The sequence below is a fragment of the Thamnophis sirtalis genome, unplaced genomic scaffold, assembly GCF_051295495.1.
Source record: "Thamnophis sirtalis isolate CommonGarterSnake01/CBP01778 unplaced genomic scaffold, rThaSir2_p1.2 scaffold_13, whole genome shotgun sequence".
Taxonomy (NCBI): domain Eukaryota; kingdom Metazoa; phylum Chordata; class Lepidosauria; order Squamata; family Natricidae; genus Thamnophis; species Thamnophis sirtalis.
In genome coordinates this window covers 54,261,965-54,399,919 of record NW_028261393.1, presented here as the reverse complement: position 1 = coordinate 54,399,919, position 137,955 = coordinate 54,261,965, and the positions used below count along the sequence as shown (strand labels likewise).

At 51.5% G+C, this 137,955-nt stretch overlaps 6 protein-coding genes across 11 annotated transcripts in view; 2 read left to right on the top strand and 4 right to left on the bottom strand.

Moving 5' to 3' along the window:
* Nucleotides 1-14,593, bottom strand: part of FOXO4 (forkhead box O4) — a 14,805-nt gene extending 212 nt beyond the window's left edge. The window contains exons 1-3 of the mRNA XM_087727706.1: nt 13,902-14,593; nt 4,215-5,430; nt 1-3,014 (exon numbers count right to left, since the gene is read on the bottom strand). The exon at nt 1-3,014 is cut by the window's left edge and continues 212 nt beyond it. Of these exons, the coding sequence (XP_087583832.1) occupies nt 4,231-5,430; nt 13,902-14,351 (1,650 nt within the window). The 5' untranslated portion in view covers nt 14,352-14,593 and the 3' untranslated portion in view covers nt 1-3,014; nt 4,215-4,230. The remainder of the gene's footprint in view (nt 3,015-4,214; nt 5,431-13,901) is intronic.
* Nucleotides 14,594-16,835: 2,242 nt separating this feature from the next.
* On the top strand, nt 16,836-21,017 carry SNX12 (sorting nexin 12). Its single transcript, XM_014055336.2, has 4 exons — nt 16,836-17,098; nt 18,312-18,407; nt 18,571-18,695; nt 20,458-21,017. The coding sequence occupies exons 1-4, from the start codon at nt 16,934-16,936 to the stop codon at nt 20,558-20,560; spliced, it is 489 nt and encodes a 162-aa protein (XP_013910811.1). The 5' UTR covers nt 16,836-16,933; the 3' UTR covers nt 20,561-21,017.
* Nucleotides 21,018-30,689: 9,672 nt separating this feature from the next.
* On the bottom strand, nt 30,690-59,025 carry SLC7A3 (solute carrier family 7 member 3). Its single transcript, XM_087728088.1, has 12 exons — nt 58,900-59,025; nt 44,787-45,197; nt 42,853-43,011; nt 40,137-40,317; nt 37,921-38,030; nt 37,418-37,640; nt 36,090-36,229; nt 34,194-34,296; nt 33,773-33,984; nt 33,334-33,500; nt 33,016-33,124; nt 30,690-32,891 (listed from the first exon to the last, which is right to left on the bottom strand). Exons 2-12 carry the CDS (start codon nt 45,154-45,156, stop codon nt 32,761-32,763), a joined length of 1,905 nt encoding a protein of 634 aa, XP_087584214.1. The 5' UTR covers nt 45,157-45,197; nt 58,900-59,025; the 3' UTR covers nt 30,690-32,760.
* A 1,234-nt stretch (nt 59,026-60,259) lies between these two features.
* On the bottom strand, nt 60,260-65,600 carry LOC148043198 (nuclear cap-binding protein subunit 2-like). The gene is made up of 4 exons (XM_087727320.1): nt 65,398-65,600; nt 64,615-64,796; nt 62,718-62,856; nt 60,260-60,737 (listed from the first exon to the last, which is right to left on the bottom strand). Exons 1-4 carry the CDS (start codon nt 65,482-65,484, stop codon nt 60,654-60,656), a joined length of 492 nt encoding a protein of 163 aa, XP_087583446.1. The 5' UTR covers nt 65,485-65,600; the 3' UTR covers nt 60,260-60,653.
* A 2,388-nt stretch (nt 65,601-67,988) lies between these two features.
* TEX11 (testis expressed 11) lies at nt 67,989-82,650 on the top strand. The gene is made up of 28 exons (XM_087727111.1): nt 67,989-68,129; nt 68,337-68,421; nt 68,843-68,922; nt 69,290-69,370; nt 69,461-69,580; nt 69,842-69,922; nt 70,070-70,155; nt 71,020-71,077; nt 71,210-71,305; nt 72,341-72,422; nt 72,920-72,998; nt 73,566-73,717; nt 74,091-74,176; nt 74,602-74,742; nt 75,749-75,851; nt 76,352-76,470; nt 76,988-77,073; nt 77,465-77,512; nt 77,814-77,854; nt 78,022-78,108; nt 78,669-78,739; nt 78,958-79,074; nt 80,046-80,121; nt 80,569-80,718; nt 80,994-81,102; nt 81,460-81,580; nt 81,889-82,062; nt 82,498-82,650. The coding sequence occupies exons 1-28, from the start codon at nt 67,989-67,991 to the stop codon at nt 82,567-82,569; spliced, it is 2,742 nt and encodes a 913-aa protein (XP_087583237.1). The 3' UTR covers nt 82,570-82,650.
* A 336-nt stretch (nt 82,651-82,986) lies between these two features.
* DLG3 (discs large MAGUK scaffold protein 3) lies at nt 82,987-135,285 on the bottom strand. Of its 6 annotated transcripts, none has more exons than XM_087727801.1 (24): nt 135,142-135,285; nt 133,495-133,626; nt 132,651-132,784; nt 128,122-128,250; nt 109,585-109,638; nt 108,734-108,784; nt 108,366-108,490; nt 108,083-108,252; nt 107,392-107,528; nt 105,252-105,396; nt 104,929-105,088; nt 103,187-103,343; nt 102,568-102,670; nt 94,489-94,603; nt 92,537-92,713; nt 92,074-92,149; nt 89,584-89,629; nt 88,735-88,776; nt 87,618-87,668; nt 87,365-87,466; nt 86,903-87,075; nt 86,429-86,538; nt 85,698-85,789; nt 82,987-85,483 (listed from the first exon to the last, which is right to left on the bottom strand). In XM_087727801.1, the coding sequence occupies exons 1-24, from the start codon at nt 135,155-135,157 to the stop codon at nt 85,377-85,379; spliced, it is 2,604 nt and encodes an 867-aa protein (XP_087583927.1). In that variant the 5' UTR covers nt 135,158-135,285; the 3' UTR covers nt 82,987-85,376. The 6 variants fall into 6 exon arrangements, with proteins under 6 accessions (XP_087583927.1, XP_087583925.1, XP_087583926.1 ...); XM_087727799.1 differs by lacking the exon at nt 89,584-89,629 and adding an exon at nt 91,381-91,480 and having other exon boundaries at nt 135,142-135,284; XM_087727800.1 differs by lacking the exons at nt 89,584-89,629; nt 128,122-128,250; nt 132,651-132,784; nt 133,495-133,626; nt 135,142-135,285 and adding exons at nt 91,381-91,480; nt 119,177-119,575.
* Between the last annotated feature and the right edge of the window lie 2,670 nt (nt 135,286-137,955).

The following is a 137,955-nucleotide window of genomic DNA, read 5'->3' as shown; positions in this document are numbered from 1 at the left end:
CAGGCAGAAGAGCTCCAACCCCACACTAGGCACACACACCTCATTCTACTCTGGAAAGAGGCCAGCCGACGGTTCTTCCTCAGCCAGGCCCAGATGAGAACCCCCACCCCACCCCACCCCACCCCGGCTTTGGGGACCCCAAGGCAAAGCCAATCTCACGCAAGCAGAATGGATGTCTACCTGCAGGAAGGCACCCTTGGATCGACTACCAACATCCTGGTGGAAACAGCTCATCAAGCCCCCAATATCCTCGCCTATCTTGTCCTGGATCCCATCGCTCAGGCCACAGAAGGCACGTTATTGCCTTCATCTTCCCTTCAGAGGAGAAAGAGGCTCTCCTTGAAAAGCAGGGGACCCCAAAAGCACCGGGGGGGGGGCAGGGGAGGTTCCTCCTTTACACAGGGCAGAGATGACTAAAAGGCACACCAATTAGCGCAGCTGTTAACGGGGGAAAATTAGAGGCCTGCAAATCTTTACAGACCGACAACACCCCCCCCCCACCGCCCGATATTCGGATTGCGACTTACGTTGGTCTCTGGTCCCAAAGGTGCCTCCCCCCCCGCGTCGTCCCCCCAAAGGCAACTGGACTTCCTTGGTTTTCTCCTTGGAAACATTTCACTTGCCATCCAAGAAGTTTCTTCAGAACCGAAGAAGTTTCCGGGATGAGAAGCGAAATGTTTTCAAGGAAAAAAACAAAGTGAGGTGGGGGGTTTTTTTTGGGAGGGGGGGGGGAAGGAAGCACCTTTGGGACAATCACAACCTGGGAGGGTTGAGGATCTCTGTCACTCTGCATCCCTTCTTGCAGCTCAATGCCAGCTTCGCTCGGATCCCAGTCAGGATTTGCTTCCAATGCTCCAGGCGAAGGAGGGGAGGGAGCAGACGTCCCCATCATTAACCAGTCCTTGCTTGGAGAAAGCAAACTGGCATAACAGCTGCCTGGCAGTTGGGAGGCCGAGGCACCTTCTCTCCCAGGTGGCACCCCTTTCCTTTCAACTGGGCCAACTCCTCTGAAAAGCCCCCCGTTCCCAAGCAGGGCAGGGTCCTCGCGAAGGAACTCCGGGAGGCTGGCCTGGATCGAGGACTGCGCCCCTGTATGGTGGGACACCAGCAAAATCCCCCGCACCCATTTCCAGGCGGGCCTTTTGGGGTCTCTCCTGGTATTCGCCCCCAATGGCTTTGGGCAGCTGTCAGAAGAGCGTGGGGAAACGGCCTTGCTGATGGATCTTACCCTGGATTCCCCCACTTTCTCCCCTTCAGCCCTGTTGGCAAGCCTCTCCCCAGCGTGCCCAGGCTCACCCCATCTTCCCTGCGTCAAGGAGGAGTTAATACTGGAAAAATGGTCTCTGATGCTCTTTTGTTTGTGCAATCCCCCCCCCCCGCCCCGCCTTTTCAGGGCAGACCAGATCACCTGAGAACATGCTGGATGCAAAGGACAAAGCAACTGTGATTTGGAGTATTGCCAGCCAGGCCATACAACAAGCAGACCCAGCTTTCTCCCCCCCCCGGCCCCCCAACCTGTTAGTCAGGAGGCAGCGGCCTCCCCCATAGAGGCTTCTGCACCAGGAGGTCGAGGGCTCCCTGTGTCCAAAGGCTTAAGAGCCCCCAAAACTCCTCCCAGGGAGACAAAATACTCAGCCTTGTGTTTGCAGGGAGCTCGGACTCCCCCCTCCCTCGGAGAAGGGGACTCCAAGCCTTATCTAAACCCCTTGCCCCCCACCCCACCCGTTTTCCCATCCTCCACTCTTCAGCTCAATTCCTGGCACTGCGTACTTTAGTGTTCTCTCTGGTATCAAAACTTATAAAGCTGTAAGAAAATGTCCTTTTTCGTTTTAAGCCAATCATTTCAAAGGGTTTTCTGTTAAAATATAGACAGGGGTTTTCTCTCTCCCCGCCAACCCCCCCACCCCGCCCCATTTTTTATTTTATTTTTTGTTTTAACAAAAGCTTCTAGTTAAATCTGCTGCTAACTTTACAGGTAAATCTATCTACAGCCCCCCCTCACCTGCCCCCAATTTCCAAAGAACAAGGCTAGCTTGGTGCCCCTTTCCCTCCTCCCCGCCCAGCTTTATAAAGCACCCACACCCCCCACCCTACCCCGAAGCCGCCCTCCTGTTCTGGAGAGAACTTGGAATAGCCCAGCTGCTGACAGGCCGAGTGAGGGGGGGGAGAAAAGGCACAAGAGACATGTGTAAAACGGGCCCGAGGCTACCACAAAAAGCCTCCTCGTCCAAACGAAAGGGGGAAAGATAGAAAAAACGCCACCAAGGTTAAGTTCATCTGTATAAAATGCCCTTCCAGGTTAGAAAAAGAAAGAAAGAGAGGGGTGGGGGGAAATCCGACACTGATCAGGGCTCTGGTTAAGGCCAGGTCCGGGTTTCCTGTTTCTCCACTGCAGCGCAGAGATGAACCCAGAGAAGGCGTTTTTTTGGTTTCTCAGCAACGGCGTTTAGCACCTGCTTGAGGGCAGCTCACGCTGGCGGGGAAGGGCTCTCCGTGGGCCCGGAAAGGCCAGGCCTGCGTTTCCAGCAGGGCCTCTTCGCCAGGACTGTCATGGGGGGGGGGGTGTCTCCTCGCTCCAGAGCTTGCTCACGCCCCCTGCCCACCTGCTGCTCTCAAAGCAGGCCAAAGGACAGGATTTCTTCTCCACTCAAGCAGCCCCGAAGGTCGGCTGCTCCTCTTCCCATCCATGGAGGCGTAGAGTGCCGAGTCAAAGGACAGGTGAGGCAGGGATGATGGGCTGGCGAGTCCAGGCCTATCGTGGCTGGGCCGGGAGCCCCTCCCTCTGGAAAGGCAGGAAGGGTCTGGCCGTGGCGAAGGGCTCCCCCCCGAGGCTCCTGCTGGGAGAACGGCGTAGGCTGGATGCATGAAAAGACATGGCACTGGGCAGGATTCTCTCTCTTCCCGTGGCGGCTGGCCTCTCCCGCCCATCCCGCGCGCAAGGCCAAGGGCGGGCACCAGAGCTGCCGGCATTCCAGACTCTTCTGGGTGTGTAAAGCTCCTGAAGCAGAAGGGCACTGGGAAAGGGGGAGGGAAAAAAAAGGGGGTGAGTTTTCTCCAGAGGCAACAAACGATACGAAAAGGTGAACGACAGCACTGACTTTGCCCCCAGGCGGCCCTCCTTGCCCGGAGAGGAGCGTAGGGAGGGCCTTCTGGAGACTCCGAGAGGGAACGATGTCAAGACACGGCTGCTGACGGGGAAGAGCAGGAGGCCTCTTCTGGAAAGGCACAGAAACCGGCCCAGGGTCTTCTGCAGAAGGCAGCGCCCCCTTGGTTCGATTTGTGTGCCTTACGATTAGATCTGCTCACTTATAAATGGCCCCCTGGTGACCACCCCCTTTCCTTGGCCTTGAAATAAAGATGAAACCTTTCTGGATGGGAGGAAAGGAATCCTCGTTTTAACCTGGAATGGCTGACACGTGACCCCAACCCAGCAAGGACAGACCCCCCCCCCCAACTGACACATTCTTCAATGTGCCAAGGTGGCGCAGTGGTTAAATGCAGCACTGCAGGCTACTGCTAGATCAGCAGTTCAGCGGTTCAAATCTCACCGGCTCAGGGTTGACTCAGCCTTCCATCCTTCCGAGGTGGGTAAAATGAGGACCCAGATTGTTGGGGGCAATATGCTGACTCTCTGTAAACCGCTTAGAGAGGGCTGAAAGCCCTATGAAGCGGTATATAAGTCTACTGCTATTGCTATTGCTATCTTCAACCAGGGCAATTCCGTTCCCACCTGTCCACTTTGTCCCAGGACTGTTGTTCCTGTTGGGAGGGGCCCTCGGGGCTCCCCAGGACATTTTTTTTTCTCCCAAGGCAAATAGAAGCCAGGAGATCAGCAAAGTTTCCCCCTTTCATCCATCTTCCTCCTCCTCCTCCTCCTCCTCCTCCTCCTCGTCTCCCTTCAGGGCAATTATTTCCCTTTGGACAAAACCAGAAGAGCCCCAAGGAGAGAAACGACACACAGGAGTCGAAGCGCTTTCCCTCCCTTTGCAGAGAAGGCTTGGCCAGCTGACGGCAGCTGAAAGGACTCCTGCCTGAAGGGAGGGGCCCCACTCATGTACTTCCTGGACCAAGAAACATTGGGGAAGGGGAAGTGGGGGGGAGGGATCCAGGCTTCCACGGGGCCAAAGGGCCCGAGAGGGGGGGGCTGGCTGTAGGGTGGGAGGAGCAGCCTTCAGCAGTACGGAGTGTCAAGAAAGCGGTAGCGGGCACCTTACCTTTGTCCATACGAAGTTAGCTGGGGACCCAACTGTGATTGGAAGCCTGCGACGTGCTCGGGTAGCTCGGAGTAGACGGAAGGGGCTCAAAGTTGAAGTCCAGTCCTTCTCCGTCCATGAGGTCGGTGCTGATGATGTAGTCCACATCGCACTGAAGGTCCTCCATGTACATATCGACATCCAAATCGTTGGGCAGCTTGTCCTGATTCCCGTCAAAGGCCGGGAAAGGGGCCGACAGGGCGGGCGGAGGGCCCAGCTGGCCCACCTGGGCGGGCAGCGCTGAGCCCGGAGTCTTCAAAGCGGACAGGCCGACGGCGCTCTGCGAAGACGGCGCCATGGTGAAGGCGGAGGGCAAAGCGGTGGCCCCGATGGACTCCAGCTGCTGCTCCAAGGGCTTTCTGAGCAGGCTCCCCAGGCTCATCTTGGGCTTGGACGGCTGGTCCCCCAGGAGCAGGTAGCTCTGGCTGCTCACCCGGCTTCCGCTCTGCGGGAGAATCGGGTCCACCTGGGTCATCATCACGTCGCTGGCAGGCGGCGAGTTGGACGTCAGCAACTCCTCCAGCGACTGGGAGAAATGGCTGTCCGAGCCGGGCAGCAGGTGATCCATGGGGCTGAAGAGGGAGCTGCCGAAGGAGCCCGGGGCCTGAGCGGCGGAGCCGGGGGCTCTCAAGGGGAAGGTGGGGTTCCTCTGGGCCGGCTGCTGAGGGGCCAACAAGGACGAGGAGCTGGCTGACATCAGGTTCAGGCCGTCGATGAGCTCCAGCTCCTCCGTCACTGTGGGAGGGACGTTGCTGGAGGCGCTGGAGTAGACGAGGGTGGGCAGCAGCTCCTCGTCAGCCAGGTCATCCTGCTCAGCCAGGACCGAGGAAAGGCCCACGCTGCTGGCATTCGAGCTGGTCCGAGGACGGATGCTGGTCCACACCTCCGAGTCCTCGTTGCTCCGGGACGAAGGGCTGCCCGGCCACTTGGGGAACTGGGAGACCGGGCTGTCGGCCGTCGGTTCCGGAGCAGCCGCCATGGCCGGCTTCTTCCGGTGTGTCTTCCCGCGCAGTTTGGCCAGCTTGCTGTTGTTGTCCATGGAGGCCGCTCTTCTCCGGGGGGCCTTCCCGCTTTTGCCGCCTTCTGGATTGAGCATCCACCAAGAGCTCTTCCCGGTGGCCTCATTGTGCACCTTGATGAACTTGTTATGCAGGGAGAGGTTGTGCCGGATGGAGTTCTGGAAACAAAGCGGGAAGGAAGGGCAGACGGTGAGATCAAGACCAGAAAACCCAGCAGACTCTCCCAGAGCCCCCCCAGGCCACAAGAAGAGCTCCCTGGGTGGGCAGCTGCAGCCCCTCCCCCCTGCCACCCACAACCTTTGGGGCACGGACAAGCTGCCCTTTGACCTGCCAGGCTGCTTCCACCTTCCTACGGTAGCAGCCTGTGGATTTTACCTTTGTCAGCTCTTTAGGTCAGTCTCAAAATACCAACCAGGTGATACAGTTAAAGACGACTGAAGAGGAAGTTGCCAAGCACATTCTGGGGCCGAGAAGCAAAGGTTATAGAAAAGCCTTGCCAAATATCCTTCTCCTGTTTCTCTGTTACATAAACAGACATACATAAACATAATCTTCCACTTGTAACCCTGACATCTTTCTCTCTTTTTTTCCAATGCTTTTCTTTAAATACCAAAATGGGAATCAGTTCAATCGTACTGTTATCAACACTACGGCGGTGAAATCGGCATCCCGATTGTATTATCGCCAGGTGCAAATAGTACAATCCATCGAGATTGATCCTACCACAGTACTGGAGGCGGGAGGTGCCTGAGCAAAAAAAAAAAGCCCCCCGCCCAGTTTCCTTCTGCCGTGTCCATAGACCCTCTTTCCTTTCCCTGAGGCTTCCTTGGCCCTTCCCTTCCTGCAGAGTGCAGGGATCGGGATGTTTGCCATGCTAGTAAACCCAAGAATGGCAAGAATGCCACCACATCACTTCCCTGCTGGCTTTTCGTCGACCGGGTTCAAACCCTGTGCGCCAAGCGCTGGTTCAGGAAGCAGCAGCAGTGGGCTGAAGGAGTACGACGTCTCAAGCCCAAGGCAAACAGGCCTCCTTGGGGTCCGGCCCGGCCGGCGTATGAAGAGAGCCAGTGTCGTTCCTTCTGAAGGGCATTCATCCGCCCTCCAGGCCAGGCGTGCAGAGAATGGGAGAGCAAATAGCAGACTGGGCGGCCTCGACCAGCCAATAGCAGGAAAGACAGCATCTCTGCTACCCACCCAGGCGGCACAGAGCAGGCACAGATCTGACGCACGGCCCCGGGGCTACGCCTACCTAGAAACCCGAGCGGCCTTGCCTTGGCTCTGCCCCCTGACCACGTTACTAGCTGTTTGTTGGCCGGGACGGCCCGGGCCGTCCTGCCAACTGGCCACCCTCCGCAGAGCCAGGAGTTCACGGATCCCAAGCCACAAAGCTGTTTTCACATTCCAGCCGAGGATTCTTTGGCTCCCAAGACTTCTTCCCTGAAATCCTGGCGGATGGGGCAAAGAGAAACCACCACCGCTCCTTCTTCCCCAACTCTGCTCTTGATTTGGAACAGGATCCTGATTCGGCACGTTGGGGGGGGGGGGGTGGTCGGGGCTGCGCATGGCTTCGGAGCTCCATCCGGCTGGACCAGCAAAGCAGCCCCCCCCCCCCCAGCTGCAGCATTACCACCACACCAACCCTTCTCTACAAAAGGAATGGTAAATACCACCTAGTTGCATAACCGGCAGATTCTGGCCCGGTGACAGAGTGACTTGAGATCAAGAGGTGGGGAACAGAGTGTAACTTCCTAAGGCTACTAGTCAGGTTTCGCTTCTGGGGAAGAGGCTTTGCCTGCCAGAACCGCAGAGGGATCAGTTGTGCGTCAAGAGAGCTCGTTGGCCCAAGAAAAGGGACTGCTCTGGGAGTGGGAGGCTCAGCCTCTCTTCGCAGGCCAACAGCCCCAAAGTCAGCCTGGAGTGAAGGAAGAGGAGACTCCCTTAATGCCAAAGCCATCTGTCTTGATCCAAAATCTCAGTGGGGTACGAGCAAGTGAACGCCGTTAAGACTGAGCCACGCAGTTTTGGGGTGCAAAAGATTGGAACGAGTGGGAATCGCTCCCGAAAGAACAGCCAGGCGTTTCAGCAAAGCAGCAGAGTTTAAGACCGAGGGCACGAGGAACCAGCCTCATACGCTGTGCCGAGCTCTACGCTGCTCTGCCCTTCGCTTAGCGTGTTTCATGAATCAATTGTGACTTTGAAACAAAAGCAAAAGTTTACAAAAACAAGCTCAGTGGATGGGCGAACCAAGCCAGAAGGTTCTAAAAAATGGTCCAGGTTCAAATCACGAAATCTGATCGCCCATTCAGGGCAAAATATTTGATCCACACTTCAACATCTTCCCTGAGAAAAAGGAGGAGGAGGGAAATTTTGGAGACCCGTGAATAAACTTAAAGTCTGTTTTAAAACAAGTTCAGGATTACGAGCCTGCTCCCTGATGCCCCTTTTCCAAATAGCAACTTCTGTGCTGGACAATTTCATTGGGGGGGGGGGGGAAGAGATCCATTTTTTAATTTAAAAAAAACAAAAAACCTTTGTGTTTCTGTTGCTTCTCAGCATGGATGCATCTCCTCCCTTTCCCCATTTTCTGATGCGGGTTTCTTAGTCCAGATGACTTGAAAACAGAACCATCCTAGAAGGCGGCTATGATAGCAATAGCAATAGCAGTAGACTTATATACCGCTTCATAGGCCTTTCAGGCCTCTCTAAGCGGTTTACAGAGAGTCAGCATATTGCCCCCAACAATCTGGGTCCTCATTTTACCCACCTCGGAAGGATGGAAGGCTGAGTCAACCCTGAGCCGGTGAGATTTGAACCGCTGACCTGCTGATCTAGCAGTAGCCTGCAGTGCTGCATTTAACCACTGCGCCACCTTGGCTATGAGTTGGGGAACTGTCCTTCCACTTCAGGATATCAAGTGGTGGGAAAGCAGCATCGATTAGGCATTTCTCTAAAAAGCACCTCCTCTCTCCACCACGAATAAACATTATTTTGATACTGCAATCCGGCCCGAAAATGGACCCCGGAAGGGGTTGAGTGGCAACTGCTCATTCAGGAGCTTCCAAACTTTACAACCATTTGGCAGCTGGTTGGGGCAAACTGTCCTCACCAGGACAGACAGGAAATGATGGTTTGATGAGCCAAACATTCCTGGGAGGAAGGAAAAGCATCTCTTGTATCAAATGGCCAGCTCGCTCCTACAGGAGCTCCTGCCAAGGAAGGAATTTGCCCTTCTGCAACGGACATGGAAAGGTTCAGGTCAACACGGCCAAGGAATATCGAGCCGAGTGCAGAAACCAGAGACAAGGAGCTAATTCAATTCAATTCAATTCATTAGATTTATAGGCCGCCCAATCCCGGAGGACTCCGGGCGGCTAAGGTTCTCAGGGCAGCCTGCTTGCCACACTGCGCAACCCGGTGGCATCCCAGCCGCATTGGTCGCCCTGGGTTTTTCAACCAAACAGAAAGCAACTTTTCCTTAACTACGATCCTCACGTGATTTTATATGGAATTCGCCAATTCCTCACCTCGCTGGATTGTTCCACCTGCGGGTGAGATTTGGGGACATCTATTTAGAGGTAGTCCTTGGATAACAACCACTTGTTGAGTGGTTAGGACAGCACTGGACAAGGGCTACTTACAACTGGTCCTTAAGGTTCTGGCCGGCCCAGCACTTGTCACCGAAACGCACACGGTCACAATCTGGGCGCTTGGTTCAAACGTATGACGGTGGTAGCATCCCAAGATCCCTGATCGCCCTTTGCAGCTTTCCCAGCTGGCTCCAACAAACAAAGTCAATGGGGAAGCATGCGGAGGAGGTTGCAACTTGCCCGGGTAAATCTCCCATGCCTGCCAGCGGCCACGCCAAGCCGTTCTGCACTGGCACAGCACCAGCCCCTCACACGCCCTTAGGGGCCCCCCCTAAGCCTCACGCATCCTCTTCCCCCACAGCAGGCACTCACCTGCTTGCCAACCTGCGAGAGAGCTGCCTGGGATTTGCAACTTCCTGCTGGCTTCCCCATGACTGGGGGTTGTTCAAAGCCAGCAGGGAGTTGTAAGGGGATCCTCGCTTAACACCCTCCCTTCTTTAAATATGATTTGGGGGGGGAGGGGGGAAATCCCTAAAATGAAGGGGGAGAGGAAGCACATTCAGACACACAAGGCTCTGTTATTACAGTCACTGTAATAAAAATAATTTTAGGATTACATGGCACCTGTTTCTTCAGCCAGCCTACCTTGTGGGAATGACAGGGAGGGAAAGTGTGTTTCACCAACTCTTAAAAACAGGAGGAGAGAGTGTACACACAGCAGGATTTAGCTGCACAAGGCCAGGCGTCAACTTCTAGTCACATTCAGGACGACTGGGGGAAAAACAGTCTTTTAAAAGGCCTATTTGTGAAAGTATAAAATCCAACAGAAACCTGGATGTTTCCAATGCATATTAAGCAAAGGGACCTTGTTTGCTGTTGTGTGGGAGCAAGGAATAAATTGGGCAGCAATATCAGCAAAGCTGGCAGATTACATGAAGTTCACAGGCACCCAGCTGAGCAGTTTTTCCTAGTGGTCAATGAGCGTTAAGATTCTTGCCAGCTTCGGGATCCCGGTGAAGCCACTGGGGGGAGATACAGCTCCCAGCTGCCCCTCTGTGCACAGGCTCCTTCCAAGGGGAAAGAAACCTTTCTTCAGGAAGATAATTCCATGATGGTTACCAGGAGCTGCCGAGGAGGAGGGAGTGGGAAAGTGCCTGCTGGGACTCTGAACCCAACTGGCTTTTGGGGTGGGGCATGTTTGTCCTATTCTGATTCAGTTAAGCACACCCTGGTGTTTTTTTTTTAAATCTACTCTTTCAGCCAGGAAACATTGGTTGATAATATCCTCTCTGCATTCTCTAGCATTAACTGCCCTGAAATATCACCAAGTTGAAACTCTATTTGCTTCCTTATCTTTGTCCAATTCCCACCACCACCACCGAAACCTCCTTGAACCAGGAACCGATAAGCCAGAAACCTGGTGATGCCAAGAAGCAGTGCACTGATGTATTGCTGGCTGCATTCACACATCAACTCAAGACATAATACAGTGTAGCTTGTTCATTTGAAGCTGAGAGAGCTATATGGACCCAGACACTGTAATCGGCATACTTATAGGACTGTAGAAATGCATAGCTTCAGACCTTCCTATTGGCTCCACCGTTATCTTCTCTGCTTTTAATAAAGCACTGGGAATTCACTGAAAAAGGAAGGATGCAGCATACCCTTCCTCATCCCTGCTCAGCCCGGAAACAAATAGGCTCTTAAGGGGGGAGGCGGGGAGCACAGAAATCCACCCTTCCTCCCTCCTGAGCTTTAAGGATGCATTAAGGAGGAAACGTAAAAGTTATAAACCATTAATAAGGAGGTGCAACTACCCTGTGCTGCATCATTTGAATATTTTAACTCGGTCCATTCTGAAATTCCGTGTCACCCGTCAAGCCCATTCCCAAGCATTCAAGGCCAACAGCAGCCTGCGGCCAATCCTTTGAAGAGGGCCGGTCTGGCACATCTTCATCTGAACTATGACAGCAAGCGCAGAGATCACAGCGCCTGTCTTTCTCGCCTTGCAATCACCGTGGGAGAAGCCCGGCATGGGGCGGGGGGGGGGGGTCATGTCATCAGTTCCAAACCGCAGCCAAGGCTTCTTCCATCTGCACCCTCAGAAAATATTCCCTTCCTAAATTGCATGACACCGTCCAGAACAAAACGTAGCCAAACACTGTAATAATAATTTAAAAAATGACTGTTTGATCATTGCCTGTAGTTAACGAACTTCCATGATTCAGCATCTTCATGCCCCTTAATAATAATAATAATAAAAAAAGGCTAAGCCACCGAGTTTAAATTCTGCTCCAACCGAAAGGGCATCAGTCATCAATCTCTGCATCCTAAAACAGCAAAGACAGCTGGCTACATAATTAGGATCTCCCCCCCTCCCCAAGCATCAGCCATCTCTTTAAAGCCAAGCGACCCTTCCTTAGACCCTTCCTTAAACCAAGGCTTTGTTCTAAGCAGGGCTACGGAGCTTCTCCCTGTCAAGGAAGATGCCGTTTCCAGCCCAAACCGATTGCTACCATATACGCTCACTCTTAGTGGCACACATTCACACATCTGGTGCTATTCCGGCACTCAGAACAGAGATAAGCAGCCACCGAAGGGGTCAACTGCCTTTATGGCTGGCACTGCCAATTTTTCAAAGGAACACGAGTCACGTTGAAAAGGGCCTTTTAAAAAAAAAGAAGGAAAAAAAAAAGATTTCCAGCCTTCCTGCGTTTCCTCAGAGCAGGAGAGACATGTCCGCGCTCGGCTCAGAGGTCCCTCTCTGAAAGGAGGGCTAGGAATGCCCGCTATGAAGGAGATATTTATATCAAGCAGCCGTACAGCTGGGTGACAAAAAGAGCTGAAGCCTGGGACTGAGAAAGTGGTGTGACACTGGCCGAGAGAGTCCTAGACCGGACTCCTGCCTTTCCAAGAAACAGCTGAGAACATTTACAAAGGGGGCAGGGAGTGGCTTTTCTTGGAAGTGCTGAAACACAGTGAACTGCGGGGTCAAGAGGAAAGAGCACAACATTGGGGGAGGGAAAGGGGGGGGGAGTCATCTGCTGCCCAGCTTCTCGAAGTCCACCCTTTGATGACTGTTCAGGATCCGTCCTGAACATGGAAGCCAAGATTTAAGACATCTCCACGGCAAAAATCAAGCCAGGCGCTTATTTATTATATCCAGACTGTCTCTCTCACATGACTGGACATTCAGCAGACCAAATGGAACAAAGCTGTAAATCTCTTCCCAAATCAAGGAACACCCCACCCCACCCCCCCACTCTCCACCCTAAATTTACTTTTTCGGAAGTTGGGGCGAAAGGAGACACGGAGGGAGAAGAAGCCTGCAGGCATTCCCGGGCCTTTCTGGAGGCCTGCAAGGAGCAGCTTCCTTATCCTCCCTTTCTAATTTCCAGCCACCGAAGCCGTCCTCTCGCCGGGTGCTCAGGGTGAAACTCCCCACACGGCTTTGCCCTTGCAGTAGCACTGCAGGGTATCCGGGCCATGGCAGTAATCAGGGCAGTTGCGGGGAGAGCCAATCCTAGACCTCTCTGCCCAGAGACACCCTGCGGGAGTCAATATTGCCAGGACGCATGCCGTTGAATCCGCCGTCCTTTTCAACCCGGGCTGGAACTCGTACAAGGGTTAAGATTAAAGAGTTCCAGCGTGTCAGCTGTAAACGGGCTCAAGGCCAAGCAGCTGCAGCAAGGGGGACACTCTGTACCTGGGCTTGTTGGCTGTCCTCTCCACCTGCCTTTGTGATTCCTCCCCACTCCCTAATCAGAAAGGAAGCTTGGCAGCACAGAAGACGACTTCAACACCCTTTGCGCCAGGGATCCCGCAGGATGGCAAAGCCACCAGGCAGGCCAATCTATAGAGACCAGCAACCCCACCTCATCTAAAAGCCAGTTCCAGGAAGCAGCAGGTTTCCCCCGAAAGCTGGCATTCTGCACATGCTCAGAAACGTTCCGTTTTTAGATCAGCACTTCATCCTGAAAGCTCTAGAAACCAAATCCCCGTGTCCCAAGTAACTTGGACAGCTATTAACCAATGAGGGGGCTGTTGCACAGTGGCCCAAAGTTTGCAAATATGTGGCGGGACGTTGGGGGGGGGGGGGAAACGGTCGGTGCTGAACCGCCTGGGTTTCTAACCCTGCCTTTCCAGAGCTGCTTTTCTGCACAACGCAACAGGTTTGCAAGCTGGCACTCAAAGCTGCTTTCTGATGAAACAATGCCAGGATTTCCACAGTGCACCTGCGGGTTTAAAAAAAAACAAAACCAAACCCTCAAAACATCAGACCCTCCCTGCCCCCTTTTTTTTATATATAGAATTTACCAGAATTCCTACGGGGGTTTCCTTTCTACCCTGCCAAAAAGAGTTAGGGGGGAAAAAAAGCATGCCATTTATTACCATTCCTATGGTAATGATTCAAGGGGGGGGGGGGGGGAGAGGCGGAGGTGACACCTTGGCAATGGGGTATTTTTTTATCTTTTTTATGGCGCAGGAGTCCAAGTGTGTGTCTGTGTATGTTGTTGTTGTTGTTGCTTTAAAAACAACAGGCTAACTTTCAGGTTTCAGGAGACTCTGTAAACCGCTTAGAGAGGGCTGAAAGCCCTATGAAGCGGTATATAAGTCTAACTGCTATTGCTATTGCTATTGCTAAGGTTGACTCAGCCTTCCATCCTTCCGAGGTGGGTGAAATGAGGACCCAGACTGTGGGGGCAATATGCTGACTCTGTAAACCGCTTAGAGAGGGCTGAAAGCCCTATGAAGCGGCATATAAGTCTAACTGCTACTGCTACTGGCCAAGCTGAAAAAAGTGGTTGCAAAAGGGCTGAACGCCAAGAAAGGCCTCCTTTGCCCAAGCCAGACTCCCGGGTTTTTAAAGAAGGCAGCAGCAGCAATAGCCGCCCTGCGAAGCAGCCTGGAAAATCCCTTCCAGCGACAAGGGAGGCCGCTCTCCTAGGCCGAGCCCGAGCGCTCCCCGCGGAGGGGGCCTTCCTGGCAGGGCCGGGGCGGCCGGGGAAGGGGAAGGAGGGCGGGGGGGGGAGGGAGCTCACCTTCCAGCCGGCGGAGCTGTTGCTGTCGCCCTTGTCGCGGAAGAAGGGCACGGAGCGCACCATCCACTCGTAGATCTGCGCCAGCGTCAGCCGCTTGTCCGGGGCGCTCAGGATGGCCTGGCTGATCAAGTCGGCGTAGGACTGGCTGCCCCAGGCGTTGCGCCGCGCCCCGCCCGACCCCGCGCCGCCCTTGCGCGACCCGGCGGCGGCGGCCCCCGGGCCCGACGGCCCGGACGCGACCCCGCAGGCCTCGCCGCCGACGGGCTCCTCAGGGCTGGCCGCCGCCTCTCCGGGCTCCGACTCGACCACGGCCACCAGCTCGGGCCGGGGCAGCGGCCAAGTGCAGGAGCGCGGCCGGCTTTGCGGGGGGAACTCCGGGTCCAGCGCGGCCAGCGAGGAGGAGGAGGAGGAGGACTCGGCCGCCTGGGGGCTCCCGGCCGGTTCCGCCATGATGGCGCCGCCGCCGCCGCCTCTCCGGCCGCCCTCAGCGCCGCCACATCAGCGCCTCAGGCTGGGGCGCCCGGCGGGGAAGCGCCCGCGGAGCCTCCGGGGCCTCCCCCCCGGCTGGCCTCGGTGCTCGCTGCTGCGTCCGCCCGCCTCCCGCCGCGGCCTGGCCGCTCCTCAGCCGAGCGAGCGCGGAGCCACGAGAGCAGCCCGCCGCCTCGGCGGCACTCTGTTTACCACAGGCGAGGCAGGCAGGCAGGCGCCCCTCCGCGCGTGCGCAGCGGCTCTGCGCGCCGCCAGGGACTCGCTTTCCCGTCAGGCAAAGCGAGCACAGACGGGCGCTCGGGCGAAGCGAGGCACACGGACACAGACAACTCCAGCCCGGAGAAGACGCGCTTCTGGCAACTACACCTCCCAGAAGGCCTCGCGGCCCGCATGCCCCTTCTTGTCTTTTCTTGGGGCCCTTACATAAGCAGGCGGCCAATCCGCTGCCGCCAAAACAAGCCCGCCGTGCCGAGGAGACGCTCCTCCCGCCTCGCTGCTGGCTCTTCCAAGTTTACGCCCTCCTCTTTTCCGCCTCTTGGCTGTGTGACCTCTTGGGCTGCCCGCCAGCTGGTCTTGACCCGCTGCAAACGGGGACGGGGTTTCTTGCGGGGGATTAAGACTGCAAATATTGGCCGTGCGTTTTTCATGGAAAGGAGGAGAAATCGGCCTCCACCCCACATTTGGCAAAGCTACAGCAGCCCCCCCGAGATGCAGGGAGGGCAGGCAGCGGCTGTGCTGCAAACCACTTTTGGCACCGTCGGTGATGCATAAATCCATCCCATGTGCTTGGTTACAGCTTAGTGCGTCATGAACTGTCAGACCGTCCAGTTGAAGGAAGTCCTTTAATCACCAGACTTTCTAGCAGGCGGTGTGAAATGTTCCCTCCCTGACATGCCATGCATTTTCCTTTTGACAGGCCATGAGACCTAAGCCATGCCACCTGCCGAGACAGGACTAATGTCTTAATATGCACAGTAGTTAACCTGATTATTAAAATATTTTCTAGGTTCACGGGATAGATGGAGAGTCATAAGATACCTGGGAAAACTGGGTTTCTGCAACCAAACTAAGCAAAAGTTAAAACATGGGGGGGGGGGGAATAGCTGCAGGTACCGTGAAAACTGCCTAGATGTGGCCATCGGGGTGCGATCCAAGTTGCGCCTGGTTTTAAAGCATGTCGGAGCTCTCTCAATCCACCATCATGGGCATTCTCGGTGGCAAGCAATAACAGAAGGAATAAAGGAGCCTCTGGATCCACACTTTCGCCGTTGCTTTTGAGCAAAAACACACCTTTATTTAAACCACCAACTGAACCATCCCAGAGACAAGAAGGCACGCCAAGTCTTCGGGATCAAGAGCTGCATCCCTGCGGTCCAAAATTGCACCTCCTGAAGTTAAAAGCTGGCAGATTGGTAGGAAATTCGACCTCTGGGGAAATTTGTGTCCCCAGTTTGGGAGGGGAATGGGGAATGGGGGTTCTTTATATAAGGTCCTCCCTGGGAGCCCGCCTGCTGCAAAACCCCTTAATCCTGGCTGGAAATTCTGGGAGGTGCAGCCCAGCCCATTTGGGGGGGGTGAAAAGGTTGCTTCGATCCAGTTCACCTTGCCGGTTCTTGCGCTTTGCTGACACCTGCTGTAGGAACTGGCTGGTGTGGTGTGTGTGTGTGTGTGTTTTCCCTTCTTCCCGTTCAGGCTGCAGCATTTTTCGCCTGCGTGTTGCTTTCAAGTACTTTGCTGCTTGTGATGCTGCTGCTGCTGCTATTACTATGCCAGGATCTGCTTGAGTTCTGCTTTTCTCTTTTGAAGAAGGCGGTTATAAATGCACTGAAATATCAGGAAAAGGAAGGGCAGGGTTAGAATGGGAGGGGGGGAATAACCATTCCCCACCACCCCACCCCCGAACCTATAGGACCCTTTGTAAGTTTGCAATCCGATGAAGGGGAAACTCCGCAAAACGCATTTTTAAGGCATTTTGATTTTTTTAGTATGTTTGCACGTCTGAACCGGCCCGCCTCTTGCAAAGCGCCAGCGACCCCCTCGGCTCCACAGGACAGGGCGAGGCAATCTCGCGCATGAGCCCAAGCCACGAACGTGCCCCCCTCTACCAGGCGAAGAGGCATTTCCTTGCGATGCAGCAGTCGGGGCACTCTTGACAGGCAAGCCCCGGACCGTGGATATTTCCTCCCCTTCTGCCGGGTGCGGGCAGGGAGGTAATGCTGAATGCAGGTTCCCGGGATCGGAGTTCCGGAACCCCGCGCCATGGATAAGGCATTCATGCCCCCCTTGCCGGCAAGGAGAGACTTTTGAGTTATGCGCGTCGCCGGGTTGGCGCGTCAGGAGCCCCGGAACCTGGATCCCGGCTGCGGTTATGCAGGGCGGAAGGGACGCCGCGCCTATCCGCGCAGGTTCCGGGGCGGCGTTATGTATTGCGGCGCCGCAGCGCTGAGGAAGAGGCGGCGGCGGCGGCGGCCGGAGTAGTAGCGGCGGGGGCGGCGGGGCGGGTTCCGCTGAGGCGGCTCTGACCGACGGCGCGTCCCTCCATCATGACCGAGGCGGCGGTGGCCGACACGCGGCGCCTGAACTCGAAGCCGCAGGACCTGACGGACGCCTACGGGCCGCCCAGCAACTTCCTGGAGATCGACATCTTCAACCCGCAGACCGTGGGCGTCGGGCGGGCCCGCTACACCAGCTACGAGCTCCGCATGAGAGTGCGTGGGTGGGCGGGGCTTCGCGTGGGGGCGGGGCTTCCCCTCCTGACCCCGCCTCCCGGAGGAGGCTGCCCCCAGGGGGGGAGGTAGGGGGGCTCTGGGGTAGGAAACCTTCGGGGGAGGGGAGGGTCTCCTTGCTTAGGAAGGGCTGAGAGCCCCCCACCCACCTATTAAACCTATTAACCCCACACACACCCACCTACCTATTAATGGGTGCATGGGTGCACAGCTAAGGAGGGGCAGGGGGGCTCCGGGTAGGAAACCTTCGGGTGGGGCGAGGGTCTCATTGCTTTGGAGGGACTAAGCCCCCCCATCTATTAATCTCCCACCCACCTAATAACCTCCCACCCACCTATTAAAGCGAGGGGGGAAGAGTTGTGGGTGCACAGCTAAGGAGGGGCAGGGGGGCTCCGGGTAGGAAACCTTCGGGTGGGGCGAGGGTCTCATTGCTTTGGAGGGGCTAAGAGCCCCCCCCCATTTATTAACCTCCCACCCACCTATTAAAGCGAGGGGGGAAGAGTTATGGGTGCACAGCTAAGGAGGGGAAGGGGGGCCCCGGGTAGGAAACCTTCGGGTGGGAGGGGGGAGATCTCATTCCTTTGGAGGGGCTGAGAGCCTCCCACCCACCCACTTATTAACCGCCCACCCTGCCACCCACCTAATAACCTCCCACCCACCTATTAAAGTGAAGGGGGAAGAGTTATGGGTGCACAGCTAAGGAGGGGAAGGGGGGCTCCTGGTAGGAAACCTTCGGGTGGGGGAGGGTCTCATTGCTTTGGAGGGGCTGAGACCCACCCACCCACCCACCTATTAACCTCCCACCCTCCCACCCACCTAATAACCTCCCACCCACCTATTAAAGCGAGGGGAGGGAGTTATGGGTGCACAGCTAAGGAGGGGCAGGGGGACTCAGGGGCAGGGAACCTTCGGGGGGGGGAGGGTCTCCTTGCTTAGGAGAGGCTGGATTCCCCCCCCCCCCCCATGGCTGATAGAAAAGCCAGCCGGCCCTGCCAGGAGAACTTTGCCCTGCAGAGGATCCTGATGGTGGGAGGGGGTCTGGAAGCTTTGGCAGGGGGTGTGGAGGATGGGGGGAGATGTGCAGGAAGAGGGGGGATCTTCTACAGGAAATGGCTCCTTGCCCTCTCAAACTGCCTTGGGGGGAAGGCAAGGAGGAGGAGGGGGCGGCCTTCCATCCTCTCTTCTTCCCAACCAGACAAACCTGCCCATCTTCAAACTGAAAGACTCCTGCGTGAGGCGGCGATACAGCGACTTTGAATGGCTGAAGAATGAGCTGGAGCGGGACAGTAAGGTGGGTGCATCCAGCAGGGGGGCCGGGGCGCTTGCCTGGAGCCCGCTCTGGAAGACCCGCTCTGGGGCTGAGCCACCGGGAGGGGCCACACGAGAAACGAAGCAGCTGGCAAGCATCCGGTTCTCCTTCCCCGGCTAAAAACCCTAACTCTCTCCGCTTACAGATTGTAGTACCTCCGTTGCCTGGCAAGGCCTTGAAGCGGCAGCTTCCTTTCCGGGGAGACGAGGGCATCTTTGAGGAGTCCTTCATAGAAGAAAGAAGACAAGGCTTAGAACAGTTCATCAACAAGTAAGGCCTGGGGGTGGGTGGGGGAGGGGCTTGGCTGTTTGGGGAAGAAGGACCAGGTCATGCCAGAGGCAGGGGTGCTGCCCGCTGGATTTTAAGGGGTTCATGGTTTGGCTTAGTGCGTTAGGACGAGGGCTCTCCAAACTTGGCATATTACCATTGGCAATTTTTGACTCAACTCCCAGAGTTCCCAAGCCAGCCCGGGAAAGTCCACCTCTTAAATTTGCCAAGTTTGGAGACCCCTTATGTTAGATGAATTTGTTTTAGTACACTCTGTTTGAAACCTCAGTTAAATCGGACAAGTAGTTCTCGACTAATAACCGTAATCGATGGTTGTTTGTGATAAGCTGTCACTGTACCTGATTTTATGACCTTTTTTTTTGGTGGCCGTTAAGTAAACGTAACTGTCAGTGAGCGAATCAATTTTATTTAGTGGGGGGGGGGCTTTTTTTTTTGCCAGAAACCAGAACTAAACACCAAAAATCAGCCCAAAGCATCAAAATTGTGCTAATGTGCCTGCGACACTTCAAACAGTTGTAAAGGTGAATCCGTTCTGTAATTAGCAATAGCAGTTAGACTTATATACCGCTTCATAGGGCTTTCAGCCCTCTCTAAGCGGTTTACAGAGTCAGCATATCGCCCCCCACAGTCTGGGTCCTCATTTCACCCACCTCGGAAGGATGGAAGGCTGAGTCAACCTTGAGCCGGTGAGATTTGAACCGCTGAACTGCAGATAACAGTCAGCTGAAGTGGCCTGCAGTACTGCACCCTAACCACTGCGCCACCTCGGCTCTAGTAATTGCATGACCAAGAGTGGCTGTCTGGCTTTGCAATTGGTTTATAAGCAGGGGTGGGTTTCAACCGGTCTGCACGGACCGGTTGGTCGGTGAACCCGGAAGTAAGTAACTTCCGGGAACGCCGAAAGGCCCAGCCGCCCACCCGCGCTCCTTACCGGTCTTTGAAGGCTTCTGCGCTTCCACGCAGGCGCATGACACACACAGCGCCTGCGCGATTCTCCGCGAGCAGCTGGAGCATCGCGCAGGTGCTAAGTCGCATGCGTGAACTGCGCGCGTGCACTAGGACACCGCCGTACCGGTTGGAACGGGATGAGCAACCCACCACTGGTTATAAGTATCTGTTCGAGAGGTAGTTGGTAAGTTGAGTATTTCCATTATATTACCTTTAAATGTGCAGAACATGTTTAGGGTTAAATAGTTGGAATAAGCTCAGGCGAGGCCTGGGTTCAAGTCCATCCTCAACTGATAAGGTTCATCTCTTTTTTTGCATCTTGCTTGCCTTATCCAGTTGTGGGAGGGAGGGAGGAATATCCTGTGTGCTGCTTTGGAGGAAGGAGGTGGACATTTGCCTCCTGTTACGGGCAGAGTGCCCAGTTTTATTTGAAAAGTGCTGGTCCATCAGAAAGCATATCTCCTCCGTTAGGATAAGAGCCATATGCTGTTGCTCAGCCTGCTTCCTCTGCCACCGCCAGCAGCTCTGCCTGTTTTCTGCCTCTCGTAGAAACTGGCATCTTCTCCATTTAATTTCCTAATGGAGCCCAGGGAAGAGAACCGAGCGAAAGGCCCGGATCTCTGAGCAAACTCTTATTCCGGGGCCCAAAGGAGAAAGAACGGCAATTAAAGCCCTGCACGACCACAATTGCATTGTGTACCCATTGTGATTCTTTCTTCCTTGTGTAATGTCAGCCAGCAGGTAGCTGTTGGACCACGCGATAACCCCCCTGCCTTTCCTCGTTTTCTCCTGGTAGAATCGCTGGACACCCGCTGGCACAGAACGAGCGCTGCCTACATATGTTCCTGCAAGACGAAACTATCGATAGGAATTACGTCCCGGGGAAAGTCCGCCAGTAGAGGGGAGCCTGGTCTCTTCCGTATTTTTTTTTTTTCCTCTCTCTGCAAAAATGACATTTATTTTTACACTTTCTTCTGAACCAGCTTTTTTTTCCTCTCTCCCTCTCTTTCCGAACTCCCTTACTTCTCCAGTGTTGCCCGTCACCGCCATCCCATTCCACCCCTTGTCAGGCAGCCACGACAAATTCTGTTGGTTTTTTGGTTTCTGCATGAAAGGTGAGGATTTATGAATAGCTGTACTTATCGGTGGGTGTGTAAAGCTTGCCAGGACCTTGTGTAAGAAGATACACTAGGGATCTGAGCCGTCTGCTTTTTTGAGTAAGGTGGTAGGGAGTTTTCCTGCCTGGACAGATGTCTCTGGAAAGAACTTGGCACAGAGTCTGTTGCTCAGAGCTGTTCTTTCATGTCAATATTAGTGTCTTGGCCCTGAATGATTAAAACCAGTTTCTGCTTTCCAGTCCCTTCTCCCTTCTTTGAAGGTAGCCTTATGGACCAAAACCTCTTTTGTCAGTGATCAGGCCTTTGGGAAGTCCACACAGACGCCATGCAGGGATTCGGGTTCCCCTTTCCCTCGTTGTAATGTTTGGAAGCGGCTTCGTGGTATCTTGCCCGAAATGATGTCCAGCACAGAAGAGCTTTTGCCAAACTCTTTCTGGTGGGAGAGAGAGAGAGAGGATCCCCATGTAGGCAAAATCCGCACCCCAGCAGATATGAGGCTCCCCAAAATTTATCAGCAATGTCTTGTGCAGGCCGGCCTGGATTATACCGTGGAAAATGACAGGGTTACAGTTGCCTGACTTACAGCAAAAGGCTGTGCCAGCATTTCATGTCTGAAGGCACCCAGCAGCTGGGTAGGGCTTCTTCAGCCCCCTTTAGCCCATTGAATCTTTTCCCTGGTTTGTGCTGCAGCTGCAGAGGTCAGCCATTTGACCCCAAGAAAGAGGCTGCCTCTGCTATTTTGGGGAGGGGGTGGGGGAGGCTGTTTCTGTGCTTGGAGACCTGCGTGATTTAAAGTCCCCCTTTTTTTTTTGCCTTTGAACTGGAAGTTGTACTATATGTGGTGCTTGATCTGCAGAGCCTCCTCCCTCTTGAGCTCCCAACTCCGTGCTTGCAAGATTGTGGTGCAAAGTTCTCTGCAGTTTAATGTGTAATGAAACGGGAGGTTTCATAGAAGGGCTTGTGGGGGGTTTTGTGGTCCCCCACAAGGAGCTTCCTCAGTTGAATAGGTCTTTGCAATGCCCAGCTTCCTGTACGGGTTGGCCCCTGGGAAAGGGGCGTGAGGGTAAGGGGTTAGAATATCAGTCCATATCACAAAGCTTTAATTAAAGTTACTTCTTTCGCACCTTCCACAGTTTAAGTTGGGCAATTAACTGAGATGTGAAGGGAGAAGGGAGAGGCTGTATATACGAATTATGTTCTCCGCATTCCTCAAGCTTGCCCATCTTGGTTAAACACTATTTGAAGGGCGTCTGGTCTCCCATTGCCAGCCCTGCTTAAAGTCCAGTGAAGGGCAGAGCAGGGCTGGGAAGCGGCCAATGAATGGAGATGACCAGTTAAGTGCTTGATCGCAAGCAGTCTTCCAAAGCTGCGGCCCGAAGGAAACCAGCACCCCCTATCTGGAGCAGTCTGCGTTCGCTGTGGGCTTTAAATACACTTTTATTTGGTTCCCAAGTCTGAAGGTCCATGGCTGTTGCTGCTTGTACCCGAGTCCCTTTGAAGGGGGGAGGCTTACAAGTCAAGCCTCCTGTGTTCTTGGACCGACTGATGTAACGTCCGAGACTTGTTCACATTAAAACCACTGTGAAGCCAAAGGTGTCTGCGTGTCCTGCCAGGGAGAAGGGGCTTTTCGTTACCTTTAAGGTGGGAAGACAAAGGTGACTTTGGTGGCTGTAGAGCAGGGGGTGTCCAAACTTGGGAACTTTTAAGATTTGTGGACTTCAACTCCCAGAATTCCCCAGCCAGCATAGCTTGGGAACTTTTAAGACTTAAGCATAGCTGGCTGGGGAATTCTGGGAATTGAAGTCTACAAGTCTTGAAGTTCCCAAGCTATGCTGGCTGGGGAATTCTGGGAGTTGAAGTCCACAAGTCTTGAAGTTCCCGAGCTATGCTGGCTGGGGAATTCTGGGAATTGAAGTCCACAAGTCTTGAAGTTCCCGAGCTATGCTGGCTGGGGAATTCTGGGAATTGAAGTCCACAAGCCTTGAAGTTCCCGAGCTATGCTGGCTGGGGAATTCTGGGAATTGAAGTCCACAAGTCTTAAAGTTCCCAAGTTTGGACACCCCTGCTGTAGAGTCTGGTGTGGCCATGCTGCCAGAGTCTCCTTTAAAGATCCTCTGCCAGCATTTGGAGAGGGGACGGAGAAGCTCCCTTGGGCGGAATTCCTGGCCCGAGGGATTCGGGCCACCTCGAGCTGCTGCTCCTTACCCAGGCTTGGGCATCCTTTGCCCCGGGGAGGGAATAACGGAGCCTCGGGCACCTGAGCAGCTGCGCTTTCGTGCCTGGCCGTGAAAGACGAGCGCTGCTTGCTCGGCCGATGCCCTTCTGCACTTGGCTTTGCCCGGAGACCTCCAAGTGACACCAGCAGGCCGGGAAAGAGGGGCTCCCTCGCCCCCCCCACCTCCACCTCCGCTCCTGCCCGCAGCGCCGGGACCATCCGAAGTTTGCTCGTGGGGGGGGACCAAGATTCGCCAGGGGGCCACAGGGATCCTTCTGCCTTCCCCCCCCCCCGGCAGGGCAAAAGATGGTGCAGTCCAAAGTCGGCCTCGCAAGCAACGAGGCGTCGGAAACGAGAGAAAAGGGGGGGGGAAAAGCGGCGCCCCCCAACGCTCACTTCCCATTGGCCGCCTCGCTGCACGTGGGCTCCTCGGCGCCGATGGGATGAGGTCCTCGTCGGATTGGTGGAGGGCTTCTTTGGCGGACCAATGAGAAGCCTGGCGCGGAATGCGAACGTGGGGTCGTGGGCGCCCGCCCGCCCAGCTGGCCCTTCAGCTCGGTGGCCGGAAGAGAGGGGGGGGACCCGGGGGGGCGAGTCCTCGTGAGGCTTTGGACCGGGGGGGGGGCGACGTTCAGGAGACGCCACGGCGGCTCCCGGGAGGCGGCTGTGGCCCTGGGAGGAGCCGCCTGCCCGTAAACCGGCCCCGCTCTCCCTTTGGCACCCTGGAGGGGGCGGCTGCAAGAAAGGCGAATAAATCAGAGGCAGTCCTCGACTTACGACCACAATCGAGCCCAAGATCTGTGTTGCTAACTGAGAAATGTGTTGAGTTTTGCCCTGTTTTATTACCTTTCTTGCCTCGGTTGTTAAGTGAATCACTGCAGTTGATAAATTGTGGGTTGTTCAATGAACCTGGCTTCCCCACTGACTTGGTCGCAAAAGGGGGTCGCGTGAAACACCAACACACACACACACACACACACACAGAGCGACACTACAACTGTCATAAATGTGAGTCGGTTGCCAGGCGCCCAAATTTTGAACACGCGACCACGGGGGACGCTGCAAAGGTGGTAACTGAAAAATGGTCATCAGCCCCGTATCCGGTGCCGTTGTAACTTCAAATGGCCACTAAATGAACTGTTGTAAGTCGAGGACTGCCTATTCTCATAGTAGCACCTGTGGTGGCTGTGCAGGGGAGGAGTGCTGCCTGGGGTTCCTCGAGAGAAAGGAGAGCTCTCAATCCGTGCCCCTCGGCCTTCAGTTTCATGGCCTTTTTAACGATAAATTACCCTCGATCAATAATCATTGATTATTTCAGTTTTGAACGCTTGCAAAAGTTCATTTGCTTTGACCTTGTACCTTGTCTGCTGTGGAACGTTGGGAAATAAATAAAATCTGCCAAATGCCGTTTCGTAGCATTACAGAGGCAGTGCCTGGATTCTCAAGTCTGCATGGTGCCTGATCTTCATCTCTGCTGCAGAGAGAGGAGGAGTAGCAGGGTCTATTCTGACTCCTTACAAACAAACCATGTTCAACATATGAACAATTTTTGATTTTATGGCAGCAGTTTATTCTTATAGTAACTAAATTAAGTAAAGATATGCAAGTCAACGAAAACATTGAAAAGCTTTACAAAGTCGTGGGGTGCCAATGACCCACTGAGTTATCAATCGATGCCAAATAAGCCTCTGGAAACACTTATTCAACCATAGAAACGTGAACCAAGACAGGCTGCTTATTGATATAATTTTACAGTATATGTATCTACTTCTCAGGCTGGGGGGTCAAACATTATACCCCTCAGACAGGGTCCGCAACTTGGGAGTCCTCCTGGACCCACAGCTGACTTTCGAACACCATTTGTCAGCTGTGACCAGGGGAGCATTTGCCCAGGTTCGCCTGGTGCACCAGTTGCGCCCCTACCTGAACCGGGAGGCTCTCACAACAGTCACTCGTGCCCTTGTGACCTCTAGGCTGGAGTACTGCAATGTGCTCTACATGGGGCTGCCCTTGAGGAGTATTCGGCGACTTCAGCTAGTCCAGAATGCAGCCGTGCGAGCGATTGTGGGTGCACCTCGCTTCACCCACGTAACACCTATCCTTCGCGGGCTGGGTCTCCGGATACGCTTCAAGGTGCTACTTGCCACCTATAAAGCCCTTCATGGTAGTGGATCTGGGTACTTGAGAGACCGCCTACTGCCGATCACCTCCACACGACCCATTAGATCTCATCGTTTAGGCCTCCTCCGAGTTCCATCCGCTGGCCAATGCCGACTGGCCACCACGCGGAGGAGAGCCTTCTCGGTGGTAGCCCCGACCCAATGGAACGATCTCCCCGTGGAGCTTCGTACCCTCACCACCCTCCAGACCTTCCGTACAGCCCTTAGAATCTGGCTATCCCGTCAGGCCTGGGGCTAAAGATTGTAACCCGCCCGAATGGTATGAATGTTGCGTTTTAATCATGTACTGTCTTATATGTAAAAGTCTGTTTCCCCCCCCCCCCTTCCTTTTGATTGTGAGCTGCCCTGAGTCCCCCCAGGGAAAAGGGCGGCATACAAATAAACAATCTAAATCTAAATCTACTGGAGCTGTCAGCATTGTACATTTACAAACTAGGTCTAAGCCAGAGGCCAGCCGTATTTTGGTTATTTCGGGGTAAGATGAGTAAGGGGAAGAACTGGATTCATGTAATAGGGGAACTACCGAAAATATAGCTCCATTTTCTGGAAAGTGAAAATGTGCGTAGTTTTTTCGACAAGCTCTGACTCACAAACTTGTGCAGGATTCTGCGCTCCGTTTTGCAGCCTTAGGGCTCAAGTTCATGCTGTACTTCTACTTCTGCTTGTGTTTCAACAGCTGGAGGCAGCAACATAGGCAAGGCAGAATCTCCAAAATATATAACGGAATTGTTGCCCCATAATCCTGCCTGCCAGTCCATGCCCTACCTGTTTCATGATGCAAGGGTGGCTAATCACCAGCAGAGGGAAGTAAGGTTCCAAGGAATCTCGGTCCAAGTTAGAAGAATAGGGAATATCTAGATGTAGTAGGACATGTAAAGTAGATAGTATCTCTTCCAGCAAGAACCCAGGTTGTGTAATCGGCATGGGAAGGGAACAGAACTGGAAAATCTCTTTCTTTGCCTTTGGCTCAGACGTGAATGAGCGGGAAATGGAATTACCATTTTAAAAGATTAACTTCTCGGTTCATCAATTTCCTGAATAAGTATCCTTAAAATTATGTGGATTTCTGTTTATTGGAAGTCCATTGTCGGTTAATAAGATTACAGAGCAATTTTAAATTCCTGATTTTGCAATCCAGTCACAAGCGAGTGGGAAATAAGACTCGCTACTGGTACTTTTCCACGAGGATAGACAGGAGTAGCAAAATGTTTTATTTGAAGGCCGAGTCTCAGCATTTCCAGGACTGGCCATTTAAGTGGGTAGAATAAGATTTTTCAATGACGAGATTAAATACTACATTTTGAAAATTATATGTTAAATTTTGCAATAATGGGATAGCTGAATTAATGTATCAATGCCCAAACTGTTCATTAGAAGTTATATATCTTGCAGCTCTTGTTCAATTGTGTTTTATGGAATGTTGTATAAGTGAAGCCACTCCCAAATAATATGTCAATCCCAGAAACCGAACAGACATCCTAGTCTCGATTCTAATAAGAGCTAGAGTATAAAGAACAGTAGGAATTATTTATCTAACTGGAGCCTGCCGAAAAATGTATACATTTGTTTGGTATCAACACTGTTCCTTTGTGTGGCATTCTATGAAGGAGCCAGGCCACGGAGAAATGATGTAAAAATACTGAATAAGGGGTTGGATGAATGATTTCCAACATTGTTTCCAATAATTCTATATTTATCAAAATAAATCTGTCCTACTGAGCTGTGGTGTTCCTGGTAAAAAATAAGATTCTCTGCACGGTTTGAACAAGACTGAGCAGTGCCCTGATTTTGCTGGTTTTGCAATAAGGTTCTCCTTGGAATTATAAACCGACTTCTCTGCTATTAATGTGAGGAGGAGCACATCCTGTGCCACAAACACATTTCTTGCTAGCTTCCTCTGTAGGGATGTGGTCATAAATGCAGATTGCTGGAAGAAGAAGTATTCCAGTGTGTAATTAAAGGACTGTTTTTATATCGGGATGCTTTGATGTAAGACGAACAGGCAAGGAAATTGGTAGATTAGAGCATTTTTCACAATCCAGGTAGTCATGGGTTCCTTGCACATGTGACCACTTCAGGGCAACAGTGATCCGCACTATGTTTTGGCCATCTGCCTGGCTTTTCATCTACTAATCATGAGGTTCCAAGGGTGGTGATTCCTGCTCTGATCCCCACTGAACGGCTATAAAGTTGCGTAAAAGGTCCAGATTTCTGCTCCGGGCCAAAGCTTAATTTTGGCAGAAAGCTATATAATTAAAAAGTTGCATTCATTCTGTACCGGATTCCATTCCCCCCCCCCCCCCTCTGCACAGTAGCAGAAAAATGAGGAAAGTGTCACGTTTTAAAGGGTGAAATATAAAGCTTCTAAGTGAAGAATTCTGTGGGTAAGTGAGCTGGAAAAGTACCTATTAAATTCCAGAGAGGTTGACCTAACCACCTACCCATGGAGGCGGAGTGGGGTGGGGGTGGGGTGAAGATTTCAGGGGGGGGGCTGGAAAAGGATCGCTGGGTTGGTGTGAGAAAAATTGAGTGAGAGACTCGTCTTTTCATTAATTATTCACTTTTTCAGTCATTACGAGGTTAGAAAACATATGACCCTATTTATTCTATGTCCTGAATGTGGTTAATACTTGCTGGAATTGTGGAAACTAATGAGAAGAAACTAGGCATGAATTCTGTGAAAAAGAGAAAGATTTCTAGATAGTTTTCAATGGATATATTTACAGGGGTCTTCATATTATTATTATTACTATTATTATTATACAATTGTATCACAGCGGCCAGTTGTTTCGCCGGATTTGGCATTGGTTACTAATCGGGCTCCACCCAGGGGCCTAGGACGTCGTCACGTATTTTCGTAATATGTGTGCAGATCCAAGCAGTGCGGCTTTTTGCATTTGACTGATGGTGATTTTGTCAATTTTTAACTGTTTCAAATGTAATTCCAGTGCTTTTGGAATAGCACCCAGTGTGCCGATTACCACTGGAATTACCACTGGTTTGTGCCATAGTCATTGAATTTCGATTTTTAAGTCCTGGTATTTTGCGATTTTTTCATGTTCCTTCTTGGCGACCCTGCTATCACCTGGTATTGCGATGTCTATGATTGTGACCTTAGTTTTCTCAACCAGTGTGATGTCTGGTGTATTATGCGCCAGTATTTTGTCCGTTTGTCCCACAAGATCTTGACCATCTGATTTTCGGTGACTTTTTCAGGCTGATGTTCCCACCAGTTTGTTGCTGTTTTAATATTATAATTTTTGCACAAATTCCAATGGATCATTGTGATACTGAATTGTGCCGCAATTTATAATCAGTCTGCGCGATTTTTTTACAGCAGCTGAGTATGTGATCAACAGTTTCATCAGCTTCTTTGCAAAGTCTGCATTTGGCATCATCAGAGGATTTTTCAATTTTGGCCTTAATGGCATTTGTGCGGATAGCTTGTTCTTGTGCAGCCAGGATTAGTGACTCTGTTTCTTTCTTTAATGTACCTGTTGTTAACCATAATCAAGTTTGTTCACTGTCCACTTTATCTTTTATTTTTTCCAGAAATTGGCCATGCAGTGCTTTGTTCTGCCAACTCCCCATTCTTGATTTTATCACATCTTTTCTGTATTCTTGTTTCGTCTGTTGGGCCTTCAGTAGATTTTTGTTCTTTACTTTGATTAATAGATGTTCTTGACTTTCTTTTAAATAATCAGCCAGTGCATGTTTTTCTTCTTCAACTGTTTGCTTCACTTGTAATAATCCTCTGCCACCTGATTTTCGTGACAGGTATAGTCTATCAGTATCACCACGTGGATGTAAACTGTAGTGCATTGTCATTAGTTTCCTGGTTTTTCGGTCCACAATGTCCAAATCAGCTTGTGTCCAGTTAACTATACCAGCTGTGTATCTTATAACTGGTATTGCCCAGGTATTTATGGCCTTGATTGTATTTCCACCATTCAATTTAGATTTCAAAATTTTCCTAACTCTGTTGGTGTACTCTCGCCTGACAATAGTTTTTACTTCTCCATGCTTGATGTTATCCAACTGCAGAATGCCTAAGTATTTGTAGGCTTCATTTTCTTTGCATTTAATTAATTGGCCATTGGGCATTTCAATTCCCTCACATGCAGTGATTTTGCCCCTTTTTATGGATACAGTGGCGCATTTTTCCATGCCAAACTGCATTGAAATATCGGTGCTGAATACTCGGACTGTGTTTGTCAATGATTGGATTTCTATTTCTGACTTTCCATAGTTTCAAATTATTATTATTAATGTTATTATTTTAAAAAGAGCCCATATTCTGAAAAGGGCTGCTTGAGAGTATACGATAAACATCTATTAAAAGAAACGTTGATACCCAGTAGTTAATGGGACTTACATTTACCTTCTCGTCCATCATCCTTGGCATAGCTGGCCTAAGCATTTGTCTCTTTGACATTCAATTAAACTTGTCTCCCGCGCTGGTTGTCGTGGGGTCTGGTAGGAAAGCCAGTGGCCGGCTATCTGGCTTCGGCTTCCTGTGGTCTGTCAAAAACCCGAGTGGCTGGAAGCTGGCCAGCCGCTTAGGCCTAAATCAAATTGCTTGCGAGAGTTTATTGGAATCTGGCATTTGGTAAGCTTTCCCCTCTGCCACAGATGGCCGCCGGACAAAACCGGGAACCTCTGGCCCGGCTCTGTAGGCAGAGTACGGCCCCCTTCCTCAGCAGGGAGGCTCCCAGCCTCCTCCTCCTCCCTGGCTGCCTCTGTGCAAGTCTCCCTTGCCTGCAGGCTGCCCAGATCTCCAATCCAAACTTGTCACTTTGCTTCTGCTCTGCTTATGTAACCCATCTGCCTTTTCTGCCCCTCTATTGCATCACCCAGTCGGGTCCCTGGTATCTTTATTATCTTGGCCAGAGCCGGTTTTTCCTCTTTTGCGCTGAAATCTGTAGGGCGAGCCTTCCTCGCCTCATCTAAACCCGAGAGTGCTGCATTTCTAGGGAAATGAATGGATCTCGTTCTCTGCCCGTGACCCGTCAAAAGCGCGGAGGACAAAATCGCGCTCGACGAAAGCGCGCATGTGACGTCATCACAGCGCGACGAAAAAAATTAAAAATTGAAATAAAATTAAAATTAAAGCAAGCCGATTCACATAAAGGTAAGGGTTAGGTTTAGGTTTAGGTTAAGGGTTAGGGTCAGGTTTAGAGTGTTAGCGTTAGGTTTAGCGTTAGGTTAAGGGTTAGCGTTAGGTTTAGCGTTACGTTAACGGTTAGGTTTAGGGTTAGGTTTGGGGGGTTAGGGTAAGGTTTTCGCTTTCTTTTTACATTTTTCGATCACAGCGCGATGTTTTCGTCGCGCTGTGATGACGTCAAATGCGCGCTTTCGTTGAGCGCGATTTTGTCCTCCGCGATTTTGTGGTGGAACCTCTCTGCCCTAGCCAGGTTTTCTTCCTCGTCATGCCTCAAGAACATCACTCAAGACAATTGAAACGGCCGCACGTGCATTCTTGTCTTTATTCTACAAAAGCACAGAGGACACCGAATAATAGCACAACATTTTATTTGGTCCAACAAATGCATTAAGGTGCTGCGTGTTATATTCACGTTGAAGAGCTTTGGTGCACATGTAACGTAGATGTTCAAACAAGACGACAAAAGTTCTGTTGAAACAAGTGGGAATTTCCCCCCTCTTGCTCTGAGCGAGGCTGCGGGATAAGGTGAAGTGAGGAACAGGAGAAGCTGCCTTTGCTGACCTGGCCCATCGGTCTCAGGGTGGGTCCCGGACACGCTGCTCCCAGCCTTTTCCTTCCACCCGTGAAGATCCTGCCACTGAGTTACAAACCCTGAACTGAGATTGTGCCAAATCTCCCTTCGGGAGGAGGAAACGTCGAAAGTGTGCGTGAAGAGCTAATGTCCCCCAAACACAACAAATTCAGTGTTTGGCCCTGCACATTCACAATTTGCTTTTGGAAATGTTGGGGAAATTAATTGTAAGGCTTGGAAATGAGCTGCGTGAAGTTTGAAACGGCCTTGGCATTATAGGATTTGGCCCCGGGGGGCAGTTGTTAGGAAGCCTGGCCTTCTGATGTAAGTGGAGTGTGTCTGCATACGTACAACCAACGTCACATGATCCAGCTTCCTGGGGAATTCTCAGAATTATTTTTCCAGTCCAAGGTAAATAATTTGCACCAGGAGAGAAAGCATCCCACATTTCCCCCCCTTAACAGTTGGAGAAAACAAGCTGTCCCAATCCTGCCTTTGGCTAACCCGGTGGCTTTCCAAATTACGGGCTGGTTTCCTTGCCAATTTCAGGATGGACCAAAACAGGAAATCACTAGCTGGACCATGTATTTGGCTTCTTTTATTAGTAGGGAAAAAAATATTCACCCTGTTTTGGAGCCAGGGAGGATTTATTGGCTGTGCCATCTTTGCAACAGATGGAAGTCTGGCAATGACCTCACTTTGCTTTGGGTTGTTGCCAGCTGTGGTTTGCTGCTGGCTTCTAAGCAACCAGGCACAGCTGGCCATTGCGCGCTGGCTTGGCCTCCATCTTTAGCCCCGACCTCTGGTCCAGAAGGTGGCTACACCGGGGTCAAATGCTCTCCTGTTGGCAGCTACTGACCACAAACTCAGCGCCCAGTTTCCCTCCCCTTCTCTTGCATAGCAAGAGAATCTGGTGATTCTCTCCAGGCTTAGTTTCATGATAACAAACTTGACTTATTTTACTAGGGCTTTACTCAGCCCTCCAACCCCACACTACCCATTCGTTCAAGGCACTGCAGCCTGCTCTCGCGAATAAACTATTGCAGGCTGAATGTACCCAGGACGCTGGATCCATATATTGCGAGCATGTTGGGTAAGCCAGTTTTGTATCCCTTTGGTAGAAATAATCCGTTCTGATTTCATTTGAGAAACCCCAGAAACCTATTTGATAATGTTTGGCAAGAACAGTGGCAGAACTCCGATCAACCCCGATTATTTAAGCAATTATCCTCCGGCCTAGTACTGCACTGCTGCAGGCTGTCTAAATTTCTGGAGGCTGCCAGATCGCTTCGCCTGCAGACCCCCCAGAACCAAGAGCATCTGAGATAAGCCTACAAGGAAAGTAAATTGACGGGGGGGGGGGGCAGGGTTTAAATGAGTCCAACTTTTTAAAAAAGCTAAGAGCACGGAGTTGTACCGATATAAAAAAAAAACAACACCTAACATCTTTGAAAAAAAATTGACATACAAACAATAGTTAAAACTAGACTGGTAGGCCTGGAGATCATTTGGGGATGGTTCACATTTGACACGTTTACACACATCTAGATCTGGGGAAGGCAATCTAGCCACCAAAGCCGGGTAAATAAATAAACCATGTGTGGCAGCTTCTTGTCTGAAGGTCGCTTTCTCACCATCCCACCTAGGAGGAAAGGCTGCCCCCTAAATTTTATCCCATCTTGCTTTATTCCCCTCTTCTGCGAAATGAAGCTGCTGCCACAGGTTGAGTCCAATGCGCCCCTGGAGGTCCTGCGGGCCACGGTTTCCTTCTTGACGGGTGGGGCAGGAGGCGAAGAAGAACTCGGGGGGTGTCCACGGCGGTGGAAGGAGGACAGAAGCAGCCGCTCCTTCTCAGATGGCGAGCTCTCGGCTCAGCTCAGAGTGGGCCGAAGGCAGGCCTTTGTCGGCGGCTGACGGGGACTGCTGTGCCCCCTGCCCTTCTTCGCTATGCTGGAGCCCATAACCGAAATAGATGGCAAAGCCTGAGAAAAGAGACAAAACTTCCCAGGGTTAAGAGCAGGTCCGGCCGATTGGGGGAGTCACCACATTGGGGGGAAGGTTCTGCGCCAGGCGGCCCTTGCAATCGGGCAGCGGCGAGGGTCTTACCGATGGCCATCCAGACAGCGAAGCGGGCCCAGGTCCCAGCATCGAGCTGCATCATGAGATAGATGTTCACCAGGATGCTGAAGAGGGGGAGCAACGGCAGGCCAGGCACCTGGAAAGGAAGAGGAGACCAGTTGGGAGAGGCCAAGGGAGAGGGGCGGGGCCAGCCAGTGTGGGAACTTGGCTTGAAGGCAGGCCTTTGAGGGGACAACCGTCCAGCTCTCCTGCTCCTTTGGCAAGGGAGGAGGCTCCGGAATAAGGCAACTCCTCTCCATCCCACACAGGGCCCCCCCCTGAGGAAGAGCCGGCCAGAGGTCTTACTTTGAAAGTGAGGCGTGTCTTGCTTTCTGGCTGCCTCCAGATGACGGCTGTGCCAGCGAGCAAAATGCCCAGGAGAATGACACAGGCAATGACCCAGCCGACGCTGCCCTCCAGGAGGGCTTCCCACTCATGGGCCAGGATGCCACACAGGGCAGTGATCGTGACAGCTGCAAGGAAAGGAGACCGAAGGGAAGGAAGGATTAGGCACGTTAGAGCGTTTCCCACGCCTGAGAAAGCCCTCCGCCTGTGAAATCTCAACCCCGGAATCCTGGAACGTGATTCTGCTCTCTTCCTGCTCTCCTCTTGCAAAGGAGCCAAGTCCGGCCAGTTGCTCACTCTGGTCGCCTCTGGAAGTCCCCCCCCCCCGTCTCAGCCACTGGCGCCCTCAACTGCAAGTCAGCCAGGGCGCCCAATTTCCCCCTCTCCCCAATAATCCTACCGACGGCCGTGGTGCTGATGTAGACGATGCGCCCTGAGACATGGGTTGGGTTGTCCTCGGCGGGGGAGAAAAGACTCCTGCAGCTGAACTTCTCTTTGAACGCGTTCTGGCCATCGCCGACCGTGGAATTAATGGTCATCTTTTCTTCTTCGCTTCCGTTGATCTCGAGCATTTCCAGATCTTTGGAGAACCTGAAGAGCTCAGGTTGGTATCTGTCAGGAAAGCAAGAATTCCTGATTAGTCCTTCTGCAAACCAGGAGTCCTGGAAGAACAAAAACGTGGAAGGCCGGGTCTCGTTTCTCAACCTTCTCAGCTGTAGCTTCTCCAGTTCTGCACTACAATAATCACCCCCTTGCAAAGCCTGCCTGCCTATCATCTAAGCTGCAAGGGACCAGCACCTAGAGATCAGCTCTTTTCCCACCTGAGGATGAGCACGCAAATAGCCACCAGGGAGTAGGCCAACAGCGTGCCGATAGACATCAGGTTGACCAAATCCTTCAGCTCAAAGAGAAACGCCATCAGGGCTGTAAAAGAAGGGAAACTGTTAAAAATCTCTGTCTGGATTGATTTTTTTTTTCAGAATATGTTATAAAGGTGTAATGTTATTGGAGGTTTATTGAAATTGCGAATGAATGCCAGTAGGTGGTTGTGTCTTTAAATACAAATGATTTCAGATAAAAGCAGGCTTAAATAATTGTAGTTAAATACGCCCCTCAGAGAGGGTTCGCAATTTGGGAGTCCTCCTGGATCCACAGCTGACGTTAGAACATAATTTGTCAGCTGTGACCAGGAGGACCTTTGCCCAAGTTCGGCTGGTGCACCAATTGCGACCCTACCTGGACCGGGAGGCCCTTCGGATAGTCACTCACGCCCTCGTGACCTCAAGACTGGATTACTGTAACGCGGTCTACATGGGGCTGCCCTTGAAGAGTGTTCGAAGACTTCAGTTAGTCCAGAACGCAGCCGCGCGAGCGATTGTGGGTGCACCTAGGTACACCCACGTTACACCTATCCTCCGCGAGCTGCACTGGCTGCCCATTGGTCTCCGGACACGCTTCAAGGTGCTAGTCGTTACTTCTAAAGCCCTTCATGGCATCGGACCTGGGTACCTGAGAGACCGCCTCCTGCCAATTACCTCCCAAAGATCGATTCGATCACACAGAATAGGCCTTCTCCGGATCCCATCTGCCAGCCAATGTCGGCTGGCGACCCCCCGGGGGAGAGCCTTCTCTGTTGCAGCTCCGGCCCTCTGGAACGAGCTCCCCGTGGAGATCCGGACCCTTACGACCATTCCGGCCTTCCGTAAAGCCACTAAGTCCTGGCTGCTCCGGCAGGCCGGGGGCTGTTGAAGTATCCAGCCCCACGGTAATCTATGAATGTTGTTGTATTTTAAATTTGTTGTTTGTCTTATTTATTCCCTTTCCCCTTTTTATTGTAAGCCGCCCGGAGTCCTCCAGGAGTGGGCAGCATACAAGACTAATAAACTATAACTAACTATAACTATAAATGAGAATTGTGGTACCTTGGTAGTAAAATATATAAAGATTTTTAATTTAAAATGTACAATTCAATATGAATGAAGCATAAGTAATGATCGTGGAAGAAATGCACGAAATGTATTTGTAACCAATCGACACGCTTTCTACAAGATGTAATGAAGGATGATTCTTTTTTTGTGTTTTTGTTCAATTAAAACAATAAAAAAAGGCAAAAGATTTATACGATCTGAAGAGAAAACAGAATGGTAGACCTGCCTGGAAACACAAAAATATTGGACAAAAATTTGGAAAACGGGTGCAAGAAATTACAGGAGAACAGATAAAATACAAACCCGAAATCTTCCTACTGGGAATAATCAAAGAGAAATATACAAAGAAAATTAAGTACATATGAACACATCTGCTAACTACAGCTAGAATAGCATTTGCCCAAATGCTGGAAACAAAATAATACCCCCTCGGACGAATTAGTGATTAAAAAAAACTTTGGATTGTGCAGAGATGGACAAATTAACACTGAAATTAAAAGATAAAGAAGAGTCGGGATATTATGAAATTTGGAACAAGTGGTACAAAGGGCTGCAAAACAAGAATAAAATTAAGCCAAAAAACAATATATATATATATATAAATATATATAGAACTGGGTATAAAGGTGTGTAAATATAGAAGCGAAATATTATATACGTGTACAGGTATGATGACATAACAATGTTGATGTAATGACTGTAAGGTGTTGTCGAAGGGAAAAAATAATAAAATAAAATCTGCTTTAAAAAAAATAAGTGGGGTGAAAAGACCCATTAATGGACGGATACCTGCAATGATGCCCGAGACGACAGTGGCCACCAAGGGAGTCTTGGTCCGGGCGTGAACCCGGAAGAGGAATCGGAAGAGCAGTCCGTCTTCAGCCATAGCATAGATCACTCGCGGCATGGGGAACATGGATCCCAGCAAGCTGCAGGGCGGAGAAAGAGAGCAGAAGCCATTGGTGGCCTCTGGCGTTTCTCCACTTGTCCTTTTTAGGATGGGAGTGGCGGGGGGGCAGGCCTCTCAATGAACCAAGGGATTTGCCCCTTTTTCCAAAAATGCTTGCTCATGGGCCAACATCTCCTTAAAAGGCCCTTCCTCAACTTCTGGCTTTCATGGTTTAAGCAGCAACTTTTAGGAAGAGGAATTCCTCTCTGGTAGCCTCTCACACCCATAGAGCCGAGGTGGCGCAGTGGTTAGGGTGCAGTACTGCAGGCCACTTCAGCTGACTGTTATCTGCAGTTCGGCGGTTCAAATCTCACCGGCTCAAGGTTGACTCAGCCTTCCATCCTTCCGAGGTGGGGGAAATGAGGACCCAGACTGTGGGGGCAATATGCTGACTCTGTAAACCGCTTAGAGAGGGCTGCAAGCCCTATGAAGCGGTATATAAGTCTAACTGCTATTGCTATTGCTACATCCTTCAGACATACGTTCATCTTCTGCGCAGGTAAACTCTCCTTCAAACCACAGAATCCCGTTGGGTTTTCCCCTCAGACCTCTCAACTGCCATCACATTCCCTTACCCCTTTTTCTTCAAAAATGGCCTGTTTAAAACCCAGGTTGATTGGGTGTCAGTGCTTAAAAAGCATTGTTCTGAGCTCAAGAAGAGCATAAGACGCACCGGAGTATAAGACGCACCAAGGTTTTGAAGAGGCAAATTTTTTAAAAAAGAATTTTTGCACTGTGCAAACATCCCAAAAACAGCCCGTTTTTCGCAAAAATGGGCCCATTTTCTTTTTTTAAAAAAGGGCATGGATAGCTTTTAGGAGACTTGTAAAGAGCTCCTGGGGGGGGCAAAAACGAGCAAAAAACGGACCATTTTTCACTCATTTCTGCCCTCCCCAACCCCCAGGAGCACTCTGAAAGCCTCCTAAAGGCTATGCACGGCCATTTTGGGGAAAAGGTGGGGCTTCGGGAGGCAAAAAAATGCTGTATTCAGTCTATAAGACGCACCCAGCCTCTTTTTTGAGGGAAAAAAGGTGCGTCTTATACTTGGAAAAATACGGGTAATAACCAAGTCTCCTGTCAGTCACCTTGACGAGACAGGTATAAATCCCGCCAGCCAAGTGGTGAGGACTTCTGGCTGAACTGAGCCACTTCCCTTCATTTCTCTTACCTTGTAGAGAGGGCACAGAGGGAGCCGATGGCCACCACGTAGCGGGCGGGCTCCCAGCCCACGACCTTGAAGGCATCGGGCAACGGGCTCTCTTTATCCACCAGGAAATAGGGAACCATCAAGGTCAAGGAAGCCGAAACGCCAAAATAGGCCACAAAGCAAATGATGAGGGAGATGATGATGCTGATGGGGATTGATCGCTGAGGGTTCCGTGCTTCCTCACCTGCAGAAGAACGGGGGCGGAGGGGGGACGTGCAGAACAGTGGTGAGTTACGACCGGTACACCCCGGCACAGGCGTACCAGTGCCTGCTGGGAGCACTGGCAGAGCCCTCATCAGAGCTTTCCCCAGACTCCACGACTGGCCATGTCCGTCCTGACTGTTAGCTTACTGGATCCAGCCTGGAACCGGCCCAGTTAGCACCCCGAGGAGAGCGCCGAAGAACGGCCTTGCCTTCCCACCAGCCCTTCCGCCTCCTCCTCCTCCTCCGAAGCGCTACTTTACCTGTGGTGGCGATGCAGTCGAATCCAACGAAGGCGTAGAAACAGGTGGCAGCCCCCGAGAGGACTCCCTGGAAGCCAAAGGGGAAAAACCCTCCATTGCCAAAGCGGACCCTGTGGGAGGAGGCAGGCAGGCCGATGAGGGCAGGAGGAAAGTGGTCTCCTCCAATGTTCCCTCTAATTTTTTTTCAGGGTGAGCGGAAAAGTATAGTGTTTGAGCGGCACAGTTTCATGCCTGAGCACCTAAGAGAGCAACAGTTTGAACTTCTGTCTCGTCTGCTGGACATTTGCGCAACATTCCAAGCGCCAAGCACCAATTGTGAGCGAGGTTTCAGCCTGATGAATGCCAGGCATGAAAATGTGCTACTCAAACACTATACTTTTCTGCTCACCCTGAAAAAAAAAAGACTTCTGCTCAGCTTTTAGATCATTAGACTGGCTAGAGAGAGACATGGCACCAACAGGTCCTGGGTCCTGGCATTTTGCAGGCAACCTGTCCTCTCACATTCCTTTGGAATGCAACCCATCACATTTGAATTAGATTTTACCAATTATCCTATTAAAAGATAATCCTATTATTCTAAAATATGACTAACTCGATATTAAAAATGTAAATATTTAATGCTGATAAATAATAGCAGTAATTGTTATTTAGTATGATTAAAATCAGTATTGATATATCAATATATCTATCAAAATTGACAATAAACACTAAAATAACAATACAAATATATAATGTGGAATATAAATGTAATAAATATAATATATAAATACAACATAAATGTAATAAAATAATTCATCATGAAACTCTCCCCCTTTAAAGTAATAAGATCAATTAAATAGTCTAGCAAGTTTGGACAATATGCTATATGTTATGTTACTTAAGAATATATATGCCTCAGAATCAGATACAACATCCACATCATTTCCAACTGAGTCAATAAAATGATATGCCATGCCAAAACTATTTTAAATAAAGATATGAAATTAATCAAGTATTGCATTTATTTTTCAAAATGAATGTACAATTGTTTTTATTATTTAAGTTTTGTACCCTATCTTTTCTAACTAACGTTAACTTTAAAAAGATGTTACATCAGACTACAATACAAGTAATTAAATGAAGACTAAAATAAGTGTTTTGGCATATTGAGCTTTTTATATTTCTTTCTAATATTTCTTCCTTAGTTGAGAACTTCCTCCTCAGCTTACTTACGCATTAACTGTTTGTTGCTTTTATGGTTTATTCATTCACTGCTCCATCTTCAGTTTTTTTCACAGGGGGCAGGGCTTCCTTCCTTCCTTCCCTCCACTCCTTTGGCCACCAATTTTGATCCAACTCTCTCTCTCTCTCTCTCTCTCTCTCACACACACACACTCTCACACACACTCACACACACACACACACACACACACACACACACACACACACAGAGACACGTGTTCTTTGGGGGGGTTGAATTACTCCGCCTCACTGCGCAAAGTCGGCTCAGCATGTGTTCGGCCCCTGCTTACGCTGAATCAAATCTGCAGCCGGCGGGACCATTTCAAAGCTGCCAGTCCTCTTGCTCCTTCTCCTTCACCGGCAAAGCAGCGGCGGTGGTGCCTCCCCCTTCGCTCGGAGCACCTCAGCTGGGCTCTGGGTTACCCCTGCCGCCGCCTCCACCTCCGCCGCTTTCCTACTAGCTCCCGCGGCCTCAAAAGCACGGCAGAGGAGGAAGGGGGAGGGATAACGCGGGGGCCAGCTCAGGTGCTCCGCGTGGAGAGAGAGGCACCACTGCGGGAGCTTTGCTGGTGAAGGAGAAGAAGCAAGAGGACTGGCGGCTCATCAAAACAAGTCTGGGGAGGTCCTTTGCAGGCGGCCAGTTCTGCCTGCAAAGGACTTCTCCACGTTTGCTTTGGTAGAAAGCTCTGCGCGGCAGTTAGAAAGCTCTGCGCGGAGGTTTCTAGCGACGTGCGCGGCCGCGCACGCGCGCACCTTAGAGGGAACAGTGGTCTCCTCCAGGGGCAGCCCTTCTAACTGGCTGCGGCTGCTGCTTTCCCTTCGGCCATTAACACAGATACACACACACACACACACACACCAAAAGAAAACCTGTAGCAGCAGATGCTACCCTGGAGCAAGGAGAATTGGGGTGGGTGAGTGGGGGTGGCCAGCCTCCAGCTCCCCTTCTGGAAAAGCTAAGAGGGAGCCACGGCTCGGGAGGGGGGGTCCCGTACTTTTGTCCGGACTCCAAGAGGGTTTCCGTGCGGTTCTGACAATCTTCCGCGGACAGGTTCCAGTTCTTGACGTCTCCTTTCACAAAACCCGCAACGATGACAAAGCTGAGCACCAGCAAGTTGATGGCCGTGAAGATTTTATTCACCAGGGCAGATTCGCTCACTCCGAAGGACAGTAGGCCTGGAAGCCAAAGAAGAAAAGACCGGGGCCTGTGGTTGCTCCTCGGAGGGAAAGGGGGGGAAGGTCTCCGGGTTTTAAGCTTTCCTCCGGAGGGCAGAAACAGGCCAGGCAGGTTAAAACCCCTGCTTCTGTGCCCTCCTGGCACCTGTTGCCTCATGCCATTCTGTTCTGCCGGCTCTATTGTGCTTTGGGGGATGTGGGCCCTTCCTGCAGCTGTACCCAAGCTGCGACTTGGCACCTTCCTGGCTATTGTTAATGACCAACATCGGCACATTCTGTTGGCCTGAGTGGTAGCAGCAATTACCATATTTTTCAGAGTATAAGACGCCCTTTTTTCCCACCCAAAAAGAGGGTGAAAATTTGGGTGCGTCTTATACACCAAATGTAGCCCCAGCTAGCCACCCCCCCTTGACCTCTGCCACCCAGCAATTTGCAGCAAACAGCCTGTTTCAGTTTCAGCTTTAGCACAGCCTGATTAGGACAAGCAGCTGACAGTCGGTTGGATCAGCTTCCCAACCATCAGCTGTTTCAGGCTGCAGGGATTGCAATTGCCTATTGCTGCCTCCCAGTTTTCACCTTCGCACCCCATTTTTGGCCTCTGCGCGCGCTGTTTTTGACCTCTGCGTGCCCCATTTTCCTTCCATTCTGATCCCCACCACCCAGAGTTGGCAGAAAATGGGGCATGGGGAGTCCGAAAAGGGGGCATGTGGAGGCGGCAACAGACTATGGCAATCCCCGCAGTCTGAAACAGCTGATCGTTGATCCAACCGACAATCAGTTGCTTGTGCGAATTGGGCTGTGCTGAAGCTAGAACAGGCTGTTTGCTGCAAGGAGGCAGCAAATTGCTGGGAGCCAGAGGCAGATTTTTCTTTTTCTTGTTTTCCTCCCCAAAAGCTAGGTGGATCTTATACTTCGGAGCGTCTTATACTCATACGGCACTTCCTGAGCACCCAAGAGCCTCATGGAATTGGATCAAACGGCAATCCAGCCGCATCTTTGAAAGGCCAGGTGGTGTCAACCTGTGCAGGATGGAAGACACAGCACAGCAACCGGAAAGCTTGCCAATTTCCAGACACGGTCCAGTTCAGCTCTCTGCTCCGGCCGCAGCCAATCAGCCAACCTTGTGGAGACCAACACCACCCTCCCGCTGATTCCCAAGGAATGCCGGCCCTGCTATCATCCTCCTCTCTCATGGCCCACGTACATCCCTTGTCGACTGGCTGATCATTAATGGGTTCCTCTGGGGGCAGCCAAGGTAGGAGGTCAATGTCGCTGAACCTTGGCAAGTCGAAGTCTACCCATCTTCCACCTGCCAAAGTCGAGAAACTCCGCAGTGGAAGATCAATGCGCGAAGCACATTTTTCTCCTTCCTGCCGTGAGTCTCCCATCGCTCCGCTTTGCTTGTTTAAAACGTTTACACAGCTGCCCATCTTATATCAAACTCTGCATCAGGGTTATGAAAAAGGAGGAAAAACAAGCTCCGTGCCAGGCATATGTTTTATAAAAATCCATGGGGCCCCCAGGCACATCCTACAAGCAGCATTGCTGTGCAATTGATGTTCTATACATTTCTGTTTTCTTAAGATTGAATCAATTTGTACAGCATCTTGAGAGGCTTCACAGCATTACCTTCTTAAACAAACAGGCCAGCTCTGCCCTGGATGACTTCCAGGGGTGGGTTCCTGCCAGCTCTAAGCTCGTCTATAGAAGAGGTTCCACAAATCTACAGTGCCGTTTAGAACCGGTTCCAGCTCCCTCCCCTCGCCCGACCGCACATCATCAAGATGAAGAGCGAGAGGAGGAATTCTGGGAGTTGAAGTCCACAAGTCTTAAAGCTGTCAACTTTGAACACCCTGGGTTTTTTTTTCTAAAGGGTTAGGGGTGCAAGGGTCTTGTAACTTGACAGCTTTAAGACTTGCATGCTTCAAATGCCAGAGTTCCTGAGCCAACTTGACTGGAGGAGGAATTCTGGGAATTGAAGTCCACAAGTCTTAAAGCTGTCAAGTTTGAACACTCCTGGGGTTTTTTTTCCTAAAGGGTTAGGGGTGCAAGGGTCTTGTAACTTGACAGCTTTAAGACTTGCACACTTCAATGCCAGAGTTACTGAGCCAATATGACTGGAGGAGGAATTCTGGGAGTTGAAGTCGACAAATCTTAAAGCTGTCAACTTTGAACACTCCTGTTTTTTTTTCTAAAGGGTTAGGGGTACAAGGGACTTGTAACTTGACAGCTTTAAGACTTGCACGCTTCAATGCCAGAGTTCCTGAGCCAACATTTTGGTTGCTAAGCAAGAGCGTTGTTAAGTGAGTTCTACCACATTTTACAACTTGGCCACGCCTACCCGGTCACATGACTGCCAAGCCACTCCCACCCAGCCACATGGCCGGCAAGCCACTCCCACAAAGCAGGCCACACCTACAGAAGAGGTTCTAAAAAAAATTGAAACCCACCACTGATGACCTCCCCCACTGGCTGAGAGGGAGCCCCTGCCCGCCTGAGCCCCGCCGGTTGGCAAGGCAGGTTGAGACGCCTCACCTGTGAGCAGCAGCACCAAGAAGAGGGCGAAGAAGTCGGGGTACTCAGCCAGCACGTTCTCCAGGTGCAAAGCTGTGTGGTTCCGGAAGAAAGTGGAGATGTGGCCTCCAATGATGTGGTCGAAGGTGGAACTCCAAGCCCGAGCCACACTTGCTGTCCCTGACGGTGCAAAACGGCATTTTCATGAATTCAGGCATGTCTGCCAGGCAGGATTGGAAGGGACTTTCGTCCCTTCTCAGGAGCAGAGGATGGTGGAAGGGCTCAAAAGACCCCCCCTGGCCCTTAACGTTGGAGGGATGCCGCCTCCTTCCCAACCCAGCAGCAGCCACACACACACAACACTCCATGCTTACATGCTCAGTGCATGCCCAGCATGCCTGGGGACATGCTTAACCAACTCGGCAAAAGGCCTACTGTGGTGAATGAGTTAGCGTGTCATGTAAACTCAGCCCAATGGCTCAGTTTCTGCCTAGCCCTCGATGGGGGTTACCTGGTTTGGGGAATGAAACCACTGCAAGAAACCCACCAAGCTCACCAAGGACCCCCCTCAGTTTCCGGTTCACCTGTGCAAACTCAAGACAATGGGTTATCCCAACCCGCAGCTCCGACACATTGAGTGAAGCTGGATGGACAAAGCAAAGGAGAAGGATTCTGTTGTTGAACAGCTTCTGCCGTGTTTGATCAGGTCCCTTTCAACCCAGAACACCTGGGGAGCCAGAAGACCATTTTAAAGCTGCGGTTCGAATCATTTTTTTGTCAGGAACCATTCACAAGTGCACTAAAACAGTGTTTCTCAACCTTGGCAACTTGAAGAGGTCCGGACTTCAACTCCCAGAATTCCCCAGCCAGCATTCGCTGGCTGGGGAATTCTGGGAGTTGAAGTCCAGACCTCTTCAAGTTGCCAAGGTTGAAAAACACTGCACTAAAAGATGCGAGTCCTTTCCTTAGCTATCATCCAATCCCAACTCATAACAGTTGGGAGCAGAGGTGGGTTCCTACCAGTTTGCACCAGTTCGGTAGAACCGGTTCGTCAAATCTACCGAACCGGTTAGAAGAGGTTCCACCAGTGGACCCGGAAAGCAGGCCACACCTACAGAAGAGGTTCCAAAAAATTTTGAAACGCACCACTGGCACGCGCGCGCACACACACACACACACACAGACTCACACAGAGAGAGAAAGAGAAAGAAAGAAAGAAAGAAAGAAAGAGAAAGAAAAAGTGAAAGAGAGATGAAAGAAAAAAAAAGGAAAAAGGGACAGAGAGACAAAAGGAAGGAAAAAAAGATAGAGATGGTTGGTTGGTTGGTTGGTTGGTTGGGTTGGTTTGGTTGGTTGGTTGGTTGGTTGGTTGGTTGGTTGGTTGGTTGGTTGGTTGGTTGGTTGGTTGGTTGGATGGATGGATGGATGGATGGATGGATGGATGGATGGATGGATGGATGGATGGATGGATGGATGGATGGATGGATGGATGGATGGATGGATGGATAGATAGATAGATAGATAGATAGATAGATAGATAGATAGATAGATAGATAGATAGATAGAACACCTGGCCGGCAAGCCACTCCCACCAGGTCACATGGCCGACAAGCCACTCCCACAAAGGAGGCCACACCCACAGAGTAGGTTCGAAAAGTTTTTGAAACCCACCACTGGTTGGGAGGACACTCAATTTTGGGGGTCCAGGAAATATTGCAGATCATTCCTAAGCAAGCTTGTCTTGCAACTTTGATGAGTTGGTTTTGGGGCATATTTGCCGGACTATCTAAGGAAAAATCCCATAGAAGAACCCATCACAACTCAGGGATGACTTAGCCTACGGGAAGCGTGTTTCCTCGGTTTCATGCTACAAGCAAAACATGGTGTATTCCGCCTTAAGACATTCTCACATCCTCATTCAGCAGATTTTTGCTCCGAGCGGGCGGCTACGGTACCTATCATGTAGGAGAGGATAAGGTTCCACCCTGTGGTGAAGGCCCAAATTTCCCCAACGGTGACGTAGCTGTAGAGGTAGGCAGAACCGGCCTTGGGCACCCGGGCGCCAAACTCTGCGTAGCACAAGCCAGCCAGAACAGAAGAGACGGCCGCAATGAAGAAACAGATCACAATAGACGGGCCAGCCAGATCCTTGGCCACCTCTCCGGACAAGACGTAGACGCCCGCTCCAAGGGTGCTGCCCACTCCTAGAGCAATCAGGTCTACGGTGGAGAGGCAACGGGCCAGCTGAGTTTCCTGCGAGCCCAGGTTCACCGTCCGCTGCCGGATCAGCTTCTTGCCAAAGTTGGTCAAGGTTTTCTTCAGCATCCTGGCAAAGGGTGGCACCACGTCCTGTCTCCCGAAAGGACCTAGCGGAGGAAACCGTAGAGATGGTCAGCCAGCAGTGGGGGAGGAAGGCCTGCAGTCTTCCCAGGGAGCTCAAGACGGGAGATCCACGTCGGCTGTGACCAGGGGGGCATTTGCCCAGGTTCGCCTGGTGCACCAGTTGTGTCCCTACCTGAACCGGGAGGCCCTCACAACAGTCACTCGTGCCCTCGTGACCTCTAGACTGGACTACTGCAACGTGCTCTACATGGGGCAGCCCTTGAAGAGCATTCGGAGACTTCAGCTTGTCCAGAATGCAGCCGCGCGAGCGATAGTGGGTGCACCTCGGTTCACACACGTAACACCCATCCTCCGCGAGCTGCACTGGCTGCCTATTGGTCTTCGGATATGCTTCAAGGTGCTAGTCGTCACTTATAAAGCCCTTCATGGTATTGGACCTGGGTACTTGAGAGACCGCCTGCTGCCAATTACCTCCACTAGACCGATTAGATCCCACAGATTAGGCCTCCTCCGAATCCCATCCGCCGGCCAGTGTCGACTGGCGACTACCTGGAGGAGGGCCTTCTCTGTGGCTGCTCCGACCCTTTGGAACGAACTCCCCGTGGAGATTCAAACCCTCACCACCCTCCAGGCCTTCCGCAAAGCCATTAAAACCTGGCTGTTCCGACAGGCCTGGGGCTAAAGAGCTGTTGCCCCCGTCTCGAATGGTATGACTGCTGTGTGTTTTTAAATTATGCATTGTTATGCTTTGTTTTTTTATTTTTTTGTCTGTACCCCCCCCCCCCTTCCCAGATTTGATTTGTCAGCCGCCCTGAGTCCCCTTCGGGGGAAAAGGGCAGCATATAAATATAATAAATGAATGAATGAATGAAATGATCCAACCCAAGCTTGCAGGTGCCTGGGCTGGGTTACCCCAGCGTAGCTGAGCTGAGTTCCCTCCTTCCAGGGCCAGCTCTGTTGGCAAACACCTCCTGCTCGGCTGAACAGCCTCCTTGCGCCATCTCCGAGTGGAATCGACAGGAATCGTACTCAGGGCATAATGCTGAGAAAGTGCAGTCCAGGAACCCAAAGGTTACTCTAGAAATTATATTTTTAGAGGAGCGGAGATCCAAGGTGACCGGTTGCCCAAATCCACCTATTTGGGAACCCGGATTAAAGGCTACATTTTGGAAAACCCAGAGAGAGCTGGGAACGAGACCGCCATCTTAGGAAAAACGCTCCGGCCAAAGCAGCAGAGGTAGGCAGCTGTGGTTACACATTACACCTCTGTGCATCACAGACTCTGCAGAAGTTAGCAAAGGAAAACAGCCACACACACACCCGCTCCGTCAACTACTCGGGATTAATTGCGTTTACATAAGCTGCTCATTGGAATAAACGGCAGGGAGGCACCTTTCGTTATTAACCGATTGTTTGTTTTGTTTTGCCTTTATTTGTATGCCGCCCTTTTCCCTGGGGGGACTCAGGGCGGCTCACAATTCAAAAGAGGGAGGGGGAGAAGACAAACAATAGACAATACAGCATGTTAAAAAGAAAACACAACAATCGCACAATTCGAGTGGGGCTACAATCTTAACCCCAGGCCAGCCGGGACAGCCAGATCTTTAAAGCGGCGCGGAAGGACTGGAGGGTGGTGAGGGTCCGAATCTCCACGGGGAGTTCGTTCCAAAGGGACGGAGCAGCCACCGAGAAGGCTCTCCTCCGGGTAGTTGCCAGTTTGCACTGGCTAGAAGATGGGATTCGGAGGAGGCCTAATCGATGCGATCGAATCGGTCTAGTGGAGGTAATTGGCAGTAGGCGGTCTCTCAAGTTAACTTGAGAAGCTAACTTCAGTTAACAGGCGACAGGACAAACTTGAGCTAAGCCAGGCTGGACGAGACCCTCGAGCCCATCATCAGACACAGCAGCATGTGACTCGCGGGGCAAGATAAGGCTCCAGGGTGGGATTATGCAGAACGAGTCTCTTCCGCCCACCCACCCACCCACCGATTTTGCCTCGTTTTCATCCTTCCGACTCTCTCGCCAGCGAGTCAGCGGCTCCTGCCATTCAACATGCTACGTACTGGATCTGGCGCGATTTTGGCTTCCTACATCCTGGGAACTCCACCACAGTGCTTTGTAAACCACGGTTTATAACTTAGCCCGATTTGCAAACCTGGCTCGCACTTTACTCATTAGTCAATCCCAATAAGACTGAGTGGCTTTAGCAATATAGCAGTAGACTTATATACCGCTTCATCGGGCTTTCAGCCCTCTCTAAGCGGTTTACAGAGAGTCAGCATATTGCCCCCAACAATCCGGGTCCTCATTTTACCCACCTCGGAAGGATGGAAGGCTGAGTCAACCCTGAGCCGGTGAGATTTGAACCGCTGAACTGCTGATCTAGCAGTAGCCTGCAGTGCTGCATTTAACCACTGCGCCACCTCGGCTCGTATACTTTGGATGTTGCCCCCGAAGGACTGCTTGGACAGTCCATCCTTAACCCTGGGGGGGTGAAAATTTACGCCCCTCAGAGAGGGCTCGCAATTTGGGAGTCCTCCTGGATTCACAGCTGAAACTGGAACATCATCTGTCGGCTGTGACCGGGGGGGGGGGGGGGGGGCTTTGCCCAAGTTCGTCTGGTGCACCAATTGCGGCCCTATTTGGGTCGGGAGGCACTTCTAACGGTCACTCACGCCCTTGTCACCACGAGGCTGGATTATTGCAACGCGCTCTACATGGGGCTACCCTTGAAAAGCGTTCGGAGACTGCAGTTAGTCCAGAATGCGGCCGCGCGAGCGATATTGGGTGTGCCGAGGTACACCCACGTTACACCTGTCCTCCGTGAGCTGCACTGGCTACCAATTGGTCTCCGGACTCAATTCAAGGTGTTGGTTATCACCTTTAAAGCCCTACACGGCTTAGGGCCAGCGTACCTTCGAGACCACCTGCTGCCACATACCTCCCAGCAGCCAGTAAGATCCCACAGATTGGGCCTCCTTCAGATGCCGTCAGCCAAACAGTGTAAGCTGGCGGGCCCTTGGAGGAGAGCCTTCTCTGTGGCTGCTCCGACTCTCTGGAAACAGCTACCCCCGGAGATCCGGACCATACCTTTCCTCGTGGCCTTCAGGAAAGCTGTAAAACTTGGCTGTTCCAGCAGGCCTGGGGGCTGTTGACCTCACTGTTGAGGTCCAGCCCCGATTAGAATGAATGTTATGAGGGTGTTGCTGTTTTTAAACTATTTTCTTTTATCATTATGTGTTTTTTTTCTTATAGTTTTTGTAAGCTGCCCAGAGTCCTTCGGGATTGGGTGGCATATAAATATATTTAATAAATAATAAATAAATAAATAAGAGTTTTAAAAACAGCAACAGCCGCACCTGGGCATGGCAGCTACACCTGCACAGGAAAGAGGGGTGGGTGGGGAACTTAGAAAGGATGGTTTTTGCACCCAGGATTAGATGAAGGCAGAGAGGCAATAGCAATAGCAATAGCAGTTAGACTTATACACCGCTTCATAGGGCTTTCAGCCCTCTCTAAGCGGTTTACAGAGTCAGCATATTGCCCCCCAACAACAATCCGGGTCCTCATTTTACCCACCTCGGAAGGATGGAAGGCTGAGTCAACCCTGAGCCGGTGAGATTTGAACAGCCGAACTGCTGAACTGCAGTCAGCTGAAGTAGCCTGCAGTGCTGCATTTAACCACTGCGCCACCTCGGCTCTTTAGCAACAAGCCAACACCAGTCCAGGAGCTGCTTGTCCTCTCCAGAAGGTGACAGCTCCCTCTTTGGTGTCCGAGCGCATCCTGGTTTGAATGTCAAGCATGGAATTCCTGCTCAGGAATTCTGCTTTCCTAATGTGGCCTAGACGGAGGGTCTTTATTAAAACAGGCAGAGTCCTGGGCAACAGGTTGGGGAAAGAGAGGGAGGAAGGGCTCGCGGCTTTCCATCTTTTGCTGGCTTCCGATCAATGCAAAGGTGCCACCGGCTTAGCCCATCCGTCAGCTGATGGATAGCTTTGTCCAAAGGGAGAGGCGGCCAAGGCAGGCGCCTCTGCCCTCTCTCTGTCCAGAGTGATGGGCAGGGGAGATGAATGACCATCTCTTCCCTTTGCTGCTGGGGGTGGGTGGGTGGGAGATCATTTCAGGCGTCCTGAAGGAGCTGAGCCATCAGGGTTACACTTCAGGGGAGGGGAAGCCGGATCTCTTTAGTGAGCCAAAAAAATATTTTTTTAAAAAAAAAATCAGATGAACAAGATCCGGAAAAACCGCAACAATTCCAAGATGCCGAAATCCGTTTCAAAATGAAATATTGCTCTGAACTAATTGAATTTATCCCTGGCGGGTTTCTTCTTCTTCCTTGCCCGCTTAAGGAGGAGGAGAATTAAGGCAAGCAGATCTCGCTCGCATCTCCCCCCCCCCCTGGCCCTCACCCCAACAGTCCGCCTGCCCCCCTCCTCTTCTTCCCAGGCCTGACTCGCAGCTGTTCTCCCTCCCTCATTGGGACTCCCAGAAGGGGGGGGGGGTGTGTTAATGGAGATGGGAGGGTCTTCTGGGGTATCCAAAGGCTGCATGTCTTGGATTTATTCCTGAGGAAGCTCAGATTTTTTTCCCCCTTAACATCTCATAGTTCGGAAGCTAGAAGGAAGGAAAAACGAGGCCGCCCCAGTCGACATACTCAGCAGCAGAGGTGGGTTCCTACCAGTTCGCACCAGTTCGGTAGAACCGGTTCGTCAAATCTACCAAACCGGTTAGAAGAGGTTCCACCAGTGGACCTGGAAAGCAGGCCACACCTACAGAAGAGGTTCCAAATTTTTTTGAAACCCACCACTCACACACACACACACACACACACACACAAAACAGAGATTCACACAGAGAGAGAAAGAGAAAGGAAGGAAGGAAGGAAGGAAGGAAGGAAGGAAGGAAGGAAGGAAAGAAAAGAAAGAAGAAAGAAAAAGTGAGAGATGAAAGAAAAAAAGGAAAAAGGGACAGAGAGACAAAAGGAAGGAAGGAGAGAGAGGGAAAGAAAGAAAGAAAGAAAGAAAGAAAGAAAGAAAGAAAGAAAGAAAGAAAGAAAGAAAGAAAAACACATGACCGGCAAGCCACTCCCACCAGGTCACATGGTCAGCAAGCCACTCCCATAAAAGAGGCCACACCCACAGAGTAGGTTCGAAAAAAATTTGAAACCCACCACTCACACACACACACAGATTCACACAGAGAGAGAAAGAGGAAGGAAGGAAGGAAGGAAGGAAGGAAGGAAGGAAGGAAGGAAGGAAGGAAGGAAGGAAAGAAAGAAAGAAAAGAAAGAAGAAAGAAAAAGTGAGAGATGAAAGAAAAAAAGGAAAAAGGGACAGAGAGACAAAAGGAAGGAAGGAGAGAGAGGGAAAGAAAGAAAGAAAGAAAGAAAGAAAGAAAGAAAGAAAGAAAGAAAGAAAGAAAGAAAACACATGGCCGGCAAGCCACTCCCACCAGGTCACATGGTCAGCAAGCCACTCCCATAAAGGAGGCCACACCCACAGAGTAGGTTCGAAACATTTTTGAAACCCACCACTGCAGTCAGCAGCCTATTCTGCAGCCCAGTGGAAGTTCATGGAGAGATCTCCCAGGAGGGAGGCTGGACAAAGTGCCAGAGTCCACTCTGTGCCAGCAAAAACTCCAGGGCTTTTGTCCCCAGCTGCCCCAAACCACCGTTCCCACGAGGGCAAGTGCCCGAACTTCCCTGGGGAAGAGGTTCCCATAAGCCCAGGGAGAAAAGCCCCCTCAGCCCCCCTCCCCCTTGCTGGCTATGTCCAGGGGCGAGGAAGCATTCCCACCAACTGTCCAGCCAAGCTTGGCAGCACCTTCTCGGATCACACACTCCGGTGCACCAGAAAATCCTTACAAAAGCAGACAAAAGCTTTGATCCTTTTCCTTCCCCAGTCAGCCCTTCCAGGCAGTTTTTATTTTTCCCCCAGCCCAGCTCTGACGCTTCATTTATCCTGCTACGAAGCTGCCTGTCAGGAGTGATGGGACACAACAAGGCATCAAAACTTGCCAGATGTGCCAGCCTGGGGAATTCTAGTGCCCTGGGAAAGGTTGCAGGCCAGTTTCATGCGGGTTCTGCTCCTGTTGCCATTGCCCACTTCAGGGGGCCCCTGAAAAGGCGCCTGGCATGGAAGCAGACACAAAAAGTGGGAGGGCACAGCCTCCCCACCCCCCCCCCCCCCGAGCCTTTGGGTGCAAAAGAAAACCCCGGGCAGAAAAAAGAAATGATATGGAAACAAAAATGGGTTTGTGGAAATACCAATCCCCAAGAAAACATAAACTGGGATTTGAAAGAGACACCTATAACAATAGAAAAAGAAAGGAAGGGGAGAAGGAAGGAAAGGAGGGGAGGAAGGAAGTAGAGAATGGAGGGACGAAGGAATGGAAAGGAGTGGAGGGTGGAAGAGAGAGAAAGAGAAAGAGAGATAGTAGGAGAGGAAGAAGTGTGGAGGAGAGGTAAGGGAAGAAGAAAGAGGTAAGGAGAGGAGGGAGGAAGAGAGAAAGAGAAGGAGAGATAGTAGGAGAGGAAGAAGAAGTGTGGAGGAGAAGTAAGGGAAGAAGAAAGAGGTAAGGAGAGGTGGGTGGAAGAGAGAGAAAGAGAAGGAGAGATAGTAGGAGAGGAAGAAGAAGTGTGGAGGAGAGGTAAGGGAAGAAGAAAGAGGTAAGGAGAGGTGGGTGGAAGGGAGAGGAAAAGAAGAGGAGGGAGGAAGAGAAAGAAAGAAAAAGATAGAGGGTAGGAAGGAGAAGAAAGAGGGTAGGAGTAGGGGAGAGGTAAGGGAAGGAAGAAGGGGATGGAGAGGAGGAAGGAAGTAGAGAAGGAAGGAAGGAAGGGAGAAAAGAAAGAAAAAACAAGGTGGTGTCATAGCAGGTGCGAAAGATGTTAAACAAAGCATTCCAAACTATACCTTATAACCTCTTAAATGGAATAATAATAATATAAGAATGGCAAAGAAAAAGAATAACAATGTGAATGTATACCTATAACTGTATGTAAGAGAATAAATTACAGTAAAAATATGAAGCATAATATAGGTAAATAATACTTGGTCATAAGTAGCTAAGTATAAATAAATAATTGTACATAAAAATGGATAACGAACAAGGAGATTATGAACGCAAGATAGAAATGTATAGAAGGGAAAATACTGCAAATAAACCGATTCAGAACTGCGGTATGATATACGATGGAACTTATTGTTCCTATGTTGTCTTTAAGTTATGTCTTTGTTTCTGTTGATGTGCTTATGTGTATAAAATAAAAAATTATTAAAAAAAAAAAAGAAAAGAAAACCCCGGGCAGAGAAGGGGACCTTGCCAAACTGCCCGGCCAGGCCCAGAGCCTTTGGCTTGGCTCAGCCAGCTGTCTGGGAGAAGGGCCAGCAAATGAAAAACCTGCCCAGGTGCCAGGGCTGCTTGCAACATTAGCCTCCTGTCAATGAGTGGCCAGGGTACAACGTGAGAATGTCCCCAAAGCCCCTTCTGGGCAGGAGGGGAAGCTCCCTTGCAATGCAGCTTTCAAAACCGCAGGACGACGGCACGGCGCCCTGGGAGGGGGGAGCAATCGGCCAGAGGGGACGAGAAGCGGGCAGCCTCCTGGGTGCCACTCCTGTCCAGCTTGGCATCCTGGGCAACCCCCCTCCTTGCAGCAAAGACCAGAAGATCCCAAATCAGGGGGAGGGTGGGGAGCCCCAAATGGAAGAATGTCCGAACCCTTACAGTGCTGCCCACCTCCTCCCTCCAGCCAAGGTCTTGACCTGTCTCACCTTCCTGACCACCAGTTAGCAAAGCCCCCCCGACGAAGCGCCGCCAACTCCGAAGATCCAGCAAATCCAAGAGAGTTTGCCATTCGAGCAGGAAGCAGTTGTGTCTTGGGAGCCTCTATTAATAGCTGACAGGGAGGCAGAAGGTCAAGGGTTTGCAGCTGTAGCTGGACAGAGAGGCCATCCCCACGGCCCAGGCAGAAGCAGCAGCGTAGCCAAGGTTACTGCAGGGAAGGGAGAGGCACTGACAGGGACCGAGTGGCCGAAGCACGCCATGGCTGCCTCCCCAGCACCTGCCCCGTCGGTCGCTCTCCAGGAAGGCAGCCTCTGGGCCAGTCCGTGCCAGCAGCACTCAAGGCGGAGGCCCTGGGCCGCTTGACCCTTCGCCTGGAAGAGAAGGACCCAGGCAGCTGACTCCCCCCAGGCTCACCCTAGGCGCGTTGCACATGCAGGAAATGTAGATGTTGTTTCAGGGAATGGCTCCGGGTTTTGGCCGTCATGAGACACATCAATTCCTGGCCCCTCCGAGAGCAGGAGGTCCTTTCCTGGACACACTCACTGGCCGGAGAGCCAAGCGTCCTGCCCCCGGGATCACCCACTAAAAAAAAAACAACCCTCCTATACTTTTAATTGCTAGGATCTCACGGAGCCAGGAGACAAGAGTAAACCAGCCGGTCCTTCAAGCAAAGCTTTTGCCCGTTCAGAAATCCAGGAGATTTCTGGAGAGAACCCTGCCAGGTCAAGGCCACAGATCCACTCTCAGTGCCAAGGCTGGGTCCGATTGGAACGTTTGGGAAGCCCTCTGCTCCACCGTCTCCAGGCAACCGGCATTTTAGGTGCGCTGCCCCCCTCCCCGGCTGCTCACTGGTCCTGGCAGTAGCCTCCAGTCGGGGGCTTTCCCTAGGTCAGAAATCCCACCCACCCACTGAACCCAGCAAAGTCACCCAGGAGCCGTGAGGTGACCTTGGCCTGCAGACGACAGATGGAAGAAGCCGGAGGCATCAAGAGAGATGCAGGCCAGGCTTGGAGTCCGAAGAAGGGGAAACAGAGGCTGGCAGCTCAGGAAGGAAAGAGGTCGGGTTAGCAGACTCCTGATGTTCAAGGGGCCTTGCAAGGCAGGAGGGGCTGCACTCGGAGGCCCCCACCCCCCCAGGCTGGGAAGAGGTGGGCGAGTCACTTCAGCCCGTTTTTCTAAAAGCGGATCAAGGCTCGAAGGGGCTCCCGCATACTGAGAAATCCTTTTGCGCAGGGGAAGCGACGTCTGTTTCGCTTCTAATGCATTTCCAAGCGCAGGTGCCTGGCCTCGCTTTTCTTTGCAGGATGTTTGGGGGGGGGGGTTGTTTTTTCATTTTCCTTTTCCTTAAATTAACAAAGAGGAAAACAACGCCCCCCCTCCCTCCCTCTCGCCCAGCCTGGCAGACGCCTGGAAGGGCTCTGCCAGCTGCCAGCCCATTAAGAGTCCCTACAGGGAAATGCGGACACGGGAGGTGGCTCTTTATGCCTTCCTGCCCATCAGCTGTAACTTATTAGAAAATGATACGCACCTCTGGAGGAACGAGGGGAGTGGGGGGGGGAGGCCCTTGCGGAAGGAAAAGCAGCCCAGGAATGCAGCTGTTTTTAAAGGGAGCTGGTACCGCAGTTCACGGTCTCCGGCTCCGGCAATCTCCCAAGTCTGATAGGGCCACAGAGAGCAGTCCAAAAACGCTCCTGAAGCAGGAAATGTACCACCGCATCACTGACTTCCTGTCAGGGGCCATTTGAATGAATGTTGAATGTTGAATGTTGATTTTATTTATATGCCGCCCTTTTCCCCCCCGAAGGGGACTCAGGGCGGCTCACAACTCAACCAGGGAAGGGGGATACAAACAGAAAATTAAAAACGACACAGGAACAATACATAATTTAAAATACACAACAGTCATACCAATTCGAGACGGGGGCGATAGTTCTTTAGCCCCAGGCCTGTCGGAACAGCCAGCTTTTAAGGGCTTTGCGGAAGGCCTGGAGGGTGGTGAGGGTTCGAATCTCCACGGGGAGCTCGTTCCAGAGGGTCGGAGCAGCCACAGAGAAGGTTCTCCTCCGGGTAGTCGCCAGTCGACACTGGCCGGCGGATGGAATTCGGAGGAGGCCTAATCTGTGGGATCTAATCGGTCTAGTGGAGGTAATTGGCAGCAGGCGGTCTCTCAAGTACCCAGGTCCAATACCATGAAGGGCTGCTCCAAGGTGGGAGCCTTCTCATCCTTCCTGAAGTCAGGGAAGCTCCCCCTCTTCCTCTTCTCTTCTGAAGCAGCTAAGAGCAAGCCTGCTCTAGCCTCCATGCCAGGGCTACCCAACTCCCTGGCAATGGTCTGCGGCATGCCAGCAACCAGGCCATGCCAACAAGCAAGGCCCCATCCATGAGACAGAGGCAGCCCCTGAAACCAGAACCCCTGGTCCACAGAACAGGTCCCTGGGGCCCAGGGGTGGGTTTCTCGCCCCGTTCCAACCGGTTCGGTTGGAACGGGGCCGACGGCGTCCTTGTGCACGCGCACGGCGCACGCATGCATACTAGCGTCTGTGCGATGCTCCAGCTGCTCCTGGAGGATTGCGCAGGCGCTGTATGCGTCCTGCGCATGCGTGGAAGCGCAGAACTCGTCAAAACCGGGTAAGGAGCGTGGGCGAGCGGGTGGGCCCTTCGCCGTTCCCGGAAGTTACTTACTTCCGGGTTCGCCGACCAACCGGTTCGCAGGGACCGCCGCGAACCGGTTGAAACCCACCCCTGCTGGGGCCCCTCAGGTTGGGGGGGGGAGTTTCTATGCGACAGCCTTCATTCCTGATCCAATCCTCTCTTCCAAGCCTCCGGCTTTCTTCTTCCTCCATCCCTTTCCGAAAGGGTTGCTAAATATTCTCACGGAGAAAAAGCCGCCTCCCGTTCGGTGGTGTGGCTTGCTGGAAATGCGAGGAAAAACAAACAAGCTTGCTCCGTGCCCCTGTGATAGACGGGGGCGTCACCCTGCCAATTTAGACCTGCCAGTTTTGGCAGAAAAGGGAGTCACCCCGGCGCGGCTGCTTTCGCCGTAGCTTCTTGGCAAGGAGAGTTTGCGAAGCGAGACATCAACCACCGAGCCTGAACTGGTGGTGGGGTCAAAGGTCCCGAGAGAGACAGATGGCGAGCAGAAGCTTGCATCAGCAGACGGGGAAGAGGCCGTACGGCCTCCTCTCTCTCCCGTAATGGCTGGGCATGCATTTTGCCCAACTCGGTCCCTCTCGACAGTTAGGTAAAGGGTTGCCCATTAACTGCGGATCCTGGCACATTTGTCCGGAGTCTCCTTCGGGGACTGGTCAGGGGGATCCACCCAGGAAGGAAGGCACCCAGCATGGTTATGGTTATGGTTGGTTATGGTTTAATTTATTTGTATGCCGCCCTTTTCCCTAAAGGCACTCAGGGCGGCTCACAACTCAAAAAAGGGAGGGGAAATACAGAGTTACAAAAACATAAAACCATACATAGTTAAAAACACAACAATCATACCATTCAAAGTCGAAGTGGGGCAGCGAGTCTTTAGCCCCAGGCCTGTCGGAACAGCCAGGTTTTAAGGGCTGTGCAGAAGGCCTGGAGGGTGGTGAGGGTACGAATCTCCATGGGGAGTTCGTTCCAGAGGGTCGGATCAGCCACAGAGAAGGCCCTCCTCCGGGTAGTCGCCAGTCGACACTGGCCGGCTGATGGAATTCGGAGGAGGCCTAGTCTGTGGGATCTAATTGGTCTAGTGGAGGTAATTGGCAGTAGGCAGTCTCTCAAGTACCCAGGTCCAATACCATGAAGATCCCTGTCCCCTCCTGCCGGCAGCGCAGCCAGGAGCCAAAGGGAAGAGTATAACAAGGTGGGGCCAACAGGTGACTCTCCGGAGGTGAGATCCCCTAACCAGGTTCTCACGGGTGCCCACAATGGCACGCTTTGATGCCTTGGCAGGCACAGGCTAAGGAACCACCCAATCTTAAGTTTGGTAAGCAAACGATTCCCCAATTCCCTGTGCTGGGTGCAATGGTAGTGATGTGACGGTTAGGCAAGTTTTATGTAACTATTCTGGTCTATCCTTCAGAGCCTGCCAGAATTCAGGGACAGGAACAGCCAATAAATCAACACCTTACCTGGGAAAGGAGGAGGCTGGGCTGGTGCTTCATGCCAGCCAGGCCAGGATCCAAGCCTCAACAATTCAGGGTCTCTTGCACAACGAAACCAAGCAGCTTCCCCCTACTCACATCAAGCTTTACACTGTAAATGCCCCTCCCCACATTTCTCTCCGGTTACCCTATCTGTAGCCAAGACGTATCGCTGAACTGCACGCAGCCGGCTCTTCACCGACCCACTTTGTGGTACTTTCACACACACACACACACCCCTCCCGGCAATCACCTGTGTCCCGAATGGCCTTGGAAGCACCTCGGATGCAGAAACCCAGAAGGGTCTTGAATGAGGACCACTTCTTTTTTCTCTGAAGCGGCTCCGAGATCTTCCCAGGTCTGCGAAGCCCAACCCGCCTAATGAGGCTGGCTTGAAAGTCAGCTGCGCCAAGAGATCTGCAAGGGAGCGCCAGGAAGATCTGATGCCCCCCGGTGGTCCCCCTCCCCGTCAAAGGAGCATCCTGCCTGCAGCTCCCTCTTCATCTCCCGCAATTAGCACCTGGCCAATGACGCACTTTTAACATTCGGCACAGGAACACAGATGTGTTTGCGTTCAGCCAGGCAGAAACATACATGCCCTTTCGAGAGCGGTTCTTGGCCAGGCCTGACGGCTAGAAGTGGGCATTTGTGTGAACGTGCCCCGGCCTGATTCCCTGCCACTTCTTAGGGGAGCGGTGCCCGGAAGGCCCTGGCAAGCGGAAGGCAACAAGGAAAAAGGTGGAAAGTCCTTTCCAGACCAGAAGCACAGAGAGAAGGCAGGAAACCCCACCAGCCACGTTCCTGCCCCTGAAGGTGCCCTCCTGCCCCCTAACGGGGTCCCTGTCCCCCCCTTTGGTTCCCTAAGCAGCCTTGCCAAACTACACAGGAGGGAAAGGCAGACGGGACACGTTCTCCGCCTGTTTCTCGCTCACTCGGCCCATCGCCCCGAGCCAAGGTGGCGCAGTGGTTAAATGCAGCACTGCAGTTCAGCAGTTCGGCTGTTCAAATCCCACCAGGCTCAAGGTTGACTCAGCCTTCCCTCCTTCCGAGGTGGGTAAAATGAGGACCCAGATTGTTGTTGGGGGCAATAGGCTGACTCTGTAAACCGCTTAGAGAGGGCTGAAAGCCCTAGGAAGCGGTATATAAGCCTAACTATTGCCAAGGGGAGCCGCAGCAGCCGGGGAAAGGCGCGGCAGGACGCCAGTGGCGAAGCCGCCCATAGACGGGACGAGCCCCCGGCAGAGCGAGCCATTCCCGCAGCGGGACTTTCTCGGGGTTCTGGGAAGAGCCAGCTGGAGGTGACAAGGGTCGTCGTTTCCTCCGCCCGGAGCTCCTGGGACGGCTAGAGGGGAGCCCAGCTGGGACAGAAGGGGAAGAGCCAGCGGGGAAGCCGCAGCGCAGGGCCGCCCCCCTCCGCTCTGCCCGGCCGGCCGACGAGGCTGAACTCCCCGCCGCCTCCCCGGGGGCTTCCCTCGCAGGCTGCCAGGAAAGTCCCCGCCGGAAGAGCCGGGGGAGATCGCGGGGACGCGCCTTTCCTTCTCCCACCCGCCCGTCCCACGCAGGAGCCAGAAACTTTGGCGGGACGGAGCAAGACGGCCCTTTGGCGCCGGAGAAGGACTCGCAGCCGCCTGCCCGAGGGGCTCCCCAGGTGGGGCGCACGGCCAGGCGAAGCTGCACCTGTTGACCCTCCGCCGGCGGCGCTGATGCAACCCGGGGCTCCTCTTGCAGCCGGGCGCCCGCCGGACGGGGCGCGCCAAAGGGAAGCCTCCCCAGCCCGCCCGCCCCCGGCCGGCCCGCCCCCGGCCCGCCGCCTCTCACCAGCCACGGCCGCGCAGCTCCTCGGCAGCCGGCGAGGAAGGGAAAGGAGGGAAGGAAGGAGGCGGCCGGCGGGGTGCGGGATATCTAGTGCGGGCGAGGGGCGGGCCGAGCGCCAGCGACCGCCTCCTCCAGGCGGGCTCCCCCGGGCCGCGGGCTCCAGGGGGGCGAGCCTGCCCGCTGGAAGCGACTCCCGGAGCGAGCGAGAGGCTGGGCGGCCTTGAAGCCTCCGCCTTCAAGCCTGGGATCGGCGTGGCAGAGCCGAGAGCCTCGGGCGGTGGGCTCCGAAGGCTCCAGCCGGGAAGAGGAGCCAGGCAGGCGGCTTCCTCCAAAACGGGGACTGGGGACTCCAGGCCGCCGCTCTCCAGACTCGGGAAACTCTCCCGCACTTTGAGCTGGGATCTGCCTTCCCGACCCTCCGGGACCACCACCTTTGCGCTGCCGCCTCAGTCAGAGCAGAGACGGGCAGCGGGAGAGGGGCTGCCTCGGAAGGCAGAGAGACCCGGGGGGGGCGGGGCATTTGCACGTGAGAACTTCTCAGAGTCACGTGTACACTTCAGAGCCCCCAAATCCTCTGGAGCTGGGCTGGATTTTAATGGCCAGGGGCCAGAGACGCGGGGGGGGGGGGGAAACACACACAAAACGGTGCCTTGTTGTGGCGCCTCCTGCCGGCCAGGCCTGGAATTTCCCCGGAAAAACTCCAGCCTCAACATCGCAAATGCCCCCACTGGCGGCCAATTCAGCCTGACTCCCTGCAGACACGTGTAGGGAAGGTGGAAAAAGAAAGGGCAGCTCTTTGTGCTGGGGGAGCAATTCCGTTAGGTCAGCTAAACAAACGGGCAGAAGATACCCGGGATGCTCGCAGGCATCTCACGGACAGAAACTCCGAAGAATTGCAAAAAGAGAAAGAAAAAAGGATGCCGAATAATTGACAAATAACAATATTTGGGTGAGCACAGCACATTGGCATGTATGAACTACCGCAGGTAGTTCCTGGGGTGTCTTTTCCTTCCCTCTAAGCCCCTGCCAGTCCTCTGAGCCAGCTGCCCTGGGCTGGTTCTCGTTTGAGAAGATGCAGTCAGCCGCCCTTGGACAAAACCAGAGGGAAATCCCCCTCTACTGTTTCGGCAACTCTTGCTGGAAACATGTGGTCCTATGGGTTGCTGTGGGCTTCCTTAGGGGTGTCGTTTTCTAGCCCTGTTCTACGAGGACCCAGACTGTGGGGGCGATATGCTGACTCTGTAAACCGCTTAGAGGGGGCTGAAAGCCCTATGAAGCGGTATATAAGTCTAACTGCTACTACTGCTATTACTACTACTTAGGCCTCCACCCAGGTAACCCGTATGTCAAAAAAAGGAGTCTCTTCAGACCAATGGCGTTTTTATTTCAGTCTCATTCCTCCTCTTAAAAACATTTAAGGACAGTTTATACACCCGGGGACGTTACAACATGTTATGACAGCATACAGAAAAAGTGAAAACAAAACAAGCAATGGCTTTTTAAGCTTCCAATTTCTTTCCACCGCAGGCCTACTTTCCGCACCCACCCCCTTGGACCAGATCCCAACTCAGGCCACAATAAGCATAAAAAACACAGTGACAGGTAAGAGAAAGGAGTCTCGAACTAACCTTGCCGGAAAAACAAAAACAAAAAAAAGCCAGCCCTTTCTCCCTCCCTTCTATCCCGCTGGTCCAAGGAGATACGAGCTGCGCTTAGCTCTCCTCCCTGCCATCCATCCAGATTATTTGAATCCCCCTCTACAGTTTCGGCAACTCTTGCTGGAAAAACTTGCCAAAGCCGCCTCTTCCTTCATCGTACTCCTTTCGGTACTCGTCTCTTACCTGGAGAGAGAGAGAGAGAGACCCCAAGATAAGATCCAGCTGACAACAGAGACTATTACAAAATAGGAGCTACCCTCCATTCTGGATGGGTGCTGCAAAAGTCATCCGTGGACGGTCACTCGGGAAGAAGCTTGCAAAGCACATTCTGAAAGCACCTCAGCCTGGAAGCAGCCTGCAATTGGCAAGTTTCCCTTTCCTGCTCTCTCCACAGCCTTGATACAGCCTCCCTTGGCTCACGTAACTCAAGGACTTTGCATGGAGAACAAGAGAGCACAGTGGTAATTACACCAGAAATCTATAATAAAGACTTAAAATATCTGATTGTAAACGTGCTAACAGCAGGCAGAATCGTATTTGCAAAAAAACTGGAAAAACGAAACAATACCAAAACAGGAAGAAGTTATTTGAAAAAATAATGGATTGTGCTGAAATGAGTAAATTGACATTTGAAATTAAGAGAACAAGAAGATGAGCAATTTTATAAGATATGAGACTTGTTTTATCAGTGGCTGAGGGGGGAAAACTTGGAAATGAAAAAATGTTTTACTCATGTTCTAACTGAAGGAGTTAAATCACAACACAATTACGCTGTGAAATAGATTAACAACGATACAATGGAAAACGAATACATCGATGAATTGAATACTTTAGAATTTTTGTTTTAAAGTGGATAAGGATAACAATGATTTTATGTATACTTGATAGAGGATTGGTGATATAATGTATAACCCTAAGAATATATTAAAAGGATATCTTGTTGTTGATAAATAATTTTAATAAGGGAATAACTAAAAATTGGTATATATAAGTAGTGGCTATTTAGAATATTTTATTTATAAATGAAGGAATAAGATCTCTGTTTGAATGTATGATGTACAAGGATAATAATGAACATAAGCATACCCAATAGTTGATTGGTGGAATTATGCATAACTGAAAATAGTGACATACAAATATAAATGGTCGGTAATTTTTTTTACATATTGGGATTTGTGATTATATAAAGGTATACTGTTACCAAATAGACAATTAATAATGTAGGGGAATTAGGTTTATTGGGGGAAAAAAAACAATAACACTAATTGTAATTGAACATATGCTGTACAATGAAAGTGAGATATTTAGTTATACTAGATGAAAAATCTGTGATGGTAAATGTTATTTGAAAACATGGATGTAACAACACTTGTAACCAAACGACATGCTGTATGTGATGATGGGGTATTTTTGTGAGTTTTTTGTTTTTCTTTTGTTCTGTGTGTGTGTTGTTTGTTTAATAAAAATAAAAATAAAAGAGAGAGCACAGGGGTATAGGTGAAGCTTTCATCCTTGCAAGCCAGGGAGCTATACAATTGAAGGACTTCCTCTCCCAACGATAGGGAAAGGCAGCCTGGAATGATAGGTTCGAAAACTCCCGTGAAGGGTAGATGTAGGAATTTGGGGAGTCATGGTACCCCAGCAGCCCCAGAGACCACCAGGGAAGGGAAGGGTACTCAGTGGTAGAAGTAAGATCCAGAGGTGCATATTCTTGCCCTTGGTCGGCTCGACCTCCAAGTGCTATGGGATCTCGTAGTAGCCATTTAACCACTGCGCCACCTAGAGCCAAGGTGGCGCAGTGGTTAAATGCAGCACTGCAGGCTACTGCTAGATCAGCAGGTCAGCGGTTCAAATCTCACCGGCTCAGGGTTGACTCAGCCTTCCATCCTTCCGAGGTGGGTAAAATGAGGACCCAGATTGTTGGGGGCAATATGCTGACTCTCTGTAAACCGCTTAGAGAGGCCTGAAAGGCCTATGAAGCGGTATATAAGTCTACTGCTATTGCTATATTGCTATTGCTATCTCCGCTGGCAAAACGTATAAACTTCAGTGCTTCTGGGATCCAGCCCCACAGCTCAGAATGGTCTCCAGAGGAAGGGGCAAACCCCACTTGGTGAAGTGGGGCCCTCGAGGCACAATCCCCTCCCAGCTACCCATCTTTACCTGCCCGCCTGACCTGCCGCGTCCATACTGCCTCCCTTCCCTGAATCCTGCATCCCAGTCTGTCCGGATAAGACGGTCATCCAGGCGAGTCCCGTTGATGAAACGCATGGAGTGCTCGGCTTCAGCTCTCGTGTAGTATCTGGAGTCGTTATTTTAGGAAAGATTCGCAGGATCGGGCTCCAAGTCACAGAGTGCAACCGGCTTCCCTCAAAGCAACACCAACCAGGCCGGAAACGGTTGATACAGAACAAGCTTCTCAGCCCTGCTGTCAGGAACTACAAACCCCCATGAGGGGCACCAACACTTTTGCCCAGGGGCCAGCACCTTCAGCAAAAAAAATGAGAGCCGAGGTGGCGCAGTGGTTAGGGTGCAGTACTGCAGGCCACTTCAGCTGACTGTTATCTGCAGTTCAGCGGTTCTAATCTTACCGGTTCTAATCTTACCGGCTCAAGGTTGACTCAGCCTTCCATCCTTCCGAGGTGGGTGGACCCAGACTGTGGGGGCGATATGCTGACTCTGTAAACCGCTTAGAGAGGGCTGAAAGCCCTATGAAGCGGTATATAAGTCTGCTATTGCTATTGCTATAAAATACCATGGAGCAAAATTGGAAAGATTCAGATTCAGATTGCTTTATTTGTATGCCGCCCTTTTCCCTGAGGGGACTCAGGGCGGCTCACAATGCAGGGGGAGGGGAAGGGCGAACAAGCTACAGACATGAAGACAATACAATGTTAAAAGAAAATACAACAGTCATACCGTTTGAGCGGGGTTACGGTCTTTAACCCCAGGCCTGCTGGGATAGCCAGATTTTAAGGGCAATGCGGAAGGTCTGAAGGGTGGCGAGGGTATGAATCTCCACGGGGAGTTCGTTCCAGAGGGTCGGAGCAGCCACCGAGAAGGCTCTCCTCCGGGTAGTTGCCAGCCGACATTGGCCGGCTGATGGAATTCGGAGGAGGCCTAATCTATGCGATCTTATCGGTCTAGTGGAGGTAATTGGCAGCAGGCGGTCTCTCAAGTACCCAGATCCAATACCATGTAGGTGACAAGTAGCACCTTGAAGCGCACTCGGAGACCAACAGGCAGCCAGTGCAGCTCGCGGAGGATAGGTGTTACGTGGGTGAAACGTGGTGCACCCACGATCGCTCGCGCGGCCGCATTCTGGACCAGCTGAAGTCGCCGAATACTCTTCAAGGGCAGCCCCATGTAGAGCACCCTTGGCCCAAAGAGGTTCTGCAGGGCAGAACAAGCCAACTGAGCCATCCAGAAGAGCAGCATGGCTCAGAATGCACCCGCCATGAACAGGCAGAAGCCGCCTTAATTTCAATTCAGGATACAGCTGGAAGGGACCTTAGAGGTCTTCTAATCCAGCCCCCTGCTCAAGCAGGAGAACCTATCCCATTCCAGACGAGTGGCTGCCCAGTCTCTTTTTTAAAAAAAAACCTCCAGTGTGGAAGCACCCACAGCTTCTGGTGGCAAGCTGTCCCGCTGGTGAATCGTCCTAGGAGGGAAGATGGGAAGATTCTCCTTCGTCCGAGGAGCCGAGGTGGCACAGTGGTTAAATGCAGCACTGCAGGCTACTTCAGCTGACTGCAGTTCGGCTGTTCAAATCTCACCGGCTCAAGGGTTGACTCAGCCTTCCATCCTTCCGAGGTGGGTAAAATGAGAACCCGGATTGTTGTTGGGGGCGATATGCTGACTCTGTAAACCGCTTAGAGAGGGCTGAAAGCCCTATGAAGCGGTATATAAGTCTAACTGCTATTGCTACTGCTATTGCTTCTCTCCTTGATGAGTTTCCATCCACTTTTCTCCTCCTCCTCCAAATGCCCACCACCCCCAGCAGCCTCCCCTCCCGCCAGCGTGCCAGAATTGAGCCGCGGGGCCCCCAAGCCAAGGATACTCCACGAAGCAGAACCCGCAGGGCGTCTTCTTGTTCTTGTCCAGGCCCATGACGATCCGCTTGACGTCCCCGCACTTGGAGAAGAGCTCGTGGATCTGCTCCTCGGTGGTGTAGAAGGAGAGGTTGCCCACGTAGAGGGTGGAGGAATCCTTCAGATCTTCCTCCTGCAGCTCCCTCCGGCCCTGCAAAGGACCCACACATACGCATTTTTTAAAAAAAGGACCCATCAGCCACTGCCAGCACCAGCCCAGGATCCAGAGGTCGGCTCAGCCAGGACTTCCACCTGCCGCTGGGGGATTCTGGGAGTTGTAGTCCAGTTGTAGCCTCGTAAAGCAGCTGAGATGGAGCCACCCCACCCCCCCCACCCCAAAAAGGGGGAGGGGAGCTGGAATCCCATGGGGGGAGGGGCAGGCAAACAGGGAGGCATAAACCAGTGTTTCTCAACCTTGGCCACTTGAAGATGTCCGGACTTCAACTCCCAGAATTCCCCAGCCAGCATTCGCTGGCTGGGGAATTCTGGGACTTGAAGTCCAGACATCTTCAATTTGCCAAGGTTGAGAAACACTGGCATAAACAACAGACCTATGATCGTTGTAGTTGTTATTTCATAATGATGATGATGATTTCCCCCTACCGCCTGGACTAAGGCAAAGCCAACCCGTCCCCACGAGCACAAGATCGACTCCAGCCGGGCGCGGGTTTCTGGGCATGTGCAGAGCGCCCGCGAGGCTGGAGCCCCGAGTCCAGAGAGCGCTCCGCCCACGCACCCGCCCCGACACACACCTTGTAGGACTGCTCCAGGTAGTCGCTGAGGTTGCAGTACGAGTCCCTGGTGAGCATCTTCAGGGTGGCGCCGAGGAGCCCCGACATCTTGAGCGGCGAGCCGGGCGGCCTCAGACTCGCTCGCTCCGCCGAGCAGCAATTGGCTGGGGCGCCTGTCGCTCAGAAGGGCCCTCCCCCTTCCCTAGGCTTCCTCATTGGCCGCCCTAGCGACTCCGGCGCTAGGTTTGCCGGGGATTGTGGTTTTGGGCGGCGAGGCTCACGCCTGAAAAGCTCGGCCTGGAGATTCCCGGCATGCTTTGCGAGGAAGGCGGAGAAGAAGGCGGAGCGGCGACGTTTGGGCGGGAAAGCCCGGCGGCCATTTTCTCGGCCTGTGGGAAGCTTCCTTGTGTCAAGTCAGGGCTTTTTCTCTCAGGAGGAGCCTTGATTTGAAAGGCACCTTTTAGCTTCACCAGGTGCAGTGGCAGAAGCACGCCCGATCTAAAGCCCTGGCGGAGAAGAACAGTACAGGGCAGTGTTGCTCAACTGTGGCAACTTTAACAGGAGTGGGCCTCCACTCCCCCCAGCTGGGGCATTCTGGGAGTTGAAATCCACACCTCTTAAAGTTGCCAAGATTGGGGAAAAAAACACCTGTCTAAAGTGGCCAAACATGAGGAAGAATTTGATTAAAAGGTGTGAACGTTTCTAGGCACTTTATCTGTGAGGCTTAATCTGCAGCATATGAAAATTCACACCTTTTAATCAAATTGGCTAGTCAGAAAAGGTGCTCCCAGGCCATTTCTGATATAAAATGGTTATCAGACACATTCTCTCTCTTTTTGTTTTAATGGAAGCCTTGTAGTAAATATGATATAAAGCTTATTCCCCAAAGAAAAGTTCGCTGTTGAGCTTCTATAGAAATACATTCCCAGAAGCATTCTTGCCTGGGTTTTAATGGTTATCTTCATTTATTTCTTCCCCTCAGGTCACCAAATTGTCACTTGGCCATTGGAAATTAAAGTACAGTTGGGGCACTTCAGTAAGAAGAAGGAGGCATCCTGTACATGCTCAGGGGTCTTCCAGAGAGGCAGGGCAGCATAGGGTTTGCTCAAGACAGATTTGCTAAGTAGGTTGTGAAGAAGACTGTTTGGCTGGAACTAACAATGTAAAAGTAAAGTACTATTTGGCTGGCCAGAAAAGGGCTGGGAAAAGGCACCAAATGGACATAATGCTTCCTTCTTCATGGCCACCTGGGCATCCTTAAGCACCCCCAAGGAGCCTTCGCTGGGTCAGCAGAAAGCTGGTCCGCATTGCAGCAAAGGCTGGAGGATGCTCAAAGCAGGAACAAATATTGTGGGAAAGATAATCAATTAAGATATAAACCAGAACAATTAAGATTGTTGTTTTTCTTAAATTCTTTTCAAGGGCACGTTGTTTTACATGGCAGAAATGGAAGATGAAAGTGACAGTCTGGAAATAGGAGGTAACTTTTGCATACAACAAAGAAATATTTGACTTTAGGGGTATTATGGACTCTCCTCTCTCTGTGTAGGTTCTTTCAAACCTGCTGTTTCAAAGAGATTTCTGATTCTGCTCTGGATTCTATCTAACAGTTTGTAGGTCAGAACCAGATTGTCCTGCCAGCACCATTACCCCACCCAACCTTGTTGGCAGGAAGCCTGTTAAGGGATTGTTGTAGGGTTATTTTGCAGGTCTAAACTTCCAAAAGAAGGACAGCCTCTTGCAATCTTTCCCAACGCTGCTGGGAAATACAGAAGGCCACTCACCTAGCAGGCACCTGGCTGCTTGAGGAGATGGCATCACCTGCTTCAGGATCGTGGTTGGCCTTGATTAGACTTGGACAGGATGGCCTCTTTCCTTACTGTCACTGCTACTGCACCATATTTCCTCTTGACTCACTTCTGTCTAGGCGGCGTCTGATAAGAAGAGAAGGGAACTTCACATTGCAGTCTTTGCAACAAGGGCAAGATTAAAGCAGAATAAAATATGGATTAAAAATATAAGAATGAAGACATAGAATAACAGGGACAGTTAGAAGTTGCTTAAAGGAAGCGTCACTAACCACAGGATGTTCTAGCCAACGTCCCTATGTCAAAACTTGTGTCAAAAGTCCAAACCACAAAGTTCAATTAAAGTTCGTTAATAACACGTAAGCCATACCTGAAACAAAAGGAGAAGTAAGACCCTCATCTCCTTATAAGGTTTTCTCCTCAAGGTAACCACTAAGAAATGAGTTAAGTATTTCCGTGTTGCAATGCTTTTGGGAATGTATAAGAACGCGTGCTTTGATAATGAAGATTGTTCAGAACTTGCAATGCTAGCCATTTTGTTAGCTTTCTGAACCTGGCTGCCAAATAAACATTTTCCTGTATCCTGAGAAGTCTAAGCCTGTCATTTTCTGCAACAAGATGACCCCTGAGGCTAAATCCTAAAGAGAACCCTTTAGGATTGCTTAAGCCTTAGGAGAACTCTTATGTAAACCCCATCAACTGACATCCTTGGGTTCTGGCATTTTATTTAGCTACTGGAAGAAGAAGGGAAAAAATTTCACTTGTCTGACTTGAAAACAATTTGCTGCCTCTATTTTTATTCTAATGTTATTATATCTTTCAGAGTTAATTAAAAAATTGATGAACCAAGAGACATTATTTGATATAACAGACAATATTGACAAGCTGTTCAGCAAGATAGAAAGTACAAATAAAGAAAAGTGGAAAGAGAATCAGAAAGCCCAGGTAGAGAAAGAAAAAAATCATTAAAGGGAATAGGTTGAAAATTTAGGAAAGTAGCCCATTAAAAAATCCTATTACAAACATTTGATGTGTTAATTATTCTGTTCTTCCACATACTGTATTTCCAAAGGTGTAAAACAGTTGCTGTGCATTGGCCCAAGTCTTTCTCTCAGCATAAACAAGCATATCCTTGTTTTTTTTTCCCTACAGGTTGAGGAAAGTGCAGTTAACTTATGGAATTGGACTGTGGCAAAAAAAACAGCTCCTGGTATCACTGATATGCAAAGAGTTAAATGTCAGTTTGAATTCACAGCCATAAATCACAGCAAGAATATTTTGATTTACTAAAATGAGTAAAATATTTTCTTTTTAGCTTCTTGCATAACCTCTCATGAATGTCCTTACCTTCTTGAAAATCTATAGATGTTTTATACCTTTCTGTGCCCCATTAAATCACAGTATTTGCAATATAAAAATATTTTGTTTCTAATGTCAGCACTAAAGGGAATCAGAGGCAGAGACTGACGTTAGTGTTTGCTGCTGGTTTTTTTTTTTTTTTGAAGTTGATGCTGGAGTGAATGAATTGGAACAAATGGAAACGGTGAACTGAGCACAGCATGTATCTCTCTCAAACGTGTTTCCCTTCATACTGTTTACGCCTATTTTGCATTTTCACTGAGCATTGAAACAGTTAATGTCTTTGCATATTTCTCTAGTACGCCATGTAGCCTGCAATCTGATGATGATTTGTGAAATAAGTGATCCAAATGAAGAAATGATACGAAGGCAAATTTTGGTAATATAGTTTATGTCCACATATTATTTGTGTTTGTCTTCTGTTTCCTGAAATGCTAAAGAGTTGATAAGGTTCAAGAACATTAGAAGAATATTGTTTTCTAATATATTTCAAATTTTTATTCCGTGTCCAAGAGAAATCGACAGTTTTAGCTTGTTGCAAGCCAACAATTTAAACAAATGATAGCGGAGAAGTGATGTAGAAATAGGATATGTGTATTCTTACCTTAAATAATTGAGGATGGTTATTGTGCCTAAAGCAACCACATTATAAAAGTCTCTAAAAGATTACATCAAATATATATAGTTTCTAGATTTGCCGATATTTCTGATTCCTTTTAAATCTGCATATCTCTCTTGTGATCTAGATGTTAATGAAGACTGGAAAAGGTTGGGTGGATGTTGGAAAACCTGTCCTTGCAAATAAATTCCTTGACATTGCCCTGCGTGTAAGTTGAGGGTTTCCCATGTAAGTTTTTAGTAGGTGACATTATAGTGGTTGTAAGTATGCTAAGCTTATTGTATGCTTTATTCTACAGGATCTAGAGAAACTTTATGATCAGCTGAACAAGGACTGCAGGAGTGAGGCTGAGGCGAATATGCACAAAGCTGACATACAGAAAGATATATTCAAAGTTCTGTCTTACCAGGCTGAGTCTGTACGTTTGAAAAATAATTCAATCCATTGTAGCAGCATGCGGGCAACAAGTGGATTTTATCCATGTTGTTATTATTCAGTAACAATACTACAATAAATAACATTATGTAACTATTCAAAAACTATATTCTACACTTGGTTGAATTGCTGCCTCCCATATTGCTCCTCTAATGCAAAATTGTATTACATTTTTAAACATTAATTTAAAAGAAACGCATGTGTCATTCTAACAATTCATTGGCATATCATGTTGCTTTCTTAGGCAGTTGCTTTAGCAGACTTTCAGAAAGCAGTCGTGTGTGTTCAGCGGTGTAAAGACCTCCTGATAAGACTCCCAAAAGAGGTCAGAGATTAGATCTCAAATGCTTTTTTATTCTGTTGTACTGCCCTGGTCTTTCAGAACTATGAAAAAATAAACTTGGTTAATTCTCAGCTTTTTAAAAACAGCAATTACAAAACTATGGTATAAATGACTCTAATTTAATTACAGGTCTGTTACCTTTCTCTCCTATGCTATAACTTTGGCATAGAAACACATGAATTCAAGAGATATGAGGAGAGTTCCTTTTGGCTCAGGTAATCTGACTCTATTACTTTTGGCTTGGGTTATATTTTGATAAGCAATAAATAAAATGTCCAACTCTGCCCTATGGACAGCCACTGGGATTCAAAACAAGCATTTATCAGAGTGAGCGATCTGATTCTGTCAAGTGATTTAGAGATTCTTCTAGCTGCAGCAGAGGTAGTCAAGGCTAAGGCAATTTAGCAAGTGCGTTTGAAGGGTCCAGATGGTTTGATGCACACACACACAAAAAAAGTAGAAACTCTGGATGTTGGTCCTTTCAGAATTCCCTTAACTCCAGCTTTCTTTTTCTTAAATAAAGCAATCATCACTATTCAGTTATGTAAATTTGCAGATGTAATTTACTTATAATAAGGTGCCATTTAAATGGGTTTTGTACATATGATCTATTTCTAGATTAAAGGACTGTTGCACAGTCTCTCAAAATGCCTGCATAATACATGCAGGGTGGCTTTAAAGTAACAAATTAGAGAGTTTATTTGCCAAAAAAAAACCCCACATTCTATCCTGGTTATTTGAAAGAGAAGACTGTTTTATGAGCATTAGTGCAGTATATAGCATAGATATAGATATGCCTGAAAGCATCTAGGTCCTGCCCCCCCCCCCCCTCAGGGAAAAGCTTCATCTATTCTGTTCCTTACAGTAGAAGACCTCCAGTATAATTTGATAAGTATTTAAGGTGCTGTATGTCAAATAATAATATTACAAAATTAATACACTACAGTGCCAGGACATTTGGCATTTTTAAGGTCATCTTTGTGAATGAATCTTTAGGGCAGGCTTTTACTTATCAGGTGGGTCTTCTTTTCCCCTCCATGGTCAGTGAATCCATTCTGTTTCTTTCTTTTATTAAATAGCCTCAGCTATGAAATTGGAAAGGTGCACAAAAACTCTTCAATTAGTAAAGAAATGCAGGTGAGCAATTTTTGTAATCCATTGGAGAATATCTTTGTCTCTCAGTGTGAGAACTATTGATACATGACCTTTATTGCCCTTCTCCAGTTCTCAGCCTTTTGAGTGTAAATATTTATTTTATTTTATTTATAGGCAAAAGTGCTGCGGTTATTAGCTACTGTCTATTTGGAGTGGGATTATAAACAATATCAAGAGAAAGCTCTCCAGGTTATCATCATGGCTAATGAGGTGAGGTAGATTTCTGGGCTAGGCTAATTCTTGTTAAGAGTTTTTCAATCAGTAGAATGACTCCCAAGAACGGCATTATAGAAAAGCTGTCTTGGTTTATAGTGGCAACAAAAAGGGAGAAAGAGTCTAGTAGTACCTTTTTCAACAAATTTTGTTAAAATTATCTGCCTTGGTGAGCTGCAGTCCCCTTCATCAGATGCTTGCTATACAATCGTGAAGTATTTATATATGCATAGTATACATTACAAATCTCAGTTCATTTCTATGCATCTGATCAAATTAAGGTCAGTGTAGTTTGTTGGTCCTAATAGGGTTTTTTAAAAAGTCAAAATGATGTAAAAAAAAAAGAATAAAATATTTTGCTATTTAAAATGAGAATAACAGTTTGAGACCTCTGGGATTTGTTAAAATAACCTTTTAATTTCCTTAGATATGAGGCTTCTGAGGTAAAAGGCTTTTGAGGCATTCAAATGGAAGATTAAGCGCCATGTAGTGTTTAACTGTGTGGTCCAAGTCCATCCTTCATCAGGGAAGTTCCCTGGTGTCTTTGAACCAAGGCAATCAATCTACCCTGTGGGATTCTATCTCAGGGAAAATGGGAAGAGTAGTGGGTTCACCACCCTGAACTTCTAAAAGGGGGCAGGGAGGGATATAAATCTAATAAGAACAATAATTATTAACTGGTAATCTGGCAATAGCAGGTAGATCGAACTGGGAACAACCCACCTCTGGTCTTAAGTAGATAGATTCCTTGGGTTGAACAAGTACAGCAAGGACAAAGGCAAAATGGACTGCTAAATTGGCCACGCCCAACCAGTCACATGGTCACATAGCCACGCCTACCCAGCCAGTCTGGGCCCCCAACAGTGTGAGGGACTGAATCAGCCCCCTGTTCTAGAAGATAAATTACAGAGAATACTCATGAAAACGTGGTGAATAGGTCTGTGCTCTCCAAGCAGCTAGTTAAAAGTACCCTGAATCTGATAAAAAATAGTTTGAATGTCAAATAATAAACTTGGATGTTTCAATTTACAGGAGAATTTGCATCCAGCTGGTTTTTACTTAAAAATTAAAATTCTCCTGAAAAGTGATGCATCGGATGAAGATATTAGAAAAGGTATTATTCTTGGTTCAATATAAAACCAACAACTTTACCACTCTAAAGAATGTCTGAGTTGTAACAGAGAAGGAGGTGAACTGAACTGGACTGTTTCTCAGTCTGTAGCAGTAGCAGTTTCAGTTTAACTTGTGCAGGTTTAAATTAAGATGATGTATTATTTTGGTTCTAAACAAAGGAAAGGAATTTTAAACTAATGCAGGAGCCCTTAAGAGCTTTGCAAACAGCATCCATGTTGACTCATGTGAATTCTTCCTTTCCTCCTTTCTACAAGCAAAGATGATTGGGTTTATTCATTTTCCTACTGCATAGCACAGTAAATTATCCCAGTGAGCTTCATTTTTCTGTCCACCGGGGTCTCGGGCCAGTGGCTATTTGATCAGTCTTTTATAAGACAAAGTACCATACTTGCACTTTAAACCCTCCCCCCCCCGCACGCACACACCACCACCACCCCTTTTAATGAACATGCTAACCTTGTTGTTGCTGCTTTCCAGCTGTCACTGAACTTCTGGAGCATGAGGTTTCTCTGGAGATCTGTCTGGACACTGCAAAGTTGCTTCTTGAACACGAGAGGTATAAAGACCGAAGGGCCCTCTGGACATAGTTAGGCATCTGTGTCTATCGTAAGAGTATTCAAGGCATATTAAGGACTTCCGCCTATTGTATTTCCTTTGTGCTTTTTTTACAAACTCCAATTTTCTGCAACTTGTTTCTATAATTACGATTTATCATCTTGCAATAAAGGGAAGTGAATTGACATAGAGAGTGTCAGAGTTACCCAGTAGCAGGAGGTAGGCATTAGGTGCAGGTGCATTGGCTAGGTGGGAAATGAATGAAGCAAAATGAATAATTCTTCATCTTGATGCTCAGATTGATTTGAAGAGACACATTTGGGTAAGCAGTGTTTTCAGCCAAAGGCCTACAATTAGCACGATTGCAGCATTGTAGGTCCTATGCACATGCCTACAATTTGATTCCTGTCAGAGTGCTCAGCAGGCTTTTGATATGGAAAACTGTGTTTTAATGACTGGAAGAACAATATAGTGAGGAATCAGGTTTCTGTTACTGAGAATTAAAGATATGAATTCGCTCAGCTTTCCCCGGTGTCAAAATGCCCAACTTCTTTTCATGTACATTCAGAGAAGCCATCGGATTTGACTTTCTGAAATCAGCATCTCAGCTGTTTGAAAGATCCCCGGATGCTGGCAGAGTCCTTCTCTTTCGGATCGAACTCCTGTTACAGAGAAGGAAGGAGCCACTTGCCAAGGGAATGATTGAAGATGCCATTGCGGGTCTGTGTCCAGCTTTTAATTATACTGTTAGGGTAGATACTTGGAAGCAATTTGTAGGATGTGAAAACCTGTTTTGCTGGAACTTTTCAGCTAAGAAATCCAGCAGTTATAAACTTCATTCATAAAATTGTATAACTTTATGTACCAATTAAGATTAAGTTTGTCTTTAAATTGTTCAACTTTTAACCATGATCCAAAGAGTCCACTTTTGAAATAGTGGTACTGGAAATTTTAGTATTTTGAGCTTTTAGGTAAGATCTTTGCTTAGTATTGCTACGTGTCATTGAAGGTCTTAGGTCTCAATATAGTTAGACATATAGGCATCCTTCAGATTTATAGAATTAGTGAAATTCTGAAATTTATTTATTCTTAGCACACAGCATAGGAAAGCAACTGCCTCCTGAAATACTCAACCGTTTACACCTTGTTTTGTGGGACAGAGCAGCTAAGAGTTACGAGGTTTGTCCTCTACTACCTCTGAGCAAAGTCAGCGTATCCTTTTCAAAGTATGCGGATAATGCCTTAAAGTTGCAACCCGAGAGCCTCAATTTCAGATTATTGATAATGTTATCGAGTAAATAGATAGTCTTCAATACCTGTCGTTCAATATATTCCAAACTCCCGAAGATAACTATGCAGGTGGCTAATATTGTGAAAATATTTGGCTTGTGTTGTGTTCATCACCTGTCTTGAAGATTTATCCCTTGCTTTGAATTGAGGTTGGGATGTCTGATTAAGTTCATAGTAACTAATTTTAATTAATATATGGTGAATAAGAAACTTTGGGGATTTCTTCTCTGAGAAATGAACCCGTCTCTCTGCCTTTGAATAGGCACATGCTTAGAGCATGTCTAACATTAAGACCTGGTTGGTTTTTTTTCTAGTCCAAGAGCTATCCTGAAGCCCTTCAGTGGTACAACTACTCTCTCAGCTTTTATGCATCTGGAGAGATAGACCAGCAGAACCTGGCAAAACTATACAGAAACATGGCTGCTTGCTATCTTCACCTGAAAGAGCCTGGCGAGGTATTCCTTCTTCTTCGGGGACTCTCTTTAACTTTCTCCCTGGGCAGAGAAGGAATCTTGGACAATGGCTTGGAATCAGGGGCTGTTCCTTTCTGAAGGAAGAGTTTGAGGGAGGGAGGTCTTCTTACTACTTAACATTGAAGGCCTGAGCGTCATGAACAGGAGGACAAGAGAACAGGGCCTCTCCTTTATACCTGTAGATAAGGATCATCATCAGTTTCATATGCTTTACCTTGGTCACCACTTGCAATGGAAGCCAGTAATCTTCACAAGGAGGAGAAGACATGTTGGAGTGTATCAAATCGATCTGCTCCTTGCTGGGGTTGTTAGCATGTTAATATTAATTCATTAACATGGTCTTTCTCCCGAGGCCTATTCTTAAGCTTGTTGTCTGCTACAGAAGACCCAGAGGTCATACAGCCTGTCCCTCCCCAAAGGAATATCCTATTCTGGCAGCTAGTCTTGCCTTGTTTGTCTCAGGAAGTCTCTGCCATCGCTTGCAGTGCTCACCCATGATGGCACACACGTGTACCTCACTTCAGACTCCTTAGGAAAGGAGAACGTTTGCATGGCCCTTAGCTGTTTTAGGAAGAACCAGGGGATGGTGGCACCCTTGCCAACTCATCTTTTCTTTCAATTCCTTTGCCAGCATCACTGCAGAAGCAAAATAGTCCTTTTTGCTGGGACTCTCATCTCATCTTGTTAGCAGAGAATATATTTATATTGTTTTTATTGCTCCAGATGAACTTAAAGACTTTAAAAATGAAAAAGAGAAGCTATTGTGTGAACGTATCGTTCTGACAGTGCGAGAGTTACTCTGTTGCTTCATTTGGGATATATTACAGTAATTGTTTGATATAATATGACTTGATTATAATATAACAATATAATATACATCTTTTATTGCAGAAATCTTAGTATTGAATAGATACTAATTATATACCTATTATTAACCAGTTATCTGGCTATTGTTGTCACTAACCGAGCTGATTCTCTTTACCTAAAGGCTAATGAGGCTGTAAAGAAGGCTGAAAGATACGACCCAAACAGCATCTTCACTCACTTCTATGTTTATAAAATAGCAGTCTTAGAGAAAAATACCCCCAAAGGTAAACCCCCTTGTGTTTCTACTGTGCCAGTGAATGTGTAATCCATCTGTTTAAGGGCAAGGAGAAAGAGAATCCGTTTGTCCCACCTTTGCCCTCTATATATCAGACAAGCACCTCTTGTCACAAAGTGGAATTCACAACTGATATTTTCTGCATGCAGAAAATGTCAGTTGTGAATTCCACTTTGTGACAAGAGGTGCTTGTCTGATATATAGAGGGCAGAAAGAATGTAAAAGTTCCAGATTTAGAAACCTTTGACTGTCCAGGACACACCTCAGAATTTAGGGCATTTTGTTCTCTCTACGTAGAACAGAAATGCTTCTTGGTAGCACATTGTCTCTTCGGTAATCCATCTTGCTTGCTCCTTGTTGTTATTAATGTCATCAAAAAGATGCTAATAATCACTATTATCAGGGTGTGCAAAATAGGTCTGAAGGAATCCCTCCATGTTTAAACGAGCAAGCCAAGGCTGCTGTTCATGTCTCTTGTCTGCCTTTTAGCTTGGGAGGCGTTCGTAGCAATGGAGAAATCGGCTGCAGAGTTCACAGTAGGCAAAGCCCTCACGGAAGGATCTATGGCCGCCAACCTTCTGAACTTAGCAGCTCAGTTTGCCTTGGAGGTACAGGTTGGATCCTCGTGTCTGATGGGATCTCTGTAACGTGTCCTTTTCAATTGAACATTTTATATAAAGTCAGTAAAAGCAAAGCATTCCATTCTCCAGGAGGCTGGCAATTTACAAAAAGAGCAAAAGCCAAGGAAGGGATGGGAAGAGGGAAATAAGCACAATTTGGATACTGTATCCTCAGTTGGATACTTACGATGATGAGAGAGTGAGTGAGAGAGAGTGAGAGAGAGAGTGAGAGAGAGAGAGAGAGAGAAAGAGAGAGAGAGAGAGAGAGAATATGAATTAGTGAGATACTGGAGCTGAGTGAAGATGTTCTAGTCCTCATGGTGTTTCTCAGCATTAGTTTTATGCTTTGAATTGAGATTCCCCAAATATAGGAATTGAGGTTTTTTTTAGCATGACTATGTTTATACTGTGATTAAAATATGACATTCATTATGTTCAGGTAGAACAAAATCATACTGAAATATTTTTCATATTTATATTGCTAAGTAAAGTATTTTGCCTTCAGAATGATCAACAGGTCATGGCTATTAAAGCCTTGGAGTATTTATCTCAACACTTGGAGGATTGCCTGCAAGCGCTTACAGCAGTAAAGTGAGTAGCATATATAAATGCTGTTTGTTTCATAATTTGCTGTTTGTTTCATAATTTGCTGTCCTTTTTTACATTTCCTTAAAATGCCCTCATTTTATATCTGGGAAGGATTTGCTTTACTTGAAATCTTGTTTCAGATTCATTCTCTTAAATTATCTCTTAAATTAGTTCTGAATTTGAATCCATCTATACCAAAATATTATTAAAAGTTTTGCCGTCTGTTCAACGCTAGATGTGCATTTTTTGTGCTGGAGTGATTCAGCAAAGGAGCAGCCGGCCTCTGCAGTTAGTAACAATGATAAAAATAAAGAGTGTCACCCTTGAAGGAAAGTGGATGTTTTAAATTATGTGATTGCTAAACATCACATGGTATAATTGGCTTTTTTTGCAGGTGTTTGATTCGACTTACATTGTCGAAAGTGACATCTGAAGAAGAGATGTGAGTTACATTTCTAGTAATTGTGGATATTCCATTTTTGATAAGGTATTAGTCAGAAAAGTTAAAAAGCGACTTGAACTGTGTAGAAGGATATAAATGTCTAGCCGTGGTTATCTTGGAACTGTCAATAATGTAGTACTGAACCTAGATTTAGAGTTTCTTTTTCACCCCCTTCCTTCTTGCAATCATATTTCTGTTTCCTCATAGAAGAGCAGTGTTTATTCTTTGTTTATTCCACCTGCTGTTTTCCTCCCTTTAATATCATTTTAAAATGTTAAATAACTCCCTTTTTTAATTTTAGGATTAAAGATATGGAGACACTCCTATCATACTTGACAGCAGGTATTAAACCAGCTAGATCTTTGTGTCCGTCCAGAGCAAGAGCTGCAGTGGGGAATGTCCTCTCTTTGGTACCCTGACAGATCTTGAATTGCTTTATAAAGTCACAGTCAGAATATACCACGTTCCTAAATTCATATTTGTTGCTAACATTACTTCGTCTCTTCCAGCTCACCGTAGACTTGATGAGCTGCACAAAGAGGAAAAGGAGTTGCTGGAGATCAGGGCCAGTGAAGCTCAGTGGTTCAGAAAGATAGGTAGGCCACAACACGGAGCCCCCCCCCCCGCCCCCCTTCAACCTGCATCCAAAACAAAAAGTATGGAGTGGAAATGCTTTGGCAGGGGAGACTTACATCAGGGATGCATGCATTCCCTTCTGTGCAAAATGATGCCATCTCCCTCCCCGCCCCCCCCTTCTGCATTCATACATAGACACAACCCTCCTGGGGGCGTGGCCTGTAATCCAAAACAAGGAAGAGCGATCTTGAGCACAAGGAATTGAGTTTCCTTGCACTTGTCAGCTCTCAACACCTTCCGTCAGGTGTTTAAGACAGCTTGTTCACATGGCCATTTTGTCTCGTACATTCCAAGAAGGGGAGCCGAGGAATGTATCCTTGTGGATTGAAGAAGGAAGGGCTTTAAAAAGCAGAGGTCTTCTTCCATAATAATAGGAATCCCCATGTAATCTCCGCACAGAAATAATCCGTGGCTTTTTAAGCCCATCAGAAGAGAAGAAGCTTTGTCTTAAGCAGAATTGTTGTTAACTGCCGTTGGTGATGCTGCTAAATCTGACCTTCTATTTTATTTGCTTTCTGAGCTTGGAACTTGGCTGTGCGATGTGAGGGCTGCTTAAAAGTGATGAGAGGTTTCTTTATAATATCCTTCAAGGTATGCGCTTCTCCCGCAATGCTCCCCGATGCCTTTGCAGTTGCAAATGTGGGTGTTCCTTGTGCAAAGCCCTCCTTGAGAGGAGCCCTGCTCCGTTACTTGTGAGATTTACCTTCGTATTCACGCCTTGTTACTGGCCGGCCGATGAGTAGCCAGCCAGCAACAACTGGTTTGAGTCCAGGAACTAATTATGGTTTCCCTGACCTCTTTTGCTCCAGTTCTCCCAGTTTTGTCCTCTTGATAAAGCAGTCCTGCTCGCTCAGAGAACGTGCCTGCTCATGGCTGCTGCGGTGAATCTGGACATAAGCCGAAGCAATTTGCTTCCTGCTGATGAGGTAGAACTTGAAAGGAATTCAAAGGTTAACTTTGGCATTTTAGGACTAATTTCCTTCTCAGGAAAGGCCTGTTAGTTTCAATCCTAATTAATTGTCCTATAGAAATGACTGATTGTCTTTGAAAATGGGAATAATGTTTGATACTTGAACTATTCTTCCAGTGCTTCACGTTTTATATCATAAGCCTGTATTCATTCTACCCTTTTGTGCTTCTTTAGAGAATTGACAGAACATTTAATTTATATATATATATATATATATATATATATATATATGTATGTATGTATGTATGTATGTATGTATGTATGTATGTATGTATGTATGTATGTTACATTTTGTGTTGTATTTGTGCTGATAAATAAATAAAGGGAGACTAGTATAGATCTATTTCAAGCTATTTAGCTCTCATCAGCTAGCCATACCCTTACTGGGATTCGAACCTGGGCTGTATTAGTGCTGCTTATATTATTAGCTGCTTAGTGGTTAACACATCTGCCTAATATGTAACACAGCCCAGGTTTGAATCCCAGTAAGGGTATGGCTAGCTGATGAGAGCTAAATAGCTTGAAATAGATCTATACTAGTCTCCCCTTATTTATTTATCAGCATAAATATAACAAATGTAACAAAAAGGCAAAGGTAAAAAATATTGGGTTTCTGTCTGGATGGTCTCTTGTGACGAGCCGAAGACAGAGAGTGGAAGTGTGACCTTCCTCCCATATTTGGGCATACCAGGGGTTGTGACTTTATATATATATATATATATATATATATATATACACATATATACACACACACACACACACATACATACATACATACATACATACATATCCAGGCATTGATAATTAATCAATAGATAAGTTTACGTATGCAAAAAAAAATCAGGAAATGCATCCTCTCTGACACTCCCAACAAACATGGTGATGTTCTCACGTGTGGTTTACCTGACATTCTGTTGGCTTCCAAAGCAGGCTGAACTGCTGACTCAGGCCCTCGACTACATCCAGTCCTGCAGAGCAATCTGGAAAGTCTTGAAGCAGACAGGTGAGCTGGAATTTCTACAGTTCCAAAAGAAATTAATGGCGAAACCCGTTTGCCTTACTTATCGATGGCAGTAGGACGTTGCTTGCTCCACGGCTGAAATCTGTCAGGAGTACAGGCCTGTTTCAGGCAAGAGTCTCTCGAACCCGTTCAAGGAAGGCTGCAGCCCTTTCAGAGCAGATTGGGGAGTTATCCGAGCCCTGAACTTCCGTGTCAACTGAGAAGTGAGCCTGAAGCTATGGAATTGAGACATTTCCTGATCTTTTAGCGGAATCCAGATAGCGTTGTCCGCTCTCATGGCTTCATAGCCTGGGAAATGCCCCTCTCCTACCTGAATTCCTCTTTGCTGTGCTGAAACTGTACGGACTGGCGGGGGTTGTTTTGCCCCCCCCCCCTTCCCGCTCATACCTCGCGAGCTACTAAAATGGGACTTCTTTTCTTGCTCCTTAGGCGATTTCCCCAAGGACCCCACAGATACAATATTACAGCTTTATGAATTTGAAGCCAGCGCCAAGCTGAATTCCCCTGCCGTGCCCAGGCTGCTGGACGAAGTGCTGGCGCTTCCGCAGGTGGAGATCAAGACTCTGCAAATCATTGCTTGTAAGAGCCAGCCTGCTGCTCCCACCATCCTTCCTGGGGGGGAATCTTGCATTTCAAGGACGGCTGCTGCTTCCATGAGTCTGAGGCAGGGAAGCCACAGCAAAAGTGGAGTTGAAGCTTCTGGGATTAACCCCCCCGCCCCTCCCCCCCCTCCCACCATCGATGTTGTGCTTGCAGCCTGTTCCTCTGAGCGGCTGCCCTGCGGCATTATCAAGGGCAGGTGCACCCAGTTGCCTTTGAAAGGTGTCTCTTTCTCTCACGGCTTCTTCCTCAAGCCCTGGCCATGGAACCTCCCGCTCACTATCCCTCCGTGTGCAAGAGGGCCCTCAGGATGATCTTGACTCTCCTCAGGAAAGGTGAATCGATTGATGCAGTCGCCTACAGGTAAGCAGCCGGGGCCGTTAAGGAGCGTTGATCCTGGCTGCGTGGGTGGAGGGAGAGGATGGCTGTCGTGGGTAAAATTCTGGCTATTTCCTCGAGAGAGAGAGAGAAAAAGGACGTCTAGGGATGCATCCCTCACTCAGGACCTTGAAGGTTGCTTCTTTCCGAAAACTCGGAAGGGAACAGCTGCCTTTTCCTTCCCTGTTGATGAAGGTCCCCGGAGTTGGGGTGAGGGGAGGGCTGGACAGGGGTGTCCCAGCAAGAGGTTTGGGTGCCTTGCAAAGCAGGCAGGAAGAAGGAGGTACTTCACAGGGGCTTAACCTCCCTCAGGCCTGTCCTCCTATTGTATTTCATACTCAGCAAATGCCTGCACAGCTTGGTCCACCTTTCCCTGCCCTCCGGCCCCATTGAGGCAGATCTGTGTGTGCTGGAGGAGGCCTGGGCCTGTTTCGAAGATGCCCTGACCGTGTTGGACAACACAGTTAGTATCACGAAGCTTCTTTCGGTGACAGGAATCTTGAAAGTCTGCCAGTGGGCATCTTGATATGACAGAATATTCGCCTGGCTTCCCCTGTTAACATTGCAGGTTCGGGTGGATGGGAACAGCATCCTCTCGGTGGGCCCCACTTCTGCCCAGGCAGCTAAATGAGGCAGCTTGTGTGCCCGGGGGGTTCACACGCCCAGCAAGCGTTAAAGCAAAATACAGCTGTGTGTGTTTTTGCCCTTCTTGGTTTCATTAACACTAAGCTGGGGCTAGAAGCTGTGATATGTTCATTTGAACGTTAGCAGGTGCTGCAGTCCAGTTATCCGGAGGTGGAGATAATCTGGCTTATGACTAGAGCTTGGAACACAGGAATATACCAGTACTGTGCTGGGAAATATAAGGAGGCAGAGCAATGGTGTGGCCTAGGAATGCGGTTCTTGGCCTACCTGGGGACTTTGAAGGACAGCTACGAGAACCAGGTGAGGGCGGGTGGGTGGGTGGGCCCACAAGTAGAGGGATTAATCACAGCCAGAGCACCCTCCGAAATGGCCCGTCGTGAAGGACGACAAACGCAGCAGTTCTACCATACGTGACTGGGGGAAGAAAGCTGCTTGCTGAGATTTAGTATCAAGTGGAGAGTAGGGGGATTTCCAAAAATTTGTTTCAGGGGTGGAAATGCCTGTCGGCAACTAAAGCAGCCGCCGTCCTTTCCCCAAGAGCAGCCGTGGCAGCCGCCTCCTCAGCAGCCCTTGGAAAGGAGTCTGAGGAACTGCAGGCACAAGAGGCAGCCTTGAACAGTCCTCGTGCCTGTTGCTTCCCCCAGTTCTCCTGGCTGCTTCAGCTAACAGAAGGGCTGAGCTGCAGAGACCTCCAAGCCCTCTTGTTCAAGAATTTGGGGTGACCTTTGTCCACAGATGATCGGAGTTTACGGTGAGGTGCTGGACAAACTGGACAAAGCAAAGGGACTCCATTCCAAAGAAGAGTGAGGGGGACCCTGGCCCCCACCAGTTGCCCTGCGCTGGGCTGGAACTGGCAAGCGGGATTGTATTCCGTGGAGGATACTTCACAAACATGAAGTTGAATAAAGGAGTTCTAATTGTTTACAAATACATTTGTCTTCCCTGGTGCATTTGTCACAACTTCTGATTTTGCAAGTACTAGAGTCGGTGTAGCGACTGGCTTGCGACTCCACCAAAAGTGGAAAGTGACAATCAAAAGAATCCAGCAAAACAGCTTTAAAAGAGGATTCTAGAGCACTAATGAAAGGCCGTGTTGTGGTGTTGTGAGGAGGATGGAAGCGTCAGCGTTGGATTGTTTCTGGCCCGTGAAGCCCTACAAGGCAATTTTGCCCCCTTCCCACCCACAAAGCCAAGGCCCTCCCAAGAAAACAGCAGCAGACCAGCTCATTGCAATGTTCGTTTATTAAAAATATATGTCTCCTTGGAAGAAACACTGGTAAACCAACTAGTGTCATGGTTGGATACTTTCAGCTATGCCATGGAGGAGGCAGGCTTCCTCCATGAGCCTAGAAGACAGTGACCGGCTATTACAAAATAAAAGTCATCGGAGACGAGCCACCTCGAGCGCTGTTTCTATTGATGCATAGTCCGGTTCTTCAGAACGTGTCTTGCAAACACCAGCTGAGCAGAGGAAGTCGGGGGTGGCCTCTCCCAAAGCCTTCCACCCCCAGGGATTCTCGTACCCGACAGCAGCTTCCTCCCGATTCTTCACCAGTGAACAGCCGCTCTGGTCCTTCCGAAGTTCCACTTGACGTTTCTTGCAACACAGCTGATGTGGGAATGGCTTCTCGCTTACCAGAATGATTCTCCGCAAGATGACAGTTTTCACCCATGTTTAACAATGAAGGCCGTGCACAAATCACACAATGAATGATATAGCTACCTACCAGCTATGGAGCGGACGGCATCGACGGGCTACAAGCCGAGGCCTCGTCCCACCCGGAGGATTGGGACCAGGACAACTCGGATCTCTCCTCCCGTAGCAGCCGTGGCTCTCGCTCCATGGAAACGAGATGTGTACAATCGTCCCTTTCAAACTTGAGATTGGGGCAAGATGGCGAAAAGTGGGCAAATCTCCTCCTCTGGCCCACGGGCAAGGGCTCGCACCCGTCTAGCAACGCTTGGACACTCCACCCAGAACTTCCACAAATCCAACTTACTCTCTTGTTCGGCAATAGAAAAACAAACAAACCCTTTTTTGCACCTACAGTCTACACACTGACATGACCACAAACCAAGGCTTCCCATTAGCAGCTAGCCGCAGTCCACGGAAGACTAACAGTCTGTGCCACACGGAGAGCGCATTCTCAATTGCACTTGCCCTTTGCTATCCTGAAGAATTGCAAGCGGATGTTGGCAGCAAGGAACGCCCGGGGTCCGTCTCTGCAACGAGGGTCATGTAGAAGCACAAAGGAGACGGAGGGTGCGATTCTTCACGGAGCCTCCAAGGATTAGCTTGGTCAGGAAGGGCTTCAAGTGTTGCAACCAGAATTTGGCACAATTCTGCTAGAATAAGAACTTCCCAGGTTCTTGAGTCAATTTTCCACTGAAAACATGGTTGAAAGAGTGACCCTCCAAGGCACAAGCTTCTCTTCACGCCGCCTGCTGCATCCAGCTTCCCACTGCACGGAGCCGCTCCAGGCTCTCCCACGGAACGAGTCAGTGGAACGGAGTCGAGTCTCTTCCAAGGGACCCGACTGCAACACAGAACAGCCGCCGCTGTGCTCATCCCGCACGGTCTGTAGGTTGGGTCTGGAAACTATTTACAATGGGACAATCTTAAAAAATAAGTTAAAAAACTGGATTGTATACCCGTTCAGTTCATTATTAAAATCAAAAAGCTTGGAATAATGAAAAGCCAACACACACCAACACAAACATGATTTTGGTTTAACAGCAGCTTAAAAAAACCTCTCATGCAAACACATCAGGTGACATAAAACAATGTGCAGTTAATATGTAGCGTTATCTTTTTGCTTTTGCGTGCTCAAATAAATTGTTGTCGTTTGTTTCTGTGGCTCTGGGCCCTCTGTCTGCTCCAGAGTGCTGGCTTCTCTCGTTCCAAACGCAGCAATCGGCTTTGGAAGAACCACAAAACGCTCCGTACCATGAATTCCACTTCCACAGCGGTTTCTGTCCCAATGGCTGAGGCAGGGTGGCAATTCTTTCACTAGCAAAGAACATTCCAGCAGCCTCCTTGGATTCTCTAGTCTCGCGTGTGCGTGCCTGTGTGTGTGTGTATATATATATATACATGACTATATTCAGAACATTCTCTAGTCATATATATGTATATATTCAGAGCATATATTATATATATAAAATTACATATCTAGATAAATAAAAGCATTCTGTTGCCTTTTCTTCTTGGTAAAATTGACAGGCTGCCAGTCTCCACTCTACCGAGAGGGGCAAGAACTGTCCATGTGTCGCGTCGGTGGCTCTCGAGGCTCCTTGACCACTGCCACCTCCTGCCTTGCTTTCTGACTTCAACAGTTGACGTATTTTCTTAATTAAAAACACAGAAAACTCTCAAATAGGGTGTTGTCCCCATTTCTAGGGGAGCAGCAGGATAGTCCATGCAGGAATGGTGGGGACAGTCACTTGATGAAGGAGACTGGCCCATCCCGAGAAAAAGAAAAAACAGGACTAGAAAACGCAATTGTCAACCATCTAGAAAAGGGACGGGGTGGCCTTCTCGCTCCCCCTCTGGGGCAGAGGACGGGGGGAAGGGTCGCTGATCTCCTAGTGGGTTGATTGAAGGGAGGGGGACATCACAGTTTCTCAGAGGATGGGATCCAGATATAATGCCCAGATTGGTCCTCGATGATCTGTTTGATTTTACTGTAAATCTCTTCCAGGGAGTCTCCTTGTACAATGGCTGCGGGAGTAAAACACGAGAGGTTGACTACTTTCCTTCCCCCACCGCCTCCTTGGAAGCTGCAAGCAACTAACCCGATCTCGCATGATCGCCCCGTTTTTACCCATAGGAAAACCTGTTCGGCACACTCCTCCCCATTCCTGTGGTGAAGCAGGCAACTACGGAGATGGGGGGGAGTCCCCACCACAAGCTCACAACCCAGGAGAACTCTCACCTGTGAAGTACTCTCCAAACTCCTGCTCCAATTTCATGGCTTTGTCAAAGACCTTGTTGGCCTGCTCGTACGTCTGCCTCCGGTTCATCTCCCTGCAGGGAGGAGGGGAAAAAAACAGCCTCAAGACAAAAGCCTCAGTCCTGGCCGGAGCTCCTCTGCTTCTGCCACTGTCCGAAATCAGACTTTTCCTCCGCTTTCTGAGGGTCTCCTGGGCCGCTAGGGCACATCGGCATCTCACCTCCACCTGAACGGACAAGGGTGGAGGGGAAATGGGAGGGCTGCGGCCTTAGGAGAAGGTTCGTGGCCGACGGATGGTGTGGATGACACAGAGAAAACTGAGACCGGCAATTCTTGGATCCGAGCGCAGGGAAAGGTAACCCCTAAGTAGGTTTTAAATCCACCTGCAGCCCAATAACGGTTCTGTCAATCAAAAAGCCTGAAGGGAGAGTTGGATGCACTACGTGGAAACCCATGATTGAGATAACTGCAGTCCGCTTGTCCCTCCCACAGCAACCACTGCACTTTCCGGCCTCCTCTTTGGAGAGGTCCTGCTCCTCTGCTGGTCCACGGCCCTCAAAGGTAGCAGCATCCAGGTAAGCGCATTCATGTTTGGACTGATAAACCAGCCAGAGCCACTCAGCCAGTGAGATGGGTGAGGCGTAAATTGGAGGAATAAATAAAAAGTTTTTTTAAAAAACCCAACCGCTAAAACCTCCGTGTTGTTAACTCACATGAGCGCTTCGATGGATTTGGGCTTGATGAAGACCGCAACCGGGTACAGCTGTGCTTGCTGCAATCTTTTGATCGCATTGCCCGACACATCCAGGATGCAGTGCTTCCCCTGCGGGAGAGCAGGACGCCCGTTAACCTCACAGCCCGCGCATGGCACTTTCAAGAAGCTTTGCCCCCCTCTTCCCCCGCCCCAAACTCATCAGGAGGACCACAACCCGAAGCAGCAGAGACAAGGCCATCGGACAACGGCTTACTGGGTGGTCCATTTGTTTCCGGTATTTTAGGGCTTAAATGAGATTGTGATCAGCTTCAAAACAAGCTGATCCGAAACCTGGCGCAGAGTCTGCTGCTGGTTTGACAGCGGACACCATGCAGGTAATGCGTGAACTGAATGATGGCACGAGTCCCGAGCGGCCACTTGGCCGTGCGGTATTTTGACCAAGGATGGGCACAGCCCGCGGTGCCGGACTCACCCGCTCAGCCACTGCCCGCACAGACTGGACACTGGTGCCGTAGAGATTGTCGTTGAACTGCCCGGCTTCGATAAACTTGCTGTCCTGAATGTCCTTCTCCATCTGCTCCCGTGAGCCCACAAAGTGGTAATCCTGTCCGTCAACTTCGTTTTCACGTCGTGGCCTGGTGGTGTCTGAAAAGGAAACGCACGGCTTTTTCTGCAGTTCAGAGCACGGCGGCATCTGTGGGCCCAAAGCTGTGCCCTTCTGACGCAATCGGCAGGCATGGCTGACCTTGACCGCGCAGCCTGGCCTTTTAACCTCCGCTGCAAGCAGAGGACCAGCTGATGGATGTGAACATCCATCCTCTTATCACCCAAAACATCTGGAGCACAGGGCCTATCGCATCACTTGGGAAGGCGTACGTTTCCCTTAAATCTCACCCACCACCCCAAAAGAAACGACAAGGGAGCCATCGCTTACGAGGCACACAGGATCCAAACTTGTGTGGGAATTCTGAGATGAGGTCATCGTTGACTCGGTCCTTCATGGGCCCCAAAACAATCACTGGCCTGGCGTAGTGAACTAGAAAGGCAGAGCAAAAGAGGAGGAGTTTTGGAGACCAGCTGTGACATTCAAAGCTGATCGGGGAAAATAACGTGCAGAAATCTTTTGAGAGCTTAAAGCTGTCCTCCAGAAAGAAGACGACGGTGAACCTGCCTTTTTGCCAACTTACTTTCTTGCCTCATCACAGGTTCGTACGACAGAATTGTGTCCTCTTGTCCTTCTGAAAGAATTGGAAAGAATCAGTCAGCCACGCAGCAACAACTCCACACCTCACTGCCAAATGGCAGCGCTGTTCATTTCTGAGGCATTAAACCTCCCTGACATTTTCATTTTGCCTTCGCAATCAGGGAGAAGCAAAGGTCTCCCTCCACTGGAGCCAATTTTCCCTCTCAGCAGAATTTCTGGCGAACCGTCTCCGAGGGGAGCCCCATTTATAGCAGCCCAGCCAAGCTGGCCAAAAGGTGAGGGACACCGGGAGGGACAGTTCAGCAACCTTCTCCCCCAGTTTGTAGATACAATCAAATGACAGGCGGACGTTGGCACTTCAAGAGAGCTTCTGCGCCCAAGGACAGAAATCCCACATGGGAGCCAAAGTCCCTTATCTGCTCTTTTGGACTTTAATCACCTGTGTGAGTCAACTTGAGAGACCACCTGCTGCCAATTACCTCCAATAGACCGATTAGATCCCACAGATTAGGCCTCCTCCGAATTCCATCCGCCGGCCAATGCCGACTGGCGACTACCCGGAGGAGAGCCTTCTCTGTGGCTGCTCCGGCCCTCTGGAACGAACTCCCCGTGGGGATTCGAACCCTCACCACCCTCCAGGCCTTCCGCAAAGCCCTTAAAACCTGGCTGTTCCGACAGGCCTGGGGCTAAAGAGTTTTTGCCCCCCTTCTCGAATGGTATGGTTGTTGTGTGTTTTTTAAATTTTGTATTGTTATGTCTCGTCTTTTTATCCCCGTCTGTACCTCCTTCCCTGATTGAATTGTGAGCCGCCCTGAGTCCCCTTCGGGGAAAAGGGCGGCATATAAATGTAATCAATCAATCAATCAATCAATGGGGGGGCATAGAATCGAAAGGATCCTGTTCAGGCCTTAAGTCTCTGCTACCTGAAACCAACCCCTTTTACCTGGCGGACTTATGCTATGCTCCAATCCCAACTGAAAAGAGCCACCAGCCCACAGAACAGACAGAGGCACTGGCAGCTCTGAACCCCCCCCCCACCTCCCCCAGCATGGGATGAAGCCAGAAGGGAACTCGGGTGGGAACAAACAGGGGACACTTACTGGAACTGCTCTCGCTGTCACTGGTGTTGGATGTCACACCCTCTGCAAACAAAGAAAGAGGCCTGGATTTAACGCACAGAGGTTGACAGCAGGGGATACCAGGGGTGGAGGGCCACAAGCGCTGGGGACATGGGAGAGGAGTCCACGTCCCCGGCCCCTCTGCTTCGGTGCGGAGGGGAGCCTAGCTGATCCACTCCACTCGGGAAGGAGCCACGCGTGGATCGCTCTCCTTCCCCCCCCCCCATCACCCTCTGCGGCAGGCACCCCAGAGCAGCTCAGGCACAAGCAGGGTTGAAGGAGGACATGCAGCCCTGTTCCTGGCCGGCTCCCCTTTGTCCCCCGAGAGCACACCCCTGCCACTGAAGCGACAGAGAAGGGAAGAGAGGAGGGGAGGGAGCGGTGAGCAAACGGACGACAGGAAAGAAACCACAGGGCTGCCCAACTGAGGTGTCCCCATTGAGGCAGCAGGGGAGGAAAGGAGTTCACACACACAGTGCAAACACAGCAAAGGTTCAGTGACCTGGTTGGGGGGTGGGGTGGGGGTTTCCCAATAGGAGCCGGGCCCCATTTGGCTGGCACCTGGCTGCAAGAAGGCCTGGAGACGATGCCGGCCTTTCTCCTGGCCAACTGACTGCGCTGCTGGGGAGCCCCTGCTAGGAAGAGGCTCCTAAGACCCATCAGCCTGTGCCGAGAGGGGTCCTTCCTTTGGAAGGAGGCGGCCAGTCTAGGGACTAACGGTGAGGCAGGGCTGGTGGGAGCTGAATCTGTGCCAAGCGTCCCGGGAGCTTCCTTCCGGTCTCAGGCATGCTAGCAATGGGAAGGGAGGGTGTGTAGTGAAGTTCCACTTACTCAGGTTCTTTGTGCCATAATAATCGTCACTTAACCCAGGGAAGTCCTGATTCACAGCCAGCCAGAGGGGAGAGGAAGGGGGGTGGGGGGAAGAAAAGAACGAGAGAAGGAAAGAGAAAGGGGGGGAAGAGAGAGAGAAAGGGCCAGGACAGCATTAGTGACAAGAGTGCAGAACAGCTGAGAGCTGCAACAGCAAGTGAAGTTAAAGCTCGTGGATCAACGCTTCCAACCACCTCCTCGTCCCAAAACCTCCTCCTTTGAGCAGGATCTCCGGAAGGAAAGGCAGGCCAAAGCTTGCTCCAGAAGAAGCCCAGACACCAAGGCAGACCTCCCCAACTGCCTGGGGAGGAGCAGAGGCCAATGCTCTGGGCCTCTCTCTACCAGGCTAACCAGGTTCAGCAACACCAAGCAGAATCCCTTGTTCCGAGACCAGCTACCCCAACCGGGGCTACTGGGAGGATGCCCCTTATCCAGAGCAGTGCAGACCTCAGCAACCCAAGCCCAAGAATTCCCTCCCACCCCCACCCCAAATGGTAATCTGATGCTCCTCTCAGCCAATCCTTGGACACCGGTCCCCCTCCCGCTGCCCCAGGGGTCGATTCTTCACTTATCCCCACCACGGGTGAGCTCTCTACTACTCCCTGGAGTGACTAGCCTGCAGTCACCGTTACCCAGAGCACAAAGCGAAGGCAGGATCGTGCTCAAAAGATCCACCAGGCTGCAGAGAGTTTGGGCTGAGTTATTCTCAGCTCTCTTCCCCTCTTCACAGAGCCCCAGCACCTGCCCGGGTCTCGGCAGCCCCCAGGAATCAGGCTTTCTTGCACAGGGGATGCCCTTTCTCGCGGCATCCTAATCCTTGACTGCTTTCCTGGCCAACAGTACGAGAGGAGCAGAGCTTTGCGACCCGGCATCTGCTTAGCAAGGAGAAGCTCTGAAGTCCAATCCCCGTGCAACGGCAATCAAAGGGATCGGACGGCAGGCAACAGGAAGTTGCTGGGAGTTGAGAAAAAGGACGAGGCCAGAAGGGCCAACTGGGATGCGCTGTGGCTTCAGGCAGAGAAGGCCGCCGGCTCTGCGAATGCGGCACGAGAGCCTAACGCTGCCCTTCACAGGGCGAGAGGGCCCATAAAACCTGCTGCTTTTGGAAGGGCATCCCTGGTCATTTTGTAGAAACGGTGGAATGTGCCCACCCACCTGCTGATTTATCCTAAGTTCTTGGGCAAGGGAAGGAGAGAGAGAGACTTGCCGCTGAGGCCTTTAATGACCCCGGCTGCTATCAGGGAAGCCCACGGGGGCCAAGCTCTGCCCCAAAGACATTCAGAGGGGGCCATTTGTAAGGCTTCAGCTCTTGGCTACAGGGAGACAGCTGAGCAAATATGGGGCATCAGGAAGAGTGAAGGGCTCGTCGTTGCAAGCGAAGTCTGAGAGGCCCCCTTAGTTAAAGGCAGAGCAAGGAAGCCAGGAGGACCCAGGGGCTTCTCCCAGAGGCCCTGGCTCAGCCGTTCCTTGCTGCAAGCTGCCTCTGACCTCGGATGAAGGACCGTTTGGCCCTCCGTCCATCTGCTCACCACCATTCACGGCCACAACATTCTCACGGTCCTCCTTCCGTGTCATTCAGACAGGCTGATGCTCCCCTAGGCAGCCCAGCCTCGAGGCAATGCAGGGTCCGCCAAGCCGACCAGGTCTGGGGCCAGGCAGCCTCCCCCCCCCCGAGGAAGCCGCGTGCCACTTCTCCCTCGCAGGGGGCAGCTGCTGGGGCTCCCAGAGAGAATCCGAGCAGGGCAAGCTGCTACTTACGTTCCTGTCCGCTGCTTTCCTGAGCCAAGTTCTCTTTGCTCTTGTAAAAGGGGAATTTTCGAGAGAGACGGAAACTCTTTTTACGTTTCGTTTTGATCAACTGTGAAGAAGGTGAAGATGCAAGGGGTGCAGAAGGAAACAAAAAGAACAGGAACAAAAAGGACAAAAAACAATGGAGTTTAAAGCATGCAAGAAAAATTAAAAAATGAACAGACAACGGTGTGATCAGTGTCAGGGAAGCTGCCCCTCAAATGAAATCATGGAAATTACATGTAAATGGGGATGCGAGAGGAAAATCAAGGGTGGAGGAAATGATCTTGAGGGATGGTGGAAGACGACTAACAATTTTCATTGCCACGACAACATGGAGGGGTCCCCATGGCCCAGCCAAGCTCCCTGGCTCTCCACCAGTCCGTGGAGGAATTCCCCGTCCCAGCCTTCAGCAAGACCTCGAGAGAATTCAGGGCCGGCCACCAGAAACTGTCCTGGGCCACAGAAGTGGAGGAAGTCTGAGGATGTTGTGTGTGTGTCTGTCTGTCTTCTCCTGCGGACCGAGACCCTTTGTTCAACCCTCACCTGAGGTGCACTGGCACTTGCAGGAACTGTGCTTACACCCCAGTCGGATTTCATTCAAAACCCTTCCCTGCTTCTCACACTCGCACACAAACACACAAGCAGCCAAGCGGCACTTACTCGGTTGGATTCTATCATCCCTGTCCGAGCGTGGAACTTCACTGTTTTCAAGCGTGCTCGTTCCTTTTTTTCCACCCTGACAGCATCAAGGAAAAGAAAATAGATTTAAGGGTGACTTTGATCTCCACTCGGCTCCCTCTTCCTGTCCCAATGAGATCTTCCTACAAGAACCTCACAGAAATTATTGCCACGTCGGATTCTTCAGGCCTTCAGTGGAAGGTAAACAGAAGCTCAAAAATCCAAACAGCCCCCCACCCCACCCCCCAATCACGAGCAGAATTTTCTCTGCCACCTGAAAATCCCTCGTGCTCGGAAGCAAAACACAGGCCCAAGTCCTCTCGGCCCCAAAGTCCGTCTCGGCTCTTCCTGACATCCCCCCTCAAGAAAAGTGACACAACTGGCCAGTGAACACCCCCCTCCCCCCGCGCGCCACAAGGGCCACCGTGGCAGAACCAGCGCTCACCTCTTCTTGCTGGGAATGACTCCGATCTGCTCACTCTCGCCGTGAGGGGTCACCAGCCTGGCCTGCCACCACTCGTCATCCGAGGCATTGATGACGTGCAGAATGTCCCCGTAGGAAAAACTGAGTCCCTGGCTGGGCAAGCAGCTGTCCCGAGTTCGGTCATAGTCAAAGAGGGCCCTGTCCAGGGATGAGGCAGGTTAGCAGGATGGCCAGAAGGTCATCGTCTGTCCACAAAGCTCCACGCCCCGAAGGCTGGGCCTCGGACCTCCCGTTGGATGCAACGTCTTCTTCTAGCCTTTCTCTAGGAGCCCTTCCTTTGGCCTGAGCCTACTGCTTCAAACGGGGGCCTCTCCAGCCAGGACCATCCCAGCGCAAAACACCTCACTAGACAGTCACTTATCTGAAATGGGATAGGTTCCCCTGCTTGGGCAGGGGGCTGGACTAGAAGACCTCCAAGGTCCTTTCCAGCTGCATTGCATTGCATTGCACTGCACTCTATTCTATATTCGATTCTATATTCAATTCTATTCTATATTTTATGCAATTTTATTCTACATTCTCCTCTATTCCATATTCGATTCAATTCTATATTTTATTCGATTCTATTCTACATTCTCCCCTATTCCATATTCGATTCTATATTCGATTCAATTCTATATTTGATTCTATTCTATTCTATATTCTCCTCTATATTCTATTCTCCTCTATTCTATATTCTATTCTAGAACTAGGAGGGTTGCTGTTTTGCAAGTTCCTCTTCCTGCCACCAGGGGGCGCGCTGTCCTGTGCCTCTGCCCCATTTAAGGGTTTACTTCCTGCTCGGCACAAAAAAACCCCAGGAAAACGTTTTGGTTGGGGCTGGATCAGGCCTTCCGATCTGGCATAACAAGCCTCCTAATTACCACAACCGGCAGCTTGTCCATTTCATCAGTTTCAGCTAAATTGTGCTCGAAACTACTCCACCCAATAGGGCTGAGTCTCCTCTCCCAGTGCAAAACGGCTTGCACAGCGCTGCCTCGATTCCAGGAGCAGCCGAGGACGTGCTGGGCAAGATGGGAAGCCTGGCCTCCTTGCCACAGAAGAGGGAAGCGGGAGTTGGGGGAGAGGCCTTTGCCAGGACGGAGGCTTCCAGAAGAACAAGGAGCCAAAGCAGCTAAAAAAAAAACTCCACCGGGGTTGGCTTGTGTTAAAAGCAGCCGGTGCTGAAATTACAGAGGGGCAGCCGAGTGCTCGCCCCCAAATCAGTCCACGCACCCCTCAAGAGAAGCAGCCAGCGACGGCCAGAGAGCCGCTTCATGGTGAAGCCAAAGGCTTCGTCTCCGTTCCTACGTTGGGAAGACTGAAGAGAACTTGGCAGAAGAGGCTCATCCCCCCCCACCCACCCCCCTGGGCAGTGCTTGTAGAACATGCTCAACCACTAAACCAAGGTTTACCCCAATTCGATTTCAGGATTCATAGTGCCCAAGCAGGTGCCATGGCTGGATTTGCTCAAAAACTGCGCTTGGCAAGTCTTTGACCAAAGGCCCCACGTGGACTCAGAGGACCTGAGAATCGGAAGGGGTCCAGGAGTGCCCCACCCAAGGCGGCCAGGGGCATCCCAGGCGCTGGGTACCCCGTGCGATGCCTTGCTTGATGGGCGCAAGGGGCCTGCGGGACGGTGCTTCGAATGGAAGCCACGTTTCAGGAAGAAGGGAAACGGCCGAGCCGCCAGCCGAGGTCAGAATTAGGACGACTGAAAAAGGGCGAAACTTTGTTGTGAGTGATTAAAACCAAAGGGTCTCCTAGCCAGGCGTTTAACACACCAGCCTTCTCGGCAAGGGGCACCACGAGGCCCCTTTTTCTGGGGGGGAGAGAAGCAGAGTCCACCTGGAGTGCGGCACAGTAGCAAAAAAAGGAATCCAAAGAGGCCCTTCGACACACACACCCCTCCTCAAAAGAGTCCTTCTGCTTACCGGACGTAAAGGGATCTCTTCTCGCTTGTCCGAAGTGAACCGGAGCCCGAACTCATGCTGCTGTTCATCATCTGCTCTCGGAGGTCATGGATCTTGGACTCAAAGCGGCTGTACTCTGCAAGCACAAAGGAGGGAGGGTTGGGGGCCATCCAGCCCAGCAGGGTCTCTGCGTTTCACACAAGGGAGCAGCCAGCCGAAGCCATCACCTGTGCGCTATATCCGAGCACTGTTTACTTGGCAGGTCCTGGGCCAGATTCTCTGCATACCTGACTACAGGTGTTGGCCTTTGAGAAAGTCACAGCTCAAATGGGGCATGACAAATAGGCTAAAAAGGCAACTAAGAGGGCCCTGTCAGTTGTTATTCCGTATTCTGCGTTTAGAGTGTCGTCACGGCTGAGATCACTCCCTCGCAGAAATGCTCCTGGGGAAGGAGACAGGAAGAGGCAGCTTATTAAAGCTCTTCCCTTCAAAGGTGAGACTGAACAGGTAGGCTGACATCAAGAGGGCAACCTAAGAGGCACCAACACAGGAGGAGCACTTTACACACCAGGGGAAGGACGGAGAGGACAGACAATCCCAGAATTCACCTGTTGTGGCCGGCCAGCGGAGCAGCAGAGTCGGGCAGTGAAGAGGTTGGGGAGGAACCTGGGCCAGTCCTGGAGTCTGGGGAAGACTCTGAGGAGGGCTCTGTGTCAGAGGCAGAGAGGGGGCCAGGGCCGTATGCCAGTTATCAGCTGCCTTCAGAGTCAGACAGCAGTGAGGCAGAACAGCTGGAGCCTGTTCCCAGTGTGCGCATGCATAGAGTTGCCAGACGAAGGGAACAGCTAAAAAAATGGGTCAACTAGGGAGTAAGGCCACAGGTGGACAATGAATGGCCCCTCCCAGAGGAAATAAAAGAGGAGCAAAAGGGGAGTGGAGTTTGCAGGAGACAATTAGTTCGCTTAATTGGTTCGTGACTCTCTGAGACTCCTTGCCAAGTTTTGCAGAGATCGGCCTGGCAGCTCTCCAAGCCAGATAAGGTCTGTGACTGTAAATCCTCCCTCGAAAGACTTTTCTGGATGCGAATGAGCAGAACTCACAGTCAATTAATAAAAGGGGTTTTTGTCGGGACAAGGAGTCCGCTTCATGCTCTCGGGAAGCCTCGGTCAGAACACCGCCTGAACCAACAAAAGTGGCTGAAAGGAGGTAGAGGATATTCAAGCAGAATTTCCCCTGACTGACCATAAACATCTAGCATTTATTACCACAAACATTTCAATGGCTAAAGAGATGCAACCGTGTTTTAAGAGAGTTGGCACAATTAATAGCAAACAGCCGTTCAAAAGTCCATTACCAACATCCGGCTCTTGGGTCTTGTGGGAGATAAGATTACAGGAAAATTAACCGAGCTCTGCTTTAATGCCAAGAGTGCTTGAACGGTTTGAAAATATTCCTAAAGGCCTTGATAAACATGGAGCTCTATCAACCTTCCAAGCATCCAGATTATGCAAGCAAAGGGTTATATAAACACAGTTTTGGGTTTACCGTTTACTTCAAGGTTATTATGCCTTTTCCATAGCACATCTTCATGCATTATACATACTGTTAAACAAGGTTTATTACACGGAAGCTTGCATAAGGTAGAGGTGGGTTATTTTGAGAGTTTACAATTTAATGAGATCGACAGGCAGAAGACCTTAGAAAAACCAAGTCCCCAAGAACAGGGGTTTTTCCACACAGTCGCCATTTAGAGAGTTTCTTGCTACTCCCAACAACAGAAATTCTGCTCCAATAGCAGAGAAACGCCTTAGTTGCCTTCCAGAATTCAGAATATTTAATAATAATAATAATAATAACAACAACAACAACAACAATAACAACAGTAACAAACAACAATAACAACAGTAACAACAGTTATCTTAACAGTTCTAGGTCCTTGGTTAGGACTCGAGCTGTTGAGCTACCAACCAGCCACAAAGGCTGTGAATCTCACCAAAGATTAATCAATAATAATAATAATGATGATGATAATGATGATGATGATGCTTGGATCTGCACGCATATTACGAAAATACGTTACGACGTCCTAGGCCCCTGGGTGGGGCCCGACTAGTAACCAATGCCAAATCCGGCGAAACAACTGGCCGCTGTGATACAATTGTATAATAATAATAATAATAATGGAACCCCAATTCAGCATTAAACATTGTTATTAAATTGAAACACATAATCTCACATAGGTTTCCTGCCATAACATCAGCGGAACTGCAAAAAACTGTGCGGCTCGGAACATCGTATATTTTAAGATCCTTGGTTGGTGCCTAGGACCCTGGCAGCAATCCGTATCAACCATCAGCACCAGTCAGTGGTATTTATGATGCATTTTTAAATGTTCAGTTGAATGAGTTTCATGTTTAATGAATAAAAGAGATAATAATGGAGCCCCAATTCAGCATTAAACTTTGTTAGTAAATTGAAACACGTAACCTCTGCTGGAAGTTTAAACCAGACAAACAGAACGGGCTTTCTCTAAACTCGACAGCAAAAACAAAGTAGAAAAACTTCTCTTTTGTTAGGTAGGAACTTTTATTCAGTCCTTCCTTTTTGGCCTCTACGTGTATTGGCTAGAAACTCTGAAGCACTGAAAGCTAAAAAAAACATGGGAGTTAAAAGCAGAGCCCAAGTGTGAAGTGTTATTGATTATTCCAAATGTCAATTTATTTAATTTTATTACAGTATGCTTGATTTAATTCCTTCAATCCTAGATATTCCTTTTACGGTGCGTTTATGCAGTTGAAAGTCATTTTTAATCATTTGTTGGGGTTTTTTGTTCACAGGCCCCCGTCCGATTCTTCTCAATCGCTTTCTTATATGCTACCTTTCTGCCAGGAAACTCCACCTTCTTCCCACTCTCTTTGTGGCCCCATTAGTCCTGCAGGCTTAGAAAAGTTACCCAAAGTTAAGTTTTGCACTTATTTTACCATGAGCTGTTCAGTTGGCAAGGACTCAGCCACCCACCAAGCATCGCTATGGATCAGCTTGTGAATTTTCCGCCCTGGCAGCAGCCGAGCCGTGACCAATATTGATCCAGTTTTCCAAAGTATCAATATAGAATGGAGAAATGACAGGAGAGGACTAACTCCGCTTCAGGGACAATGGATTTAAAAATCATTGAATAGAAACACGCACCGTGCTGTGGGCACATATGTGGCTTGACCAATAGTGCAGGAGATGTTATGAAAAGACAACGATCAGCACATGGAAACGCCCTGTGCTCATTTATGCTCCCAAGAGCATTTCCCCGTATCCTGAGCCTTCTCCTCACCCAGACTCTGAAGCCTTCTGAGCCTCCCTCTTGGGGAAGAGGCCTTGCGATCGTTGTCTTGAAGGCGGGAGGGAGGGGGGGGGGCTGTGAAGAGGCAAAACTGCAGGCCTCACCCCCAGCACCCTCTCCTCAAGCCTCTTTGAAGCAGCTAAGCCACAACCAGAGGGGTGAAATATAAATGGATTAAAAGAAGAGGCTCTTCTCTAACCGCAGATGATGAAAAGGGGCAGAGAGCCCACCCTCTGCTCCCGCCTGACCCCCTGAAGGCCTGAAGCCAAGAGCGCTCTAGCTCTGCATCACCCCTGAAGCTCCCGTCGTACGTACTGATATCAAACCTTTACGTGGCCAAATTTTCTCTTTTTTTGCCATGGGTGGGGGGATGTGTGTGTCTGATTTGACCTTAATCAGCACACATCTCTCACCGGCTGCACAGCGGTCCCTGAACCAAGCAGGTCCCCGCCAAGAGCAGACCCAGCTCCCGTCCTCCGCTTGCAAACGCCACTCTCAAGGCTGGGCAGATTTCAGGACAAAGGCACGAAAGAGACTGGGAGCAGCTCCTCTGCAAGCTCGGCTGACCGCCTCCGGCTGTTTCCTTCCACTACTTAAAAGCTGCCCCCATCCAGCCACTCTCGGCTCAGAGGGACAAACAGAAAGGCTGCGTCCGCCCTGCTGCTCCGGGAGACAGCAAGGGCTCCGTTTCCAGTGCCCGGGGCAGAGGACAGCGTGCTCTGATCAGCCTCTCATGACAGCAACACGGAGCAGCAGTTGGGAGGGTGGGGGGGAGGTGGGTAAGGAAAGCAGACCAGTCTCAAAAGCCAAACTCTATGCTAGCAGAAGGAGCTTTCAGCTGCACTGAAAGGCTTGTGCGCGGGAGGGGGGGGCAGATCACGTGGGGAAACAGCCCGTATCTCCCTTGAATTAAGTACAGGAAGTTGTCCAACAGGTCAGACCATGGAAAATCATCTTCCCCCAGACTCTGGGAAGCTGCTAACCATATGATTCCCAACAGCTACCACCTCTCTTTTCCTATTCCGAGTTGCTTGGACAGAACAGGCCATTCCGCTCCGCATTTGCCAAGAAACAGGCAAGGAGAGGCAGAGAACCTGGCTTGTCCAGAGCAAGTAACAGCTGGTTGCTTCTGCAGTGATATCTGGGCCCTTGGCATTCTCAGGCAGCTTTCCTGGGACTCAATGATTCAACTCTCTCTCTCTCTCTCTGTGTGTGTTTGTGTGTGTGTTAGAATTCCCTAAAGAATTTTAGAGATGGTGTTGGTACTCCTGCTTCTCCTTAGCAATGCTTCTCACCTTGATTACATTTTAAGTGTGCCGTCTGGTAAACAGGTTGGTGAATGTCACTGTGGCAGATGGCTGAATGTTTTCCAAATAAATAAATCCTAGCTATTGAACAGTTTCAAGGCAAGGTCTAGGAAAGGGATCTAGGAAAGGGTGGGAACTTTAAGACTTGTGGACTTCAACTCCCAGAATTTCCCAGCCAGCATAACTTACTCTCTTGTAATCCCTTCCTCTGCAATCTCTCCATTTAGATCAGAGGTCTACAAACTTGGAACTTTTAAGACCTGTGGACTTCAACTGCCAGAATTCCCCAGCCAGCCATGCATGGCAGTTGAAGTCCACAATTCTGGCAGTTGAAGTCAAGTCTTAAAAGTTCCCAATTTTGAACACCCCTGATCTAGGAGAAAAGGAGCAGAGGACTAAGAGTGCAGTTTATTTTGGGTTAGCAGTGAATCTGCTCTGCATCCAGAGGTTCTACAAACTTAAGTGTATTTCCCATTTCTGGAATTCAAAGCGAGCTCAGAAAGGATGGCGATGGCTTTACTTATATCACCACTAGGATACTCTGTGGATTTTCAGGGCCTCAGCGTTATCCCTCGGGACTTTAAAATTCACGAGACTATTATTTACATTTCATCTCCCACAAGGGTTCAATGACACCGATCACCCATTTACGGCATTCTTTGTGAGCCAAAGTCCCACTTCTCCTGTAGGATGTTTTCTATGTGAAACGCAGCCAGGATCCACGCTGCAGAGCTCCCTCCTTAAAGAAGGCAGGTTACAAATGTCACAGCACGCAAAGCCTCATTTGCAAGCAGGAACCCAGCATCCCACATTAACCGCATTGGTTAACTCAGCTCATTCTGGTTAGGAAGATTAATCCCCCTCTTCCTCTTTACAGCTACCAGCATTGCAAGTTCCACCCGGCAGCGAGTCAAGAGAGAAAAAGTGGGCCAAACCAAGCAAGAATTTCCTGCACTCAAGACATCCTTTCCCAGGGACAAAGAACCAAGTGTCATGCCAGCTGTCAAAAAGACAGGATTATTCACTCCACAACCGAACAGGTGATCTGACAGCTTCACCCTGGTCCTTTCTGAAATACGTGCCAGACGCAGCAAGGACTCTTTCAGCCACAAAGCTCAAAGGGCAGCAAAAAGATCTTATGAGCCTGGTTATTACAGGCAGGCTACAAAATGTCGACATGCAGAGGTACCAAGCATAACTGTCGGCTGTCTTAAGAGACTCACACTCATTCAGCAAAGACTAAAAAACCGACCCTACGAAAATTCCCCCCCGACATTTGAAAAATGGTCATGCTTGCAGGATATCAGGCCTTTTCCTCTACCAGGACTGGGAAGCCCCATAATTCAGTTGAACGGAGGCTCAGCGTCCTTCACAAATGCCCCCGTTGGCTGGGAGCAGTTCAGCAATGTTGGGAGAGTTGCAACGCAACTCTTATCTCCTGCTTGGGACAACTGAAGTACTGTTGCTTCCTCCGTGAAGGAGACGACTGAATAAAACCGCTGCCTAGAGGTCCACTTGAGATTGTTTTCTCCTGCTTGGGGGTGGGGGTGAGGGGGCTGGACTAGATGACCTACAAGGTCCCTTCCAACTCTGTTAATCTAATCCAGGGTGTCCAAACTTGGGAACTTTAAGACTTGTGGACTTCAACTCCCATAATTCCCCAGCCAGCATAACTTGGGAACGTTAAGACTTGTGGACTTCAACTCCCATAATTCCCCAGCCAGCATAGCTTGGGAACTTTAAGACTTGTGGAGTTCATGCTGGCTGGGGAATTCTGGGAGTTGAAGTCCACAAGTCTTAAAGTTCCCAAGCTATGCTGGCTGGGGAATTATGGGAGTTGAAGTCCACAAGTCTTAACGTTTCCGAGCTATGCTGGCTGAAGAATTCTGGGAGTTGAAGTCCACAAGTCTTAAAGTTCCCAAGTTTGGACACCCCAGATCTGATCTAATCTAACCTCACCATTGAGGCTTGCAATTCCCTCAGACGTCCATCTGAAAAGAATTAAGAGATGCCAATAGCGAAGGACCATTGTCCGAAGAGAAGATTCAATCCTCCACCGCCTGGGAGTGTACGATGGGCCAGTCTCCCTCCTTCCCCTGGCCAGATCCCCGGCACCGGCTCCCCCTTTGGCCCGAGGCTCCCGGGCGATGCCGCCAAGCGCCAGGCTCCAGCCAGGGAGAGGAAGGGGCCCACAGGCACCCCACCCCCATTCAGCCAGCCTCCGGGCCTTTAGGGTGCTTCGCAACCCCCCAGGCAGCCCCCCCGCCCTCGGACGCGCCCCCCCCGCCTTCCCCTCAGCGACAGGTGGGAGGCCTAGAAGGCGCCGGGACTCCCCCGCCCCGCCCCTCAAAAGCGCCCCCCGTGAGGGAAGGGGGTCGATCCTTAGTGTCGCGAGAGAAAGAGGCTCCCCGCCCCCTCAGGGAAGAGCCGCGCCCCGGAGGCTCCACCCGGGACTTCCCGGCCCGGGGCCCGCTCACCTGCTCGCCGCCGACCGCCCCGCCTCCCCGTCCTCACACAAAGCCCGGCCGGCCGGTGGCCCGGGCGGGAAGGTGGAGGCGCGGCCTCGCGACGGGCTCCGACCAATCGGAGCTCGGCTCCGCCCGCGGCGACCAACCGGGTTTCGCGCTGCCAAGCCTTCCCTCCCGCCCGTCCAATCGCCGCCCGAATTCTCTCAGAGTCGGTCCGCCCCCACGCTCCGAGGTCGGCCCAATCGCCGCCGCGTTTCGAAGCCCCGCGTCTCCCACCCCCACACAGGCGCAGGCCCCGCCCCCCTGTTTCTACCCAAGGCCTTCTCGCCCCGCCCCTTTTCTACGACAGCGCCCTGCTCGACCAATCGGCGGCCGCTCTGCCCCATCGCTACGCGCCGATAATCCCCGGGTAACCCCGGCCAGGCATCTCATTTGCATGCAGAGCGCCGCCCACGCCCGCTCGGTCTTTGCCCAGCGCCGACGCGTGTCCTCCCATGCACACGAACGCGCAGGAAGGGGAAGGGGGAAAAGAGCGGCGGGGATGCAGCATCAACCGCGGAAAGCTTGCGCTGACGGCCCCGCGGCTGTCCCCGGTGGACCCCCGGGCCCTCTCCTGGTCCCCGGCTGGCAGGGAGAGGAAGCCCCTGGGGACTGCAGGAGAGGGGGCCATGCTGAAGCCCCCGCTGCTGCTTTCCCTGCTCCAGCCTGGCCTTGGTCAGGGACTGGCCCCCAGCTCCAGCAGAGACCCCGGGAGGGCAGCACCAGCAGGCGCCTCTCCAGCTCAACTGGGGAGTCCCCTTCCCCACCTAAAGGACCCACCTGGGGCGGCACTGCTTGACCCCCCCAAGAGAAAGGAACCTGGCAGAGGGGCTGAAGCCAGGCGCCAGGCGGGGGCAGCCAGGGTGCCCTGCCACCCAGTTGACCCGTGGAGTTGCCAGCCTGCCCCCCCCTGGGGAGTCCCCCCCCCCTCCGAGAGCCGCAGGCTTCTTACCTTCCGGCCTGTACTGGGCCACGATGGTGACAGTCTGCCCCGCCCTCTTCAGGGCTGCTGCCGCTTGTTCGTGTGTCGCGTTCCGGAGGTTGACGCCATTCACCTGGCAAACAGACCCGCCCGTCAGCAGGAGGGCAAAGCTGGGCGCCTGGCAGCGGGCCTCCCCAAGACTCCCCCCCCATCCCAAAGCCTGCAGCCTCCTGCTGGCACACTATACCAGGCCCTGAGCGGTGGCACGGAGCCTGTGCCTGACCTGGTGAAAATCGGGCCCCAGTCTTTGGAAGGCGGGAGGGCAGCCTGGCTGGCGAGGACTGGGATTCACCCGCCTGCTGCAGGCCGGAGGATCCATTTCTGCGGGGAACCTCGGCACTGTTTTCCCCTGGCCAAGAGGAAGCCAGCTTCCTCGCAATGGGGCTGGGCTAAGCCAGGCCGGACCGGTTGGGTGAGGTGCCCTGCCCTGCCCTGCCTTGCCCTGCATGGGCCAACGGGTTAACCCCTGGATGGCTGGGCAGAAGGGCCAGAAGAGGCCAGGAGACCTCGGGGGGGGGAGCATGCAGCTGGCAAAAGCACCCTCTTCTTCCCCCGCCCTCCCTCAGAAGAAGGCCTCCATGGCACTCACCGATAGGATCCGATCGCCCCGCCGCAGCTCCCCGCTCAAGTCTGCTGGTCCCCCGGCCAGGATGAAGGAGACAAAGATGCCCTCCCCGTCCTCGCCCCCCACAATGTTGAAGCCCAGGCCGCTTGTTCCCTTGTGCAGAGAGATCTTCCGGGGCTCCCTGGCAGGAGGAAGAGGAGACAGGGGCAGCCGTCAGGGAGGGCAGGAGCATCTGGGGCTGGACCCCAAGATGGTGGGTGTCAGCCAGCCACCCCCCCACCTCCCAAAAAAACCTGTCAGCTGCACCCCCACGTTCAGTCCAAGGTTGAACTGGACCCCACATTCCGGGAGCCTTTGGCTGGTCTGCTGATGCCCGGAAGGAGCAAAAGGGGAGCGGGGAGAATTGGGGAGGGTCAGCTCTTCTCCTTGGAGCCCCAGCACTTCATTCCCCACACACACACACCCTCCAAGCTTCTCCTGGCTCATAACCAGCAGCCTCTGTCCCATTTTCTCCTCTCCGAGATTCTTGCCCCCTCTGCACCCCTCACTTCGCCTGCCAATTGGTTTGGGAGGGGTCTGCACTTCAAGAGCGGTGCATCCCTCCCAGGCAGGATGGAATCAAGCGTCCAGAGACCCCCACCCCTGAACTGAAAGCACATAAGGGGGGGAGGGAGAATACCGAATCCTTCTTTGGTGCAGGCTGGCAGACTGTGGTGGGGGGCCCTGCCTCCCGTAGGACATGGAGGAGGAGACGTTGACCGTGATCATGATGGCTGCATCTCTGGGGTGGGGGGAGCGGGCAGCCTGCCTTTTATCCCGCACTGCCCCGCCCTCCCCTCCCAGCAGCCGGACCTGTCAAGAGCATTGAGATGATCCAGATGCCCAGGAAGCTGCCACAGGCCTTAACCCTCCCCTCCCTCTGGGCACCAGCCAGGAGGGACTGTTAGGCAGGAGGGGGAGGGCTCAGCCTGCACAGCCAGCTCTGCAGAAGGCAGGCTGCCCTAGAGAGCCAAGAGCGGGGAGGAGCCCCAGAGGCCCTTGGTAGCTAGGCTTGGGGGCACCCAAATCACAGCCTGCTGGACATCAGGGTAGAGCATCCGGTGGGCAAGAGGGCAGCCCCCTGAATGCCCCCTTGATGGACCCCTCTCGCAGGCCAGCAAACCACGCTGGACGTTGGGATCAAGGCATTCCTCTGCCTGTCTGGTTAGCGCCCTCGTGTGGTCACGAGCCAGCACTGCCAGGGGTTGGGTGACCACTGGAAGCCTGCTTGCATTGACCCCCCCCAACCCCTCTGATGCCAGTGTCTGCCTTCTCCTTTGCCCACAGAGCCCTCCTCTCGCCCATCTCCAGGACAGAAAAGAGCCAGGCGGGCTACGTGTTCAAACCCTCTCCCCATTGCCCCCCCCTCCAGCCCACCCCTCGATTCCCCATCTGTGTCAACGGACTCCCTGCCTGCTGGGGGCTGCCAGAGGCTAGCCAGAAGGACCCCTGACAGCCGTCAGAAAAGGCGGGGCAGTACAGAGGGTTTGGCTTCAAAACACAACAAGCCCAGATCTTCTGCCCTCCGTTGGGTTTCCAGCTTTGGGGGAAGGTTTCACACACACACACACACACACCTTCCCTCTGAAAGGATCCTGCTTCTGGGTATGAGACCCCAGCCCCCTCTGTGCGCCAGAGGAAGAAAAGGGAGGCCCCGTGGGGGGAGACAGATGCCCCCTCCTCAGCCTTATATGTTGTTGGACCCGGCAAGGGCGCCCGTTGCTCACCTGGTGAAGTCCTCCTCTCCAATCAGGTGGCGGGGCACAGGCGAGTAGCGGGCAGGCGTGACCTGGGGGGGAGCAGGGTAAGCGGGCTTGCTCTCCATGCCTCCGAGATAGCCTAGGCCAGGATTATGGCTTATGTGGTTGTCGGCCAAGGCAGAGAAAGCTGGGGAGACAAAAGGCGGGAGAGAGACCGGGCTTACTGGGGAGACAAAAGGCGGGAGAGAGACCGGGCTTAGCCTCCGATGCTCTGGGGCGGCCTCCCCCCCTCGGCTGCCACCCAGATCCCAGCCGGGCCCTGAGCTGGATTGGGGGGAGCAGGGACGTACTGCTGGCGTAGTCTGGGGGCGCATACAGCTCGTTCATGTGGGAGCTGCCTGGCTTGGCCACCTTCAGGTACACCATGTCGGAGGTGTTCTTGAGAGCGGCCACAGCCTCTTCGTGCCGCACCTCTTGCAGGTTGGTGTTGTTTACCTGGAGGGGGAGGGGAGGGGGGGGAGAGAGCAGCACACAGGTAAGCTCTGGATGCAAATCGAGAGAGACCCCAGGGGGCTCCAAGGCCCACTCTGAAAGTCAAGAGGCCCTCAGGTTACATCCCAACAAGGTAGAGTGCCTCAGGAAATGGGGTAAGGGGAGGAGGGTGGAAGGGAGAGGAAGAGTAGGAGTAGGGGAGAGGTAAGGGAAGGAGGGGGAAGGAAGGAAGAGAAAGAAGGAGAGAGGGTATGAGGGAGGAGAGGAAGAGTAGGGGGAAGGGAAGAAGGAAAGGGAAGGAGAGGAGGATGGAAGGGAGCGGAAGAGAAGGAGAGAGGGTAGGAAGGGGAAGAGGAGAAGTAGGGGAAAGGGAAGAAAGAAGGGGAAGGCAAGGAGGAAGGAAGGAAGGGAGAGAAAGAAGGAGAGAGGGTAGGAAGGGGGAGAGGAAGAGTAGAGGAAGAGTAGGGAAAGGGAAGGGAAGAAGGAAGGAGAAGGAGAGGAGGATGGAAGGGAGAGAAAGAGAAGGAGAGAGGGTAGGAAGGGGAAAAGTAGAAGTAGGGGAAAGGGAAGAAAGAAGGGGAAGGCGAGGAGGAAGGAAGGGAGAGAAAGAAGGAGAGAGGGTAGGAAGGGGGAGAGGAAGAGTAGGGGAAAGGGAAGGGAAGAAGGAAGGGGAAGGAGAGGAGGATGGAAGGGAGCAGAAGAGAAGGAGAGAGGGTAGGAGGGAGAAGAGTAGAAGTAGGGGAAAGGGAAGAAAGAAGGGGAAGGCAAGGAGGAAGGAAGGAAGGGAGAGAAAGAAGGAGAGAGGGTATGAGGGAGGAGAGGAAGAGTAGGGGAAAGGGAAGGGAAGAAGGAAAGGGAAGGAGAGGAGGATGGAAGGGAGCGGAGGAGAAGGAGAGAGGGTAGGAAGGGGAAGAGTAGAAGTAGGAGAAAGGGAAGAAAGAAGGGGAAGGCAAGGAGGAAGGAAGGAAGAGAAAGAAGGAGAGAGGGTATGAGGGAGGAGAGGAAGAGTAGGGGAAAGGGAAGGGAAGAAGGAAGGAGAAGGAGAGGAGGATGGAAGGGAGAGAAAGAGAAGGAGAGAGGGTAGGAAGGGAAGAGTAGAAGTAGGGGAAAGGGAAGAAAGAAGGGGAAGGCAAGGAGGAAGGAAGGGAGAGAAAGAAGGAGAGAGGGTAGGAAGGGGGAGAGGAAGAGTAGGGGAAAGGGAAGGGAAGAAGGAAAGGAAGGAGAGGAGGATGGAAGGGAGCGGAGGAGAAGGAGAGAGGGTAGGAAGGGGAAGAGTAGAAGTAGGAGAAAGGGAAGAAAGAAGGGGAAGGCGAGGAAGGAAGGAAGAGAAAGGAGAGAGGGTATGAGGGAGGAGAGGAAGAGTAGGGAAAGGGAAGGGAAGAAGGAAGGAGAAGGAGAGGATGATGGAAGGGAGAGAAAGAGAAGGAGAGAGGGTAGGAAGGGGAGAGTAGAAGTAGGGGAAAGGGAAGAAAGAAGGGGAAGGCAAGGAGGAAGGAAGGGAGAGAAAGAAGGAGAGGGGTAGGAAAGGGAGAGGAAGAGTAGGAGTAGAGGTAAGGGAAGAAGGAAGAGGAAGGAGAGGAGGAAGGAAGGAAGGAAATAAGGTGGTGTTACAACAGGTGGAAGGGATGGTAAAGAAAGCAACCCAAACTGTGTATTATAACCTATTAAATGAAATAACAAATGTACAAGAATGACAAATGTCAAGAAGAATAACCAATTAGGTGAATGTATATTTAAAAAGCTATGCAAGAGAATAAATTTTTTTTAAAAAAATGGGGGGAAAAAAGATATAGAGTGCCTCAGAATATGGAGGATCGATGCCCGGTGATGGCACCAGCCCATTCACCTGCAGGTGAGTTTGGGCCTAGATTCTGATGGCACCAGAACCAGGCATAACCAGAAGACATGTTTCGTAGGCGGGAACCTCCCACACTGGGGCCCCTGACCGCCTGGCAGGGCCCACCCCAGCCCATAAGGGAAGCAGCGCTGGGTCCTCACCGCCAGCAGCCGGTCGCCGATCTGCAGCCGCCCGTCCTTCTGGGCCGCGCCCCCTTCGATGATCTTGGTGATGTAGATGCTGTTGTCGCCCGGGATGTGCTGGTTCCCGATGCCCCCCGCGATGCTGAAGCCCAGCCCTGGAAGGAGGAGCATTGCGTGGGTGGGGGGCCTCCCCCATTCCTCAGGCCTACTTTAACCTTCTCAGCCATTGGCAAACAACGGGGAGGCCGAGCAGGGCAGTGCCCAAGGCTCAAGCAGGGGGAGGCCCTCAACAAGGAGGAACCCTTCCTCTCAAATGGCCAGAAGGGCAGAGGAAGAGCGACGGGGAGCTTGGGTCCTTCTTCTCGCTGAGAAGTGGGAGGTCTGCTCTATAGGGGCATGGCCAGCCTCACTGCAAGAACTTGGGCGGAGCTACTGCCTCCCCTGCAAGGCTGTGACTGTTCTCCTTCTCCCATAGCTGGAATGAGCCGTGCGCCTCCAGGCAGCAGGTTCTCCTGAGGAGGGGGCTCCAGGAACCCCCCACAGGGACCTTCCCAGCTGGCAGCAGCTCCTGCGGCACACACACACCCCATGCACACACAGCCGAGCAGTTGACTGCTCTGCCCGGCCCTCTGGTGAGACCCCAACTGAGACTCTTTGGATGGAAGCTCGTGGCGATGGTCCCCCTCCCCAGGACCCCATCCTCTCTCACCTTTCGGTCCTTTCATGAGGTTGACCTCCATGATGGTCTCCGGAGGGGGCTGCCTTCGCCTGACCAGCAGCCTCACCACCGGCCCTGCCTCCTTCAGCGCCTCCACCGCCTTGCTGTGCACCACCTCCGAGACATCGACCTCGTTGACCCGGAGCACGCAGTCGTTGACCCTGAGCCGCAGAGCAGAGGGTGAGGGAAGGAGGCCCCCAAGGCCCCCTGCCCGCCTGGCCCCCAAACCTCCCAGCCCTGCAGGGTTGGGGCCTCCGCGCCCCCTGACACTCACCCCAGGCGCCCGTCCATGGCAGCCGCCCCACCGGGGATGATCTTGGTGATGAAAATGCCAGGATCATCAGGGATATGGGGGTTATCGGTGCCACCAGCGATGCTGAAGCCCAGGCCGGAGTTTCCCTGCCGAGAGAACCAATATGAGCCTCCGCCCTCCGAGCGAGGAGCAGGAAACCGGAGAGGGAGCAGAGAGCCCGGGGGGCCAGCAGGGGCGGACCCTGGGAAGGGAAGGCTTGGGGCAGACCCAGCCGGGTCTCCCAGCCTTACTGGAGACCCCAGGAAGCTCCGTCTCTGAAAACCACTGCACAAAAGAGCCAGGGCTTCGATGGCGGGAGGGGAAGGCCGAACCGGGGCAGCCCCACTCACCCGCTCCAGGACGATCTCCTCGTACTTGAACATGCCGTCGCTGCCATTCACCTGGGGGGGAGAGAGAAGGGGAGTTCCAGGGGCCCAGAAATGAATGGCATGCCAGGTGTCCCGCTGGCACGCCTGGCACACACAGCCCAGGGGGCCAAAGACCAGCCCTGACATAGCCAGCAAAGGTGTCTTCTGATCCACGTGGATCAGGAACAGGAGAAGGCCGGAGAAAAAAAGGCTGCTGGCTTTGGAAATCTTTTGGTCACTGAGTCCCCTCCTGCACGGTTCAAACCAGATTCTGCCCCAATGCAGATGCTGGTGAAATTAAACCTGGACAAGGCATGGCCACGCCGGTGCTGCTTATTTCAGGAGCTCCCCCCTTAAAGGCCTCCCACAGCCCCAAATAAATCCCTGGCTGGGGGCCTTGCTAGGGCCCCAAATCCCCAAGGAGGCCGACTGGCTGCACAGGGACAAGGAGCCCTCGGAGAGCAGAGGTGGTATACGGCCGGTTTGCACCTTCTACGCAGGTCCCCACTACTGAACCAGTGGTGAAGAGGACACTGTTACTGCCTCAGGTGAGGATGCCCGCGGGATGGGCCCTGGAAGGCAGATTCTTTAGGCAGGTGGGAAGTGAGCAAGGGGCCCAGCCCACGGGCGTATTCCCAGGGAGCCTCTTTGGGTCGCGCTCTCCAAGAACCGGCAGGCCTACTTGGCGATCAAACCCACCCGCTACCTGAGGCTCCAGGCAAGGGAGTGTCCCCCACCCCACCCCAGCGGACAGCCCAAGAAGGGCCTCTTCCTGGAAGGAAGCGAGACCCTCTGGACGGAGGCAGGGACTCTAGCTGAGGAGGCAAACTTACGGAGAGGCTGGGCTCCAGAGTCTCGGTGTTCACAATAATGGGAGAAGGGCTGGCCTGGAAGAGCAAAAGATACCCGTGTGAATTGAGCGGCCCTCGGCGGGTTCTCCCCTTGTCCAGGGTGGCCCCTGAGCCGCGTGGCCGGCCTTGGCATACGGCCCCCACAAAGGGGTGTCCCTTCCGTGGAGGAGAAAAGCAGGATCAGTGCCCCTTCTGCCTCGGCCCCCCTCGGCAGTGGTTAGAGTGCAGTACTGCAGCCACTTCAGCTGACTGTTAGCTGCAGTTCGGCGGTTCTAATCTCACCGGCTCAAGGTTGACTCAGCCTTTCATCCTTCCAAGGTGGGTGAAATGAGGGCCTAGACTGTGGGGGGCGATATGCTGACTCTGTAAACCGCTTAGAGAGGGCTGAAAGCCCTATGAAGCGGTATATAAGTCTAACTGCTATTGCTATTGCTATTGCTATTATCCAGCCGTTTGCCAGCTGGCTGAAAACTTGTCCACTCGAACATGTAAGTAAGATCCCACAGATTGGGCCTCCTTCAGATGCCGTCAGCCAAACAGTGTCGGCTGGCGGGCCCTCGGAGGAGAGCCTTCTCGGTGGCAGCTCCGACTCTCTGGAACCAGCTCCCCCGGAAATCCGGACCATACCCACTCTCATGGCCTTCAGGAAAGCTGTAAAAACTTGGCTGTTCCGGCAGGCCTGGGGGCTGTTGACCTCACTACTGAGGTCCAGCCCCGACTAGAATGAATGTATGAGAGGTGTTTGTTGTTTTTAAATTGTTTTTTATCGTTATGTGCTTTTTTAAATATTTTTTGTAAGCCACCCGGAGTCCTTTGGAATTGGGCGGCATATAAATATATTTAATAAATAAATAATAATTTTTTTCCCTCTGATCTGGAATGCCGACTTTATCCAACTCCCTAGTCTTTGGCAGATCCTGGACAGATCCAGAATCCGGAGATCTCTCAGGCTCTGTCATTACTCAGGAGAAAGAAAAGATTCCTTCACCTGGGTACTTGAGAGACCGCCTGCTGCCAATTACCTTCCAAAGACCCATTAGATCACACAGATTAGGCCTCCTCCGGGTTCCGTCTACTGGCCAATGTCATCTGGCTACTACCTGGGGGAGGGCCTTCTCTGTGGCGGCTCCGGCCCTTTGGAATGAACTCCCCGCAGAGATTCGGACCCTCACCTCTCTCCAGGCCTTCCGAAAAGCCGTTAAAACCTGGCTGTGTCGGCAGGCCTGGGGTCGATGAGTTCCCTTCCCCTCTCGAATCGTGTGTCTGTTGATGGTTTTTAAAATTCCCTGTATTTTTTGTTGTAGTTCTTGTGTTTTCCCTCCTGCCTCCTTTGGGTTTGAGTCCCACCTGGGAATAGGGCGGCATATAAATAAAATGAACCTCGAAACCTCGAACCTTTAGCAATATTTCCTTTTTCGGCTTTTCACCAACTCTGCCCTAGGAGCTAACAATGAACCACAAGAGCTAGATTTCAAAGGTAATTTTAAATGCGCAGTATCGAATAACAAAGCACAATTAGTAAATTAGGCAGGGAACCTTTTTTTTATGATCATTGTGTTAAAAACCCCTTATTTTTAACAATAGGTCAAAGGTCTCTTTCCCATCCTACACCAAGAAGAGCGACCGGATCTCACAGTCAGTCTTCAGCCCCCACCACACCACTGACTCCCCCCCCCCAACCCAGGATGCCAGTTTCAGTTTGAGAGGTTTTCGGTTCTTGCTTGGTTCCAAGTTTGGACTTGTAGAAAGAAATACTCAAAAACAGGAGGCGATTGCCAAAACCCGAACCCAAGGCAGTCAAGAGTGATTAATCCATTCCCCAAAAAAACCGAAAGCCAAAATCTGTATTAAAAGCAAACACGCTCAAGGAAATGCAATTTGGGAAAACAGACACCCAGGAAGGCGAAGAGGTTTTAAATCATTCAAAGAAAAAAGTGGAGGGGGGGGAGGGACTGGGGTGGAGAAATGGACACCGGACACCCACCCAAGTGACATTCCTTTCCCACAAGGTTCCTTCGAAGCCTCAAGAAGCCCAGTGGCTGAGCACTCTCTCTTCTCTGTCGGTCTGTCTATCTGTCTCTCTTTCTCTCTGTTCTCACTGTCTCTTTCTTTCTCTGTCTCTGTCTCTCCCTCTCTCTGTCTGTCTCTTTCTCTCTCACTGTCTTTGTCGGTCTATCTGTCTGTCTCTCTTTCTCTCTCTTCTCTGTCTCTTTCTTTCTCTGTCTCTCTCTGTCTTTTTCTCCCTCCCTCCCCCTCTCTTTCTCTCTCTGTCGGTCTATCTGTCTGTCTATCTGTCTCTCTTTCTCTCCCTTCTCTCTGTCTCTTTCTCTCTCTCTGTCTTTGTCTGTCGGTCTATCTGTCTGTCTCCCTTTCTCTGTCTTCTGTCTCTTTCTTTCTCTGTCTCTGTCTTTTTCTCCCTCCCCCCCTCTCTTTCTCTTTCTCTCTGTCGGTCTATCGGTCTGTCTGTCTCTCTTTCTCTCCCTTCTCTCTGTCTCTTTCTCTCTCTCTGTCCCTTTCTCTCTCTCTCTCTCTCTCTGTCCTTTTCTGTCTCTCTCCCTCTCTCACCCTCTCTCTTTCTCTCTCTTTCTCTTTCTCTCTATCTTTGTCGGTCTATCTGTCTCTCTTTCTCTGTCTTTCTTTGTCTCTCTTTCTCTCTGTCTGTCTCTGTCTCTGTCTCTCTCTTTCTCTCTGTCTTTTTCTGTCTCTCTCCCTCCCTCCCTCCCTCCCTCCCTCCCTCTCTGTCTCTCTCTCTCTGTCATATACACTTCGGTCCATCCGTCCACCCATTCTGCAGGTAATGTTGCCTCTGGAGCACAAACTAGTAAACTGAATTTAACTGGTTAATAATAAATGAGAATATTTGTAGCTCAGGGCTGACATGGGGTGGGGTGGGGGGCCCCAATGCTGGTGATTAGCATTGATGATGTTTGGGTAATGAAATGTCTGCAAGAAAACAAGCTCAGAAACTACCAAGCACCCCCCCCCCACCCCATAACTGGTTAATTTTACAGCCTTCGGTGCAGTTTGAATCCACCTGTCTGCTTCCACTCCTGACTCCTATCTCTGGGGGGTGGGGTGCTCAGCGCAGGGGGAAGGGGAGGGCTCGATCCAGCGCCCTCCCCAACCCGGGCCTCCCCAGATTCCTCCCCTCTCCCTGCCACCGTTTTCCCAGGCGACGGGAGCTGTCCAGCACCGGCGCCTGCTGAAGTGGGCTCCAGCTCTTTTTCCGAGGCGGGCAGCTGCGGGAGGATGGGGGCAGCCCCACCCCCTCCTGGCCCCAAGGGATCATCCCTCTTCCCAGCCTTCTCCAGAGCCACTGTCAGTCAGAGTGGGCAGCTGGGCTTGGCTGCCCAGGGGCGGATTCAGCCAGAGGCCAACACACCAGGAAGAAGGCCTGTATCCACATTCACCGAAAAGAGCTGGGGTGGGGTGGGGGAAAAGAGTGACCGGATACCATTGCCCCCTAACAGAAAATGTTTCTGTACGAGGGAGCAGCCAGCCTGGCTGCCCCATCAGCCCCCTTCCTTTGGCCTCCTGTCCTCTCTCTAAAATGCCTGGGGTGCACTCAGGATCCCACAATGTTCACTCATCAGCCCAAATGGCTTTCCAGCCAAATGAACCCCTTGTTCCCAGTAGAGTTGAAAGGCTCACTTTGGGGGCAAGGGGAGCGAGGAAGCAATGCTGGAGCAGCCACCAGAAGGAAAGGCAGCCCACCTGATTCCTTTAGAATCCCGAATCCCAGATCCGGGTTGGCCAGGATCCCCAAGCAGGCTCTGGCAAAGAGACGGATGGTCTCCCTTAGCAACATCCACTCGCTTATTTCATGCTTTGACGCCCCCCCCCCTCCTCCCTCCCTCCCTCCTAGTCCTAAATAAAAGCAGATGGAACTAAGCAGAGTCCGGCACAGGCTGAACCGCCGTCAACGGGAAACCGGTGGAGAAATGAAATTTCAGACCAAATCAACAGAACCTCCAAAAGGGCGGCCACACATTCAAGACGGATCCAGACAGCCGGACCAAACTGGGTGCCAGGGAACAGCCAGACGGGTGATGGGAGCACAAGGTAAACCCTCCCTCAGAGATTGAGGGAGCTGAATGTGGCCAGCACCAAGAGAAGCACCCCGAGCTGTCACTCCAAGGGCTCGTCCATGTGATAAGGCGAGCCTATTCTCTGCCGCCCCAATTACTCACTAGGCAGAATATCGCCTATTGTATTCTTTGTATCTCCCAGAAAAAAGCCATCGCAGCTTTCATGGGAATAGAAGCCAAAAACCTGTCAGTAATAATAATAGTAGAAGAAGAAGAAGAAGCAGCAGCATGAGCGGCACTTCAGCCAGCCAATCGCCTAAGATAGTTGTGTCCAAACTTGGGAAGTTCTCAAGTTCGGACACCCCTGTATTAGAGCCATTGAGATGGCAAATGACTGTGTAAAATGGGATTCTCACAGTCATCATTCGCATCCCTGGGAGAGGGGGAGGCCGGAGTGGAGGGGCTCCTCCAACCCCCCCAACTGAGCCAGGCAGAAGCCACATCCTGCCCAACGACGGCCACCCAGCGGGGCTGCCAGGTGACTACAACTCCCGTCGTTCTCAGCCACACAGGACTTCTGTGGGCGGATGTCCCTTTAAAAGAGGCCAGCTGGCTGGGGAATTGTGGGAGTTGAAGTCCACAAGTCTTAAAAGTTCCCAGGTTTGGACACCCCTGGCTTAAGGAAAGGACTTCGGCTGGCCATGTCAGAAGCTGTGGAGCCATTGGTCAGGAGAGGAGAAGACCCCCTCTCCTCCAAGTCAACATTAGGCAGGGGTCTCCCCAACAAAGGAGGCTTTTTTTTCCTATCGGCCTCCGAGTACCTCTAGCCACATGGGGAGAGGGCAAGTCTCCTGGAAAGAAGACTTACAGCCATTGCCATCCAGTGGCAAACCTTCAGGTGGCAGGTAGCCTGGTTCCACCACAAATCCGCGAAGCCCTTATCCGCGGAGACATAAGCGCGAAGACTAATTCGCCCGTTCTAAGCGCTAAGGAAAAACGCGACCCTACCGCGATGACATAATCGCGGAGGGCAAATCCGCGCATCCCCAAGCACTCAGTACCCTAAACCTAACCCTAAACCTAACCCTAAAACCCCTAAACCTAATCCTAACCCTTACCTTAATTGAAATCGGCTTTCTGCCGCGGCGCCGTTTTAAAGCGCCCTTCTGTTGTCGCGCTGTTGTCGCGCGGTGATGGCGTCGTGGCTTTAGCGACGCGCTTATGTCTCCGCGCTTAAGGGCTTCGCGGTTTTGTCATGCCACAGGTAGCCTGGCCAGAAAGGGCTGGATAATCAGGCCTGCAAATAACACCGCAGGGCCTCCCCCCACCCCACTTTTCCACCCCACTGGGGAAGGGCACTGCTCCACTCGGCCTCAAGGCACCCTGGCCTCAAATTTTACGTACAACAGGCCTTGTCTTTTCAGCCAAGAGGACTGGATGGGGTTGGCTTTTGTAGGCAGGAAAGCAGCGGGGTTACCCTCCTGATGCCCAAAAAGGAAGAGAAATCAGCCCCCCCCCTTCTTGAATGGAGAGAGAGCTGAACAGAGGCCGATCTAAGCTAAGAACAGCCAAGGAGAGGCTTCCTAGAGAGGCACACATATAACTTCTTCCTATACATTAAGATTAGTTTGGAGCAGGTGTCACAGATCAGCAGGCAGATCTAGCGAGATCCTCCCTGCCCATCTCCAAGGCTTCCGGTCCAAAATGGGGAAGGGAAAGGGGGGGGATCCCTCAGCTGATTCTCAAGGTTCTGCCGAGAGAAAAAAAAAGTTGGCACCGCCCGGCTCTCCGAGCCAATGGAATGGAATGAATCATTTTTACGGCTGGGTTAGAATCCATCACTGGGTTCTAAGCCAAGTTGATTGCCTGCGAGAGAGAAAAGGAAGTCAAATTAGGGCCCCTCCCCCCACCTCAAAAATTAGTCATCAAGTATTGGCACAAGACTGACAAGACTCAGGACTAGGCCAAGCCAAAAAAAAAACCCCTCCATTCTACATTGGAGTGGCTCCGCGGGCACGCTGAAGCGGGCACAAAGATCACAAGTAGGCCCGTTTTGGCTTTTTTGACTCCCAGATTACTCTCCGGATTTCCCAACAGATTCCGACGTTACGGCATTTCCAAGATCAGCCAAGGCTGGCCATCCTCGTGGCATCGAGTATCATGGGAAAGGCCTGTTTCTGAGAAACTACCCCAGCAGCTAAGCAGGAAAACAGCCGGTAGGAAGGAGAGACGGAGAAAAGACAACTTGGGAATGGAAGCTCCTTTCCCCCCCCCCAAAGCCCCCTCCCCTCCTGCTCCCTGATGAGTAGTTATTCCATAGAGCCTGAGAAGATAAAGACCCCACATTTAAGACCCAAGGTTATACGTGGAGATTCAGAGAGGAGATAAAATTCCTGGAAGAATCTGGGGGGAATTGGCTGCGTCCCTTGTAGATCCGGGATCTGCCTGGAGGTTGCCTGGGATCTGAAGACCCCCTCCTTCTGCCCCACAGGTCTACTACCCAAGTTCTGCCTTTAAAAGGTGGTGCGACCTCTTGATCACCCTACCCAAGAGACGACCCTGCCCAAGGCCAGCCGGATATTCTCCGGTGACAAAGCTATTGACCAGTTAATAAATGAGATGGGATCAATGGGGACCAACAAGATTTGGTTCCAGCACATTCCAGCCCCAGCATCAAGACCCCCACGAAGACTCTCTCGGGGCGCACAAACAGCTGCCGCTAGAGGGGCCCACAGAACTTATGGGTCAGGGAAGAATGGACGATTGCTATCACTGGGGGGCCTTCTAATTCAGATACCTGGGTGGGAAGGAGGTGGTGTCCAGAGGAGCACAACTCGGGTGGGAAAGGACCACCGCAGCACACCTGTGCACAACAGGCGACGAAAAGTGTGTGTGTGGCGGGGGGGGGGTACCCATTGCAGACCCAAGGGAAAAAGCGCAGGCGAAGCTGGAAACAGATAACAGATGATCTCCAATCTGCCAAAGAGATTGCAAGATCCTAAAAGCCGGCCTCCGGATTTGTGCCAAGGGCTGAGAGGCAGAAGGATCCCCAGTGATTGACTGCCGCCCTCTCCCCCCGGCGATCCCTACCCCATAAGAGGGCAGAGGCACACAAGGGTTTCCCCAAGGGGGCTGGAGGGGGGGGAGGGCAGATGCTGGAAGTCCCTAGGATGGAGAACCTGGGAGAAGCCCTCTGTTCTCAGGGCTCCACTTATCCTAGATGCCAGGCAGCTGAGGCAGGGTGTGGGGGGGGGGGATAGGTTTTTCGTTCCCTCTGAGTCATAGCGAATGCCAAAGCAACCCTCGGTGGCAGACATCCTGCCTTGCGCACAACAGGGAGAACATCCCGAGGGGGAGCCAGGCGAAGCGGCAGGGGTGGCTCCCCGCGGCCCCTCTACCCACCCACCACTCCAGCGGCCTGGCACCTCCTACGCCAGCCCGCCAGCCGGCTTGCCCACTTCCCCTGCTTTCCCCCAGCTGTGCTGCTTTCCACTCCGCTCCCCCCCCACCCACCCTCCTCCTCCTCCTCCGCCGCCTCCACCTTCCAGTGTCAGGATGAAGCTCCCTCCCTCCTCCCTCTCTGAATAGAACATGAGTAGCCATAGCAACCTCACTCTGCCAACCTCCACCTCCAGCTTCTCGGCCCCATCCTCTCGCTCCCTCGTTCCCCCCCCCACTCCTTGCCTCGGGAAACCCACCCACCCCTGGGACCCCCCGCAGCCCTCCTGCCCCACCCGCCCACCCTCAGCCAGGCGCCCCACCCACCTGCCCCCTCCGCCTTGTCCCATTTTATCCCTTGTCACCCACTCCTTTCGCCTCAGGCAACCTCCGAGTGGCCATTGGATGCCCGGCTCCCTCCATCTCCTCTTCTCCCATCCTGGGCACCATCAAGGGCTCCAGAATGGGAGAAGCCAGTTCACCCCGAAGATAAGGCTGCCTCTCTCACTTTTCTAACCCTCCCTGCCCCCCTCCCCAAAAAAAGAACCCCCCCCAAATGGTGTTGTGATGGGCTGAACTGGCACAGGCCAGCCACGGGGGCAGGAAGGCCTCCCTCTCCAGATCAGCCTACCCCCCCCCTTGCACTGCCCTCCTGCCAACTGCTTCGCCATGGCACGTGTGTGCCCTGTTCTGGGCCACTCCACAGTGGCAAATGGGGCCCCTGTTCCTTCAAGCCCCTGGCTAAGGATCCCCACTTCACGAGCTACTGGGAAATGATGGGAGTGGGGGAGGCATTGAAAAGATTCTGTGTGTGGGGGGGGATTCCTGTCCTACAAAATCAATCACAGCCGCCTGGCCTCTCCCAGGCTCTGCCGATTCCCCTCATGCCTTGTGGCAACTGACACCAGAGATAAAAGTGGGGCCAATAACGAGGGGCATGATTGGCACTCAAGCCAGGCCTTCCTTCTTCCCCATGTGCCAGTGCCAAAGAGCCATAAGGAAGGCCAGGCAATTAGAAGCACCTCCACACACGTAGCAGGGATACAGGCAACCTGGGACATGCCCCACCTCCCCTTCTGGCACTGCTAAAGGCAGCCCAGTGCCCAGTACCAGGCCACGGGGGGACCACGCCGCTTGGCCAGGCTGGCAGAGAGAGAGAGAGAGGTGCCCCTTCCCAGGGGAGGCTCAATGCAAACCCCGCCGAGACTCCTGTGAGGAATGTGGCCTGTCTGGGCCCTCTCTCTGAGCCCCATCCTCCACAGCCTGCCAGGACCTCTCCAGATCAGCTGCTACATGCCAGCCCCCACCACCACCACCAAAAAATGCCTCCCCCTCCCCAGTCCTCCCAAACGTTTTCTCATCACGCCACCATTGTGCCTTTCGACCAGCAGTGCATTAAACAGCCAGATCCAGAGCAGAGTGGTCCTTCACTCCGCGCGCACACACACACACACACACGCACATCTTGCCACTGCCATCTTAGGAGAGAGATGTGTATGTACCAATTCCCATCTGGGGGAAGGGAGCCCAGCGGCTTCAGGCACAGATTGCCCACAGTAAAAAAAACCCACACTTCCAGCCAGCTACCCAAGCTGCCTTCGGGCAAGGGGGTATCAGGGAAAAGCCCATGAAGCTGTGGCACAACCGCAATGCCCAATGCCAAAGAGAGAGGCCGGCCCCATGCCAGGGCTGCTCCCCCCTACTTCCCCCCTGGACGCCCCCCCCCCCCCAGGATTCTGCCCCTGGAGGGCTGGCATCCTCCCGCAACGGAGGCTTGGCCCACTCGCGCAAAGCGGGGACCCACCGAGGCAGCCTCCATTTTATTGCCTCGCGTGAGGCTCCATCCATTTTCTCCGCTGGGATCGCCCAGGCAGCGGCTGCTGCGGCGGGGAGCTTTCCCCGAGCCGTCTCGGGGCCGAAGGGGTCCGCCAGCCCCCTTGGCTCAGAAGGGGTTGCGGGGGTGGGGGTGGGATAGACGGGGTCCTCCCCAACGGACGCTTGGCCTGGGTGGGCGCATCCACGCGCGGACCGGCCGCTCGAGGGCCTCCCCCCCCCACCCGCTCCTGCCCACCCGCGGGCGCCCGAGGAGGAGCGACGGCGGCACCCACCTGTTCATACCAGTCGCGGTTGGAGCAGGTGCACTCGGGCCACCAGGCAGGGCTGCTGCCGTTGATCTTGGGGGTGCCCGCCCCGCCGCCCCCCTTGGGCGGCCCCTGCTTGGGCGGCGCGGGGGGCGCGCTGTCGCGGGCCGTGGGCACCAGCTTGCCCTTGGCGCGGGCCGTGGGGGTGGCGCCCCCGGGCTGCGAGGGCAGCGTCTGCGAGCCGTAGCCCCCGTAGCCGCCCCCGCCGCCGCCGCCCCCGCCGCCGCCGCCGACGAACTGCTCGTGCTGCTGCCACTCGCCGTAGCTGGGGGGCTCCATGCGCCGCAGGGCCGCCATGCGCGTCACCTCGTAGCACTCCGGGCAGCGGCAGCAGTGGTGGTGCTTGTGCATCTTGGCCGCGCCGAGACAATGACCCCGCCGGCCCCCGCGCGCCGCGCCCGCCGCCCGCCCGCCGCCGCCGAGCCCGTCACCTCCGCGGGCGCGCCGACCACGCCGCCGCCGTCGTCGCTAGCGCAGCATCACCGCGGCGGCGGCGGCAGGCGCGCTGCATCGCCCAGCCCTCCGAGCCTGCCCAGCTCCGGGGAGGGGGGCGCCCACTGCTGCTCCCGCCGGCCGCGGTCGCTGCTGCTGCTGCTGCTGCTGCCAGGGGCGGCCGGGCGAGCGGGGGCTTCTGCGGGCTGGCGAGGAAGGGGCCGCTGCCGCTGTTGCTGCTGCTGCTGCTGCTGCCGGCGCGGCTGGAGAGAGCGGAGGGGCCGCCGCCGCTGCCTGCGCTCCCTGGACGGGAAAGGGGGAAGGCAGAGCATCGCGCTCGCCCCGCCGCTCCCGTTCGCCGCGCCGCAGCCAATCGGGGCGCAGGGCCGCGGCAGCAGCGCCGAGCATGTTAAGCAGGGGGCCTTAAAGGCGCAGCGGCCGCCCTCCCTCCCGCACACCGCCCCGGGGGTGGAGGCGGAGGAGCCGGCCCGGGCCTCTCCTCTCCACCCGCTTCTGTCTGGACACTCGCCCTGCGAGGTAGGCCAGGCAAGGGAAAGCCCCCCCCCTTCAGGGCTGGGCTGGAAAGGCCAAAGAAACCCCGGCCTGGATTCTTCTTGCAGCGTCCAGAGGAGCTGCTTTGACTGGGGTCCTGTCATCCCTCCCCATCGAAGGCACAACTGGAAGCGGAGGAGCCCTTAACCCTCCTTCCTCCCGGTTGACCGGCTCCTCTTCTCCCTGACCCCAGCAGCTTCCCAAGGTCAGCCAAGGTCAGCCGGCTGCCACCTCTGGCCTAGCCCAAGTCAGGGCTCTCTCTCCAAGGGCTGCTTCTCTGGCTGCCCTTTGGCACCCTCGCCTTCCCTCTTCCCCACAGCTGTGGGGCATCCTGGGGTTAACTAGACCTAACTCTGGGGGAGCCCAGGCCGGCCAGGCCTCCAAAGGCTATCTATCTCCCTCTAAGAAATTCCCTAGAAATGGTCTTTTCTGAAAGTGCGCACAGAATCTGAACTCTTAGATGGCATCCTGGCAGGGCACCAGGTCCCAAACCCGCCAAGGTCCAAATCCTCACTCGGGTGCTTACAAACGGAGCATGATTCACACCCGGTTCCACCTGTACATCACGTGCAAACTGAACCAAGCCTGATAGAAATAGCGGAGCAGCCTCGACCAGTGTGGAAGCTGCCGGGAGAATAATTTGCATTTTTATCTCACGCAGGGAAGAAAAAAACCGAAGGAGGAGAAGCCTCTTCTTCTCAAAGTCTGGCCTGCGACTCGGCCAGGGCCCTTCTTCTTCCAACAGTACCTTCTCTACCGACACACACACACACACACACCACCACCACCGCAATAGCAATAGCAATTAGACTTATATACCGCTTCATAGGGCTCTCAGCCCTCTCTAAGCGGTTTACAGAGTCAGCCCCCAACAATCCGGGTCCTCATTTTATCCACCTCGGAAGGATGGAAGGCTGAGTCAACCTTGAGCCGGTGAGATTTGAACCGCCGAACTGCAGCTAGCAGTTCAGCTGAAGTGGCCTGCAATACTGCATCCTAACCACTGTGCCACCTCTGCTCTTCAGATCCAAGAAATGCCTCTCAGGAGAGAAACAAACCCCCACAAAGGCCCGTCAAAGCACGAGAGACCGTGAGTTCAAGTCCCACCTCAGCCAGGAAAGCTGGCTGGGTGGGTGACTTTGGGTGAATCCCACTCCCCCCCCTCTCAGCCCAATCCACCTCACAGGGTTGTTGTGGGGGGGAAATAGGAGGATTAGATCTGTGCACTGCCTTGAGTTATTTGTAAAAGTAATAATGCAAATATGTAAATAAAAGTAAATACTTTTTTTTTAAAGCCTCCAACTAATAAGGCTTGTCTTTGGGGGCCATTATTAGTCGTGCTAGCTATGCTTCTTAATCGGGAATTGTGGGGTTCCTAGCCCAGCCCCAAACCCTGAATTTAGCAACTTGGGACACTTTTTTTTTCTGCCTCTGGTAAACCTGACAATGGTCCGGTCTGTGGCTCCATGAGATTGAAGTGGAAGGTGAATCCTCCTCAAAAGAGGAGGGTGGAAGGGAGAGAAAGAGAAGGAGAGATAGTAGGAAAGGAAGAGGAAGAGTGGAGGAGAGGTAAGGGAAGAAGAAAGAGGTAAGGAGAAGTGGGTGGAAGGGAGAGAAAGAGAAGGAGAGAGGGCAGGAAAGAAAGAGGAAGAGTGGAGGAGAGGTAAGGGAAGAAGAAAGAGGTAAGGAGAGGAGGGTGGAAGGGAGAGAAAGAGAAGGCGAGAGGGCAGGAAAGAAAGAGGAAGAATGGAGGAGAGGTAAGGGAAGAAGAAAGAGGTAAGGAGAGATGGGTGGAAGGGAGAGAAAGAGGAAAGGAGAGGTGGGTGGAAGGGAGAGAAAGAGAAGGAGAGAGGGCAGGAAGGGGAAGAGAGGGGGTAGGAGTAGGGGAGAGGTAAGGGAAGAAAGAAGGGGAAGGAGAGGAGGAAGGAAGGAAGTAGAGAAGGAAGGGAGGGAGAAAAGAAAGGGAAAATAAGGTGGTGTTACAACAGGCGAAAGGGATGGTAAACAAAGCAACTCAAACTGTATATTATAACCTGTTAAATGGAATAACAAAAGTATAATGACAAAGAAAAAGAATAACTATGTGAATGTATATCTATAATTGTATGTAAGAGAATAAATGACAGTAAGAATATAAAACACAATATAGGTAAACAATATTTTGTTATAAATAGCTAAGTATAAATTAATAAAGAATTGTACATAAAAATGGATAACGAATAAGGGGACCATGAATGCAAGATAGAAATGTATAGAAAGGGAAAACACTAACTGCAAAGAATCCGAGACGGAATTGCTGTATGATATACGATGGAACTTAGCAATAGCAATAGCAGTAGACTTATATACCGCTTCATAGGCCTTTCAGGCCTCTCTAAGCGGTTTACAGAGAGTCAGCATATTGCCCCCAACAATCTGGGTCCTCATTTTACCCACCTCGGAAGGATGGAAGGCTGAGTCAACCCTGAGCCGGTGAGATTTGAACCGCTGACCTGCTGATCTAGCAGTAGCCTGCAGTGCTGCATTTAACCACTGCGCCACTTCTTGTTCCTATGTTGTTTTAAGTCATGTGTCTGTTTCTGTTGATGTGTTTAAAATAAAAATTAAAAAAAGAAGAAGAATCCTCCTCAATCAAGCCTTGGGCAGCACGGGGAGCCCTGACCTGTACCCGAACCCCCCACCTCTCTCCCAGTGGGAACCTCCCATAAGACCACTGATGTTCTTCTCCACCCTGGACCTCCTCTTGTCATATTCACAGCAGCCCCAGAAAGTGTCAGGTGGAGTGAGGGGCCGGCCACATCCAGAGGGTGGGATTTGAGCCCTGGGCTCCCTGGAGCTGCACTTCTCCAAAACCTTATAACAGCCCCCCATCCTCATGCCAAACAAGGGCTACTCTGACAGAAACATAGTCAATCTTCACTCGTGTATATGTAAACACGACCATTTTTACCCGGTTGCCCACTGTGCCCACTGGAATGCCACTCCAAAGTGGCACATGCCCCTTCCTTAACCATTACAGGGCCGGATTTTCCTATAGGCTAACTAGGCTTCAGCCTAGGGCCTCAAGATCAAGAGGGGCCTACATTCAAATTGTTTAGCAAAATTAAAATTACACTATTCTAAAAACAGTGAACACTAAAACACTGAACCGAAAATAAGGTGAAATTCTACGCACGTGACTAATAAACAAACATAAAAATGTATTGGTTAAGATCGCTCCAGCGCTGCGGCAGTTGGGGAGCCCGCCCACGTTCCCGCCACCGGCGGTCGGGCGAGAGGCGCGGCCGCTCCCAGTAGCCGCCCCGTCGACGCGGAGCCCACCAGCGGCCAGGCAGGTGAGAGCGAGGGGGCCGAGCCGGGCAGCTGAGCGCAGCAGGGGAGGCGGCTGGCCTCGCTGCCTTTGCCGCAGAGCAGAGCCGCCCTCCGTCGGGAGGCCAGCTATATATATTGATATATATTGATATATATCACAGTAATGATGTATTTTATTGTCTCTCGTGTAATTTACAAACTTAAAAATGGGAGGTGAAAGGGCCTCATAAGTGGAATAGCCTAGGGCCTCTTTTCATCTAAATCCGGCCCTGATTACAGCGCATGGCAAGAATTGCCACAATCAATCCAACGCCACCCACAAACTGCGCAAGGAGGTGGACCCCAAAGAATTTCAGCAATGGACCTTCCCTGCAGGGGAGAAGTGACCCTCCGGGACCCGATCAGCTGATCAATATTTGGAGGATCCTGTTCTAAACGTCCCAGGACCACCAACGCAATCCACACTGGGTGGACCCCTGCCTCACATTAAGCCTCGTTGGTTTCCCCTAGAGAGATGGACACACACACACTCTCTCTCTCCCCCAAGATGTTGCAAACTAGGATGACCATTCAGCCTGTTTTGTGAACTGCAGTGAGCCACTTCCTATTCCAGAAGCCAAACTGAATCAACTGCCTTGGTGGGATCTTCTGCGTCCTACTAAGGGTGGGATATCTCTCTCTCTCTCTCTCTCTCTCCAGACAAGAAGGATGGCGTAATTCCAAGGGACTCTGGAGCTCCTTTCTCAGGCGTCCAAAGCGAGGCCCACCATGCCCAGCCCTGGCATGATGTGGCCCTTCTGCCTCCCTTGCCAAGAGAGCGTGGCACGACAAAACCGCGCTCGACTAAAGCGCGCCCGATGAAACCGCGTCGCTGACGTCATCAACAGGGCGACAACAGCGAGCGCGGAGAAAGAAGGGCGCTTTAAATAGCGCTTTGAAAGCAAGCCGATTCAAGTTAAGGTAAGGCTTAGGTTTAGGGCTGGGTTTAGGGTTAGGGTTAGGGTTAGGGTTAGGTTAAGGGTTAGCTTTAGGGTTAGCTTTAGGGTTAGGGTTAGGGTTAGGTTAAAGGTTAGGGTTAGGTTTAGGGTTAGGTTAAGGGTTAGGTTTAGTTTTAGGGTTAGGTTAAGGGTTAGGTTTAGGGTTAGCTTTAGGGTTAGGTTTAGGGTTAGGTTAAGGGTTAGGTTTAGGGTTAGGTTAAGGGTTAGGGTTAGGTTAAGGGTTAGGTTTAGGGTTAGGGTTAGGTTTAGGATTAGGTTTAGGGGGGGTTAGGTTTAGGTTTAGGGGTTAATTTTAGGTTTAGCGTTTACAGCGTGCTTCTGTCTCCGCACTGTTGTCGCCCTGTGATGACGTCAGCTACGCGGTTTCGTCGAGCACCCTTTAGTCGAACGCGGTTTTGTGGTGGAACCCAAGAGAGGACCAGGGGAAACGGAGGCAATTAAAAGGTGGAAGCGGCCTCATCCCCAGAGCTAAACCCCAAAGGGAGAGGGACGAGGTGATGCAACTTGTTGGAGGGTTTAACACTCGGTCCTCCAAAGCGCCGCCACGGTGACATTGGGGCCCAAATCAAGACCTCACGGAGGGGGGGGGGCAAATGAGCATTATGCGAGTCCTACCACCAGCCTAGCGAATGCAAATGGGGAACTTCATCGCCTTTGGGAGCCAATGGTCAGCAGCTCCGCGAGGCCCCAGGAAGCCCCTTCTGAGCACAGGGGAAACCCCCAGTCCCATCACGGTGGCATTGAAGCGGACTTCACAAGTCGGATTTCCTTTCAGAGAGGCTTCCACACTTATGCTGGGGTGGGCACCTCCTAGCTCACCCCCCCCTCCCCATCCTTCCAGATCCAGGAACAGCCGCCCCTCCAGCGATCTCCCTTGAATGTCCTTCCAGGCTCTGGATCTCAAGGTCTGGAAAAGCAGAGGTGGGGGGGAGGCAGGCTGTTCCTTCAAACACCCCCCCCCTCCCTGGGTCCCCTTTAAAGAAGGAAGGTAATACAACAGATTTCTGAATGGCTGTTCCCTCCCCCTCCCACCCACTCACTTCCTAGCCAATCGGCAAGCTGGAATCCCAGCAGCAGGGATCTCTTAAAGGCACCGCTGAGGGCTGACCAGAATCCCATTTCCAGGCTTTTCGGTGGCTTTCCACAAAGCGCCCCCCCCCCCACCACTTCAGTGGGTTTTGCCTCTTTGGCCGATTCTTCCCTGCCAACCCGGTGATGCCCAAGTGGCCGGATGGCATGCAAAGCCACGAGGCCGTCTTGGGATGCCAACGCCATCAACGTCCCCTGGAGGAGAGCTTGCCCAGGAGAATCTGCTGCTCCTGGAGAATCTGCCCCCCGGGGAGACACAACTGACAGGACAGAAGCTTCCCCCGTCACTCCAGAGATGTGTGGGGCAGCACTTCTGAATGGAGGGAATCACCCCACATCCTCTGAAGAGACGAGGGTTGGCATAGAACAGTGTTTCTCAACCTTGTCCCACCTGAAGATGCGGGGACTTCAACTCCCAGAATCCCCCAGCCAGCGAATGCTGGCTGGGGAATTCTGGGAGTTGAAGTCCACGCATCTTCAGGTGGGACAAGGTTGAGAAACACTGGCATAGAATCTCTCTCATAGCCACTAAGTATTTGCTACAATAGGCCACCATGCTGCCCCCACCCCCCTCGGAAGAGAGTGCAGAAAAAGGGATGGCTCTGGGCAAGTTATCTTGTCCTGATGGGGCTGGGGGGGGGGTGTGCAGAGGGAAAGCAGGATTGAATCAGGGCTCGGAGGCCCCCCAGTTAGGCTCTGCCCCGGCCCCTCTCATCTTCCTGCTCCCCAGTTACCGGGAACTGCCGGACTGGAAATGGCGGCTGGGCACGTGGCTGCGCTCCGGAGCCGACCAGGGGCCGCAGAGGGTTGTTCCCTCCACTTCAGGAGAGGAGCCACGTCCTGAGGCCTGAAAGTGAGCGTGGGGTGGGGGTGGGGAGATTGGGGGGGGGGAGCAACCTTTGGAGTTGGAGCAGGGAGGAAGCCAGGAGACCCTCCTCTGCCCCTTGTCCCCGTGCCTGCCCCCCAAAAAGCGCCTCTCCCTGGGGCAGAGGACCCAGCTGCCCTTGCTTCTGCCTGGAATGACCAGCCAGAAACGCCAGGACGCTGGACCCCCCACACACACCCCAGGACAGGATGGAGCTCCCAGCTGAAACCAACGTGAGACTCGAGGTTCCCAATCTCCCCCCCCCAAAAAGAAAGGTCTCCTCTGCCATTCCTGCAGCCAGCCTGGCTCCATTCAAACAGCAGCTGGGTTGCTAAGCAGCCGCGGAAGATGTCCGGAGAGGAAGGAGCCCACGTGAAATCCGCTGCGCGCTCGTGGCCCAAACCTGGGCTCTCCCCTCCGCTGCAAGGAGGACCATCAACACCCCCCCCCAAACTCCATTTTTTTTTGACACTCAGGAGGCTGACGGACACTCCCAGATAACAGCTGGCCTTCCGACAGCACAGAACCACTGGCTGTGCTTGCAATCAAACGAGGGATGCTCTGAGCATGCAATCTGGGGGCAGAAGCAGGATTCAGCTATGCCCTCATTCACTGTCATTCTCCCCCCACCCCACCCCCCCTCCCCAAACCTTAACATTGCTGACTTCCAGAACCGGCGGGACCAAAGACTCTAGGAGTGTGATTGATGCGTGGAGACCTTCATGCAAGAAAAATGGCAGGACACCCCTTTGAGTTCAGCTTGCTAAGTTTTTTTTTCCTTGGGGAGGGAGGGGCTGCTGGTTTAAGGGGAAGAGCAAAGCAGGCTGCCCCAAGGGCTCTTAAACACAACTGGACTCCAGAGAGAAATTAGTTTCACACATACACACACAATTCTCCTGCCCCCTCCTCTCTGGATCCCACTGGATCTTCTCCCAGCCTTGTTCTCACCCCCCCACCACCCCCCAGATCTCCTCATTTCACAGGAGGCCGAGCCCTACTGCTCCCATTCCTGGTTTTGCCCCCCCCCCAACCTCCCCCAGCTGCTTCTCTGCAGCATTTTTTTTTCTCACAAATTTTTTAATTTTTATTTTCATACACTCACATGTATACTGGACATAGCCAACACCATTAAACAATAATTGCATCAATTCCTCTTGTCAACAAGGCCCCAGAAAATAGAAACCCAATATAACTCTTCCGCCCTCCATACACCTCTTTCTTCCACCCCCTCCAACTTTCTATCTTCCCTCCATCATCCCCCTCTACCCTACTTCCCCTCCCCCTCTACCACTCCTCTCTCCACATCCACTCCCTCCCTTCCTTCTCACCCTCCCTCCCATCCTCTCTCCCACCCCTCTCTGCCCATCTTTCTTCTTTCCCACTCCTCCGCTCCTTGGTGTATTTCCGCTACATATCAATATACTTGGCCTATTCAATATATCAATACACTTGGCCTATTCAATATATCAATATACTTGGCCTATTCAATATATCAATACACTTGGCCTATTCAATATATCAATATACTTGGCCTATTCAATAAATCAATATACTTGGCCTATTCAATATATCAATATACTTGGCCTATTCAATATATCAATATACTTGGCCTATTCAATATATCAATATACTTGGCCTATTCTCTGCAGCATTGAGACCCTCACCTTGGGCAAGACGCCGCTGACCCCCACCACCACCAGGCTGCAGACTTGTGCGGGCAGCTCCATCCTGCTCTGGGTCACTCTCACCAACTGGGGCACCGGTTCTGCCTCTACGGCCCCCGTTGCTCTTCCCTGGAAGGTTGAAAATAAAAACAATGAACTCTGGGGTAGAGAGGAAAAGGGGGGGCTTCCATTCTGAAAGGCAAACAGTCTGTGCCCACTCTGGCCTCACCTGGGATTGTGGGATTCCTCAGCAACCAGAGGGAAAAGCCCACCGAGTTGCAAAGGATTCGACACCCTCCCCCTGGGGCCCATGCACACACACACCCAGGTTAGCCCTGGCTGCATCAGCCAAATCCCCCCCCCTCCCTAGATTCTCAGCCATCCTAAGGAGGCACAAGGCGGAAGGGGGGGGAAGCCTCTTTTTACTGATATTCCCTGTAACTCCACTGAGTATCATGGAGGCATCTGAGATGCTTTTGAAGGCTTGGAAGATTTATTTGCACCCTTGCCTAAAATTCACGCTGATTAGCAGCGCCCGAGAGAGCTACGGAGGCATTTGCTAATAATCCTTCCTCCTGGAAGTCACTTTTTCTCAAATCTGTTCCTCCGGGCGCCTAAGCCACTGACCGGGTGACAAGCCTCCACCGTGCCTGCTGTTGCCATGAGGATGGGAGCCCCGTGCTTTCCCCTTTCACAAAATAAGCACTGAAAAAGCACAGGCCCTCATTTTTTTTCAGGCTCGGCCAATTAAAACACAGCTTGTTGAGGAGGCCCCTCAAGGTCAGCCTGGAAGGGGAGCAGAGCCCACCCCTGCCACTGACCAGCCGGGGGTCTCCTTCTTGGCCTTGGACATTGGGAAGCCAGGAGATGATGGGAGGCAAAAGGGGGAGGGAAAGGGGGGAGGCTGTGGGGAGGAGCTACCTGTTAAGTACTTTGAATATGTTAAGTACTTTGAATGCATGCAGTTTCCACCAAGGTCCTCTGCTACCAGCAGGGACTCATTTAAGCAGATTTTTTATTATTATTTTTCCCCTTCTACACCGTGGCACGACAAAACCGCGGTCCACTAAAGCGCGCCCGATTAAAGCGCGTACCTGACGTCATCAGCAGCGTGACAAATACGACCGCGGAGAAAAAAGGGCGCTTTAAAAAGCGCTTTGAAAGCAAGCCGATTCACGTAAAGTTAAGGGTTAGGTTTAGGGTTACGTTAAGCGTTAGGGTTAGGTTTAGGGTTAGGTTAAGGGTTAGCGTTAGGTTAAGGGTTAGGTTTAGGGTTAGGTTAAGGGTTAGCGTTAGGTTAAGGGTTAGGTTTAGGGTTAGGTTTAGGGTTAGGTTTAGGGTTAGGTTTAGGGTTAGGTTAAGGGTTGGGTTTAGGGTTAGGTTTAGGGTTAGGTTAAGGGTTAGGTTTAGGGTTAGGTTTAGGGTTAGGTTAAGGGTTAGCGTTAGGTTAAGGGTTAGGTTTAGGGTTAGGTTTAGGGTTAGGTTTAGGGTTAGGTTAAGGGTTGGGTTTAGGGTTAGGTTTAGGGTTAGGTTTAGGGTTAGGTTAAGGGTTGGGTTTAGGGTTAGGTTTAGGGTTAGGTTTAGGGTTAGGTTAAGGGTTGGGTTTAGGGTTAGGTTTAGAGTTAGGTTAAGGGTTAGGGTTAGGGTTAGGTTTAGGGTTAGGTTAAGGGTTAGGTTAAGGGTTAGGTTTAGGGTTAGGTTTAGGGTTAGGTTAAGGGTTGGGTTTAGGGTTAGGTTTAGGGTTAGGTTAAGGGTTAGGTTTAGGGTTAGGTTTAGGGTTAGGTTAAGGGTTAGCGTTAGGTTAAGGGTTAGGTTTAGGGTTAGGTTTAGGGTTAGGTTTAGGGTTAGGTTAAGGGTTGGGTTTAGGGTTAGGTTTAGGGTTAGGTTTAGGGTTAGGTTAAGGGTTGGGTTTAGGGTTAGGTTTAGGGTTAGGTTTAGGGTTAGGTTAAGGGTTGGGTTTAGGGTTAGGTTTAGAGTTAGGTTAAGGGTTAGGGTTAGGGTTAGGTTTAGGGTTAGGTTAAGGGTTAGGTTAAGGGTTAGGTTTAGGGTTAGGTTTAGGGTTAGGTTTAGGGTTAGGTTAAGGGTTGGGTTTAGGGTTAGGTTTAGGGTTAGGTTTAGGGTTAGGTTTGGGGGGGTTAGGGTAAGGTTTTCGCGTTAATTTTAACTTTACTGCTCACAGCGTGATGTTTTCGTCGCGCTGTGATGACGTCAGGTACGCGCTTTCGTCGAGCGCGCTTTAGTCGACCGCGGTTTTGTGGTGGAACCTTCTACACCACCTTACAGTCATTACATCAACATTGTTATGTCATTATACCTGTACATGTATATAATATTTCGCTTCTATATTTGCACACCTTTATACACAGTTCTATATATATTTATATATATATATTGTTTTTTGGCTTAATTAATTTTTATTCTTGTTTTGCAGCCATTTGTACCAAATTGTTCCAAATTTCATAACATTCCGACTCTTCTTTATCTTTTAATTTCAGTGTTAATTTCTCCATCTCTGCACAATCCAAAGGTTTTTTTTTTAATCACTAATTCGTCCGAGGGGGTATTATTTTGTTTCCCAGCATTGGGCAAATGCTATTCTAGCTGTAGTTAGCAGATGTGTGAATATGTACTTAATTTTCTTTGTATATTTCCCTCATTTAAATCTGATTGGCCAAAAACCCTGCCGGAGGGTTTATAAAAGGACTTCTGCAGGACAGAACCTTCCCTGGATTGTAGATAGCAGTCACTGAATAAAGAGTTGTTGTTATAACGCATTAATAGAAATGGATTCGGAAACAGAATTAGTTAAAGACTGTATGATAAAGTGGGCACAAAATTTTGAAGAACCAATAATGTTGGATACATGGGGAAAGATTTGGGTGAGAAACGTAAAATTTACACAAGCCCAAAATTTGAGAGAAAACTTTTATAAGATGTTTTATAGATGGCATTTAGATCCTAAAAAACTGGCCTGTATGTATCCGAATTTACAACCTAAATGCTGGAGATGTGATTGTTTCGATGCTACATACCAACATATATGGTGGACTTGTAAAAAGGTAAAAGCATTTTGGATAAAAATATGGTGGATTATGCAAAACGTTCTTTAAAAAAAGGATAACGTTTACCCCGCACTTATTCTTCTTAGGTATAATTACTGATTGTACAGTTATGGAGACTAACTTGATTTTGCATTTAATAACCGCAGCAAGACTGCCGGTGGCGCAATACTGGAAGAAGGAAGACTTGCCTACTATTCAAGAATGGACATTAAAAGTAACAAACCTAGCAAAGATGGCTAAAATATCAGCATATCTCAAGGACCATTCAAATGAGAAGATATAAACTGGAGTGGAATAGATGGATTGACTGTACTCAAAATAAATACGGGGCCAAGAAATTCCATATGCCTCCTCCGTTCACCCAATCTAACACCACTCTAATGCCCAAATTGTGGACCTGCCTCCCACCATGCCCCCTCCACCGGTGCCAGTCTCGGTGGGTGCCCAGGGCAGCCTCCAATCATGGCAGGGGAATAAAAGGGCCGCTGCAGCACCTGGGATTCCCCCAGGGTCCACCACCGCCTGGAGAAAGGCAAAAAGAAAGGCCAGAGGAGCCCTGGGGCTTCCGCATTGGACTCCGGTGGAAAAGGTTCTCCCCACGTGCTTCTGCCCAGCTCTGCAGACAAAAGGGAAGGAGGGAAGGGAAAGGCACACTGTCACAGAGCCAAAGGGAGAATTGGGGCAAAAGGGCTTGGCCCCAGTCTAAGGGCAGCTTCTCACCCCTGGTAACAGGGGTCCAGGGAGCTAGAAGAGGTGTGAAAGGAAAAATGAGAAAGGAAAGGAAGATAAAAGGAAGGGAAGAGAAAGAAGATAAAAGGAGGAGGAAGGGAAGAGAAGGAAAGGAGGTTAAAAGAAGGAGGAAGGGAAGAGAAGGAAAGGAGGTTAAAAGAAGGAGTAAGGGAAGGAAGGGAAGATAAAAGAAGGAAAAGGGAAGATAAAAGAAGGAAAAGGGAAGGAAAGGAAGATAAAAGATAAAAGAAGAAAGGGAAGGAAGATAAAAGAAGGAAAAGGGAAGGGAAGGAAGATAAAAGAAGGAAAAGGGAAGGAAAGGAAGATAAAAGAAGAAAGGGAAGGAAGATAAAAGGAGGAAGGGAAGGAAAGGAAGATAAAAGAAGAAAGGGAAGGAAGATAAAAGGAGGAAGGGAAGGAAAGGAAGATAAAAGGAGGAAGGGAAGGGAAGGAAGATAAAAGAAGGAGGAAGGGAAGGAAAGGAAGATAAAAGAAGGAAAAGGGAAGGAAAGGAAAAAAGAAGAAAGGGAAGGAAGATAAAAGGAGGAAGGGAAGGAAAGGAAGATAAAAGAAGGAAAAGGGAAGGGAAGGAAGATAAAAGAAGAAGGAAGGAAAGGAAAGGAAGATAAAAGGAAAAGAGAAGGAAAGGAAGATAAAAGGAGGAAGGGAAGGAAGATAAAAGAAGGGGAAGGGGAAAAGAAAGGAAAAAGGAGAGGAACAGGAGCCCCTCAGTCTCACCTGCAGTGGGTGGCCCTCTTGGCCCCCTGGGTCAGCAACATCCTGGCTCTTGGAGGACCCCCCGGGCCCCAGACCAGCGGATCCATTTTGCTGGCAAGCAGGGAGCACGCTCAGCTTATAGCACTCCTGGATGTCTGGGGGGGGGACAGACCGAAAGGCGCCTTGAGAGTCCAGCTCAGGAGACCCTCCTGCCTTGCCCCCTGGCAGAGGAGCCCCTTCCCCCCCCCAAAAAAAGAACCTCTAAGCATCCTGGGACGCCATTCAGGCAGGCCCACGGTGTCTGAGGGAGACACTATCAGCTTTTCCCGGGAACTTTTCCAGGCCAGCAGCAAGCAAGGCCCCTAGGCTGAGCCTCCCCCCCCAATGCACCTTCTTCTCCCTCCCCAGGGTGGGAAGAGCCGACCCTCCCAAATGCCATTCCCAGAGGTCACCGCTCCTCCCTGCAGCCCCTCAGCAGAATCCAGAGTGGTCAAAGGGAGAGCTGGCTCCCTGGCATCCCTGCAAGGGCCACAGGTGCATCCTCCCGGCTGAGGGAGCCAGGCAGGAAGAGCCAGGGGGTGGGGTGGGGGGTCTCACCCGCAGAGCTAAAAAGGAGCTCTACCCCGCATGGAGCCCGGAGCTTAGCCAGCAGAGGGAGCAATCGTGGCCCCCCCCCTGAGAAGGCTCTCCGGGGCCCCCAGGCTCAGCTGCCCAGAGAATGTCCTCTGTAGAGACGGCTATCTTTGTGGGCGGCCCCCCACCCCCGCCAGGCAGCGGCTCTGGTTTAAGGGAGCCTATGCCCAGGTGCACCCCCAGGAGGGGCACGGCCTGCATGCCCGGCTGTTGCCAGCTCCCCCCCCCTTACCCAGCAGGGCCTGGAAAAGCTCGCTCTGAAATATACGGGTCACTTTCTCGATCGAGGCTCGCAGAGGCTGCTCGGCCGGGGACTGCAGAATGCCCCGATAGCGGGCCAGGATCGCCACAGCTCGCTGGGTATCTGCAAGGCAAGAACAAAGCTTGAGGGAGACCCGGGACAGAGGGGGGGCTCTATCCAGCAACACCCCCCCTCCCCAGCCAGGATACATGGCACAGGCAGGTTCCTGCAACTGGCAGAGGCCACTTCCTTGTCTCTCCACCTTTCCTAACAGGGCTCAGAACCCAGGATCCGCATTCACACAATCTGGGCTGTTTTGTCCCCTGGAGAGCCCCAAAGGGCAGCGCTGGCGGTCCCAGGGGTCCCAGCTAGAGTGGGCTGGTCTGGATGGGAGGTTTGTCTAACCAGGACCGGTTCTCCACTCGGAAGGGATCTCTTTTGGAGGGAGAGAGAGGTGGGTTCCTACCAGTTCGCCCCTCTTCGGTAGAACCGGTTCATCAAATCGGGAAGAGGTTCCACCAGTGGACCTGAAAAATTTTGAAACCCACCACTGGGAGGGACCCCAAGTTCTCAGGGGGTGGTGGAGGGGGATTGAAGGTGCTGCCAGCTTCAGCTCAGCTTCCAGAAGGGCAGCCTTGCATGGATGGGAAGACTCCTGGCCTTCCTCATCCTCGCTTTCTTCCCCCCATGCAACCCCCCCTCTCAGCATTTCATCCGGAGAAGGGCCAGGACCAGGACGATGCCCAGACCTGCCCCACCGCCTGCTCTCCCTGGCTAGCAAGAAGACCACCACCCCCTTCCCTCTCTGAAGTCCAGAGGGAGCCCAGAATCTCACTCTGGGAAGGGTCCACCCGACCCCTCACCCAAAGGGCCCCTGTATGCTCTCCGTGCACCCCTAGGCCTACAAGACCCCCAGCAATGCCCTAACCTGAGGGCTCTGTAAATGCCCCCCCCAAAAAAGTCATGGAAATAGGTAGCTGTTTCCTCTTTCAGGTCCATCCCTTGGAGACCCTCTTGGCTCAGCACCACCTTCAGGGCTCAAGGTTAGGTGGCCTCCCAGGGCAGAAGGAAAAGGTGAGCAGCTTTTCCAAAGAAACGTGGCATTCATGAGGACTAGAAGCACGACTAGTCCTCATGAATGGCACGTTAGGGTTAGGGGAGATCGAGGCCTGACTGCAGACCCTCTAGCAGGGGCAACCTCGGGGGGAAGGGGCGGGAAAGGAGCAAAGAATCCGGCGGTGGAAGTCCACACACGCGGGCGGGAGACGGGGGTCGCCAGGAGCCTCTCAGGGCCGGCACGGGGGCTCCCCGACTCCCTTCCCAGCCCCGCTCCCGAAGCTCCGGGCGCCGCCTGGACGACTTGAGCGCCTCCGGAACTCCTGCTGGGAAGTCCCCGGCCCCGCTTCCCTCTCCTCCACCCTATCCGGAAAAGTGGAGAAAGTTCCTGCCCAGCCGGTCCGAGTCCGGCGCCCGGAAAGGCCGCTGCTTCTGGGCCCCTGCAAGAGGGGGGGAAAGGGGGGTCCCAGCGGCCCAGAAGCTCCTTCCGAGCAGCCCCGGATCGCGCCGGCCCCGCGGGTTGCGCCGCAGCGCTTCAGCCCGCCCGACCCCCGACCCCCACCTAGGGCCGGCGCCCCTTACCCTCGCGGCTGCTCATCGGGCCGGGCTGCGCGTCCTCGGGAGGAAGGCGGGCGAGGGGCGAGGGTTGGGCCGGCCCGCCCTGGCCGGAGGAAGGGCGGGAAGAGCGGCGGCCGAAGGGGCCGCCTCCAACTTTCCGAGCGGGCGGACTGGCCGGCGGCCGACCGGGAAGCGGCTGCCAGGCACTCCCCCTCGCGATCTTGAGGACTAGAAACGCTGCACTCGGGCCGCAGCAGACAACCGTCCCCGGGGGGGGGGAGGGATTGGGGGGGGGGAGATCGGACACCCAAAGCCGCCCGAAGCCCCTCGGGGGGCGAGGCTCCGGAGCGCTGGCGGCGAGGGGTCTGGGCTGCGCCTCCTCGGGCGAGCGTCCAACGACCCCCTCCCCAAACTTTCCCCCTTGGGCGACTTGGGCTTCCTTCGGGGCTCCCGGCTGCGGGTGCAGCCTTCGGCCCAGCCCGTGGACTCCACAGCGGGCCTGCCAGCGTTCTTCACGTGTCTCGGCGCGGGCGGAGACACGGGTCGGGGCTGTCCGTGGGGACGGCTTCTAGAGGGAAGCCGCGTAGCCGAAAGACGCGTTTCTGGCTTCCCGCGCCCGCTTTTTCCCAGCTTGCGGTTCCGTCCCTTGCAAAGTTTGAACGACGGGGTTTTCTCCTTCCTCTCCGTCCTGGAAGAGTCAACTGAAGTTGGACCCAACTTTTCCGCCGTTTTATTTATTTTATTTTTTATTTTATTTTAAAGACTTATATACCGCTTCATAGGGCTTTCAGCCCTCTCTAAGCGGTTTACAGAGTCAGCATATTGCCCCCACAGTCTGGGTCCTCATTTTACCCAGATAGATAGATAGATAGATAGATAGATAGATAGATAGATAGATAGATAGATAGATAGATAGATAGATAGATAGATAGATAGATAGATAGATATAGAGAGAGGGAGAGATAGATATAGAGAGAGGGAGGGAGAGAGAGATAGATATAGATAGATAGATAGATAGATAGATAGATAGATAGATAGATAGATAGATAGATAGCAATAGCAGTTAGACTTATATACCGCTTCATAGGGCTTTCAGCCCTCTCTAAGCGGTTTACAGAGTCAGCATATTGCCCCCACAGTCTGGGTCCTCATTTTACCCAGATAGATAGATAGATGATAGATAGATAGATAGATAGATAGATAGATAGATAGATAGATAGATAGATAGATAGATAGATAGATATAGAGAGAGGGAGAGATAGATATAGAGAGAGGGAGGGAGGGAGAGATAGATATAGATAGAAAGATAGATTAGATAGATGATAGATAGATAGATGATAGATAGATAGATAGATAGATAGATAGATAGATAGATAGCAATAGCAGTTAGACTTATATACCGCTTCATAGGGCTTTCAGCCCTCTCTAAGCGGTTTACAGAGTCAGCATATCGCCCCCAACAACAATCCGGCTCCTCATTTTACCCACCTCGGAAGGATGGAAGGCTGAGTCAACCTTGAGCCGGTGAGATTTGAACAGCCGAACTGCAGAACTGCAGTCAGCTGAAGTAGCCTGCAGTGCTGCATTTAACCACTGCGCCACCCTTTGGTTCCGTTTGCGGGTGAGAGACCCGTGCCTGGCCAAGAAGGGCGGTGGTTGCGCTGGGGGGTCTCTCTCCTATTCAGAGGAAGCCCCGATTGCCGAATGCCACCAGTGAAAAGACGCCCCCCCTCAAATGGGGGACTCACCCCCCCCCAGCGAAAAGGGGAGTTCCTTCCCAGGAAATGACTCGGTTGAGGGGGGAGGGAGATGCCTCCATCACGGGGAGCCAGTCTTGCCCCTTCTGCCCTCATTGATGCCCCCTCCCTTCTCACATGCCCCAAACACGGAGAATGGAAAACTCCTAGGCAATCTTAAAACACTCCCAAGAGCCATTTGGACCCATTTCCCACAGGAAAAAAAAATCACGGAGAGCCACAAAACCCTTTCCATGCCTGGCTATTTCCTGAGCAGCCACAAAACTTGTATATGTAATTGAATTAAATGTTCTTTTTTCTTCTGAAACTTCTCTTGGATTTCCCCATGTTTGGCCTAGGCCAGTGTATCTCAACCTTGGCGACTTTAAATCCTGTGGACTTCAACTCCCAGAATTCCCCAGCCAGCTGTGCTGGCTGGGGGATTCTGGGAGTTGAAGTCCACAGGATTTAAAGTCGCCAAGGCTGAGAAACACTGGCCTAGGCCCTAGGGGGAATTGAAAAGCTCAAGAAATCACATGCCAGGGCACATCAGCAGGTGTGACCCATATTTTGAGCAACAGGGAGCCACAGCAGAGCCGCAGATTGCTGACCCCTATCCTAGGCATCACACGGGAAAGAAAGATGTGCTCTTAATGTAAATATGCAGGCGGAAAAATGATATGAATTGACGCGTTAAATAGCAATTACAAGAATGCATATTTAAGAATGAATTTGAAAGGAAAAACAAAAACTTTTTTAAAAAAAGATGTGCTCTACCTAATTATACACGTTACTAACTGCGGCGCGTATAACTTTTATGCGCAGTATTGGAAAAAAAGAAAATATCCCATCAGAGTATCTGCAGTTCGGCGGTTCAAATCTCACCGGCTCAAGGTTGACTCAACCTTCCATCCTTCCGAGGTGGGTGAAATGAGGACCCGGATTGTTGGGGGCAATATGCTGACTCTGTAAACCGCTTAGAGAGGGCTGAAAGCCCTATGAAGCAGTATATAAGTCTAACTGCTATTGCTATGATAACCAGCTTCCATCCTTCCGAGGTGGGTGAAATGAGGACCCAGATTGTGGGGGTGATATGCTGGCT

Coding starts and splice junctions, on each gene's coding strand:
- SNX12 (XM_014055336.2), top strand. CDS start 16,934: ATGACCGAGGCGGCGGTGGCCGACACGCGGCGCCTGAACTCGAAGCCG. Junction 18,408..18,570: donor AGCTGGAGCGGGACAGTAAG/GTGGGTGCATCC, acceptor CTCCGCTTACAG/ATTGTAGTACCTCCGTTGCC. Junction 18,696..20,457: donor TTAGAACAGTTCATCAACAA/GTAAGGCCTGGG, acceptor TTCTCCTGGTAG/AATCGCTGGACACCCGCTGG.
- SLC7A3 (XM_087728088.1), bottom strand. CDS start 45,156: ATGCTGAAGAAAACCTTGACCAACTTTGGCAAGAAGCTGATCCGGCAG. Junction 38,031..40,136: donor CTCTTGGAGTCCGGACAAAA/GTACGGGACCCC, acceptor CTCCTCCCACAG/GGTCCGCTTTGGCAATGGAG. Junction 37,641..37,920: donor CGACTGCATCGCCACCACAG/GTAAAGTAGCGC, acceptor GTTCTTCTGCAG/GTGAGGAAGCACGGAACCCT.
- LOC148043198 (XM_087727320.1), bottom strand. CDS start 65,484: ATGTCGGGGCTCCTCGGCGCCACCCTGAAGATGCTCACCAGGGACTCG. Junction 62,857..64,614: donor TGCGGGTTCTGCTTCGTGGA/GTATCCTTGGCT, acceptor TAACGACTCCAG/ATACTACACGAGAGCTGAAG. Junction 60,738..62,717: donor GCGGCAGGTCAGGCGGGCAG/GTAAAGATGGGT, acceptor CTCTCTCTCCAG/GTAAGAGACGAGTACCGAAA.
- TEX11 (XM_087727111.1), top strand. CDS start 67,989: ATGTTATTATATCTTTCAGAGTTAATTAAAAAATTGATGAACCAAGAG. Junction 73,718..74,090: donor GATTGAAGATGCCATTGCGG/GTCTGTGTCCAG, acceptor ATTTATTCTTAG/CACACAGCATAGGAAAGCAA. Junction 74,743..75,748: donor ACCTGAAAGAGCCTGGCGAG/GTATTCCTTCTT, acceptor CTTTACCTAAAG/GCTAATGAGGCTGTAAAGAA.
- DLG3 (XM_087727799.1), bottom strand. Junction 102,671..103,186: donor GGGGCGATCGGATCCTATCG/GTGAGTGCCATG, acceptor TCTGTTTGCCAG/GTGAATGGCGTCAACCTCCG. Junction 87,669..88,734: donor TGACAGCGAGAGCAGTTCCA/GTAAGTGTCCCC, acceptor CAATTCTTTCAG/AAGGACAAGAGGACACAATT.